The sequence below is a fragment of the Euleptes europaea genome, chromosome 3 (assembly GCF_029931775.1).
Source record: "Euleptes europaea isolate rEulEur1 chromosome 3, rEulEur1.hap1, whole genome shotgun sequence".
In the NCBI taxonomy this organism is placed as follows: domain Eukaryota; kingdom Metazoa; phylum Chordata; class Lepidosauria; order Squamata; family Sphaerodactylidae; genus Euleptes; species Euleptes europaea.
The window spans coordinates 86,480,886-86,616,404 of NC_079314.1; the positions used below are offsets into that span (position 1 = coordinate 86,480,886).

Consider the following 135,519-nt stretch of genomic DNA (forward strand, 5'->3'; position numbering starts at 1 on the left):
TCAGCATCAGCAGCACTCATATCTGATCTTCATGTAGAGGAAAATATGGAGTGCTGAAGAAAGATACGCTTGCTGTGTTGACTGCAGTTTTTGTGTTCACCAAGTTGATAGAGATATGTCTTCTTCAGCTTGGGAGCCAGGAAGTCCATATTCTTCAATGAGTAGGTTTACCAGCTGCCTGCTAATGGTGGGCAAACTCCTGGTAATTCTTTCCAATGCTCGCTGATGCTCATCTGATTGGTGGCTGGCAAAACGGGGGAAAATCTTTGTCACTGTGTGATGACAACACTTCTGGCACAACCCAGAAATGCTGGCATCGCACCAGGGCGATGCTCTAGTACTCACCCAGAAACTCTATGGAAACCATAATGTTTTGGGACCAGTGCTAGACCGTTGCTCAGGGCGGCGGCGGTGCTTCTGGATTGTGCCAGAAGTGATGTCCTTGCTCGACAAAGATCACCATCCACCCACAGTAAGTACCTCCCCCTCCCCGTGAGTGATAATGGGGAGAAATGGAAAGACAGATAATTATTATGGGAGAAGGGGGATAGCGTGGCTGACGTTTGTCATTCTGCGTTCAAATGGAATGGGGGAGAGGTAGGGCTGCCAACCTTCAGGTAGTAGCTGGAGATCTCCTGCTGTTACAACTGATCTCCAGCTGATAGAGATCAGTTCACCTGGAGAAAATGGCCGTTCTGGCAATTGGACTCTGTGGCATTGAAGTCCCTCCCCTCCCCAAACCCCACTCTCCTCAGGCTCTGCCCCAAAAATCTCCCACCAATGGTGAAGAGGGACTTAGCAACCCTAGGGAGAGGGAAGTACCCCGGCTCCATTTCTATCTGTAGAACCAGACATTGTGTGTTGTTATTGTTGTTTGTGTTATTACAGCACAAAGTCATTTGTATCACATATGCAACAGGAGTTTTGTGCTTCCCAGATGTACACACCACATCGGCTCTTTTTGTTTGCAACCACAGCACACGAAGAAAAACAGCTGTTACTTCCCCCACTAGGGCTCCCAACCTCCAGGTGGGGCCTGGAGTTCTCCCAGAATTACAAGGGTAGGGTTGCCAGCTCCGGGTTGGGAAATACCTGGAGGTTTTTGGGGCGGAGCCTGAGGAGGGCAGGGCTTGGGGAGGGGAGGGACTTCAATGCCATAGAGTCCAATTGCCAAAGCAGCCATTTTCTCCAAGTGAACTGATCTTTATTGGCTGGAGCGCAGTTGTAATAGCGGGCGATCTCCAGCCACCACCTGGAGGATGGCAACCCTATACAAGGGCGTTCCAAACTACATACCTGACTTGCCTTACTAGCACATCTTACCTCCGTCTCTGTAGTTCCACCCCTGAATTTCATGCAGAAACTCCTTCTGACAGATGCTGGTGGGTAGAAGATGGAAAAAGAGAAGTGGAAGAGCACATCTGATAGGCAGTAGCACAGCTTTCATCTTAAGGCTGCAAGAAAGAATAATAAAACACATCCTTTTGATTTCCCATGCTTTCAGGCCTAATTGGAATATACAGAAAAAAACATGGTGTAGCCTTGCGAGCACTTAACAGCACTTCATGCAGCAGATGAGGGCTGCATGTTTGAATACAGCCCTATAAGTAAAAATTCCTATCCGTAGAACCCAACATTGTGTGTTGTTAACATTGTTTGTATTACTACAAAGTTGGAAACCAAACAGAACTCAGAAGCTGTGATGCATCTGCACCCTCATTCTACCTAAGGGTTAACTTGCGTATTAGAAGGATCAGTTAGGCTGAGCAGGTGTGCCTGGCTTGGGAATCATAGGTCCTTATCTCTCCCAAGGTCAGGCAGTGGAACCTTTGTTGAAAAGCAGGCCCAGCTGTGGTAAAAGGGGGGGGGAGGAATAGGTACCAGTGTTTTCTGGAAGATTCCTAAGGGGGAAGGATCTCATTGGTTGAAGTGTATCATCCGATGCTGTAGGCCAAACCCTATAATTGGGTATAGGGTCTCAAGGTGGGCTCCGTTTCTCCTGCTCACCATTTGCCTAGCTGCTTGGTGCAAATAATTGGTGTTTAAACTGATATGCTGTGTTGTGCCACAATTTGGATTACATTTAGGATTGCCAGGTGCCCGCTGGTGGCAGTAGGGTCTCCAGCTGATAGAGATCAGATCACCTGGAGAAAAATGGCCGCTTTGGCAATTGGACTCTATGACATTGAAGTCCCTCCCCTCCCCAAACCCCGCCCTCCTCAGGCTCCACCCCCAAAATCTCCCACCGGTTGCGAAGAGGGACCTGGCAACCCTAGGTGGCGGGCAAACCCCCGGACCTTTTACCCCTCTGCCCGCCGACCACCTGAGGGTCGGTGGGCAAACATGCATGCGCACATGCATACCGCGTGCAGCACTTCTGGTTTCGAACAGGAAGTTCCGTCTCGCGAGGGGTCTTATACCTCTTAGTTTGAGTGGTAAAGAGCCGCTTTACCACTCAAACTAAGAGGTAAAGGCCTCTTGTGAGGAGGCACGCTTTCCGAAAACAGCCTCCTGCCGGAGGAGAAGCGAGACCTGGCAACCCTAATTACACTATTATCAGAATTCACACAGAAAATCTATCACTTACACTCAGGTATTCTAAGAGTTATATAGTGTGATATATTTGTTATATATTTTTTATTTTGCTGTTGGACTTAATAGTGGAATACTGGAATTTTAATTTAATTTCATAATCATAATAAACCTTTAATGGCATATAGTTTTAATTTACGACTTACCCATGACACGGGTTCATTGACATTTGTCAGACATGAGGTGGAGTGAAATTCCCCTTAGGGGACTACTCAGGAGTAAATGTCACAGAATCTTGTCACTGCCACCTTAAAGATGCACAGCTATCTCCTGCCCTGAGGGACATCCTGTATGAAGGCAAAGGGTGTTCCTTTGAACACTGTCAGAAGTTAAAAGGTGGGTGTAGAAGGATTTAAGACTATCCCTTATTTTGAAATGAAAGTCTAGTGGCAGCAATTCTAACATTCCTAGCAATGGCAGTGAAAGGTTTTGTATAAAAATGTCTCAGGCAATGCCTGTAGCAATTTTTCTTTTATACCTGTAAATATTTTCTCATGCTACTATTTTGGTAGCTTTTGTGAAAATAACTGTTATGTAAATATCCCTTTGTCAAGTCTCTCTAGAGCTTGTCCCAAACCTTTAATGATTATCCCTATGCTGTCCTGCAGGATTTCTATGAATGAAGACATTCTTCCTGGATAAGCTTGCAGAACGAATATATTTTTGCAATCATTCTATAAAATGCATTTTAATTGTGTTTAAACCATATCTCCATCTGCACCTGCTTATCTTATTTCTGGAGGATGATTTGGGGGTAAACAAGGAAAGACAACACAATTTCTAAACTCACAAGGGTCAGTTTACTGAGAAACACAGTTATTACACCTGCTTCAAGATGCATGGGCCTGGACTTGCTAAAATAGACTTGGGATGGACTTGGACACGTGTTTCTTGTTTTACAAGCTGTAGTATCATTGATCATTCCTTATTATCAGAGTACCTGATTTGAATGTGTTCCAAAGGTCCTCCTTTACTGCAATGAGACAGAAAAACACAGTAACAGCTGTGTGATAGGAGCTTTTGGAGGCTTGGGTTGAAATATGGTTGGCTTTGCTTAAAGCATCATTACAATAGAATAGAGGAAGTCCAATAGAGTAAAATAACTCTTGGTTGTTGTTGTCTGACAGGTATAGGGTAAGCCAGTGTTCTCTGGGAAGATTGGAAAGGTGCCCATTGACTACAGAGTCTGCAGGTCTTTGGATCAGTTCTTCTTTGGGAAACTAGAGGTTTATCGTACCAACAATTTACAGCATATTATCATCGTGCTTGGTGTGTGTGTTTTGTGCTTGGTGTGTGTGCTTGGTGTGTGTGCTTGGTGTGTGTGTATTCTTCATTTCCGATCGCACCGCGCCTGTTAAGACTGCTCCCAAGACGGTTTATCGTCATATCGCAAGGAGGAGCGTGGGGGAGCACTGCGTCATGTCTACGTCGCTGATGCTTCCCCGCCTCCCCTCTCCTTTTTTTCCCCACTCATGCGCAATATCATTGATCCGAAGGAGCGCTGTATGCCATTAAGAATTGCCTTGTTTTGCACGGCAGGGAAATTTCAAAAGCGGACAACACTGTCAAGCATGTTTTGCGATGCTTCACAATAGCAAAAAACCTGCTGGTTTGTGTGCATCATACAACATTTCATTGTTAATTGCTAAGTCTGGAAAAGCATATAGAATTGGCGAAGAACTCATTCTACCAGCAGCTAGTGAATTTCTGAGAACGGTTTTGCATAAGTCACCACATGATATAATTAAGACGATTTCTCTCAGCAACAATTCAGTGCAAAGATGCATAGATGAAAAGGCTGAAAATGTGGAAGATACATTGTTCAGCATACCAAGAACAACAGAATTTGCATTACTGCTGGAAAAGTCAGGCAATGAATCTTTGTTTCTCGCTTATGTGCACTTTATAAAAGATGAAAGTTTGGCTCAAGACTTATTTGCTAGGCAACTAAGAACAGATACTAAAGGCGAGTATTTCAATATTTTGTGTTGTTTAGTTCTTCAAAGATAAGGAAATTCCACTTTCTAACATACTTGCTTGTGCAACCATTGGAGCACCATTAATGACTGGTCGCTACTGTGGGTGTGTTGATTACTTGAAAAAAGCAGGGCCAAATTTCTTTACCATTCGTTGTGTCATTCTTCGCCAACATCTGGTGGCAAAACCCCCCGTGATTGCCTGCACATCTCATTGCACACTGTCATTCCTGCAGTGAATAAAATTAAAGCCCATGCTCTCAGTGATCAACTATTACATGAGTTCTGTGTGGAGAATAATGAAGATTTTGAACGTTTGATGCTTCATCCTGAAGTTCGTTGGCTATCAAAAGGCAACTGTGTGAGATGCTTTTACAACCTTTTTGTTCCGCACACATATGGTTTTACTCTAGCACTTCAAATGAAGTACAGAAGAAATTCCCATGGAGATGTTCCTTAGGTTCAGATGAAGTGTTGAAGATAATGTACTTTTATATTCTGCATTTGCCTAATGCAGAAGAAGGGTATCAATCATGTTATTACACAATATAAAAAACTCAGTTTCCTGTCCAAAAGAATCACAATGCATATTAGTCACAAGAGGGCAAAGCAGGAGGAGTAACAGTTTAAAAAGTAACACGAGAATACCTTAATTTGCAAATACACATACACACAAGAACCTTTTCTTTGTGACTGTGGCGTCTTTTATATTTAGCTGAGAAAAAAAGAAGGAGAGAAAAGACCATCATGGTATAGTAGTTAAAATGATAGGGCCAAACTTAGGGTTGCCACCTGTGGGTTGGGAAATACCTGGAGATTTTGGGGGCGGAGTCTGAGGAGGGCAGTTTGGAGAGGGGAGGGACTTCAGTGCCCTAGAGTCCAATTGCCATTTTTTTCAGGTGAACTGATCTCTATCGGCTGAAGAGCACTTTTATAGTCTGACGAGCACTTGTAATTCCAAGAGAACTCCAGGCTCCACCTGGAAGTTGGCAACCATACTAGTTACTTTTCTCTCAGCCTAAGCTGCCTCATAGGGTTGTTGTGAGGATAAAGTAATGAAAGAACCATGTATGGTGCCCTGAAATCCTTGAAAGAATAGTAGGATAAAAATTTAATAAATACAATTTTGATCACTGTGAAGTTGCAAAATGTCAATCTTCTTCAAATATCTCAGTAGTAATTATATCCTCATGGACTTCCACTATAATTCTTTTTAATAAAGAATATTGTTACATCTCTTCCTTTAGAATTAATTTGGGATTGAAAATATCTGACTAACCATTCCCAATAGAGAAGGACTAATGTCCTTCAAAATGCTGAAACTGCAGCACAAAATTCAGACCTCAAATACACTTGAAAGAATGGTGCAAGCTTCGCTGCTTTCCAAGTTCTATGAGGCTGGGGGACTTTTATCTTTCTTCATTTATTATGTAAAAGCTGCAGTAAATTATCACACATCTGGAAATGAAGATCTAACCTTCTGATCACAAGCTCTATAGAACATCAACCGGAAAATATAATCTAGAAAATTCAAACACAGAACACAGATGCTCCTTTACTGCCCCAGCCCTCTCTCTCTCTCTCTCTCTCTCTCACACACACACACACACACACACACACAGGCACACTTTCCCTGTCATATTTTGAATCCCTTTTTATTTAGATAGGCAACTTTTAAAATCTGTTTTAGCAGTAGCGTTGTTTATAAGAAGGTTGCCAACCTCCAGGTAGTTAGAACAACACAAGGCAGCATGAAGGCTCATTACTAAACAAAAATATATCTACAAGCACAAAACAGCATATAAACAATACATGTGACAGTGGAGTATAGGTGAGAGGACAAACATACAGAATTCCATCTGACCATATATATACACGTGCAATGAAATGTCAAAGAAACAGCGTAAAAACACTAAGACTCCTTATGCAGTTCACAACAGATAAGGAACATTTACATTTTATTGTTATGGCCATTGGCCAGCACAACAGATAAGGTAGGCGTGTCAACCGTAGTATAATGGGTCGGAATTTAATGGGACATGGACGTGAATTCTAGATAATTCCAGCTTTTCGGTATACTTCATCAGCTATCCATTATCATCCTGATATCATCCGACTAGGAGAAGCATGACTGAACCCACAGAGGTCTGTTCTTAAGAGTCTACCATCCATTGCCTTTTTGGAGAATTGATTTGCAGTAAATATCTACAACAGATACCTGATGAAGTATATGGAAACCCTGAAATTATCTAGAATTCGCGTCCACACTCCATTGGATTCTGCCCCATTATACTATGGTTGACACGCCTACCTTATCTGTTGTGAACTGCATAAGGATTCTTAGACTTTTTATGCTGTTTCTTGGACATTTCGATGCACATGTATATATATGGTCAGATGGAATTCCGTATGTTTGTCCTCTCACCTATACTCCACTGTCACATGTATTGTTTATATGCTGTTTTGTGCTTGTAAATATATTTTTGTTTAGTATTGAGCCTTCGTGCTGCCTTGTATTGTTCTAGCTTTGCTGTTGCAGCATAAGTTGTTATAGATTGTGACCTCCAGGTAGTAGCTGGAGACCTCCTGCTATTGCAACTGATCTCCAGCCAATAGAGATCAGTTCACCTGGAGAAAATGGCCACTTTAGCAATTGGACTCTATGGCATTGAAGTCCCGTCCCGTCCCTCCCCTCCCCAAACCCACCCTCCTCAGGCTCCACCCCAAAAATCTCTAACCAGTGGCAAAGAGGGACCTGTCAACCCTAGTTTATAACAAGCTAGTAATTTTATGTGCCTGTGGCTCATGAAGGTGGATATAGAGGTTGTAATCCTAACAGGTTTGGATCTTCCCTCTCCCCCTGCAACTGTCATGCTCCCTGACTCCAATCTTGTCCCAGGAATCATGGACCCTTGGGGATAGCATAGGGGGTTAAGGGAGAAAGTCTGCAGTGGAAGGGTAAATAGGCAAAAAAATTCCCTTGCTTCCACGGGCAAAAGTGCCTTCTGTCTGCAGAAAATATAGTTAGGACCCAAGCCAGAGGGACTATGCTTTGCTTTTGCTTAGAGATCAGAAGGTGACAGAAGGCGGCCATTTCTTTTGTCCCATGGTTGTCTTTGATTAGACAAAATGGCTATTTCTGGGCAAAGATGCTGCCAGAATGAGTGGAGCATTAACTCGATGAAGGAAAATGTTTATGAAGTAACGAAAAGACGAGCAAGACTGAAAAATGTACACTGTGAATGAGAGGATTACCATTATAGTACTCAATTTTCTTTTTCAACTAACCCAGATGAGTCTAAACAGTAGTTTGCTGTCAGTTATGGGATGGATGGAAGCTGGATCCATACATAATAGAGGTACTGTGGTTAGGCACTTTAGAAGAGTAGTAGTACTAGTAGCATCTTTTCTTGGAACGGGTTGATCTTGCCACAGTTATGCATGGTTTGATAATGCCCAGGACTACAATCCCATATGTTGGGATGCCTATGAAAATTCTTTGGAACCTTTGGTCCATTCTATTAACTGAGATCTGTCATAAGCGTATTTTACCCATGCTTTAGAGACCTTCACTGGCTTCCAGGTTTTTTTTAATCTTACTGGTTTGGGCCTGTAAAGTCATAAATGGTCTAGAGCTAAACTATCTGAAGGGCCACCTTCTTCCAATTCGCTGAAATCATTGTCAAAGGCCCTTTTCCATATGCCTCTCATTAGAGGTCAGATATGTGAGCACCAAGGTAGGTTCTTTTTTGTGGTGGTGCCTGATTATGGAAATCCATGCTGCAGTGAAAGCTGACTGGATGATCTTGAGCCAGCCATAAACTGACACTCTCACCTAATTCATAGGGTTCTTGGGAAGATAAAATGGGAAAGAGAGAATCCTGTATGCTGCCCTGAGCACATTCGAGCGTGATAAAAATGTGTTAGACAGTTAACTTCATCTCTAGGTATATTTGCCAAGTGCCTTCTTTGCTATTTTTTTAGGCGCCAGGTAATATATATTTTGTTTGATCAAATTTTTCATGGACACAAGGGATGCTCTGCTTTAAGTGACTTTGAATTCCTTTATAACTATTTTTGCCCAGCCATTTGGTACTGGGCATGCATCACTTTATTGATTGCTTTCTCATTGAAATTAATTGTTTTAATTGTTTTTCTATGCTGCCAATTTCTTGTTTTGGCTTGTTTACTTTATTGTTGTTTTTATCATTCCATAAGTCTCCTTTAAAAACCCGTGTTTATGGGTAGACATTTTAAAATAAACATTATATTTATTTATATTTACATAAACTATATATTTAACTGGTATAGAATCCTGGACCACTAATCAGTTTGAAACTCATTGGCAATTCAAGCATTTTCATGGAAGCCACTGGATCCAGTTGGCTCAACAAAGGTTGACTGCACAAGAAAGTCTATGTGAGATCATATCCTTTGGGGAAACGTATAGAGCCAAATCTTGCTGGGAAGAGTCTTTGCTGTGGTTTGGATCAGGCCCTGCATTGGCTTTTTGAAAACACTGCCACTGTGCTAATGCACACTCAACAATAAGAATTCATCATTTTCTGGCATATGACACAGAGCAAAATGTCTACCCAAGCTCTGCAGAAGTGAAATTGGGCTACAACTGTGCACCATACATGTGTCAATGGAAAATCTGTTTAAATACAAATATGCCTCAGTCTTAGAGAAAGAGGCGGGGGGAGAGGGTGAAGGTCTGCAAGACAATAGCAGGACTGAGTACTGAATCTTCTCTCTTGCTACAGCGGTGGTGGATAGTGCCTATGACCAATGGTGGTGGATAGAGCCTATGACCAATGGTGGTGGATAGTGCCTATGACCAATGTGCTTTTCAGTTATTCTCAGTCTTGAATGGTCTTTGTAGTTATGACAATTAGCCATTATTTTATTAAATGGATAGCCAAACAACATGTTGGCAGGTAATCAATACTGAGAGCTGAAAAGCCCATCCATTTCAAAATCAACGCTATGTGTTTTCATTTGCTCTTTGGACCCTCTGGATCACCAGGCTGTCTCTGTGAATTGGCCAGTTTTCCTGGCTCCATCCCTGGTACGTTCTGCATGGCCTACCAAGTTCCCATATAGTTCCACCTACCTTCAATATTCTGCCAGCCTCCACTCAGAAGGAGTCACACATAAACTTCTCACTCTTCCTGTCCCAGTTCCAGGACCTACCCAGGGAGTCCATATTGTTCAGATTAAAATGTTTATTTATAGGACCAGAAACTAGTTTACTAGTATAAATTAATTAGTATATAGGCTAGCATGGTCCAGACTGCTATGGTTGAGAAGTTAGGAAATGAAATAAGTTAGATGTTGTTAGTAGTATATGCAGAGTTGACAACTGACCTGTTTTCACTGGCATGACTAGTTTTCTACCTTCTGGTTAGTTGCCAGATGAGGATTTCCCCCCATACAATGGAAGAAATAGGAGAGAGGCTAGTTTTGAATTGTTTGGTGCTTTTTAAGGTAAACAAAATTGCAGGGGTGCACCTTCAAGAACACTGCAGGCTTGCAGTAATTTTTTGAAAATTTAAGTCCATTATTTTTATGCCTCAAAAGCAGTTTTTTAAAATATTGCTTTTTCTTCCACTTCTGTTTCGCCTCTAATGTTTCCTCAGTTAGAGAGAGGGTGACAGGGTTGCCTGGTCTCCCCTGGCCACCAATGGAAGATTGTGGGGGTAGGGTGGCCAGGTGCAGATTGGGTAACTGGAGATTTGGGGATGTAGCCTGGGGAGGACAGGGACCTCAGTGGGGTACACTGCCATTGAGTCCACCCTATAAGGCATCCATTTTTCTCCAGGACAAGTGATCTGGAGAAGAAGAGTTGGTTTTTATATGCCGACTTTCTCTACCTTTTAAGGAGAATTAAACCGGTTTACAATCTCCTTCCCTTCCTCTCCCCACAACAGACACCTTGTGAGGTAGGTGAGGCTGAACCACTAATTCAGTTCAGAGAGAACTGTGACTAGTCCAAGGTCACCCAGCTGGCTTCACGTGTAGGAGTAGGGAAACCAACCCCGTTCACCAGATTAGAGTCCACCACTTGTGGAGGAATGGGGAATCAAACCCAGTTCTCCAGATTAGAGTCCACTGCTCCTAACCACTACACCATGCTGGAGATGAGCTGTAATTCCAGGGGCTGGCATCCCTAGGGTGGTACCACAGATTAACTAATGTTTTCTTTTGGTTCTGTCCTTTGATTCCTCAGATCCATCCCTTGACACATGGGCACCATTCCTTGACCCCATCACATGTCCATGGGTGCTGTGGGCTCTGGGCCAGGTTCTACCCCTGGGGCCTTCCCCTGGCCAGATATCTCACTTCCAAGAGGTTGCAACCCTAGATATATGACAGTGAACGTTTGGATGAAGTTTTTGAAAGCCAGGAGATGAGTATGAGCAGCAATAAAGAGTGCAAGATGGTGACCATGTCCCTAGAGCCAAGAGTGAAGTTAAAGAAATTACAGGAGAGCTGACAGAATGGAAGACTGGAATGCCTAGTATGGAGAAATACTATTATTCAGCTAAGCTTATTTGGATTGGAGAATGGACAAAATATCAAGAGGCTAGACCATTGTTTGCAGTGGAGGAAGATTTTATTGCTGCACCTTTGTACACCTGGAATTCGGCAAAAGAAATCAGAGAGAAAGAGAAAACCATATAATGGAGACAAAAAGATCATTGATGCTGGTGAAAATATGGCTTAAAGTTTATATTAAAATAGCCCCCCAACAATCTCTCTTTTATCCTTAGTAATAAGGGATAGGGAAACCAGAGTAAATCAGCTAACAAACCAAAATAAGGTTATGGGAAATGTTGGCTTGGCTAGATATAAGGATTTGATCAGAGGTAGTGCAGTTGTTCCCTATAAAATGGTAAAGTTGGCAAAGCAGGAATAAAATGACTTTTAAGTTATTTACAAGTTAAGAGCTGTCTATCTGCTTATTTAAGGACATGATACCCAAGAGAGATTAGAGAAGTTGATAAATTAGTAGTATTAACTGTGTCAGGATGTCTTTTAAAAATGTATTCTCTGCAGATAAAGATAGAAAGGAATAGGCCTAAAGGTAATGGACAGAAGCCTTGGATTTAATCTAGGACCAAATGTGTAGCAGTACGTATGTAGGAACGGATCTTTGTTTTCGGTAAACTTGCAAACAAGAGAGAATTGCTTTAAGATGTTACATCAGTGGTATTTATCCCCATGGAGACTGTCAAATATTTATCACAGTTTATCTGGGAACTGCTGGTATTGCCTTTGTGAAAAAGCTAACGTTTTTCATATGTTCTAGACATGTGAAAAGAAGAAGAGTTGGTTTTTATATGTCAACTTTCTCTCCCATTTAAGGAAGAATCAAACCGGCTTACAATCACCTTCCCTTCCACTTCCCACAACAGACACCCTGTGAAGTAGGTGGGGCTGAGAGAGCTCTAAGAGTGTTATGACTAGCCCAAGGTCACCTAGCTGGCTTCATGTGTTAGGAGTGGGGAAACAAACCCAGTTCACCAGATTAGTGTCTACCACTCATGTGGAAGAGTGAGGAATCAAACCCGGTTATCCAGATTAGAGTCCACCGCTCTTAACCACTACCCCACGCTGGCCCACCTATATTAGATAATAGTGAGTCAAAGTATTGCAGAAGTTTTAAAAATAATTCTACCTTTTAAGGCTGAGGTGTTCTTGTTAAATTATGTAGCATTGGTATGAAATGTATATCAGGAAGAGGTGGTAAACCTATATGGAGTATGAATGGTTTTGGAAATCCTGGTACACTCCAGGGAAAGATGATTTGCTAACCAAAGTATGGGGGATAATTGGAATGGTTAGGCTCACTGCAGAAGTCTTGAGATAATGAACTGGAGACATGCTGGCACCTTGTGTTGCAATATATTGAGTGTGGACTGATGGCTAATAATAGGATGTTGGATTGCATATAGTTGTTAAAGCATATATATGTGTTTGTAATTTGTATTTGTAATTTACCCTCCGCAGTTGTTTAATAAAAAAGTTTTTAAAAATAAAGAATGCCATGCCCTTGAGGGAAAGTTCTACTGACTATAGGAGAGGTCTTCACTTTCAGAAGCTATTCTAAAGACTGAAGTTATGTGGGAAATGAGAGGCATTACCTAATAGACACTTATCCTGAATATCCCCTCCCAATCAGCAAAGTTAGACATGGGTAGTCCCTAACCCCTCCTCCCATTTCGGTAAGTAGGCAGTGAATGTGGGCTTGCTAGAAAAAAATGAGGGGAGGTTGTAGTTATCAATATTTTGCCAGTCTCCTGTGCTCCCTTCCTGGTTAACGCACACCGCTCTATTTTCCCCTGTGATAAAACAGCAACAAGACTATACCTTCCAGCATGTGCTTTCACGCTCTCAAATCTCAAGGATTCTAGCCACCGCAGCAAAATAATGTGCCAAAATGTCTGTTTCCAGCCTCACATTTCCCTCCAATTCAACCCTTCCTGTTTGTTTCAACATTGCTAAATTTACAATATACGTTTCATTCATATACATGACAGATAAGCAGAGGCACAGCCAGAGTAATCTTATACACATCTGTCCATAATCCTGCATGCAAAGGAAAAGTATTCTCCCCCTCCCCTGGTTTCAGTACTGGACAAAACATTTATATTTTCTTAGAACAGCTGCACATTTTCAGGCCATTAAGTTCCACTGCCAAATTTGGACTTCATTTCCGAGAGGTCACCACCTTCTTCAGCCTACGGACGTGCTGTATTTAGTACAATAATGTGAGGAAGTCAGTTCTGGGCTGTTAATTGTTGATATTGTTATGTTTATTGAGAACAACATTGGATTCTACAATTGTGTTGCTAAGGAGGAACATGTTTAATCAGCCGTTTACTTGCGTTGAGTCCCTTGAATAAAATGGGAGTTACTTCTGAGGAGGCCTGCCTAGGATTTCTGTCTTAAACATTTATCTGATACCAGCTTGATGGTAAAAACCAAAGCAGATTGTTCAAGGTGATGTCTCTAAATTGGCTGACTGGCCAACACAGTGGCAAATGAAGTTTCATGTAGGTAAGTGCAAAGTGATGCAGGTTGGGCCAAAAATTCCTCACTTGAAATATATACTCACTGATAGACTCTGAACTGGCAGTGAACGAGAAGGGAAGAGAGTAGTGGATAGCTAACAGAAAATGTTGACTCGGTGTGCAGCAGCAATGAAAAAGGCAAACTCCATGCTGCGGTTATTAGGAAAGGGATGGAAAATATAACAACCAATACATGAAAGAGGTTTATAAAATTATGTACTGGGTGACGAAAGTGGCAGGGGGAACATTTTCTCTCTCTCCTATAGTACTAGAACCTGGGGGCACCTGATGCAATTGATGGGTAATAGATTCAGAATGGACAAAAAGGAAATGCTTCTCCACTCAACAAGGAATTGAACAGTGGAATTCACCAGTGGAGGTAGTGATGGCCACTAGCAAGCAAGGTTTTAAAAGGGAATTAGAGAGACCCGTGGACGACAGGACCATCAATGGCCACTAAGTGTGGTGACTAAAAGGAACCTCTAGATTTGGAGACAGCGAGCATCTCACTTTCAGTGCTAGGAGGCAACATCAGGGAAAAGCCTTGGCCTCTATGTCCTTCTGGGGCTACTGGTCCGCTGTTGTGTCAAATCAGCTGTTGGACTAGATGGATCACTGGTCTGATCCAGAAGGGTACTATTTATGTTCTAATTTCCATGTTTTATTTGAATACAATCTAAACAGTCCGTGAAAGGTTTTCCATTAATTTTAAAAGGGCTGGAATTAAGGACTTAGTGACGAAAATTTCAGTGACTACAAGGAGTATTCTGCTTTACTATTTTTATGCCTTCTGCACTTCTTAAATCTTGGTGCAAAAGTGTATTAATGCTTCCATCCAGATTTAATTGCACATCAAGGAACTGATCCTTCAGCTTCCACTGGAGAATCCTTCTTCCCCTCAGTCTTGTTGTCTATTAGATCTACAAATACCTCACAGGAATATGGTACTTTGGTTTAAACTATTTTCATCTTGATCATAAATATGTACTGTGCAGATCTTGGGTAATGTTCTTCCAACATTGGTATAACATTTTGCCTTGCATTGTGCTGCTATAACAGTCAGTATGCAGAATCCTAACAATGTACATGCTGATGCAGCAATCCTTAGGATCAGGCTATGTATAGTTTATATAATTAATAGGCCATGAAGGAGTTACAAGCAAGCATTATATGCAAATTTCAGCTGAAGAGTGAGGGGAGAGAATGCCTCCTAGCCAAGCAATAATGCTTTGTGTTCAGACATCAGCATTGCCTAAATGCATTAGGATTAATTAATGCATCAGAATTAGCTTAATCAATAGACATATACAGCATTTGAAAAATAAAATCAAGTGCATATGCGTTTTGCTAGGGAAATTGTAGTTTTTGGTTTTAACGAGGACCACAAAGCCAGAGACAACTCTTTATACCTTTTGACCTTTAAAGCTTTTGCCCAGTTTTTCCTTAATATGATCAAAATCAGTACCTCATGTGTGTGTGTCTTTCTCTGCTTACATAGCATTTCATAGAGTTAGTTTACTTTCAGTAATCAAGTGATACAAATGAGGCTCCTTCCTGCAATGTTGGTTTCCCTTAATTAGAACTTTTAAAACATTTGGCAATGGGTTGTGTTGTGTAAACACAAGGATGGAGAGTTCTGGCAAAACAGAAGGTGCAGATAGATTTGTCTGTTGGTAGACTGATGTGTAACTGAACCCATATACAAAAACTAGATCCCCACTTATGGCGAGATAGGATAAATAAAGGAGTTGCTTTTGGGAGAACATATTATGGCCTTAGTCCTGGGGATATGCCTTAACAGATGCATAGCAAGCTCAGAACACAGGTAGTCTCTTTCTTTCAAGTACAGAAAATGCATACAGAAATTGTCGCAGAAAACTTTCCTTCCTTCCTTCCTTCCTTCCTTCCTTCCTTCCTTCCTTCCTTTCCTTTCTCTCTCTCTCTCTTTCTTTCTTTCTTTAAAAACCTCTTCCTGCAGTATCAACCTTTCCCACTTACCACATTAATGAAAAAACCTACATAACATTCATGTTCAAAAGCTTGAGCTATTTCCAATAGCCTGTTCATCACATATTCTCCACCAGCCCTTTAAGATAATTTGATTGTCATGTATTCATCTTATAAGGAAAGCACAAATGATTCTCTGCTGAAGCAGACATGAAACTGAATGAAAACATTACCTGGACTTCGCAGGGTGGTCCTCCTGAGATGAGGCTTCCAGTCTCTGTTGCCTTTCCTCCTCTCTCACTGGCATCCCCTTGAACCTCTGCTTGTAATGAGTGACGTGTCCCTCTTCTTCTCCCCATTCCACATGTTTCCCCAGCCCTTCTTTGGAGCCTCTTCCAGCTGCTCCTTTCCCACCCTCCCTTTCCACCCATTCAAGCTGAACATCTCCCCAACACATGGAAGCCGTATGGAAGTGCTAACATCCGTCCTTGGTACTAGAGTGAGTGCCTTTTCATAGCTGATGCTCCAGTTCAGCAGCACCTTCTGAGTCACAGCTCCCTGCTTCCCTGAGGTATCACCACAGTTCTTTGGCAGCCAGCATCATTAGATAACCCTTCTCTTGGTTTCTGTGCTTTCTATGTTGTTTCCTTTGTGGATGACAGATCTCCAGCCTGCTGGCCATGAATTTGTTCCCCAAGTTGGGTCCGCTGATTGCCAATTAATTCTCAGTTGATTACTTCATCCATGATATATTATGCCAGAACTATTTCGGTCGAGATAAACAAGGAGAATGAACTCTTTTTTTTGGCCATACATTCCTCTACTCCCTAGTCCCTGACCTGCCATAGTAAACACAGACCTACGCTATGGTTGTGTAAGAGACTTCAACAGAAGCATGAGGTGTTACAATAAGCCATGTTAATGACTGAGTTAGTGGTGATCTTGTTCGGGATGAAAAAATGAGCCGGCACATCCACCATGTGCATTTCAGCAAATGATGCAAGGCTGAGGGTTTTTTTTTTGGGGGGGGGGGACTTTTGAGGGCAATTGAAGTAGCAGGGTTGCCAGCTGTGGTTTGGGAAATCCCTGGAGATTTGATGGCAGTGCCAGGGAAGGACAGAGTTTTAGGAGAGGAGAGAGCTCTGTGGGGATGTAATGTGATAGTGTCAACTCTCCAAAGTTGCCATTTCTCCCAGGTCAACTGATCTCTCTAGTCTGGAGATCCCTTGTGATCCTGAGAGAACTTTAGGCCTTAATTAGAGGGTGATAACCCTAGTAATGAGGCTGGCTTTATTTCGTGTTTCTCCGGATGGTCTGGTGTTTTGGAATGCCATTCTAAGCAGAGTTACACCCTCCTAAGTCCATGGATCTAAACTCTGTTTAGGACTGCACTGTTAATGTATTTTATTGTTTTATGCTGAATTTCTTAAATCCCTGTTAGTTGCTTCCTCATGAGCTGCTTTGAGCCCTCCCAAAAAAGAAGAAATGTAGGTCAGAAGTATTTTAAATAAATTAACCAAAATGTACACTTGTAAGTACAACCTCCAGGTTTATAAACATATCATGAACATGCCCGTGCATGATGGATGGCATGGCTTATTACTACCAGTAGTTTAGTTATAGTAAAGTAACTTCCTGTCAAATACCCCTGCGGGGTGAGGACAATTGGCTACAATGCTGTTAGTGTTCATTTGTATTTGGGAGTTGTTATGTTAATAGTTTGTTGATTTTTATTGTATAGGGTTTTTTTTAAAAAAATGTTGTAAGATACTGTATGTACTTGTAGGGCATAGTTGGTGGGATATAAATATTAGCAATCACAGTTGGTCGCCATTTTAGCTCTCTCTATAAATGCAAAGTTTGCAGTGTTCTTCAATGCAGATTACGCAGATGAACTGTACCCTATCTGGGCTCCTTCCCTTGTGCAGACTTGCCTTCTATCATGCCCCTCTTGTTACAAAAATAGGCATTTTGCAAGTATACAATTCTGTTTTGATGTCTTACCTAAATTACTGGATGCATTGAAATGTCTGCATTCAGTCAATCTGAGTTTAATCTCACAGAAGTTACTTGCATTTCACTGGACAGTAAACTTATTTTCTCAAGTGAAAGATGACAATTTAGGAACATCCATGATTAAATTTAAAAATAATCATTCAAAGCAAGTGGTAGATGTGATGTATTATTGTATAGACCTAGGAGCAGAAGGACTATTAAAAGGAGCAGAGCGCCAGTCACTTTATTGGAGTTACGGTTATTTATGCCAGATGGGGCTATGGTCCATCATTTGTCAGTCTGCAGATTCTTCTGGGTAAAAACATGTCTCTGTAAATGTCAGTTATTCTTAGCAACATTCAGATGAAGCGTCATGGGCCTAAGGAATACGGGCAGAGCACTCCTAACAGGGGTGTGTGAATTGGCTTAGGATGCGCCATGACCACAGCGCAGGTGTTAGGGCCACTTGTGCCAGCTAAACTGGCACTAACGCTGGTGTGGGGCCACTTATGCTGGTTTTGGGGAGCAGCATGGCAGCATGAACCACAGGTGCCGGCACAAGTGCTCACGCCGGTGTCAAAGGGGGCATTCCCAGGGGCAGAGCTGGCTTTAGTCAGACCCTAAAGCCCTTTCGGCCTGGGAACACCTCCTTCAGCCAGCGAGTTATGCCTGCAAAAAGGCAGCTGTAGCCCTGTGAAACCCTATGGAGGGGTTTCATGAGGTTTTGTTAAAATTACCTTTTTGCCTTCGTTTTTCGGGCTGGGAAGCCGCTCAGGAGGCAGTGTGGCAGCGCTGTCCCTGGATGCTTCTTAACCCCCTCCCTTTAGGATTACACAGTTAATCTCCTACAAGAGGGAGTGCCCAGGTAGGAATAAGCACACAGTTACTGATAATGGTGGCTGGATCTTCACAGCTAAAGAACACCACTAGGACACACCCTTCCAATCAAAGTGCTTTCTAAGGATGTCGACATACCAGGAGAGGCCAAAGTTCCCATACCAAAGAGCAGACTATAGCTGTCTTCTTTATAAGGTTTAGCACCTCAGGGTGACTGCATACACTGCACAGCTACAAACAAACCCATGTTTCCCACAGCTGATGTATGATGAGCATGAGAGCTGGGTTTCAAGTATCTTTTTGTCATGTTCACATCCTTTTTTCCCCCACCTAAAGAGAGTGCCTAAAATGTACTGTGCGGTGGTGTCCAGTTACTAGAGATGCTGCAGATTCCATGGCAAACACAACTTGTTAGTCAAACTTACGTTGTTCAACAGCTACAATAACCTGTCAATCAAACATCCCATCTGTTCACTCATTTTTTGACCACCTGAAATGGCTATCAAAGAGCTTTGCAGTTGTGCAATAGCTGAGGAGTTTTATGTTCTTGCCTTGTGGGGGCTCTTGCAGCTGCACATTAGGTGAGATGAATTCTATCCAGGCTCATGGGTGGCCAGAGAAGGTCATTCAATGATATGTATGTATGGGTGTGTAGGGGGGGGGGTGAAATACTCCACACAAGGCTGTGCCCAAATGCACATTTGTGAAATAACTATGAGAGAACACTGTCTTAAATGACACCAAATGGGAAGTTTTTTTTAATTTAAAAACCGGATTATTTATAATTGCTGTATGACTGTATGTTTATGTGTACACTTGATTGTTGAGCAGCATACCGTGACAACAGTTCTGTAAAGAAAGTAGAACTGCCATTGGGCTCTGGGAGAATGGACATGTGCTGATTGCTCTGCTTAAATACTTGATAAATACCACAAAAACAACTGGCTCAAATTGTGTTTTCTACTAATCTGGAGAGCCTGTGTCTTGTCAGGATTAAATTCCAGCTTGTTCACATTTATCCAGCCCATGACTAACTCCAAGCACCAGTTCAGAACCCCCTCCTCGGAATTAGGTGGGAAAGAAAGGTAGAGCTGGGTATCGTCCACATATTGGTGACACTGCAGCCCAAAAATTTTGATGACCTCTCCCAGGGGCTTCATATACTGTAGATATTAAATAGCATGGGGAACACTGCAAACCCCACAGGTCAATGGCCATGGGGCAGAGCAGGAATCCTCCAGCAACACCTTTTAAGACTGACCCCCCCCCAACTTGGACTCAGGCAACCGTAACAATGTGCCTCTCAGGATCACATTCCCCCTGTATAGTTCTTGGTAGAGGTTACCAACCAAGGCAAACAGAGCAGTCTCCGTTCCAAATCCGGGCCTGAAGCCAGATTGAAATGGGTCCAGAAAAATCAGCTTTTTCCAAGAGCCCCTGGAGCTGAGAAGCAACCACCTGCTCTAGCACCTATCCTTGAACAGCCTCCTCTTCCTATCTGATAGCTATCTAATGTGGCAATTTGTAACTATCTCACTGCTGCCTCCTTTTTTATATGAGATGATCCCTCTCTCCCAGTGTGGGGCTGCTAGAGGGGAAAAGACAGAGAGGCAAGTCCTTTCTTTGCATTGCCTGCCTGCTAGCCACACTTGAAATCTTTGCTTTAGCTTTGTTGTCATAGTATTGAACTTGCACGGCACAGCATTATTTTAGAGTGGCTTAACACACTAACCTGAGGATGTGTTGTGGTTGTTGATAGAATAGTGTGGTGGAATTCACCACAGCATAATCAGATAGTTTAGCAGAATAGACTATAATATAGTGCAAAATGGTGTGGGCTAGCATAACGGCATAGGATCCAAATGATATAAAACCACTGTTATTAAGAAGTACTCCTCCTGTCCCAGATATGTTAGCAATTTAGGATTTCCAAAAACAAATACCAGAATAAAAGCAAGCATAAATTATTTTAAAGTAAACCCAAACAACAATCTGGATCAAATGGATTTCTCACAGCTGCTTTCATTTCTAAAAGGTCAAACAGGGTGCAATTTCTTGATCATCGTTCAATGGAAAGAAGAAACACATTCCTGGAAACATCTAAACTCATGAAAACAGGATGAACGTTGTTGATGAAGCAGCAGAGATGAAAACTCTGGTCTTCCTGATCAGTAATTTGCTTGCTTTTAGACTCACTTAAGTGGTGCGTTCATGGGTACCGGAAAGTGTGAACACATCAGCCAAGAAACATCAGCTCAAAGATTTCAAACACCCTCCAATAGTAGTCAGGGCTGTATTTCATTATCCCATACAGACTTTTATTTCAATGAATGAATGCGTGTACACATAAGAGAGTCCGCAATCATAACTCAATCATTTTGATGTTAGCTAATGGGTCCTGGTTCAGCACTAAAACCGCACAGCTTGCCACAAATTAAACAACCTCAGAACGAGCCCTTAGAACATCATCCCACCATCATTAACTAGCTGGCAAAAGTCCCATTGATTTCAGTGGTGCAAGGTTTTAACTCTTGTGGTGCCACTTCTACCAATTGACTAGATAGTTTTTAGAATTTAATTCATTCCCCTGCTGTTGGTCTAATGCAGACTTCTAGATGATGACATGTAGCTTTGTGTTGTTGCTAATCAAAATGGATATTATCATTTTAAAGGCAAAAGGTCCTTTCAGAACCCGTTATTGCCCTTTAAAGTGCTAACCATAGCTCAGGGATCTCAATTTTGATTAGCAAAACTAACTGGAGGAGTGGTTGCAGAGTGAAACAATTTATCCCCTTCCCTTATGGTCTTGGTCCGAATTAGGGCTGGCTACATGTGCAGTTTAGCTATTACAGTGTGATGGAGATCCATGATTTTCCTCATATCTTTTTTTAGCTTTATAGTCACCAAATTGGAGTTCTTGCAATAAGGAGAGCTTAAATTCGAAAACTCTTCAAGATTGCAGTCAAGCAGGTGTTCTGTTCATTGAAAAAGGTTGCCCTTTACAATCTCTTTGGCTTATCTTGGAGTTGAAACACACAATTGATGGGAACACGCATTAGTGATATGCACAGACATTATATTCAGATCTGTATTTGGCTTATTCTGTTCATTTGAAATTTTGTTCAGGTTCTTTAACATTGTTAACAATGTCTCCAGTTGTTATTATATACATATCATGTCTCTACTGAATTCAGTCCAGAACACATTTCTGCTTGTAGCTTCCCCTCACCTTTTTTTGGCTCCCAATAAATAGGATGAAATTCTCGGCGGGGGTGGGAGAGCCTTGGACTTTATTCTTTCCCAGCAAAGCTCCCCTCTACTGATAACATGTTAGTTCACACAAATATACTCCACCAATAAAGCCCTCCCAAGTTCCTCCTGAGTTTATTCAGTGAATAAGGGAAATGCTTGCTGTGCATAGTGGAGAAAATCGGGCCATCTTGTTTGCTATCAACATAGGCTATGTGTTCTGGTTGGACAAGGTCCTTCTCAGGCATTTATCTGCTGAGTCACTCTCTTCAAGTGCTGCCCTTCCCTCCCAGTTGTTGCCCCATGGAAATGGAAATTAAAGATAAGACAGGAAAATAGAATCCGAAGGCGGAGTTCAGCTGCTATCACATTACTACAAAACAAATTGGGTGTAGTCTACTCGGTTCTTTTAGTAAATGCAGAAGTATTTGGATTAGTTACCTTTCTGAGGTTAATGAACAGGGTGTGTTTGGATTGGATTTTGATGAACTATGTTCTAAATGCACCTCCCTGATGTGCAGTTCCATCCATGTGGTACATGCACACATATCAAAATCACAATCTGATACACAGCCACATCCGATCGACACGTGTTTCCTGAGCATGCAAAGGCAACAAGTGGATGGACCTTGCTGGATCAGGGCAGTACTAAGTTTCTGTATAAAACATTCCAGAATTTGTAGAAAGTATAAACAGTGTGCTGCTTTTTTGTGTTTATACATCATTTTTAGATTATATAGCACTAAATCTTTTGATTCTGTTATCAATGCTAGAGATAATGTAGTGGCTAGGAGGAATGTGAGTTGAAAGTCCCCAGTTAAAACGACCCTTGTCTGCCATGAACAAGTCCTACTTTCCCCTCAACTGCAGCTTACTCCCCCACCCATAGAAATAACCATGCTTGCCTACCTCACAGCATTGCTGTCAGAGTTAATATATGTGAAGTTGTTTGAAATCTGTAAGTGTTCTGCACAAATGATAAGTACTAGTTATTAAATATAAACACTATCTTTAGAGGTTGCAAACTGTCATTCAGTTACATTGTCTTCATCCATATTCTGTGTACTTCTTAAAGCCCAGGAGAACAAACAGTACAGTCCTCAGCAGATTTACATCCTTCTCAGTCCTTTGAAATCCCTTGGGTTAGGATTGCTCTCCAAGAGGGCAGCCAGGTGTTAATGATATCTTAAAAGCTATTAGTCCACCAGGGATTCTTTTATAGAACTTTAGGGCATCACAACAATTCCTTTGTAGTTTACAGCCACTAAGATGAAAATACCCCATGAACGTTCCAAACGTTTATAGCTTTCACAAGCATATTGATCCCATATATTTTTCTATTTCAGAGACAGCCAGTGTGGGGTAGTGATTAAGAGTGGCAGACTCTAATCTGGAGAACCAGGTTTGATTCCCCACTCCTCCACACACAGCCTGGTGGGTGACCTTGGGCCAGTCACAGTTCTCTCAGAACTCCTGAGTTTTGGTGTATTACTTTCCTCTACATACTTATTGGCTGGGAAGAAAATATTTGGATCCCTGTAACATCCAAATGACTATAGCCAATTTATTGTGCAATGAAACAATAATTTGGAAATATCCTTGATGTCAGACTTTCCATAGCCCTTGTCTTTCATGTTTTGTTCATCTCTTCTTTTGACAAGGGCTCAGGGGGAATATTTAGGATTTATTGTTTTTAGGGCATGATTCTTCTATTCCTGTATCAAGGAAAATTAACTATTAAATCACTAAAGACTGAAGTCACATTGGCTTTGTGTTAACAATAAACCAATCAAAACGGTCACATTTGGAATCCACATTTCATTATTACTAATAATTTTTCTAATGCGCTGAGCCTGATGCTAGGCATGTTTATACAGAAAGAAGTCCTAGAGAACCTTATTCATAGGAAATTGTATATAGGACTGCAGCCTTCGATCTTATTGAGTTTCACAACATCCCTGTGATGCAAGCCATTATGATTTTAATTTTCCAGATGGTTAAGAGAGACTGAACAAGAATCTAGCAAGAGTCCAGTAGCACCTTAAAGACTAACAAAATATTTTCTGGCAGGGTATGAGCTTTCGTATGAGGGTATGAAAGCTCATGAAAGCTCATACCCTGCCAGAAAATATTTTTGTTAGTATTTAAGGTGCTACTGGACTCTTGCTCTTTTCTACTACTGCAGACAGACTAACACGGCTACCCACTGTGAACAAGAATCTGTGAAGGCTGCTCAGTGCTCACTAAGTTCAGGAGAGACTTGAACCCATGTCTCATTACAATAGAATAGACAATCAGCTGGATTATAGCTGTTTCTTCAATCAAAAGCCACGTATGGCCTTGGTCAGAGGGTTGTCATACTGCCTATTCTCGTTTCTAGGAGAAAGCAGGCTGTGCTCTGCAGCCTGTACCAGGACATAGCTACAACCAAGTCTGTGTTTGGCTGCAAATCAACACTGCACCTAATGTTGAGGAATTAATGTACACTTTGGGGATGAATACCATAAAGTAGAGGTGAGCTGCTGTTCACCAGGGACAACTATAGAAGGCAGGAATAGCAGCAGAAGTCACACAAAAACTTGTGGAGCAGGGGTGAAACAACTCTGTGCACATGAAAACAGTACGTGTGCATGAGTGTGCGTCCCACATCCCCACCATCCCAGTTTGGTGAAAGAGGCAGGTGCAGATGCTCTTCAAGACCTTCTCTGCACCCATTTCTGCTGGCTTCTTGCCTGGCGCCACCCTTGCCTGGTGTTGCCCACTCCAGCTTGGGAAATTCCTGAAGGTGTGAGAGCAATGCCTTGAGGGCAGTTTGGAGAGGAAACTCAGTGGGAATGTGCTGCCCGAGAGTCCATCCTCCAACACTGCCAATTCTGGGCGGGGGAGGGGGTGATCTCTGTATTCCAGAGATTAGTTATAATAAGGGTTTGTATAGTTTCTCTGTTGCTAGTGTGGCTGCTGATACAGCACAGTAGTTACGTGGCTTCTGCATGGCAATTTTGCCTGCCCCATATAGTGCCAGTATTCATATTTAAGGTTTGCAGCAATTTCCACCAATTCCCACTCAGGACTTGGAAGAGCCCACCCCTCCAGGTGCCAGCACAACCCCCCCCATTCCATATTGTTAGATTGATGTACAATTATAACAAGTGTCAGAGGTTCTAGGAATTCTCATTTGTTTTTAAAAGTAAGTCTCTAGCTCTTCCCATTATGGAGATTCAAGATGAAAGCTATATCTCCACAATGTAAGGGGCCTTAGACCTAGTGCCTTTTTGATGAAAGCTGGGAAATCACAGAAACGTTTATCAAGGGAAATGGCTGCCATATGGGCAGGAAATCCAAACTTTCCCACCAACACTATCACCATCTTTCCCCAAACAAAGCAGTTTGGAGAAAAATTGTAGAAAAACTGGGGAGAAACCAAGGAGGTTGATGAATATGCCACAATGCAATGGGGAAGCAGGGGGAACGACGACAACAACAAAACAGTTTATCAACAGCATTGAGCTTAGGGCAGATAAATTGAGATAATCCACGTGGAAGTTTCATTAGTTTCATTCTGTTTATTCCAGCTGGTCCTCCTAGGGAAACAGATCTCTTCGAAAGGAATATTCCCACTTGCAGTTTTTCAAAACGGAATTAGGTTTCAACATACATATGGAGAGAGAGCGAGAGAGCGTCTGCGTCCGGAGAGAGGGAGTGAATTAGGTGTTTGTTTGAAATAGCCAATCAACTTGTACCATAAGCCATTCAAGACGCTGCTTCGGCCTCCTGTGAAGCACCCGTTTGCCCTGGATCCCTTGCAAGACTGCGCAGGGCACTAGAACGCAGGGGGGGGGGCATTCTGGTCCGTAGCTTTTGGACCATGCTTTGCAGCCTCTTGCGAGAACAAAAAATATATTGGGGTAACTGCTTATAACACTACAAAGGTATGCCATATATATATATATATATATATGGCATACCTTTGTGTGTATGTATGTATGTGTGTGTATATCTATCTATACACATATACATATCTATATATATATCTATATCTATATCTATATATATATATACACACACACACATACACATATATATGTATGTATATATGTATATATACACATACACACAAAGGTATGCCATATATATGTGTGTGTGTGTATGTATATGTATGTATATGTATGTGTGTGTGTATATGTGTGTGTGTATGTATATATATATGTGTATATACACACACACATATACATACATATATACACACACACACACATATATTAAAAAAAAAACCCACCGCTGCCTCTAGTGTGAGCTCAGCGATCTCCCTCTGGCCCCGGCTCCTGTAGCGCGATCCTTCCCCCTGCGCAAGGTGCGCCAGACGAGGGCTATAAGCCAGGAGCGCTCTGCAGAACTACGTTACCCAGGAAGCTACAGAGCAGAGCGCATGCGCACCGTTAATCTCCAGCATGGCTACGGTGCTGTCACGGGCGCTGAAGCTGCCAGGTAGGGGTCTCGGTTCGCAGAGCGCCGAACGCGGGGGCAAAGCGTGCCCGGGGGGGGGGGAGCGGGGAGCGGTCGGCGGCAATCCAGAGTGCGCGAGGAGCTAGAGCGTTGTAGCTCCGCGCCTTCGGATGGGGAGCGCATCCGGGTCCCAGCCCGGGAGCAAAGCAAGAGGCACCCCCCTCCCCACCCCCATCGCCTTCCCTCGCCTCCAGGCCCCAGCAGGTGCCCCTCATCTCTGACCATGCAGAGAGGGTTGGTCGTTGGACCTCTCGGGGAGGGGAGGGGAGGGGGGGCGGCGGCGGCTGTGTTTTGGGAGTCGTCCCTTGTGAGGCGAGTAGGGAAGATGGGATGTTGCCATGGCGATATTTTATGTAGAGGCTGCAGTTGGGAAAGAAGAGGGGGATGCTAACCTGGATGGAGGGGAAAGAGGAGTTATTGGTCTCCGTGGAAATGATGGAGGGGAGGAAGAGTGAGACTGCAGGGCAAATGGTTATTCCCCAAGAGGGAATATGAGAAAAGGAGTTACTGAAGAGGAAAGTGGGGTATTGGGACTGTGTTTCTCAGCACTCCCCACTGAGACAACCTTGGTTCAAAATCTCATCCTCCTAAAACGTTGCAAACATGGGCGTTTCACATTGGAAGAAGAGAATTGACCTGGTCAGCTGAGAACGTGGGGTGAAAGAAACAGCACTCCAAAAACCCATGCTGGTGACTGAGCTGGGTCACCCGGATTTTAAGTTTCCTCAACCTTTCCGTAATTGTTGCTAGCTTTCCCGGTAATTAAAGGACTGGTTTTGTGTCAAACAGCCTGTCATGTTGTGTGGAAAGGTGAAGGAAGAATTCAGACTGCTCCAGTCACACCACCTAACCTGTTCATCATACCTCACATTTTAATTGTTGCTTAAAAATAAGTGTTGCAATCTTGCTTTCAACTCCGCAGACTATTTTAAATTGACCATATTGTGAGTTTGTGTTTTCTTTTCAAGTAAATGCAGACTCAATGATTCTCATTGTGTTTCAGAAACATGACATAGTCATCTGAACCATACAATCATAATTGGTTTTCATTAAAAATACAGGTACATATTTATATGGATCAATAAAGAAATCCTTCCTGGCTTATATATTTTTTTCCAGGTGCCGCTCTTTTTACAGGCATGCGGTTCATACTAGATCAGTCTTTCCAAACAGAAGTAATGCTAATGCTATGGTTTTCATTAAAAATGTAAAATTTACAGGTACATGTTTATATAGATCAATAAGGAAATCTTCCCTGGCTTATATATATTTTTCCAGGTGCCGCTCTTTTTACAGGCATGCGGTTCATACTAGATCAGTCTTTCCAAACAGAAGTAATGCTATGTAAAAAGGAGAAAACAAATGTGTGTTATTATATGCCCACTTGCAGATCAAATGATGATTTCTGAAGAAGCCAGTATTTGAAAGATGTAGGCGCAGCAAACTGAACAGATCGTCCTTTTGTTGCAACTAGATTTGGGGTATTACTGGGCTAGAAAAGTCCAAGATTATAGGGTTTGGTACTAGACATTTGATAATGAGTACCTACAAATTTGGTGGTTTTTTTCATCCCTAAGCAGGTTTTAACCTTGGTGATGGTTAAGTGATAAAACCAGTTCTTTGGTCCTGATACTCATTTGTAAGCTGAAGGAAGTTGAATCAGAAGGAAAGACAGAACATGTGACAACATTAAGCCAGTTGGGGAGAGAACCATCGCTGTTGTACTGGTAAAGGTCAACTAGCTTTTCCCCTCAGGTTTGTCCTGGCAGGGTTCTTCAAAATACCTGGCAAAACAAGATCCTAAGAGAAAGGAGATGTGGCATTCTTCCATTGGCTTCATGTGCTATCATACCACCTACAAGGCCTCACTGTAACTACTTAAGTCATCCACCGCCCTTGCAAATTAGTAAAGCGATTATGTGCTTTTTAAATTTCGTTCAAAGAACAGCGTGTTCTCAGTCATATCCCACAGAGGCTTTTCCTAGCTGTTACTTTTCTTCTAAGAGGTTAGCTGCATAATCTACAATGTGTGCTGCAAATGAATTTTCCCCCATTTGTGTAGAAATATATCTAGCCGAGAAATATATCTAGCCAGTGTAGCAGTAATTAAAGTCTTGGGCTGGAGACACCTGGGTTCACATAGCCTCTTGGTTCAGTCATTCTTTTGACTCATGTGGTTGTTTTGAGGGGGGAAATGGGACCCCCCCCAACCATGGCTGCCACCCTGAGCTCATTGGAGCTTTAAAAAGGTATAATTTGAAAACATTAAAAAATGTCATAGGCAGCAAGTGGGGGTTATGTCTCTTGTTATTAGTGAATTCAAGGGCAGTAACTAAAATGACTAAACAGGCTATCTACTTTGGTCACATTATGAGAAGACAAGAGTCACTGGAAAATACAATAATGCTAGGAGACGTGGAAGGCCTTGGAAGAATGCCCAGAAACTTCCAACTAGTTTAAAACATATCAGCTGGGATTCTAACCTGGGCCTGAAGAAAGGAACATAAACAATAAGAGATATACCAGTTTTGCAGGTGAGACTTCAAAATACTGAAGTTCTGTAGTTATTAACCAAAATTTGAGGTCAGCAGGAGTTGCCTTGGCCTGCTTCCACATGGATCAGTGCTCTGTCCACCCAAAGCCCACAATATTTAAAAAAAAGATTTTAAATGATGTGTGCAATAGTCCACCTTCTGAGTTTCACGCTTCTTCATAACACATCTTCCCAAACGTGTTTTGGTATGATCTTTCTGAGAAGATTGTACTCAAAGGGGGTATGGTCACAGTGTGGACAGGAAGGTGTGACTTTCTGACCTTCCTGCCCACATCCAGTGCCATTTTCTCTCCATCTCCCCCCTCCTTGGCCATTGAAAGGCTTTTTGCCTTTAAAAAATTAGGAGTAGGTAATCTGTAACATACCTATTAGTGGGGTTTTTTTTAAAGCCCACCAAAAGCACTGTGATAGTGGTGGTAGGGAAATGACTGTGATGGGCAGTGTTCTATGTCAACCCCTCAATGGCTGGCTAGCAGAGGGTAGTGAACAACAGGTGTGTTGGCAAGTGGTTAATAAAAATATTAAGATATGAATGAAGATATTAAGAAGGCTGGATAACTTGCTGAAATTATTGGCTGAAATTACTATGGACAACAGCCCGGGTTTTTAGAGGATTTTTTTTTCTTTGACTCACACAGACCCCTTATTTCAATAACACAATGATGAATATATTGTCTGTTTTGTAGAAGGGTTAAACTGCTTATTTTGTGGTTTTCACAGTTGAACTCAGTTGCAGTTTTCTTAAGACGCACTGAAGTTCACAAGTTACAGTGAGCACACACACAATCTGTGTACATTGATTACTCTTGGTATGCGCATTGAGTAATTCTCATGTTACATTCAAAGCATGTACAACTGAATGTGTGATAGAAGATCCACATTTATCCAGGTGCTGGTCCACAGTTTCGATTGCAAAGTAAACGTGCATTAGCTCATGCTTACAAACATGTATGCATGAACGTGCAGGCTGTATGTGTGGTCACTGTAACATGTGAAAAGGTAAAGGTCCCCTGTGCAAGTACCGGGTCATTCCTGACCCATGGGGTGATGTCACATCCCGACGTTTTCTAGGCAGACTTTGTTTACGGGGTGGTTTGCCAGTGCCTTCCCCAGTCATCTTCCCTTTACCCCCAGCAAGCTGGGTACTCATTTCACCGACCTCGGAAGGATGGAAGGCCAAGTCAACCTTGAGCCGGCTACCTGAAACCGACCTCCGTCGGGATCGAACTCAGGTCATGAGCAGAACTTTTTGACTGCAGTACTGCAGCTTAACACTCTGCGCCACGGGGCTCCCGTAACATGGGAACAGGGCTAATAATGCTGCACCCACACCTGGGTTTACAGAACTGGCAGGCTGTTTCTGCTAGTGAGAAAGAAGGAGTGATTTTATCTGGGAAAGGCTCACTAAACACTGGGATCTCTAATCTTTTCACTACTGCCTTCACCATGCTGACAGAGATACTGGAAGTGCGGACTTTGTCAGCTTAGTCCCTACACTTCCCCTGGCCGGTTGACCCTTGACTCTGACAAACTACAGATTGCCAGACAAACTCCATTCCAAGTAGATTTTCCTTAGACCTGTTTTGTGTCATCCTGTTTATTCAGTTTTAAAACAGCCACCGATTCAAAATGAGCCAAAAAAAGGTTTCTCACTTGTGCTGAATGAGATGCAAAATAACATCAGCTGTCTCCTGTCTCCTCAGTGTCACATTTAAATCTTGCCTAAGTGTAATCATGTGGAAGGAATGTATTATGGGTAGGGATGAACCATTTTAGGGATTTTCTCCTAGAACTGATCTTTTACAAAGAAGTTTGATCTACTTTTGAATAGCTCACTAAATAATACAAATTATTATCATATTATTGGTTGCCTTGGTAGTGAGTCAGACAGTGGCTCTGGATTGCTGGTTTGACTCTGGATTGCTGGTTTGATCTTTAGAGTGCGTCATAATTCCTAGAACCACTGAAATTTACATATCACTGTATTGGCACTTGTGGTCTGCTGCCAGAGGAGCTAGCAGAGACTTTCACATAATGAAAGAGCTAGTGCAGCTGTTAGAATAGGAATTGTATCCTCTTTTGGTTAAAGTGGAAATAAGGGAAGATAAGAGTTGAATCAGCTGTAGGAAAATTTAAAAAAATGTATGAAGCTGATCCTGCCTTCTAAAGATTTTGTATGAACTTTGGTGGCTATGTGGAAATGTCGGGATGCGACGTCACCCCATGGGTCAGGAATAGCCCGGTGCTTGCACAGGGGACCTTTACCTTTACCTTTTACAGTGCAAAGATTGCAATATGTATAAATGTAGGCCTTCCCAGTACCAATTATCTCTTGTTTTGGTGATATACTGGTATTTCAATGCAGTTGACTTAACTGTCAACCATCTGATGGTGACCTGTAGCCTTCCAATCACTCCTTAATAGTCCTCCAAAATAGAATTGCATCCTTTGTTCACATGCAATGTAGTCACTCTGGAACAAAGGCAGAATCTATACATGATGTACATCCTGTCCAACTATTGAATATTTTTACATGAGATGATAAACTTAAGGTTTTAAAAAAATTAAATTGAGAGACTGAGTTTTTGAATTACTAGGATGTCATTAATTAAAAGGACTTTTAAAAAAAATCATACTATCTTCATATTCTCTTCAAACGTTACACATAAGTTGATGGTATTTACTATTCTTGGGAGTAGCATGGCAACTTCAGAGTCACTTGATATAGTGTCCAAATGAGAAGAACCCCTGTTCAAGTAACTGAACATAAAACGAAGGTGATAAGAGATTATCATGGATAATAGATCTAACTGAGAAGTAGGATATGGTGAGGTAGTTAAATACATTGAAAGTAACAACATATTTATTTGTGATTGTGCTCTCAAAACAGGTAAGGGTTGGGCTTGTAATTGAACAGAAAAATGGACAAGAGGAGAGGACATCACTATGCTTGAACTTATGGCAAAGTAGCTGTGTAGGACTCTTTCTCATTACAGGTCCTGAAGGCATTAGAGGGAATTAGGTAAATCCTGTCATCATTTTCCTTGGAGAAATGAACTGTTGAACTCTGCCTGTCCCTCTTCTTGCATTGAATCCTTGGAAATGTAGAGGGGCCTTGCCTTCTGTCTTTATCCCATGTCCATCATGTGAGGATTCGCCTCCCCTGAGAAATCAGTTTCTTTATATAAGGAACATTTTTAGGGGTCCTGAACCATCTGACGATCCTATAATCCCCTCCCCATTAGCTATGACTGATTGTGTCTTTCCATCTTTCTTTCCAGGCAAAAAGAGCCCAGATCTTGGGGAGTATGACCCCCTCACTCAGGCTGATAGTGATGAGAGTGAAGATGACCTGGTGATTAACTTGCAGAAGAATGGTGGAATAAAAAATGGGAACAGTTCCCTGGGGGAGGTGCAGGATGTGGACTCTGACATTGAAGTTGGGATGACAAAGCAGCACCTGTCCAAGGGTGCAGCAGAGGAGTATCCGAGCAATGCCATTGGTAGTCTGGAGCAGAAGACAGCCGGCTCCTTGATGCCATTCTTTCGCACAGCGATCTTTTTGCTCACTGTTGTGGTCTCCATGATCCTTGTGCTGGTGTGTGCTTTCCTTATTCCTTGTCCTCCTAGAGATCTTCACGTTCATAATACCTGGATTCGCAGCTTGGGCCAGGAGGCAGGTAAGAAACCACCCTAAGGGTAGTATGTGCTCTAAGTCATAGAGTTCCTAATGGGAACGTTTTTGTGTGACTGGGTGGTGAATAAAAAACCTAGCTAATTGTTGCCCTCCATCCATGTTGAGGGTGCTCAGGCCTGTCAGTTGTAATGCCACCTGAGAAGCTACATAGATACAAGAAGACTTTAGTTGGATTATATCAGCTTTTCCTGATGCATGAAAGAGAATATCAAAAACTCTATGCAGGGGAATGTAGGACCCATGTGAACCAAAAAGGCATGAGGAGAATCAGGCAAGATTGCCCCTCCTCCCTCTTACACCAGCAGAAAAACTGGTGGACCCAATTCTTATTGGTTGGAATAAGTAAGTGAAGTGGATTTTCCTCCTTTTCACCAATATAATCTGCAATGATTTCTGCCCCCAGGCCATAAGGAAGAGTTTCCTTATCCTTGCTTGCTCTGCCTCCTTGTTCCCTCTCTTAGTCCTTTAAGCATTTAGCCCCTCCCCAGTCTTAATTGTAAAATATAATTTAAGATGATTTTGTTTTTACAATATTAAATGCACCTGTTTCAAAGTTATTTCACATCTTCACATTAGTTGATGTAATACACATCCTGATACACTGGATATCATATACAAAGTGTGAGCCGAAAACCATGTTATAGGACACATGGACTAACTATATTTTGCATAAAGCCACACAGAATAAAAGGCTTATTTTTTAATCTTGAACAATGTTTATGTATATGTCAGGATGTGTATTGTGAAATTGTGTATGTATGACCACTGAGGAAGGCCTCTAAAAGGCCGAAACACATCTGGTCAGATTTTGGTCATTATATGTATTAGCATCAACTGTGTTTGTGTTTGTAATATTTGTAAACATTTATTCTTTGTGCATTTTAGGCGCTGTGTTTTTAATTACAATTATGCACACTGTACAATAAAGCTATATTTATTTATTGTTGCATTAGATACTGTTTAGCTCAACCTCTTTGGTCTCCCCTCACTTTTAGGTTAAGTTTCTCCCCCCCCCCTTTTTTCTGTAGTTGTTTTACAGTTTACCAAAAGCAATCTGAAGCCAAATACCAGTTCTACTTTATTAAGATATTCACTGAACCAAATTTATAAGTCAAATGATATAAGCATCTGTACTCTAGTCCAAGATTCTTTATGCACAATGTTCATAATCTGGATTTTAAATATTTATTTATTTATTATTTTATTTCATTTATACTCCACCTTTCTCCCCAATGGGGACCCAAAGCAGCTTACATTGTTCTCCTCCATTTTATCATGACAACAACCCTGTGAGGTAGGTTAGGCAGAGATAATGTGACTGGCCAAGATCACCCAGCTGACTTCCATGGTAGAGTGGGGATCTGAACCTGAGTTTCTCAGATTGTAGTCTGACACTAACTGCTATACCACACTGGCTCTCCATGATGCGAATGTATATAAATATCATATATTGAGTTTGTGTCAACATTTTGAATAAAATGGAGTGTACCTGTCTAGAGAGTAAAAACAAGGAGCAAGTATAGTGTTAAACACTATAATTGCAAATTAATGTGTTTAATGGTTAACAACATGTAAATGTGCTCTTCAGTGTGGTTGAATTGCAAATGGAAATGTTGGTTAAACTTGATGATTTGAATATAAGCTTTTTTATTTGGTCAGTTAAATAGCTGAATAGGCAAACGCAGAAACACCCATTTTTTATTCAGTTGTGATTTATATTCTTCTATATGATCTTCTTTGATTACTCCATTGATTTTACACTTTCCTGTATGTTCTCATGACTACCACTTAATCTATCTGCCATCTGGAAATGATAAGGCTGTTGCTCTATCAGTAGTTTACTACTTAACAGCCGCTTTGAAGATACGCCGAAAGCTATAATCAATTATGCCTAAATGCTCATTTGCATTCAGACGCTCTTTTTGCACTGGAACTGGAAATAGCTGAATTATTTATTTCTTACTTACTTTCACTATGAGAAATCTTGTGTCGTAACAGGGAGAAGGTGGCCTGCTGTGTTTTTGTAACCAAAACCAGCAAGCTCCATTTAATCTTGTGTGATGAAGAAGTCCTCCCATTCCCTGACAAGAGAAGAAGGGTAGGAAGCCACTAATTCTGTCCAGAGGGCCACTGAAGTGGTGGCCATCCAGGAAGAGCCTATAACAGCCGCTGGTGGCCTTCGTTGGAAAAACATGCTGCTGGCATCACCTGCGAGGGTAATGATAGAAGGGCATCAACCCTCCAACGAAGATTGATGAGGGGCCAAACCTTTTGATTCCTGCCAGACTTTTCTCTGGTAGTAAGATAAAAAGCCTGAGAAGACAAAATAAGAAGTTTACAGGCCCAGAGGGCAGTTAAAGAACTCTGATGTTTGGGGGATTTAGAGGTCATTTTCAAATACATATTAAGCTGCAATTAAATCTGACAGAAAAGATCTAAGACTAAAGGGGGTCTGAAAAAGCAATTTATAGATATATAGTGTCTGTAACTTTTAGTGACTGTCTTTAAAAGGGAAAAGTTCAGTGCTCCTTTAGATTGTATCTGCATTTTCTTGTTGCCTTTAAAAAGGAAATGAATAGTATTTGCTGAAATTACCGTATGTTTGTGACTACCTCTTACTACCTTTAAATGGGAAAGATGGGATGCTCACTGAGATTGTGTTTGTAACTGTTTGTGGTTACTTCTTTTAAAAGAGAAATGTGTAACACTCGATAGGATTGGGTCTGTGACTGTCAGCCTCAAAAGGGAAAGCATTTGTTTAGAATGTTTGCAGTTGTCAGCTGTCATCTTAGAAAGAAAAAGTGTAATGCACTTTGAAATTGTGTTTGTGGTTAGTAGTTGAGGTTTTAGAAGGAAAGTGGAAGATTCATTGAGAATGTATGGTAGGATACATAAAAGGAAGAGGATATACATTATTAGCAATTGCCTAAAAAAGGTGATTTGGGTAAAAGAATACATTGTTATGAAACTTAAAAGAGATAACTGGCCAACTGTATTTATTAAATTCTGATAGATCAAAGGAAAAATATGACATTTGCTGATATAATTTAAAACCAAGAGGCATATTTGAAAGTATACAAAAAATCTCCTTTGTAGACTATTTCTAGTGCAATCCTATGCATAGTACTCTATTGATTTTGTTGGACATTGACTAGAATAATTTAGCTTTGGATTGCACTGTTGGAGAACCATTTATTAATTACTTGGCATTGCAAAAGGACTGGGAAGCTGCATAGGATAAACATGACAGTGGGGGAAAAAACCTCAAGAAAACCAAGATGTACTACTGTATAGTTCATAAATTAGAAAACAAAGGAGTCTGTTTTAAGGCTCAATTTCAGTGGTGGAAAAGTTTATATTAGAGGGACAAGAAATCCTGATTTTGGCCAGTGTTCATCCTCTGATACCACTGAAGAGAAAATATCTTAAATTTTTCATAAATAGTCTATGACACGTGAATATTAGATATGCGGGAAATTCCATTTTAATGTAAAACCTTAATAGAAACCAGGCACGTGAAACTGTATTGCTTCAGAAAACATATATAAAGATGGATGATGAGAGTATTTAAAGACCTAAATCTGGTAGACATTAATGCAGCATGAGCAGAAGGGAAGAACTGTGAAGCAGCAGTTTTTATTAAAGAAAGACTAGAGTTTGATTGCTCAGATTACTGAGCGGATCTTAAAGGAAAGTACATTCTAATTAAAAGAACATGATTCAGTCCAGAAATATCCATGTTTATGCTCTGAACCAAATTCAAAAGGGATTATTTATTATGTTAAATCAATAGGCAAGTTTTTGAAAGGTGAAGTTCCAGTTGAAGTTGATTTTTAATTGTCCCCAAAGCAGACAAACATCTAACCCTGATGTGTACAATGTATCACTCTGGGGTAGTTACTTCACTCCCCCTATGCCAACACCCATAGATAGTTGCCTCGCTCCCTCTCATCCAGCTGTACCCCAGCTCTCAGGAGGCCACCTTTTTGAGGTCTCACTCAGGCATGTGCAGCCCATTTGCATGCGTCTCTGCCATAACCACACCCCTCCGCTCCACCCCTTGGCTGAGAGGCTATCCTAGCAGCCCTGGAGGTACCCTCCCCCCAGGCTAGCCATCCCCAGCCTAGGATCCCAGTGTGTGGCCAGACCTTTGCTATTGAGATTCTCTTCTTTTTTTCCCTGTCGTCTGCTAGGGTTGCCAACCTCCAGGTACTAACTGGAGCTCTCCTGCTATTACAACTGATCTTCAGCCGATAGAGATCAGTTCACCTGGAGAAAATGGCCACTTTGGCAATTGGATTCTATGGCATTGAAGTCCCTCCCCTCCCCAAACCCTGCTCTCCTCAGGCTCCACCCCAAAAATCTCCCACCGGTGGCAAAGAGAGACCTGGCAACCCTATCCTCTGCTGATCTGGACCAGCACTATGAGGGGCTCCAGCTGCTCCTGCTCTCTGGTCTCCTGGGGTTTCTGGCCAGGTTGTGAGCTTGTCCTTCCATGTTTCCTGGGAGAATTCACTTGAACTTGAATCAGAATAGAAGTGCAGCTGAATGAGCATAGTCATGGAAAGTAGTGAAACCACAGCTGCTTCCACAAAGTGTTTATAATGTCTGTACTGCTCGGTCATTCCGGTCCTACTTTGGATGGGTGGGATGCAACTATTGAAGAACAATTCCTTGGCTTACTCCCAGGAAAATGGTCATAGTATCGCACTGTCAAAAAAGTAACTTGTTTTGCTTTGTTTTGCAGGTGGGGTGCTTTTTCAGCCGGAACTTTTTGACGTAAATGGTGATGGTCTGCCTGACATTCTGCTCTCCTTCACAGCTTTGAAAAATGCCAGTGTGTTGGGTAAGTAAAGACTCACCTTGTAGAATCATCAGTTGCTTTGGGGAGGCATTACATTCTTTGGCTAATAAAAGTGGAGGTGGGGGGAGAACCACAATGGCAAATCACCTCTGAATGTTTCTTGCCTCGAAAACCCTACAGTGTTTCCATAAGACAGCTGTGACTCGATGGCAAAATAAATAAATAAAAAAAAATTACACGGTCATGCTACATTGTTCCCTTCATTCTCAGCCTCTGTTTAGTCTGGGATGAATATTTAACTGTTTGAGAGATTACTGGACATGATTTGCAGTTTTTGAACGGATGCTTCTTCCTGAAGGACACTTATTTTTGAAAAATTAAAATAAAATCAGTACATACTTGGTTCCTATTTATAGCACACATCCGCATGTGCACGAGCCAAACACCATTCATGCTACAGGCATACCTTGTTTTTTTTAAAGCAAATTATTCTGCATTGTATTTGGCAAATATCCCAGATAATGCATGCATAGTCTGTGCAATAGTTTTGGTGATTGTGCCAGTGTTACTGGTACTTTGTCAGAGAAGACTGTAACATTGTGTTTCTGTCATATTCTGTTGTTTTACTCAGATACTTATTGTGAGAAAAATACTCATACTCACATATTCCTATAGTCGTTTTTGTTTTAAGGCTTATTCTGTTCACCACACAACCATAATGCTTATGGTGTTGAACACTGTGCATCACTTCGGCCCTCAATCTCCCCACCATCTAGGCTTTGTTTGAATAGGATTCTGCTGTCTCATCATTTAACCTGCATTTTCAAATCTCTCCAGTCCTGTGTGCCTGTCTGAATTCAGTGTTAGACAGTATAGCTGCAGGTCTCTCGTGCATTCCACCTCACGGTGGAGAAGGCACGCCAAGGGGGTTGGTAGGGGAGAGAGAACAGCAACAGTGAATAGTGGCAAGCCCAGTGCTATCGCTGCAGGCAACAACCCCCTGACCACGCTTATGCAGTGAGGACAGAGGTGGGCTGGCCATTTAACTTGCAGGGAAATTTCCCAGAGGGCTGCTGGTGGCCAGAGGGAAGCAGAGTAAGCCCCAGCAACTCCTCACCAGCCTCAGGGTCTGCTCGGCTCAGATGTCCTCATCAGCAATGGCAGTTGATATCAGCTGTACAATTTCTTTTCCCCTGCGCTGCTTCCAGTTTGGGGGATGTCGCAGCGAGGGAGCGAATGCATAGTGTGCCCCCCCCCTTGAGTTGAGTGGTGCTCGTGGCTCTGCAGGGGCCACTTAGCTCTGGGGCTGTTTTCACTTCCCAGTATGCTCCTGAGTGAGAATGCAGACGAGGCAACCGTTTTCATGCAGACTGTAGAGCACAGACACAACTGCACAACAGGGAAAGAATACTTTGGGAATACTTCGGGCACACAGAGAGAATCTGTAAAATAACACCACGTCCAGTGTCAAAGAACTGAAGCTTGCGCCTTTCTTACATAATTGTCACAGTGAAACTGAACAACCAGGTTCAAATTGTGGTGGTGGAAAGTGCCGTCAAGTTGCCGCCAACCTATAGAAACCCTGTAGGGGTTTTCAAGGCAAGATGCCTGCATCTGTGTTAATGACCCTGGACTTTCCTGGTGGTCTTTCAGCCAAATACTAAGCAGGGCTGACCCTGCTTAGCTTCCGGGATCTGACTAGATCAGGCTAGCCTGGGCCATCCTTGTCAGGGTGTTTAAACTGTAGACATCAGCTATTAGGAAATGCAGTCTCGGGGGGGGGGGGGGAAACAGGGATGTCTGCAAGGCGAACCATGTGCAAAGGAAGGCAACTGTGATATGATTGCCTTTAGAAGATTATGTCTTTAGAAGACTATGTACCTTGTTAAATAGCCCCCAATCTCTGTCAGAGAGTTAAGCTCTGTTTTATTTATGTGATTACTCAATGTAATAAATATTTAAACATTCATAAGCTGTACTCCTCATCTAAGGGAAATTCAAGTAAGAAGCAGGAGAGAGAGCCGGAACAAATCTCATTTCTGTTGATGTGGGAAAGAGCTCTTCAGCATGGCCTGTTCCCTTGGGCCTTGGCTAGCAGCCTGAGGATGAATAAGCTTGTTTTCTTAATTACTCTGTAATTGACACAGGAGTTTCCAGCTGTCAAGAAAACGTAACTAAAGCCTTGCAATGGGATTGCAAGCTGAAAAAATTTGAAACAGCTCAGTGTTATCACACATGTACATACCTGAGCCGTTCCTGTGTGGCTGCCCTCTGCTTTAGTTAAGGGGCAACCAGCAGGCTGATCAATACTACAGCAGGCATCTTTGAAGATCTAGTAGCCTTGAAGACTGCAGCCAAGCTGAACAGCAGGTTCCCTTCACATCACAAAAGCATGTGGCCGCTTCTTTTATGTTTCCTCAGGTGTCTCCAAACCATGGGTAACTTTGATGGCCCTTTCTGGTTTGAATGGCAGCACCCTGTGGTCCACTCATGTTCCAGAGGATGTTCGGAGTGTGCAGTGTAAGGGCCTGACCCTTGGGTCCTTGGCGGAGCCTGTCTGCCTCATTACTGGAGTCTCTAAATTCCTCAGCCTTCTGCGTGGCTCTTCAGGTAGGTCCAAGTGCAGACTGATGATAAGCTTGGAAATAAATTGGTCAACGGAGGTAGCAGAGACACAATACTTGGTTGAAATAGTTAGCTAGTTCTTCAGTGATTTAAAATTTGTTTAGTTATGACAGAAAAAACAATCTATATAGCCATGATTAAGTACATAGGTCAATAGTTTTAAATGTTGTATTTATTTTAATGTGCCTCGTGGTATTTTAGTACTTTGCTGAGATTTTAAATGGTATTTTAGCTTTTTGGTTTTTATTGCTATTGAATTCTTTTTATACTGTTTATTAAATATATCATCTTGTGATTTTAAACTGCTTCAAGAACCTGTGTTGGCTGAGAAGCCTGAAATGTGACTTTTAAAAAGTAAACAAAGAAATGATAATAGCATGCTACTTTAGAATTTAGTCCAAGTTTCAGATCCTAAATTATAAAAGTATATTATCTGATCGGTTCTTGTCGGTTATCCGAGCTGTGTGACCGTGGTCTTGGTATTTTCTTTCCTGACGTTTCGCCAGCAGCTGAGATAAACTATTATCTGAGTTTCCCAGCACCTCCATTCCAAAAAATAAAGAGCTTGCAGTAGGAGGGTCACACTCTCATTGACTGAAACTCAAAGTCTTATCTTGGCATTCTCTTCTCCCATAACCTAAATTGGAATGCCCATCAAAAAGCAGTGTCCAACAAAATTAAACCTGGGGCTAGAGCTATTGTCAATTTTTTCATACTAAAGGCGGCAAATATATTCCAGGGGCTATTCAGGTTTGCAGCTTAAAAATTATTCCAATTATTCTTTTTGGCGTTGCCATTTGGATAACTGGTGTCAATTAATCTATAGATCGTCCATTGCTCCAGTTTTGACGAAAACGCTTAAATGCCCCTTGATGCATTGCTGGCATTACCCTTCGCTCCAAGTTTGGCCAAATGTCACTCGAAGCTAGGGCATGGTTGGCCGCCTTTAAGCTACAACTTAAGCTGTGCTTTAGCACTGAGGGGCTTCTAGCTTCTTTGAAGCATGACTCTTTTAAATCCTTATGGCAAAAAATCCTAGATGAGAAATCATCATTGTTGGGCTTCTTGCTGGATATGATATTAGATCTTGGGAAAACTGAAGCTTTCGCCAAAATTAAAAAGTGCATTAAAGAGCTCAGTTATAACAGCACTACTTTCCGTGCTCGCTGCGTTTGTTCATCTCAGTTTTTCGGAATACCACCACCACGCGGTTTGCCCACTTATATTTATTATTTGACAATCCCTCGTCTTTCTAGAGCCTTCTGTTTAGCTAGACTGAATGCTAACCCCTCTATGGTTATGCAAGGCAGAATTTTGAACATGCCATACCCAGAAAGGACCTGTCCTTGCTCTTCTGGCTCTGTTGATTCATTAGCTCATGCCCATTTGGAATGCCACTTTTATGAGGAACTTAGATCACGTTATATCTCTCACCTTTTAATATATAAATCTAATGCCTCTGTGTCTGACATAATGCCTTTTTTCTTAAGTGACAGAGATCCCAAGGCTACATTGTCAGTGGTAAGATTTATTTCAGTCCTTATATCACTCAAACATTAGATTTAAAATTACGCTGCTCAAAATCAATGGATCAAGGAGCTTCTAAGGGATAAAGGAAAGGAAACTCAAAGTCTAGACTCGACCTTCTTGGTGGTGACACCTCACTTGAGGAAAAAGCTCCCTGGTAGTTTGCCTGGTGCCAACAATTAGGAGTTTCAGGCATTGGGTGAAGCCATTTGGTGAATAGAATGGTTCAGTGGGAGAGTTGGTTTATAAACTGTTTTTATTTGTATTACCCTGTTGCTGAGTTGATTCAGGGCTTAATATTCTGCTTTACTACTGATATATCTCTGTGTTTATTAGTTTTATTTCTTCTGCTCTGCTTCTACTGTTGCCGTTTTTGCCATTCTACATTTGCCATTTTTGTTTTATTGGTGCTTTATAGGGTTTTATGATAATTTGTAACTATGTTATAAACTGCCTCAAGAGCCTTGTGCTATGAAGCAGCTTAAATGTATTTTAAATAAATAAGCGCCCCATGACATAGAGTGGTAAGCTGTAGTACCGCAGTCAAAGCTCTGCTCATGACCTGAATTCAATCCCGACAGAAGTTGGTTTCAGGTAGCTGGCTCAAGGTTTACTCAGCCTTCCATCCTTCCAATGCCAGTAAAATGAGTACCCAGCTTGTTGGGGGTAAAGTGTAGATGATTGGGGAAGGCAATGGCAAATCACCCTGTAAACATAGTCTGCCTAGTAAAACGTCCTGATGTGACATCACCCCATGGGTCAGTACTGACCCAGTGATTGTGCAGGGGACTACCTTTACCTTTTTAATAAATAAATACATAAATATGTAGATGGTCTCTCTGGGAAACTCGTATCAATGAAATGCTCACCATTGTGGTGTGGTTTCTCCTTCCACTCCAGACTGGTGTGTCCTTCCTTGCTTGGAGTGTGAGAATCTTGGCTAGTCTTATCTGAGAGGTGTTGTCTTCACTTCAAGGCTACCTGTTGCCTTCTAACTTCCAAGGATTATTTCATATATTACTTTTAAAGAAATGGACATTTGCCGCAACACATGAAAAGGTTCCTCAACTTCCCTATGAGCTGTGGTTTCAAAACCGGGCTGTCATGTAGTGGTGTAAAAAGTCAAAGTGTTTTGCAAATGGAGAATTAAAGGATGGAAAAAGTGTATATCCTTAAGACCAGGAAAAGATGCAAAATAGCATGGGAACTCATAGTACTGAGACTGCCTTGTCAGGTTTTTTAAGTAGTAATTTCTATCTCCTGCATACCAGCCAATGAGTCTGATATGTCATTTTTTCCCCTTCCAGCTTGCTGGCCTGCTCAGTTGGTAGTGCTGCTGTCTCCTCTTTTTCCCTTCTCCAGCTGGGAAACAAACCTACTGCAGCTAGCTACCTGAGCTGGGAGGAAGTTATACAGTTTTCCTTTCAGCTACCAGGTGTCGGGCGCTTTGTATACCAACCACATATGAAGGAAGTGGCAATAGCAGGCACATGAATGTGGGGGAGAGGCATGAGGGATAGATCCAGGTTTGAGTCACTGGTGTGGTAGAGGTAGACAAGAGAGCTGAAAGCTCATTCCCAGTGCTTTGTTATGTCTCTTTTCAGCCTAAGTCTGTTAAGTTGAGGTTCTCAACATTCAGTGACTTTGTTTTTGCACTTTATTTCTTTATAAGGATCTCAACTCTCCAGTACGCTCTTTTTAATTCCGCCTTCTTCTTCTAACCTTGAAGTCGTTGTGTGTCATCCTGTAGGGGAACCAATTTGGACACTCAACCGATCCCACCTGCCCAGTGAAACATTGGCTGCTCCAGCTGTCACTGTACCAGATGTGGATGGAGATAGGATCAGTGATTTAGTGATCTTGGCACTTGGAAAAGCAAAGGTATGATACGTATGGCTGGTGGTAATGTAGAGAACCTGATCAGAGTTAAGTAGCATGGGTAGATGGCAAATAGTCTTCCACGCAAGTGCTTTCCATGCCAAGTATGAGCAACAATTGTTTCTCTAAATTTGGAAAGCTTAGATAAAGAAATGTATGTTTAACAATGGACAAACTATTATAATTGTCCAGTTGATTTTCTTCTATTTCCTGAAGTATGACATTCCCCTAATTTTGTGTTTAACTGTTGCAAAGCCTACACCAATCATGCTTGATCCATGGCTCACAGAGAACCACATGTGTAATTACCATTAACCAAAAGGGCCACATGACTACTATGTGCCTTTTGTGCCACCCCACCAAATGCACAGGAGCCCCGTGGCGCAGAGTGGTAAAGCTGCAGTACTGCAGTCGAAGCTCTTCTCACGACCTGAGTTCGATTCCAATGGAAGTTGGTTTCAGGTAGCTGGCTCAAGGTTGACTCAGCCTTCCATCCTTCCGAGGTCGGTCAAATGAGTACCCAGCTTGCTGGGGGTAAAGGGAAGATGACTGGGGAAGGCACTGGCAAACCACCCCGTAAACAAAGTCTGCCTAGAAAACATCAGGATGTGACATCACCCCATGGGTCAGGAATGACCTGGTGCTTGCACAGGGGACCTTTACCTTTACTTTTTACCAAATGCACACATACAATAATACGTTACAGTACTACTAAATATATAACTATAACCATTTTTGTACCAGAATACCCTCCAGCATGTAGGATTGCCTCATTGTTGAACCTGTATGTCCTTGACGTCCCTTGGTGCCTTCTCTCTCTCTCCCTGACGTTAGGCTCACAGTTCAGGCTACAGCAAGGCTTCCTGCTACAGAAGCCTGCTCTGAGCCAGCCAGGAGAATTGAGAAACCTCACTTTGCAAAAGGCCTGTGTGCCCTTTACTTTCCTCTCTGCCTTCCTGCTGTCTCCTCCATTAGATCAGGTGAGAGAGTGAGATTACCCAGGTGCCCAGAGGAGGGCAAGCTGGCCATGCAGAAAGGGGGGGGGAGGTAAAACCACCCCTGCTCTGCTGTTGGCCTGCTTGCACTTTTTACTGGATGGTGCTGGTTTTACTCTCCTCTATGGCAAGATTGTTCTCCTCCAGGCAGCTGCCTGGGTGTTTGGATTAGAGTTCAGAGGTAACCACCTGCCGACAATAATCCCCACCACAGAATGGCCTTGCCCACTTTCCTGAACAATGGGGCGCGTGCCACATTGGGCAACAGTGCTCAGAAGGGCCAAGGTGGCACGTCAAAGAGCAACTGAGTGAGTATTGCTGTTCTAGATGTTATTTGCGATGAGTACTGTGTGATCCATTAGCTGGAGGTTTGAACAAAAATGTAGAATGCTGGGCCACTTGGCTTTGTGGGTAGGGAGTGGTTTCTTATTTCATTGTGGGATAAAGAGGCTTTTATGGGTGCAAATCCATGCCCACAGTTCCATGTACCTTTCCTCTCCTTTGTAGACAGACCTGTATTTCCTCCTAGTATCTGGTAAAACTGGCATCCCTGTGGGAGGATCTGTGAAGTACAGTATCAGTGGAAATGGAAAACTGATCGGGCCGCAGGTTCACATCACCGGCCATGGAGCAATCTACATCTTGTTTGGCTTTGGTAAGATTCCCTCTCATTTCTAGTTGCTCTTATTTCTAAGCCATGTTGAAATTAGAAAAAGTGTGAGCTTAACCCAGGATCCAGTAGTATAAAATACATAAATTAAAAACAGATCTCAAGTCCATTGATCCAGTGTCCCTTCCCACAGGGTATCTTGTTGGGGATTGTGCCAGACATGAAGTGAATGTGGGATGTGTCACTAGTTAAGTGGTTTGTCTGAAAAAGGGGGAAGGGACAGAGATATGCGGAGGCAAAGAGTATAAAATGAGAAGGCAAAAGGGTGCTGCAGCCTATAATGAGGTGGTGGACATTCTGACTTAGAAGTTCAGGACTCAAGGCTTAAATCGATGCAGGTGGCCTTCCAGTTATCACAGTGTCAGGGAGGGTCAGTTGGCAAAGGCTGTAAAATTCCAGCAGCTGGATCTTGGAACTAACTCATTCCTGCAGCCCCTCTGGAATTTAAAGATTTAAAACCCTCTGGCATCCATTTAGAATCCAAGCATAAAGCTTGCATGGAAGAAAACTACCACATTTGCTACACTACTTGTCTCAGGGCCTTCCAGTACAACCTCTTGTTTGTGCAATGCATCTACATTTTCTTTGTACCAGGGAAAATGTGATCCCCACAACAGTTGCACATTCTTTTCTATTGTACTGAATATGGTTGCAGGAGGTTATTAGTATCTCCTTTATTTATGATGCAATTAGAGATAAATAACATGTCTCATGCATGCACCCCTTCACAGAATTTTGAGAAACTTGTTTATTTTATCTTCTTTTATTTGTTATTTTTTAAGGCTATGAACTCCTTAGATGTATAAACCCAGCACATTAATACTTATGTAACGATATTCTTTCCTTTTTTCAAAGTGTGTCTCCTTGATGGGAATGCACATTAGGTAGGGTTATTTTTTTACATGGAAAAATTAGCAAAACAGCCATCCCTGTACAACAAAGTATATCTCACCACTCAAACTCTGGATAAGATATCACACCATTGTTTTGGGAACGGACGCGCAAGAGTATTCTGCAAAGGGTGGGATGTGGTTGGATTTTGCTTTGACTTATTGTGCAGCAAGGCCAGTTATTGTGTCGCACCAGTTCTTTTTTGAGGAGTCTTGAAGACCAAATGTAAGGGGCTGTTTGGCCAACAAGACAACCAAATTCTTTCAAAAGGTACCTGCAGAATTATTGTAAATCTAAAATATGGTTGGGGCACATTTTAACTGATTAGTTAGAAAGGCAGTTATAGAAGCACAGTAGCTAGGATTTCCCTGCTGCAACCCTGGCACTTTCACCATATCAAGGCCCCTTCCTACCTTTTGCTCCTCCCTTTGGTCTAGGTAATGTACAAGCAGTTGCCCTGCGTGATATCTTTGCTCAAGCCAGAAACCATGATGGCTTCCCACCCATGCTGCAGCAGGAAGACCCAGAGTGGGAGAAGCTCAGATCCTTCAATTTGTCAGAGCTCATTGGCATTTACAGGTGGGACTTTGTCTTCTCTCCAATGTGAAGTATGTTGATTTACTGACTTTTGGCACTTTGGGCAATTGTAAAGCCGGTTGGCTATTCTACCATACATCTCTCAGGAGTAGTAGAAAAGAGCAAGAGTCCAGTAGCACCTTAAAGACTATCAAAAATATTTTCTGGCAGGGTATGAGCTTTCGTGAGCCACAGCTCACTTCTTCAGATACAGCTAGAATGTGAATCCATCTGTCTTTAAGTAGAGGAGAGTGAATTCAGACAAGCATTAGTATGTAAATGTTAACAGTATGTAAATGTGAATAGCAGGCGTGATGGGATTAGGTGTGGTATGCAGAAGAGTCTGTGATGTCCAGGGGAGAGATGGGTGTAGAGAAATCAGCATTGGTAATGAGCCATGAATGCAAGGTCTTTATTCAGCCCAGGTAAATGCATTGTCTTTAGTTTGAATATCAACTGTAATTCAGCAGTTTCTCTTTCCAATCTCCCTTTGAAATTCCTTTGTAAGAGAACTGCTACTCTTAAATCTGCAACAGAATGTCCTGGAAGGTTGAAATGTTCTCCCACTGGTTTTTTAATATTGTGGTTTCTGATGTCAGACTTATGTCCATTTAATCTTTGTCTAAGAGACTGACCTGTTTGTCAATGTAGATTGTGGAAGGGCATTCAGCTATATCTGAAGAAGTGAGCTGTGGCTCACCAAAGCTCATACCCTGCCAGAAAATATTTTTGTTAGTCTTTAAGGTGTTACTGGACTCTTGCTCTTTTCTACTACTGCAGACAGACTAACATGGCTACCCACTGTGAATTATCTCTCAGGAGTGTTCTGTATATGTAATTCTGTGCCTCAAGATACAGGAGGACTATTTCTTAAGCAATAACTGTAGACTATAAAATTGTAAGCGAAGGATACATGCAGAAATATTCAGAACGTTTAACAGAAGTAAGAAATTATAATAGGGAATATAATAATACAAATAGAACCAACTGAAATGTAACAGGATAGACAGGTTTTCTGAGGAAGTCCCGAACAGAATTCAAAGATTAATTACTCCTGGGGAAGGCTGTACAAAATGCCACTGACAAATGTTGCAAGAGTATTTGGGTTCACAACGGTTTTGCCGGGGGAGGAACAAAGACGCTTGCCCTGAATCTTGCTTTAGCCAAAATCGTGATGGCCTCTCCGCTCATGGAGGGGAATAAGCAAAGATCCCTGAGTGTGGCTGTTCCTTATATTCTCTGTCTGAGTCTGACATGAATCTTGTTTGAGACCTAGGCCATACAACAGGAGTCTCCCCATGGTGCTTGCCAACACCTTTCCTGGTGCCCACCAAGTGTTCTTAAAAAAGGGGGGGCATGTGGGCCTCTTGCCCAGCAGAGCTTTTTATTGGCCATGGCAGATTTAATTGGCTGTATAAATTAAAATAATATTGCTTCAGTTATAGCTGTTTTTTCTCTCACACACTATTCTTTTCCAGTGTATTTATTTAACCCTCTTCTCCCCTGCACTTGAACTTCCTATGTGTGGTTGGCCCCACCTCCTACAGCAGCCATTTTGTGGTTGCGCCCACCACCCTGTGTCAGAATTCCAAAGGTGTCCTCAGGCTCAAAAAGGCTGGGGAACCCTCTGCCATACAGTATAACACAAGAGCATACTTGGGGAATTCAATGGAAGGTACTGTTTAGCACTTGTTCTATGTGGCTTCACATAGCTGAAGACCTGCTGTATTGATGAGCCCTTGAATGCAATAATTTGTGCACAGTCACCTCAATGTATGTTCTGCATCCCCCAGGGAAGGTGTTGAGTTTCTGCAGACAGTAAAGTCTCCAGATGGCAACTGCAGTGATCTTCTTATCACTACTGAACATGGTCTGACCTTGCTGCGGGGACAGGACTTGAAGCCTTGTTGGGCTCTGGAGCAGCAGGACATTGACAGGTGACTTTTCTTTCTTCCTCTTTTTTGTGCTAAGCTGACCTGCATCTCCTTCCTCTCTACACTTAGCAATCCTCACATACTTCAAAAGGAAGATTAATCAAGGACATCTTCTTTGTCCATTCAGACATGTCAATAAACCACAGATTGCAAACTACAGTTTAATTAAATAATGGCCTGTTTGACATCTGAATGCAGGCTGCCCATCACACCGTGGTTTGTTTCTGGGTATTAAACACGAGTTTTAAATCACAGTTTGTACCTGACTTCTAAACTGCAATTAGTGCTAACTATGGATTACTGCTTTGTGGTCTTTGTGCATCACACTGATGAGCTTTGAACATGTGCAGAGGCTTCTAGAGCTAGAATTTAGCCCCTAAAACCTCTCCTCAGAAGTGCAGCTCTTGAACTGTTTGAACTGTGGACATGTCACATCTTTGCAGCTCAGTTCCTCTTAATCTGCCACAGCAGCAACAGTGATTTAGAACTTTTCTGAGCTGTTTTTCTCTTCAGAGACTTGGTTCTTCATTTTTCTTTTGGTAAAAAAGGTTTATTATGGATAATGTATAGTTCATAGTTAGAATAGTTATTAATTATTTACCTGTAGATAGTTGTGAGCCTCACCTTCAGACACTTCTTTGGAAATGGGCCCTTTCTACTTTTTCAGGTATGGCTGAGGCTGCAGCTCCAGCTAAAGAAATCGCTTCCTCTTGCCTCTTCACAACCTTACTCAGCAATCTTAGTCTTGAAAAAAGAAGAAATGGGGAAAGAGTGAACCCCACAAACAGAAGTAAAAGCAGCAGCACAGTCAGCACCAACAACAATTATGGAGATCCAGCCCACTGCCATCTTGGAGCCACTGCCTCTTTTGAAGACTTTGTATCTAGATCTTGCCACCACACAGGACTTCCCTCTCCGAGTGACAGTTGGAGGACTTGTCAGAATCTCCAGTATGAGTCCCTAGACCAAGCGCTTCACACTCTCCAGCTCACCATTGGGATGTTCAGTACCTGTATGAATCGTCCAGACAGATCTCATCCTCTATACGGAACCTCTATGGAATCAGCGAGGCTGGCTTCTTGGTACTAAATGTTCCTTGTTACTGTATGAGGAAAATGGTAAATCTGTCCACTGATACCAATAAATGACCTGCAAGATAATGTCTTTGTATCATAAATATAAAGAACGCCCTAGCTCATTTCAGCAATTTCCCCTGTGATACCCTTGTCAATACTGTGAGGGTGAATGGACTCCCTACATTAGAGAACAGCATTCATCCATGGACATCTACAAGACCACCTAAGATGATCACTGGGACTAACTGGGGTCTCCATGTACAACATACAAAGACCCAGCTGGAATTCAACAAATGGTTGGACCCTTAGTGCCCACAAAGCATATGCCTTACTTGGTACTGATCCAGGTATTGTGGGCTTCCATGCCAACATCAGTACCAATGTGAACTCATAGAATCATAGAGTTGAAAGGGACCACCAGGGTCATCTAGTCCAACTCCCTGCACGATGCAGGAAATTAACAACTACCTCCTCCCCCCACCACATCCCCAGTGACCCCGACCCTCCCCCCGCCATGCAGGATTCCACAATCAAAGCACTCCTTACAGATGGCCATCTAGCCTCTGCTTAAAGACCTCCAAAGACGGGGACTCCACCACCCTCTGAGGCAGCACATTCCACCGTTGAACAGCCCTCACCATCAGAAAGTTCTTCCTAATGTTTAGGTGGAATCGCTTTTCTATTAGTTTAAATCCATTATTCCGTGTCCTAGTCTCTGGAGCAACAGAGAACAAGCTAGTTCCCTCATCAACATGACATCCCTTTAAATATTTAAACATGGCTATCATGTCTCCCCTCAACCTTCTCTTCTCCAAACTAAACAAGCCCAACTCCCTAAGTCTCTCCTCATAGGGCATGGATTCCAGACCTTTGACCATTCTGGTCGCCCTCCTCTGGACACGCTCCAACTTGTCAACATCCTTCTTAAATTGTGGAGTCCAAAACTGGACACAGTATTCCAAGTGAGGTCTGGCTCTGCCTAAAGTCATTCCCAAGTCTTTGACACCGATTGCTACCTTTCTAGGTTGTCAGAGGATTGACCAACTTCTGGTGAGGCTGTGTCACTGCCCCTTTCTTAATGTCCATCAAGCCACCTACTTTGTCTACTTCTCATGCTTCTTCTGAACCTCTATGACAGCCCATTCAGCTACCTTCAGAACACTTCACTCCAGCTTGTCTCCTACCACATCTTCTAATTCTTCTCATGAGGTTGATTCATCTGCCCCTGCATCTGAACTGGAAAAGGCCTCAGGTTCATCACCCTCTGATTTTGTCTCTGAGTACCAATCTGTGTCTTGGACAGACAATATACACATGTACTCAGAACAAGTGGTCAGGATGGCTCCATCTTTGGGGATCTAAGTATCCTGACAACCTCCTCAATCTGATTCTTTCTTTGGTCCAGGGCAGATGCTGCCATTGTACAAGCAGTCCTGCAATCCCTCTTCAATTGACCCATCAGTATTCACCTCCAGGTAGGTGTGCCTGCTCATCTGTACCCATCAGTGTGATGCACAGAGTCTATAAAGAAGTAAAAATAGGTTGCTTTCTTGTAACTGTTATTCTTTGAGTGGCCATCTGTAAATTCACACAACCTACCCACCTTCCCCACAGCAAGGGCCTTTAACTTGCGGTGTACGTTTTTGGAAGGAACTGGGTGGAAATGGAATGACCATCGGAGCTGGCACAGTTCAAAGCTGCCCTTCTGTAAGGAGATTTTCATGCCAGAAGCCTAGCTCTAGGAGTTACTGAATTGTTGGCTCTGCTGTGGTGTAAAGGCTGTCAGTATGAATACACAGATGATCAATCAAAGAACAACATTTATAGATAAGCAACCAGTTTTTCTTGTTAGATCCAGATTCAGAAAGACTAGTGTTTAGTAACAGTGGCCTTCTTAGCCTCCCGACTACAGAATCAGTTGTACAAAGCAGCACAAAACTTTCGGATTCTGCTTGGAGGTGTGAAAGGAGGCAAGCTGCAGATTAACTGGGCTTTACAAACAAGTTGTGGTCTGTTATGTATGTCTTGTAAAATAGTAGAGCCACATATAGGTCTGTATGAGAAGAGCATGCAGAATAATGGTCTTGATAACTGTCTCACAACTGTGAAGCACCCTTCCCCTGAACATTTGTATAAGTCCACACCAGAGCATCTTGGAACAAAGTTAAGCTTTTTAAAATCTGGGCAAGCATCTGATAGTTGGGGTTATCATTTTATATTTGCATTGCAGTTTATTTTAAACTTGCTCTCTGTGCTCAAAAGATGTAAAATTAATAAATATGTAGGGATTTAGACTATTACAAACATTGTGGAGACAGTAAACACATCTTGGACCTTCAGCTCACATTGGTCCTCCATGCACTTCTCATTTATGACCAATCTATTATGTGCTGTCCAGTGTGCGCAGCGGAACACATAACATTGGCAGCACATAAAGAGGTTTCTGTTTTATGCTCCACACAGTACAGACACAAGCAAAACATTGCTAGTACCCAGTTTATCACTTCATCACTTGCAGCTGTTCATCCTGTGTTTTCTTACAGCTGTGAAACAGTCACTTTAAACACCATACTTTTCAGTAGAGGTGATTCACACATTCATGAGGTGTCCGATATCAGCAGAATCCACCTAACTAGTGGATTCACTGGTGCATGTTTAAAGGTGTGGAGAATGTTAGGATGACTGTAAATAAGACATCTACCTATTCAGTGCATTTTTATTCTGCCCAGCAAAGAATTTTCCCTCATTATGTATAGCTGGTTTTTGGAGTATTACACTCTATTTTCTTTCTTCTTCCTCTGATGCATGAACAAGTGGTCCTTGACCTTGCCTGTAGTTGATGAATGAGCAGCCTGATTTGTTTTGGAAGAGCGTGGATTTAGTTCCAGGAAAAAGGAAGGGTACTTTGTTCCTTTCGGATAACTGTCCTATCTCTCCTTGGTTCTGACTGTTGCTTTCTGAATGTTTGCAGCCAGCCTTCCCCTGGCTACTTCAATGATGATTTAACCCTGGACTTCATGCTTCAGGCACAAAGTGGAAACAGCTTAATGAAAAAGGTTAGTTTACAAATTTTGTTTGCACATTATGTGTCACCTATTGGTTACTATATCGGAAAGTAACAGCTGTATCTGCAGTAGTTGTAAGCATAAGCAATCGACTAAGAGATGTTATGCACATTACACAGAGGGCTCAATGCATTTTCTGGAATGCTCCATTTTGTGGAAAAAGCTCCCTGTATTTAATAAATCGGCACATCAGAGAGAGACAGATTGGTTCAGTGGAACCGTTTATCGGCTAGTTTACTACCTGAATAAAGGCATTTGGATTTCTGCCATCTTATTCTGTGTAATGCATTGAATGACTCTTAAGCGTGAAGAAGAACATACCAAGCTGATGCTCCTGGGAAGATTACAAACAAGGGAAGAATGGGATATCTATTCCCTCTTATATGGCCCCAACATTTACTAATCAGAGGCCACTGTATACGGAGGGTTTATTTTTAACCCTTCTCTGCCCACTGTCTTTTCCTGTGCTTACTAGTATGCTTACTCTAGGTTCTCTGCTTTCAGGTACTGGTAGTGGATGGTAAATCAGGCCTTCCAGTCTGGAACTATGAACTGCCTTGTCACATGAAAAAATCAGATGTGCTGTCAGTGATGACTCTAGATAGAAAATCCGTCTTTCTCTTCTGGGCTAACGAGAAGCAGCCTCTCTTAAAGAGCCTGGTACGTAAGAGTCCAGTTCCTATGTAAGAAGGAGGCTTTGTTCGATGTCTACATAACAAAGGAGCCGTGGCTCAGGCTTGCCTGAGTTCTGCACTGTTGGCCTTGGAAACTGGAAAGTGAGAGGCTGTGAAAGTCATTTATCATGTGCTCAAATACACTTTTTTTCTTCACTTCACATATTTCCAGGACCCATACCTGATGTGGAAAACAGATTTCTGGCATGAATCAAGCCCTGGCATTGTCTGTCTATTTTCGCCTGTGTCTTATGAAGTTTTTACAGTCTGCTTGTTCCACTGATCCTTATTGGAAGTTTCTACATGATAGTTGTCTGGGTTTTATTTATATTCTGCTTGATTCATTATGTATGTAAATACTCTTTAAAATAATAATAATAACCAAGCCTACTAGCTGACTGGAATCATTTCAAAGCATTCTAGAAGAAGAGGCAACTCTTGTCTGTTTTCTTGCAAGCACTCTGCACTTTGATACTATGTAAAAGCTACATTTAAAATAATGATGACATCAAGAGTTTTTTTAAATAGTTTTTTGCTGTGCCATGGGACACAAGTGGGGAGAATCGGTTACGATCCCTTCTTTTATCTCCTCAATGTTTCTTAACACTGTCAGAGTGTTTACCTAATGGTAATACATTATTGTGTCTATGCTTTTAATGAGACTGAAAGAGAACTGAGAAAGCTCTCCAAGGTAAAGCAGAATTTCCCCCAACTCTGTTTTTTATTTCATTTCCATATTAAAAATTCAGTGCATGATGAAAATGAATAAAATGATAATTTGTTTCAGGTCAAATTTAGGAAATTCTCCATAGGGTGAGATGCGTTTTGTATCAAATCCCAGGAACTGTGTAGCAAATGGATAATTATGGCTTTTTAAAAAAATAGGAACCCAGCCCAAGAGTTCACCATCTTTATCTCCTTCATCCTGCTTTCCCTACCGTCCTCTTGGACCTTAGCAATACAACAGGCACAGTGACTGTTTCATCTAGTGAGTATATATGTGTGCGCGCGTGTCTGTGAAAATAAAACCAAGGCACCTAAATGCTCAAACTCTTCCCAGTTTGTGCTGTGCAATCAATGATTCTGTTCACTTGCTTTCTGTTTTTTTCCCCAGCTTGTTGTGAGGGTTTAAGCTTTTTGGTTAAAACAATAATTGCTTGGGGCAGCAAAAAAACCCTCTTTGAACCAACCCTAAATGCATGTGACCTTGCCTGTGAAATAAGGAGATGGGACTGAAGAAACGGAGCCTTGTTGCTACTGGAGCCTCAGTCTTGGAGCTCAGTTCCCACAACTGGCTTGCCTAGTGCTGAGCTTATCAATCTTTAGTGTGGCAAGCAAAGACTTTCACATCACCCAGATGTTTAGCTGAGGCTCCTCCCCCTCATTTTATATGCTGGATAGACGGCTTTAGATTCCTTAGCTTAATTATTGGTGGGTTTTTAATAATATTTCTAGGCTGCTGCCGCTGTTTTTAATATGTAAGTTTTATTTTGCTGTTAATACTGTTTTAACAACATTAGTGGTTATTAGGCTGCTGCCTCTGTCTTTCAATTGCATTGCTGTTATTGTTGTATTCTTTTATGTTATAAACTGCCTGGGTAGCAGTATGTTGCAGCTCACAAGTCTTTTAAATGAGTTGATCAGTCAGTAACGGGCATAGGAGTAAGACAGGCCACTGATGAATCTGGGGTTCTAAGGATCATGCTAGACATGATGGTGGCAGATTAGATTTCCCTTTAAAAAAATGAATAGCAAGCTAGTACCTCTGTGTTTTCCTTCTAGGGCAAACAGCAGCTCTGGTAATGGCCCTTTAAACAAGGAATTGGCAGGGAAGAAAGGGTTATATCCCCCTTTCCCAGTGAAGGGGAGGGGCTGTGACTCAGTGGTAGAGCATCTGCTTGGTATGCTGAAGGTCCCAGGTTCAATACCCGGTACCTCCAGTTAAAGGGACTAGGCAAGTAGGTGATGTGAAAGACCTCTACCTGAGACCCTGGAGAGTCACTGCTGGTCTGAGTAGACAATACTGACTTCGATGGATCAAGGGTCTGATTCAGTATAAGGCTGCTTCATTTGTTCATGTGGCTCTCTCTCTATATATATATATACAGAGAGAGAGAGAGAGAGAGATCTGAATAGTGACTCTCTACCTGACCCATAGTCTCCTAGTTTAAGACCTGAAATACCTGACACAAAAACCTTTTTGGATCCCTAGGACCCCCAGGATCTCCTGGAACCCATTTGCAGCAACAAGTGCTGGCAGGAATGAGATGAAATCCACACAAAAAAGAACAGTATCTGTGTAACACCTTTCATTGGACCAACCAACTTAGCACAAAATTCTGTGTGAGCTTTCAAGCTCACTAGAGATTTTCGTCAGGCATGGTTACAAAATTTAAGAAGACAGAAGGGTAGAAGGCAGACTTTTCAGGCCATGATCTTAAGGTCTGCTCTTACCGACATCCTTTGTGAGATGTCAGTAGGTAATGAGCTTCTTCACATTGTTGCTGAGGTGTAGAGTTTGCAGCATTTTCTCTGGGAGTCTGCATTCACCTGCAGAAAGAAGAAACAACCAGCTCAGTTTGCCTGGCATGGGATGCTGCTTTAATTGCAGTGGTTCATCTCACTGTTTTCAGGTTTCCAGTAAAGCAGCTGCATAAGTTGGGTTCTCTAGATTTTGGGATTCTGTAGCTGTGTCTTTCTAAGTAGCTTATGCAATTATAAGAACATATATTGCCTATGTATGTGTCATTATTTCTTACAACACTGCCAGAATTATTATTATTAAGGTTAAGGTTTCAGAATCATAAGCTTTAAATCTTTAGATTTTATAATTGTCTGTTCTCTGCTTGTTTGTTACAGCAGTCACTAGAGTCAGAAATGCCAGTGGTGATTGCAACTTTCACATCAGTTCTGCAGAGACATTTGTATTCATTGCAGAGTTTCAGACTGACTGAACACCAAGTAGATTTTATCTGTCACTAAATACTGAGTTCCTATACATTGAAAGACAGCCAATAGAAGTTAACCTGATTGTCAGATTTTATTGGGATGTGATCAATCACTGAGCCTTCACTAGTGTCTTCTTTTCCCTCGGCATCTGTCAGTTGGAATCAATGATCTTCAAAAAGATGCATTTTATGTTACTGTGACAACAAGCCCCACCTCTGAACACCAGCCGGGGTTCCTGTCAGTCAGCAAACTCCGTCTGAAGTGGGCCCTGATGACTCAAAGCCGAGTGGTGCCCCTGCAGGAAGTAGAGCTCAGAGTCAGCCATGGGGAACTAAGGCGCTTGCTTTCCAGGATCAAATTTACTGATTTTACTCACAAGGTAAGATCCTTTAAAGAGCTCTAGTAAAGATATGCAGACCAAGAGGAGAACTGGCATCCACCCTTTTGGAGAGAAAGCAGAGGAATTTCTGAGCTTTAAGATCTGGTACATTACAGGACCCAAGTGCTGAGAGAAGATTCAGAAGCATGGAGGAGTGGTAGAAAGATGGGTCCTCTGCTTTGACCATGGAAAGGTGGCGGTGCAGGTTTTCTGTAGCTATTTTGTAGTTCCTTTGTACTCCATAGATGCTTCTTAGGCAAGGAGGGGCTGTGGCTCAGTGGTAGAGCATCTGCTTGGCATGCAGAAGGTCCCAGGTTCAATCTCCGGCATCTCCAGTTAAAGCAACTAGGCAAGTAGGTGATGTGAAAGACCTCTACCTGAGACCCTGAAGAGCCGCTGCCGGTCTGAGTAGACAATGCTGACTTTGATGGACTGAGGGTCGGATTCAGTACAAGGCAGCTTCATGTGTTCATGTGTGTTCAAGGGTTTGTACAAGACACTGTAGCTTAGAGCTCTTTGGTGTGCTTCTTTTTGTTTTTTTGTTTTTTAAATATGAGTCTCAGTGGATTTGGACAAGTGGGTAGTCTATGAGCTGCAGATCAGATTGCAGAGTGACGCTGTTCACAAAGTAATAAAAAAAAATCTTGGGTTTTGGCCATTCACCACAGATTATATCTATGTGTAGTAAAGCTACTGGAATGAGTCACTGGAGGTACCTTGGTTCTGAAAAGGGGATAACGTACAAATAAGCTCTACCAAATGGCTTCTATAACTTCATGTAAATTGCAGATAGATTCAAGTTTTCAGACATAGCCAGTGCTAGCAATCAGCGAAGCCAGGCACATGCTGAAGCCCAGACTGGGTTTTTCCCCCACTGGTTGTAGCCCCATACTGCTTCTGTTTATCCCCTGATTTCCACACTGATTTTTGTGCCTTTACTTTTCATTTCCCCCCGCTTCTTTTGAGATCACTTTTACCCCAATGTTTTTCTGGAAGCTGTTTTTGTGTCGCCTTTTTCTTCATGCATAATGTTTCAATCCCTCCCACCTCAGTATACTTTTTGATGATTGGACTGTCATGTCCCTCTCCCCCCACCCCAGCCTGAAGGCAAGTGGTTTCATTTTCTTTTTAAAATGGCATTACAATATCAATATACTGCTAGAACGTTATAACAATATGCTTAGCAGCTGTTTCCTTATATGCCTTTTTCTTTATATCTCCATGAGGGAAGGGGCTAGAGATGACATTAAAAAAAAAAAAAGCTAGGAATTCAGAGAATCTGCTAAGCCTTTCATTTAAAAAAGTACTTCTCTAGCCTCTTCCCTCGTGGAGTATAAGGAAAAAGCTGCTAAGCCTATTGTTACAAGGCTCTAGCCATATAGTGATATTTTAATGCTGTTTTTTTTAAAGAGGGGTGTTATGATACCACTGATAACACCACAATGGTGACAGCACCCTCCTTGAAAATCCTCATTATTGGATGCACGTGCGGAAGAAAATAAACTGATTCCACATTTGTGAAAACATAGGAGGGCAGATGTGTGGAAAAACTGCACCCAAACCAATTCCGATGCTTGTGTCAGGAGTAAGATGAGTGTGTGGGAAAGCCCTTGGTTTAGGGGCATCCTGCGTGTCCCACAATCGTTGTGGTTCCAGGGTACTCTGGGCATTGGTCAGTTTGCATGAGGGCCAGCCGCTACTTCTGACCAGCCCAACATTGTACTTTTTCATTTATATCCCACTCTTCTTCCCAATGGGTACCCAAAGCAGCTTAAAACATAGTTCACCCTTCTCCATTTTCTCACAGCAACAATCCTGTGAGGTGGGTTAAGCAAGGGATTGTGATGTACCCAAGTTCTCCCAGTGAATTTCCATGGTAGAGTGGGGATTCGAATCCAAGTTTTCCAGGATGCTAGTTCAACACCCTTTCCGCTGTACCATGCCAGCTCTTTAACCGTGTGTAATGTAAGAGTGTCTCCAGAGTCCCCTGCAATGGCACACTGCATGCAGTGTCCAATCTGAGTGGACCTGATACAAACAGGGCCGTAACTGTGGGGGGGGGGAAGGAGGGCAGCTGCCGCCCCGTGGCATGCAGAGTAGGCAGCTGAACTGCCTCTCCTTCAGGAGGAGCGGACCAGGTAGGAGAGGCAGTTCTGCTGCCCACTCTGCATGCCACAGGGGCGGTGGCTGCCTGCCTCGCCCCTTCCCCTAGTTATGGCCCTGGGTACAAAGTACCTGGTTGTACCTCACAGGAAATAAGATAATCTGCCCTTCTTGCCTGAAGACTTGCAAATGCCTGCAGCCAGCCCTGGTGTGCCTGACTGAATCTCTCTCTCCTCTCCCCTCCCCCATCCAGTTCTAGGCCTTTGACCCTTCGGGTTTTCTGTGCAATGGGATCAAAATGTGGTCCTCCGTATCGGCAGGCTAAGTTGATCAGCCAGACTCCGCAATACATCCTGTAAGTGAAGAAAGGGGACTGAAAAAATCCGGCTGCTAATTGCCCTTCTGGAGTGCTGGAGAGGCTGCATTGGTGATCCCCAGGCATTCATATTTGAGGGAACAGTTCCGGACGCCTTCATTGCTACGCCCTGCCTGCATGGTTCCTACCAGGTAGATTGGATATGTAAATTTATGCAGAGGCACAAGTGTGTATATTATATACAGATATATATATATATATTTATGAGGTGTTTCAAGAAGCTCCTATTTGTATCTGAGATGCATTATGATGTCGTCTGCTTTTTGGCCCACACACGCTTATTTTCACTCAGTGGGTTCCTTCAGCTTTTCTACCTCCTTTGTATTAGGATCACCAATGAACCCCATTTGGTTCTTCCTCCCTTCTGTCCCTTCATGTATTCTGGCCTCTTGACCAAAGTTGCATTCCATTATGCTGAACAACTGTATATTCTCCTACATTCATCTGGTGACCAGCTACCTTTGGTGCTGCCTCCCATTCAAATCAGCCTTTCTTTTAATCATGCCAGTGTTTACTGCAGTTTTCTATAACCACATTATAACAAAATTGTCAGTGCAATGTCTGATGGCCTTTGGAGTAGCAGCTGCAGGGAGAGGGGGTTTAAGGCTGGGCCAGTAGTGCAATTTTCCTGGTGTACCCAGTTACAATATTGATCTTTAGAAGCAAAGGTTGGCTAGATGATATAGAGCATCCAGAGGGGTGTTACCTACACAACCTGCTTCCAACTTGAGGAAGGGGTTAGGGTCCCCAGTCTTATTGAGTCGGTGGGACTTTGGGGACTTTTGGAATTTTGAGAAGTGGGAACCACCACAAAATGGCCATGATGGAGACCAGGACCAATTACAAAATGGCTGCTATGAGGAACTGGGACCAATCACAAAATCTTGGGAGGTTGCAAGCCAAGCATCCTTTTACAGTAAAGGCAGCTGTTTCCAAATGAGTGCTCCTTGCAGACACAAAATTAATTCCTCCTGGGTTGTTTTGAAACCCCTCCTGCTTCAGTGAGGTAGAGGAAAGCCAGGACCGGCCCACAGCTAGGCACTGTGTAGCTCAGGTGTGCCATGTTGGGGATTGCTGTTTTAGGGTGTCAGGTCTCATCCATACAAACATTTTTTACAAAAGTCATAGCCTTCATGTTGGCTTCTGTCATCAGCATGAACCTGGCCAAGCCCCACAATAATTATTAGTAGTTATTAGAAGATACAAGTGGGGACTCACAAGAAACTTGTGGAGAGGGTGCATGCCTTCCCCTACTTTGCTTTGGTCCCTTTCCCCCACCATTGGCATTTCACTCACCCCCACCCTCGCACTCCCTTCACCCAACACCCTCACGAGGTGTAGTGGTTAAGAGCGGTGGTTTGGAGCGATGGACTCTGATCTGGAGAACCGGGTTTGATTCCCCACTCCTACACATGCAGCCTGCTGGGTGATCTTGGGCTAGTCACAGCGCTCTCAGCCCCACTTGCTCACAGGGTGTCTGTAGCGGGGAGGGGAAAGGAAGGTGATTGTAAGCCGGTTTGAGTCTTGCTTAAGTGGAAGAGAAAGTCAGCATATAAAAAACCAACTCTTCTTCTTGCACTCCACTCACCCCCCACCCTCGCTGATCTCCTCACCTACCCACCTACGACTGCTGGCATCCTCCTCTGGCATGGCCAGGCTTAGAGTGACTGCCTCTGTCCCTTGCCGGTGCAGCCAGGCTCAAAGCAGCTGCCTCCATCCCTAGCTGGCACAGCGGCTGCGCACCCCGGGCCTGCATGCGCATAGAACGCTTTTTTATTTTGGAGGGAATTTAATCCTCCAATTTTTTTTTAAATTTTTTATGTCAGATTTTTCTGCAAACCTAGGGTGTCCCCCAAGTTTGCAGAAACATCTGTTTATGGGTAAGTGTGGCCATGATCTGCGGATTTAGGTACTTGCAGATGGGGGCACACTTGGGAATGAGATATATAGGTAATTGTTGTGATCTGGGTGAGAGTGGAATAATGGCCAAAGGTCCTCAAGGGAATGGCACAATATAGCCTCTTCCCATCATTACCATGTGATATCATCCTCTTGTATTGACTATATATGACTAACAGTGTAATCCTAACCAGCATTACACCCTTCTAAGCCCATTGAATCCAATGGATTTAGAAGGGGGTAACTCTGTTTAGGATTGTATTACCATTCCGTCTAAAGTAAACCCATTAGTGCTGTTTCCTTCTCAGTAGTGGTATTTGAGCCATGTCTGGGTCCAAAGGCTGTGTATAGGATTGTTTTGAAGAGAGCCGCTTTCTGTGTTCAGCCTAATAAAGGATCTGTGCATTTTCATGCAGTAACATGTTTGTATCTCCTCTGTGGGATTTTTGTAAAAACCTGTGGTTGAGCCATAGATCTCTGCCTCTCTTTTAGGGTAACCTCTCCTCTTTCAACAGAGACGGATTGTTCAGAGCTGTTTTTCCCCCCTTTCCAGTTTCTATTAGGAGTGGAATTGACTAGATCAAATGGGATCTGCAATCTGTTCTAGTAAATGTCATCCCTCCATGGGAGTAAAAAAAGCTCCTGCAATCGGAAAAATAAAATGAACGAATTCTCCCGCTTCCCACCGCTGTGGCAATGCTTTCCTGTCTTCCATTGTTCTCTTACAAGCTAATAACCATGGTAACAGTAAAAGGAACAGTCATTCCTGTTGCTCCACAGAAATAATCATCTGTACACAGCCATTCTCTTGTAAATGTCTCTCCATCACTATCTTTATCATTAATCCTGCAGGAGTGGTCTCGGCCCTTCCCTGTTAATTCCTGAGCCTTTGAAGAGTGTGTATATGTAGGATGTGAGTTTATGTAAATAGGTTTATTAATACGAGCACAGCCCATTGCAAGATCACTGGGGCCATTTCCTAGACCCGTGTTTGTAAATATGGGCAAAAGCTGAAGACAGGAGAACTGGTTCTAAAATTTCCTTCTTCTTTATGATGCAGCCCTAGATGGTAAAATGGGTAACCTTCTGAGGCAGTGTGTACTCTGCCTTCTACTCCTAGACTTGATTTGTGTTGTTTGGTGATGCTGGGCCCTCCATAATGTGAATTCCTTATCTACATCCTGTCTGCACTTTAAATAAAGATCTTGTCTGTATATTGTTTGCACTGTAAGCTATAATGGAACAAATAAATATAATGTACAGCATCTCTAAAGTGTGTGGCTTGTTTGTCCCAGATTCTCTGAGCAAAGCAAAGGGGAACCTGTAGAGTTGCCAGCCTCCAGATGACAAAGTTTAGCTCCCCTGGGGAAAATGGCTGCTTTGGAGGATGGACTCTATAGTATTATACCCTACTGAGCTCTATTCCCTCTCGTCTCCCCTAGCTGTACTCTCTTGTAAGATGGGAGGCCACAGCTAATGCATCCTCTTTCCCCAAGCCTTTTAATGGCTCATTCTGGGCCTTGGGCATGCCAAGTAGCCTCCCTCTACCCAGAAGCCCTAAGCGGTAATGGCTAAGCCTTTGAGGGACCAGTAGTGCCCCTTGGTCCAGTGTCTGTCCCCCACCACCGAGCTACTAGACTGTTGGTTGTCACTGGTTAGCTGTCTGGCATGTGGATCTTTACAGGGTGTGTCCATGGCACTACTGGGCTTGGTGGATGCCATCCCCTGACTCAGTATCTCTCTGAATTTCCAGCTTTCATTTTAAAAGGTTTGTTGCAGAGGTATACCTTTCCCCTTATATTTCTGTAACAAAAACGGCCAGAAACAGACCTTTTTAAAATAAAAGCTGGGAATTCAGACAAACTCGTACATTGTAGCAATAGGTCATTATAATGCTATAGCAATTATGCATTTTTAAGCCTGAAAAACCCTCTTGTGATGCACTGGAGAGTAGGGGTGGCAGCCATAAAGGTTGAGGCAAGGAGAGCGCAGGGGAAAGTGCCATGCATTTGCAGTAGCAACAAGAACTACCTGGATAATTATCTCTTTGTGGAAGCAGCAACTTTTTGATTAAGGAGGCTTAAGAGAGTGTCTGGTGTGTTCAGAGTTCAAGAGAAGTAAGAGAGATGTAAAGGTTTCTTTAATACCCCCTCACAGCTTGATCTAGATAACATAAAATTATGAAACAGCAAAATAAGTCACTAATCATTTGCTACACTGTGCACACGCATACACATTCAGAAGACTCAGGATTTATTATTATTTTTAATACCACCATTCCTCCAAAGAGATGCAGATGGTGTACATGGTTTCCCCTCCTTCCCTCACAACAACTCTATGAGGTAGGTTAGGCAGAGAAAGAGAGTGACTGGCCCAGGGTCACCCAAGGAACTGATCCCTGCCCAAACAGTTATTAAACAAGAAATAGGTTTATTATGATCCAAATATTGGCCAACGTTGTACCCCTCATACAGATGAAACCAATCAGAGCATACCATTCTGAATCTAAGGCAGTAGTGCCTACTTGAACACCTTTTTCACATAGCATTGTTTGCTATCTATATTTAACCCCCCACCCCCCATATTCCTCTGAAGAACAGCTGTACAGCCCCAAACAGGTTAGAGTACTCTGATGGATTAATGCATTTTTCTGTGCCCAGCATAGTCCCCATTGCCTCGGTTTGGCCGGATAGACCTATTTTGTGGTTAATTGCTTCAAGTAACAGTTTCTAGAGTACTGCCCAGATAACAGAGACTACAGGCTATCCTCCCCCCACCCCCAAATGCCCCCAGTAGAATCAGTGGATGAAAGAAGCCAGAATCCCAGAGGAAGCAAATGTCCTGGTCAAGAGTACTCTTGCGCTTCCACTGAACTTTCCAGTCTAACAGGGATCTTCTCTCACTGACTTCCCCATAACCATATTCAGCTCTACGTCAGGCTCCCTCTGTAGCACCTTCTGCTGCAGTTCTGAGTAGAAGTCAACCCCTTCGGAGACTGAGAGTAGAGATTTTTCCTGGAGCTGTTCTCTGTGGTGGAACTGTGGTTGCATTAAGCATTGGTGGTGCTGAGACTCATCTGCAGTGAAGCTCCCATCGCAGCATTTCTGATGGTTGCGTTTGAACTCCAGCACTGTCTTGGTGTATGTATTGAGAGTTGTAACTGCAGAAGCCATGCAGCAAGTGAAGGAGGCCCAGGCCATGCTAAAGGTGGAGAAGAATAAAAATTGGTTTTTATACCCTGTTTTTCTCTACCTTAATATGTCTCCAAGGTATTTACAATCACAACAGACACCTTGTGAGGTAGTTGGGGCTGAGAGAGTTCTGAGAGAACTGTAACTAGCCCAAGGTCACCCAGCAGGCTTTGTGTGGAGGAGTGGGGAATTGAACCAGATTAGAGTCCGCCACTCTTAACCACTACACCATGCTGGGTTTATTTCCAGTTAAGCAGAATGGGGAGCAAGATACAAGACTTGTGCATACAAACGGAAGACACAATCTCATGCCATGGAAATGGGTTCTGCTCCTTCTGATCCCTGTGAGTTAGGTGGGGCTGAGAGAGCTCTAAGAGCTGTGACTAGCCCAAGGTCACCCAGCTGGCTTCATGCAGAGGAGTGAGGAAACAAATCCAGTTCACCAGATTAGCCTCCACCGCTCATGTGGAGGAGTGGGGAATCAAACCCAGTTCTCCAGATCAGACTCCACTGCTCCAAACCACCACTCTTAACCACTACACCACGCAGGTGTTCCCTGGCATAATTCCCTTCCCTTATAATTGTTTACATAAATTATGGAGGCAAGCACAGAAAGGAATTTATATAAAATAAATACTTCTCTGTACATTTGTTGACTTTCCTTCCAGAAGATTCAATGTAAATGGAAAATTTGATGGCTTCACTATTGGCTACTTCCAATTCAGATTGAGGACATCAACCAGGAGCCACACAGGAAGTGGAGGCGAGGGGGAGTTTGGGGGAAGGGAACAGCTTTTTTTCAAACCTTTATGCAATTTGGGGCATTAAGGGTCACTATCAACATTCTAAAAAATGAAAATGCTGTTTTCCAAATTGATCTGCTAAATATGTTAAAACATACATTTTTTAAAAAGTGGCTGGAAACGGGAATATGATGTAGGGAGAAACAATCAAGGGTGGGTATTTCTTCCCAGGGGAAAATGTTGTGGACTCACTGTTTATATTTGCTAATCCTGCTAAGGACCAGACTGCATTAATGTTACATATTAGATTGTATTCACCTCCTTCCCAGGACTTTCACAGAGACATGCTTTACATGTTCTGTGCGCTTAACTCAATTTCCAGGTGTGCCTGATTTGGATTGGAAGCATAACATGTGGGGAGAGGATGCTTAAGCCCCCCACCCCACCCTTGACACAAATGAATTGGAGAGGTCAATTACAGAGGGGTAGCCATGTTAATCTGTTGTGGAAAAACCAAGAAGATACTTTATGCCACCATTAAAGGTTAGGAGTTTTTATTGTAGCACTCACGGCTAAAGCCTATTTCATCAGATGCATTAAGAGACTCTGAGGTCAGCAGATGTAACTGCACAAATGGATATAGAAGGAGGAAAAACTGTGAACAGTGGTGTTAAAGGGCCATGGAACACTAGAGGTGCATTTTGTGGCATTTCTATATATAACTCAAAAGTACAAGCTAACTGCAGTGGGCATTAACAACAGCCATAATGGTGTCTGTTTAAACCCTGGTTAATACAATCACATATACTGTAAAATTCTAATTCAGCAATTATTCATGCCACAATAAATCTGCTAGTCTTTGAGGTGCCACAAAACTCCTTTTGGTTGAGAAGGAAGGAGAGCAATTACCTGTTACAATGTATTCTGTCATGGATTTAAGATCCCTTGCTATGAATTAAAGTATAAAATTTTACAGGTATTAAAAGTAAAAGCAAATTATATCCCAGGAAACTCTATCTTATTACTCAGGTTATTTTCATGTTGTGCTGTTTAGGAAGCAATGGTGGAGGGGCAGGCAGCAAAACTGTGTGCTGCTTGGGGTGACCAAAACCCTGGAGCCAGCCCTCCCCAGCAGGGATTTTAAGGGTACTTCAACAACAAATATTGGGAAGAAGTACCAGCCAGAACAAGGACTTGCCACTATATAAAAACTTGACACACACTGTCATCCTAAGCAGAGTTACAACTTCCTAAACCCATTGACTTCAATGGACTTAGAAGGCTGTAACTCTCCTTAGGATTGCACTGGTACTATTTCAGATTGTATCACCTAAAGCCGTGTTGGCGAACCTATGGCACGGGTGCCACTTCCGGCACGCGTAGCCCTTTCTGCCGGCACGCACGGTTCCTCCAAGCCGCTGGCCTTTCCGGCTCTGCCCCACCCCGGATGGGGGAGGCTGTAGCCCAGGGGTGGGGAACCTCCGACATCATTGGCAGTGGCCCCCGGACTCTCCCACAGAAGCTGCCGCCATTGCCGCCGCTGGAGCGTGCGCGGCCAGCCAGGCGGGTGGGAGAGCGGGGAACAGAAGCCGAGCGCTCACACTCGGCATGGCCGGCGGCTTCTCCGGCGCCCTCTGGGCCTGTGCGGGCGGAGGGGCATGGCTGGTCGGTGGGTGCGAAGGAGGCGCCCTCTGCCCCACCCTGCTCGCCTCTCACAAGCCTGCCGCCGCGCCCCACCGAGTGGCAAATCCAAGGCAAAACCTCCCATGTATAAATGGCCTCTTTCTTTTTCTGTCTCCCTCTGTCCTTTTCTTTCTCTCCCTTGCTCCATTTCTTTCTCCCTTTCTCTCTCTTTTTCTTTCTTTCTCTCCCTCCCTTCCTTCCCTTTCCCCCTCCCTTCCCTTCTTTCCTTCCTTCCTTCCTTCTTTCCTTCCAGCGGCTTCTCCGGCACCCTCTGGGTCTGTGCGGGCGGAGGGGCGTGCAGTCCTATTCCACCTTTGAAGTGCCCACAAGCTATCCTCCAAACACCTTTCCATTTGTCTTGATATGTAGAGAGAAAACACTAAGGAACTAGTTGCCAATCTCCAGGTACTAGCTGGAGATCTGCTATTACAGGTGATCTCCAACCAATAGAGATCAATTCCCCTGGAAAAAATTGCCACTTTGGCAATTGGACTCTATGGCACTGAAGTCCTTCCCCAAACCCCGCCCTCCTCAGGCGCCACCCCAAAAACCTCCCACTAATGGCGAAGAGGAACTTGGCAACCCTAGCCTCTCCCTCTGGGCCCCCTCTGGGGGTGGTATTCAGGTTACATTGCCGCATTGGCACTCGGCGATAAATAAGTGGGGTTTTGGTTGCAGTTTGGGCACTCGGTCTCTAAAAGGTTCGCCATCACTGACCTAGAGCAGCATTTCCTATCCTGTGGGTCCTGACCCTAAAAAGTGGGTTACATAGCCTGTCGAAATGGGTCCCAGGCTTTTGTAGTTTTACTGATTTGTCCATGCTGTTTTTTTTTTTAAGTAGGTCACCGTACCAAGTAAACTTGGAGTTGTGGGTCACTGTACCAAAAATGTTGCAAACTACATGTGCAGGAGTATTGTTTTCGATAGCAGCAAGCCAAATGTCCCTGGAAGCTCCCCAGCAGGGCATGAAGAGGATCGTGGTGCCTCCTTGTTTGTCCCCAGCACAGAGGTTCCATTTAGCACAGAGGTTCCATTTAGCAATCACGGCTAATAGCTATTGTGAGTGTATTTGTCTCATCCTTGTTAAAGCACCTAAACTAATGCCCTTCATCTCATATTATTAAGTACACATTGTGTACAGAAGTCTGTCCTTTTGTCATTCCTATTTATTTTATTAAATTTATATCCTGATATAACCTTGCCCATCAGCTTTGTTGGCTGATTATAAATTATAGTATGCTAGCATTATGAAAGGAAGGAATGTTCTCTCTCTCTCTCTCTCTCTCAGTTATTTTATAAGCCCGTATCACCACCACCGGCCCCAGTAGATACCATTTGGGGAGACATAATTTTTTTTTGCTAAGGTGGAACTGTACTTCAAAATGAGAGTGGGACTGACTGCCAACTGCACCACTTAAGGGGATTCTCCAGCAGTTCCCTTTTGTACCATTGTATCCCCTGTATTTCTTGTGCACAAAAATGACAGTAAGAGAGAATAAGTACAGCCAGAGCAAAGCCCATGCTGGGATTGCAAATGTGAAAAAAGAGTGCTGTAAACAAAGACATCTACAGCTTGAATAATGTCACAAGCATAAACTGCAGTGGCAAAAAAGGGGACTTGCAACATTGGAGATGGACCCAGTTGGAAGCCAAAGAACTGGGCGGCTGTTCATGGAAATATGTAGCTATGACCAAGGTGTTTTCCACATGGGGACAGGCTTGTGTAGTTTTCCTGTTGCTGCTACAGCTTCAGATACAGTGCAGTGGCAACAGAGCTTCCGCATGGCAGGTTTCCCAGTAGTTTCCCTGTCCCCTGCCCCCAGTCCCCGCTATTAGGGCTTTTTCTTTTTCTTTTCAAATTGGCAACTGAATATTGTAACTCTCTCTGTATCGGGTTGTCTGATTCCTAACTTTCATTTAAAAAAAAAGTTTATAGCCCCTTTCTGAGATATGTTTTTCCCTTTACATCTCAACAGTGAAAGGGGTTAGTCTTACTTTTCTTTCCCTGCCCCCACTTTTTAAAGAAAATGTGAAAGCTGATACACAGTCTGTTGTAACAGTCTGCTATTCAATTTCTGATTAAGGTAGGAAATCACTGCCACAAGGACAGGCAAGAACATGGCTGCCATATGGGCAGGACTCAGAAAACCCACCGTTTCCCACCCCACTGGAAGCTATCCAGGCTTTGCTGCAGTCTGAGAAACCATGGGGAGGTCTAGGAATGCACCACAATGCTGTGGGGGAAGCAGGAAAACCATTTCCCAACAGCATCAAATCTGAAGCAAATAAGCCTCGTGGAAACTGCCCAAGATAACAATTCCATTATAAAATTTATCTGGTTTTGCACACCTCTTATTTTCCCCAAATCCTTACCATCTTCAAGGTCTGAGGGACATTTTACAAATTATACAACTGAATCCCCAAATGAGCAGTGACCCTGAGTGCTAAGCAAGATGTCTATTGCAGCTATTGAACCAAAAGTCCCCAGCAGTGGAATAATGTGAAAGGCTTTTAAGTCTTTCAAGTCTTTGTCATTATTAACAAGACAAGAGATGAGTCATCAGTACAATGGCAGTAAACAGAGAAGCATCACAGGGACGGGCATTCTGCAGCTGGGTCCTGGAAGCAAGAGATGATTCTCCAGAGTGGATTTAACAGTAGTTGATATTACACGTTTATGTTGTAAACCACTGGATTGATGTCTTGAACTTTGCTGATGCATACTAATGAAAATTGGCCCTGGCTTTTTAGATGAGTTCACAATCAATTTATCTGTACATTATATGTACTGCCAGGATGAGGAGTGGTTCTCTAATTTTTCTATTACAGGGCCACATAGGGTTGCCAGATCTGAGTTAGGAAATTCCTGGAGATTTGGCGGTTGAGCCTGGGGAGGGCAGGGTTTGGGGAGAGGAAGGGCCTCAGCAGGGTATAATGCCACAGAGTCCATCCTCCAAAGCAGCCATTTTCTCCCGGGGAACTGGTCTCTGCAGTCTGGAGATCAGCTATAATTCCTGGAGATCTCCAGCCCCCCATTGGAGGTTGGTTACCCTATTTAGGGAGGAGCCACAGCTTAGGGTCAGAACACATCTACAGTGTCCCAGGTTCAATCTCCAGTGAAATGAACTTGGTGAGAGGGCTGGGAAAGATTTCTGCCCAAGAACACTGCAGAGCCATCAGGAGAGATAAGGAACTAGATGGACTAATGGGAATGACTTGACATAAGGCAGCACCATATGTTCAATGAGTTAAGAAACGTGGTAGAACATATTTCAGTAAGTAAAAAGGGCACATACTAGAAGGCCCAACCATAGTCCCATGAATGTGGTCTCCAGTCTTCTGGCCCCAGGTTAACAGTTGCCTGGAAAACTTGAGTGTACATCATGTGTGCCACCATCCCAAGCAGGCCTAAGTGGAAGCAAAGAAAAGAAGGTTATCCAACCTGGGCCACAATGAAATATCAGAACTACCATTCATAAACATTGATTCTCTCACACACTAAGGAGCTATTAGAATCGTACACTATTAGAATCCGAAGTTTTAGGAAACACTTCTGTAATTCATGTGATCATCTGCTAATATTTGCTCTCGTTGGGTCCTAGTCCTCTTCTTGGCATCCTTTCTATTTCCTCTCTTATTCTGATTTACTGTGGGTATTTCTTTATTCTCCAAATCACAGTTGTATTATTCCCTTTGCTTTTAAATTCCCAGCTGCTCAGGTGTACATGATCATTCTGTGTCTGGTAATCATTATAGACCCCCTTGGTTTCCATCATGGAGTACCTTCCTTCTCTATCAATGTAACAAGGATTTAAGTTTCCTCAGATGAGGCTATGTTGAGGATCAATAGATATATAATTCTCAATGTGGCCCCATCTGAGGATACTTAAATCCAGAGATTGGGGCCACAGACAGACAGGGCAGATGTTTCTACAAACCTGAGAAAAGCCTCAGGTTTACAGCAACATCTGAATTCTAACAGAAATACATTGGGGCATTCCCCAATGATGGAAAGAGTGCCTGTAGCTTTAAGAAATGAATGTCCTCAGTGGCTTTTGTTTGGCAACCACCATAGTACAGCCATTAATAGCCTTGGTTTCTGTAATTAAAAGGCAGGGAGGAGGGCCCCTTTCAGGGCTGTTTGGGTTTTTGAGGGAGGACTCATGGTTCCAGGCCTGGCAGCAACCACCAGGTGACTTGATACCATATGACTTTCATGACTCATAGAATCATAGAGTTGGAAGGGACCACCAGGGTCATCTAGTCCAACCCCCTGCACAATGCAGGAAATTAACAACTACCTCCTCCCACATCCCCAGTGACCCCAACCCTCCCCCGCCATGCAGGATCCCACAATCAAAGCACTCCCGACAGATGGCCATCCAGCCTCTGCTTAAAGACCTCCAAAGACTCACCCAAGCCTGGCTGCTTGCTACTGTTGAACAGCAGCCACCTTGTGAAAGCCAGTGTGGTGTAATGGTTAGAGTTTAAGACTAGGACCAGGGAGACCCAAGTTCAAATCCCCACTGCCACAGAAGCTCACTGGGTGACTTTGGGCCAGTAACATACTCTCAGTCTACCTCACAGGGTTGTTGTGAGGATAAAATGGAGGAGAGCCAAATGATATAAGCTCCCCTTTGTGGAGAAAGGCAGGGTATGCATGAAGTAAATAAATAATTAATATATCTGAGGATAGAGGGCAAATAAAAGGTAGGTTAGTTGGTGGATTGGAAGGTGAAAAGGAAGCAGGGAAGGTTAAGGATATGGGGACTGCCTGGAGGAAATAGTGTGGGAAGGGGATACAGGGGAAAATGAGGTGCCCTCTGCAAGCCCTTGCAGATTCCCCTCCATGCAACTGGGGCTAGTCTGGCCTGGAGACTGGCTCTGCACAACTCAGCCCGAATTTTCCTTGGGAAGGTATGCCAGGGGGAGAGAAGAAGGGAAAGCTGCAGGCAAGGGAGTACGTTGGCTGGAGAAAAGGAAGTAGGGAAAGGGTGGGAAGGAGAAAAGGAAGTAGGGAAAGGGGGTTTCAGCAAAGGGAAAGAAGAAATAGTGGGGAATGGAAAATGAGATACCCCTTGCAAGTCCTGCAGGCCCCCACTAGTACTATACATTTTAAAGCAGACAGGTACGTACCTGACAATACTGAGGAGACAGCAGCAAAGGCATTCAGCTTGAGCCCACAAACTGGGTTTCCTGTGTATATCATCTCCACCAAGAGGAGGATGAAACTAATGAACAGCAAGCTTATATAAACCATCTCTGATCCAAGTGACAGCCATAGGATTCCTATTATGGACACAGTCAGGTGAAAGAAATAATTCAGCTTAACAGTGTGGCAGAGCGGGTTCTCATCTTCCTGTCCTCTTTAAACTAGTGAAGGGAAGGAAGATTTTGGAACAGGCCTGCACAACTTGTAAAACCCCCAGGATTAATGCAGCCCACCAGCCATGTATGGTAGTCTGCCAAGTGTTTGATACAACATCCTATATGTACTTCAGAGCAGGCCGTAAAACTGGGTGGTTTAGCAAAACCATGATGGAAAACTATATGTGGCTGGTGGGTAGGGTTGTCAACCTCCAGGTTCTAGCTGGAGATCTCCTGCTATTACAACTGATCTCCAGCTGATAGAGATCAGTTCACCTGGAGAAAATGGCCACTTTGGCAATTGGACTCTATGGCATTGAAGTCCCGCCCCTCCCCAAACCCCGCCCCCTCAGGCTCTGCCCCAAAAACCTCCAGGAATTTTCTAACCTGGAGCTGGCAACCCTACTGGTGGGCTGTGTTTGTCTTAGTGTATTACATGATAAGCAGTCCTGTTCAGCTAAGATTCCAACACATCTCTGTGGGTAGGTGGATGAATGAAGAAAAGCATTTGACCATTTAAGGATCTCTGGGCATTTGGAAACCTCTAATAATGGGCTGGTGGGCTCTAGGTAAGCATCCAGGGGAAATACTCTGCACATCATGTAGGGTTACCATAGGGATGCCAGGTCCCTCTTCGCTACTGGTAGGAGGTTTTTGGGGCAGAGCCTGAGGAGAGCGGAGTTTGGGGAGGGGAGGGGCTCCAATGCCATAGCGTCCAATTGCCAAAGTGGCCATTTTCTCCAGGGGAGCTGATCTCTATCGGCTGGAGATCAGTTGTAATAGCAGGAGAACTCCAGCTAGTACCTGGAGGTTGGCAACCCTAGGTTACCAGCTCTTAGTTAGGAAATACCTGGAGATTTGGGGGTGGAGCCTGGGGAGGGGAAGGACCTCAGCAGGATATAATACCATAGAATTCATCCTCCAAAGCAGCCATTTTCTCCAGAGGAACTGACCTTGGTCACCTGGAGATCAATTGTAATAGCAGGAAATATCCAGGTGCCACCTGGAGGTTGGCAACTCTACTGCACATGCCATTACCAGACACCCATGCCTGCAATGCAAGCAACTGGAAAGAGAAGAAATTGGGAGGCATAACAAGGAGGACTGAAAATTGGCTAGTAAGCAAAAGCTAGGAGAACAGAAACTGGAAGAGAAAGAGGAGGTGCAAGCCCAGCCAAGCTTAACCTTGACCAAACCAGAGGTGCGGAGGGAGAATACTTGGGGAGGTTTTTTTTGCAGGTTTCCACTTGCGGTTAATAATTTAATCCCTTTTCTGGACCTCTGGATCTTTTCTTCAAAGTCTACATATGCTTTCTCTGAAGTTCAAAAAAGATTGGTCAGCCATATTTTCATTGCTATTTTATGCACCAAAACTAGGTCATTTTTTTTTACAGGCAACTCTGATGAAGCTGAAAACAGGAGAAGCCAAGAGTCTTTATATCAAAAATCACAAGACGGACATATTACAATATTGCTGCAGACTTCAAAGCACTGGCCGAAGATGAAAAACAGCCTGTGCCCAACGCACCCTTCGTATTTGGTTACAAGACTGGGCCTGTTCCAATCTATGGGCCAAAGCAGCCCAACAAAAACCTTTTGTTCTTACCTCTCTCAGCTGGCGGTGAAAGTTCAATGAAGCTGCGACATTTCTCATCTATAATAATAATAATAACAACACAACAACAATAGCAACAGCAATAATATTAATTTCTGCTAGGCAATGCAAGAAGGAAATGTCAGTTCACTTAAATTACTTCCACAATTTAAACTATATTCATACAAGGTATTTCAAGATTATATTCTTCTAGATTCTAAGAAGAAGGGGGTGTGACCCACAATGTGGGTAGGGCCAATATCTGTCTGTATTGCAGACTGTATTTCTCCCAGGAAATGGCCAGCTCCATTTTAAGAAACAAATCAATTGTGTGGCTTTCAGGAAGGCAAAGGGTGTTTCCACATGGGAACAGGCTTGTGTGGTTTCCCTGCTGCCATTGTGGGTGCTGCTGATACAGTGCAGTGGCAATGGGGCCTCCACATGGGCACGCCTCCCTGCAGTTTCTCTGCCAGCAACAATCCTCTCTCCTCTGAGTCACTGGGGCTTTACAATTTTTTTAAACCAACAATTTCACATTGTTATATCGATATACTATTATAATAAGTATAACAGGTTCTGTGAATTTTCTTAAAGTCTCTAGCCCCTTCCATCTACAATGGAAAGGGCAAGAGAGAACCTGTCACAGAACTTGTTATAATGGTATGTCAATACATCAATAGGGAACTGCTAGTTTAAAAACAAAACAGTCCATAGTGGTGGAGGAATGAAATGGATGCCACCAGGACAGAGTCAAGTAGGGTTGCCAATTGAGGTTGGGAAAATCCTGGATATTTGGGGACGGAGCCTGGGGAAGGAATGGTTTGAGGAGGGGAAGGGTTGCAGTGAGACATAATGCCATAGAGTCCACTCTAAAACACATTTTCTCCACAGGAATTGATGTCTGTCATCTGGAGAGCAGCTGGAATTCTGAAAGATCTCCAGGGTCTACCTGGAGGTTGACAATCCTAGGATCAAGTTAATGGCTGCCATGCGGCCAGGAACATCTGAACTTTCTCACCAACATGGTGATTGTCCTGGCTTCACTATGATCAACACCAAAATTTTGCAGTGTAAAGCAGGTTTAAGAAAGATGGGAGAAAAGCTGTAGTACCCCTAGGAGGCACACGAACGCACCATGTTAGGGCTGCCAGGCCTCCCACTATAGTAGGAGACCTCCTGTGTTTTGAACTGCCAGCGCCTGAGGCACTGGTGGGAGGAAATGTGAGGGGGGTGGGGGTGGAAAGGTCTCCACTTACCTTGGGTAGGAGCTTCTTATGGGCTGGTGGAGGGATTGGAGCACGCTCCCAATGCCACTTCCAGTTTCCTAGCCTTTCTGTGTGCATGCTCTGTGGATTCAGAGTGTGTGCACAGCAGGGCTAGGAGGAGGGCTCTTCCCTCCGTCTCCAAGCTGCAAGCCTGATCAGGACCAATCTGACTTGCAGCTTGGAAAGGGAGGCAGGAGCCTTCAAAGCCCCACTGTGTGCACACTCTGTGGATTCAGAGCACGCTCACAGCAGGGCTAGGAGGAAGGCTCTTCCCTCCATCTCCAAGCCAGATCGGGACCGATCGGTGGGGATCATTCTCCCCTTTCTGCTTCCGCCCACTGACCATCAGCTGGTCAGCGGGAAACCCAGTTGATTGGTGGGCAATTGCCCGCCACACCTGGGCAATTGGGAACCCTAGGGATGGAGGATGTGTTCCCAACAGCATTCTTCCCTGAAATGCTAATCTGTTAAGTTTCCACATCCCAAATCCTGTATGTAGGGTTACTCATGAAATTTTCCTGCCATTAGATTTTGCCAACAAATCTGACCTGACCTGTCCACTGATCAGAATATTGAAGAACTGCACAGATGGGCCGCACCAGAAAAGGTGAAGAAAACATGTTCATCAGGGATCATCAAATGCTGTTTACATATTTGAAGATTCTCTGTGCACCATTTGTTTCGCCATGTATCAAAACAGATCTGAATGCTCCCCTCATTGTTTACACCTACAAAATCATTGCATACTTATGCATTTAGTCACATAATGGGCTTTGACTCTCTCAATGCAATGCCAGAATGCACAGAAGCCTGTAGGTTGTGCAGACTGGGGAGCAGCTCAGGATCGCAAAGGCCAGCATTTCATGCCTTCCATCACCTCCAGTCTGATGTTCTTTCTCTCTCATGGTGCCAACCTCCAGGTGGAGCCTGGAGTCCTCCCGGAATTAAAACTGATCTCCAGACAACAGAGATCAGTTTCCCTAGAGAAAATGGCTGCTTTGGAGGGTGGACTCGATGACAATATACCTTGCTGAGGCCCCTCAACAAACCCCACCCTCCCCAGGCTCCTCCAAACCTCCAGGAATTTCCTATCCTGGAGTTGGCAATCCCCCTCTCTCACACACATCTGGGGGAACAGTGCATGACTGTTCAATGTTAATTCGGTCAAACACATCTGAAATGTGGGATTTGTTAGGGGTTTTATCTTAACAGCGTTTTAATGGTCTGCTTCTGTTTTTTATGCAGCATCTGCCCAACGGCTTGTGTTTTAATACTGTGGTTTTTAAATATAGGCCACTTTGAGCAGGACTCTGAAGAGGCTGCATAGAAATATTCTAAAGTAAATAGATAAATAAATTTATCCTGAATACCAAATAAGTATTCATATAGGTATTTATGAGAAAAACTCACAAAACAGAAGAAAAATTCTAAAGAAAAATGTGTAAGAGAAAAGGAACAGAATCTCTTCATGCAAGTAGAGAAACCATTGCAAAACAGAGCCCAAGAATGTATTCATCCCTATCTGCATGGACTAGCATTGAATCATGGGAGCCCCCTGCTGTTTGAACAGCCTAGATGCACTTTAAGACTCTACCACCTCAGAGATTTTTCTCCAGAGTCCAAAAAAGAGGAGCCCTGCACAGGGGGAGCAAGTGATAAAAATGCCCTCAAGTATCTCCTTGAGAACATCTGGTTTACTGAAATCTCCTGCTCTACAGAAATACTTGGGTTACACATCACATGGTACCGAGATGGATGCCTGAGATACTTCGTACTTCCTGGCCTCAATCCAATTTATGTCTACACAGGAGTAAGTCCCACTGAATTCAACAGGACTTACTCCAAAATCTAAGTATGCCTAGAATTACATGCTGACAGTGCAATCCTAAACAGATTCACACCCTTCTAAATCCATTAACTTCATTGGGCTTGAAAGGGAGCAACTCTGCTTAGGGAGGCATTATTAATTTCTTAAAATATGGCCCAACGGTCATCTGCTGCCCAGTACATTGGGAAGTACACAGAGAGAAGGGCAGGGAACAATGGATGTTAGTTCATTTAAATGTTTGATGATTGATAATTTCCCATTCTCTTGTTTTGAAACTGAGTTAAAACAAAGTTCAAAGGGCTTAAAAAAAAAGATCAAGAGAGTTCAAAACTGGCCAGATGGCAATCCTAGCCTGCACAGTTTAGCAGATTGCCAAGTCTTTCTTTGATTTCATATTGGATTATAAGCAAGTGTTCAGACTGTACCTATATGCCTTTCCAGTTTCTGGCTCTGTTCATTACACACACACACACACACACACCTGTGCCTATTTCTCCTCATCATGTTCCAATGTGGCTAGCTATATCTACTGAATCAGCCTTACTTATCCTTTTCTAAGCCACTCTGTCAGACCAGTCTAGGGTGGTTTGCACAGGCAACCTTCAGTTCTAACACCCCATCCTTTGGGGAAGGGGCTGTGGCTCAGTGGTAAAGCATCTGCTTGGCATGCAGAAGGTCCCAGGTTCAATCCTTGGCATCTCCAGTTAAAGGACTAGGCAGGTAGGTGATGTGAAAGACCCCTGCCTGAGACCCTGGAGAGCTGCTGCCAGTCTGAGTAGACAATACTGACCTTGATGGACCGAGGGTCTGATTCAGTACAAGGCAGCTTCATGTGTTCACCCTCTATGTCCCAAAGAAGAAGTCCACATTCCCAGCTTTCCCACACACTGACACTAAACCCCTCGATAATTTCCTTTCTGGAGTCATTACCTGTATGTTGCTTTTATCGACCTTCAAAGAGCGTTTGACACAGTCGATAGACAGATTTTATGGGAGAAACTATGCCATATGGGCCTTGACCAACGCCTTTTGTCTTTATTACGTAACCTCCATACATCCAATACCTGTCAAGTTAGATTTGATGAGGGGAGCCTCCTAACCCAAAAAATCCAGGTGACAAAGGGCGTAAAGCAAGGCTGTGTACTGGCACCATACTTATTTAAATTATTTATTTCAGATCTCCCTGCTTTTTTGGCTAATACTGATGGCCTTGCACCTAAGCGAAGCTCTGAGAAAGTCCCTATTCTGTTATATGCGGATGACGCAGCAGTCCTATCCCTTTCAAAGATGGGTCTTAAACGTTTGTTAGCTTCTTTTATCCTATTCTGTAAACGGAATTCCCTATCTATTAATTCCGATAAGACCAAGATTCTGATCTTTTCTAAGACTTGGAAGCAATCAGTTTGAAAAATTGAGGGAAGAGAAATCGAACATGTGAAAACGTTTAAATATTTGGGGGTCTCTTTTCATTATAATTTAAAATGGATTGCACACCGTAATCAGTCCCTTACCTTGGCAAAAAATAAGATGGCTGCAATAACTAGTTTTTACTATAAGAAGGGTAACCATTTTGTTCCGGCCGCCTTACAGATTTTCCAAGCCACTGTGATCCCGCAACTTTTGTATGGAATCCCAGTTTGGATCCAGGGTTTTAATAAAGAAGTGGAGTGTCTCAGGGCAGTTTTTTTTAAACGCATCCTTGGCGTCTCAAACTCTGTTTGCTATTTTTCTCTGTGCACTGAGCTGGGACTGCACACAATAGTAGTGATCCAAGCACCAGATTCTATCAAATACTGGTTACGCTCTCATTTTCGATCCCCCCACCCCAAGTAGTTTATTGGCAGCTTTACATACTGACTCAATTGTTTCCTATCTTAAATAGGATCAGATCACTCGGGATTGATCTTGATTCCTTGTCCAATTCCAGTGAATTATATATATTTTAGGACAATCCAAAAAAGGATATGGGACAGTGATTCCCAAATAATAAAAGCCGGTGCTGAAGGTATCTGCTCCCCTCGTTTTTTAGGCCTTTCTTATCAAATAAACTCTATGGCCCAGTATTTTTCTAACTTAACTATACCCTCTCACCGTAGAGAATTTTTGTTAGCTAGATTTATTATATTTCCTTCAGCTGTTGTTAGTGGTAGATACAAGGGAATACCACGTGAAGCAAGATGTTGTAGGTGTCAATGCAAAGAACCTGACACAATACAACATATTCTCTTGTACTGTCCACTTTTCACACAGCTTCGATGCAGCTTAATTAGCTCTCTTCCTCAATTTACTACTGCAAAGACTACTGGAAACATAGGCCATTTATTGGATGACAAAAGCTTCGAAGTTACCACTCAAGTAGCCGAGTTCCTGGCCAAGGTCCTAAAGGAGGGAGAAAGGAGGAGGGGAACCCTCATTTAATTGTTTATTATAAAATTTATTGATGAACTGTGTATTCATTCCTTTTTTAGATCCATATTTAGCTGCTTTACCTGTTTGTTTTGTTACTGTAAATGCCAATAAAGGTCCTGTATTCTTCTGAGTCATTACCTGGTCCTTCTATGTTCTCCTCACAGGAAACCCACATGCCTGTATGGAAGTAGCGGAAGGCAAAGCGATCGTCCCCAGTCTCCCAGCTGTAGTGCACCACATCCTGGGTTGGAAAGGAGGAATTACCAGTCCCTCCATCCGGAGGCATAGGGACACCAATGCACTTGGTGGTTTTGCTCTTCCCACACAAAGGCTTGGGAACTTTCTGAGTTCCAACACACCAATAGCTGCCAAGCAGGGCTGTGGTGGACAGGCTGAGGGCCAGCAGGTTCAGCACCACAGCAAGGACAGCACGACGCCAAGGCAGGGACCAAAGCTCCATCTGCAACAAACAAGCAAGCATAACAGACTCCCACATTGTCCAGGACTACTCAGGTTTTCCCGCCAAACCCAAGTTGTTACCAATAATAAGGACATAACAAAACGTTTTTGTGAGGAAGGTCTCAGAAGAGATGTAGAAGCTCTATCACTTCAGCCTTTTCAAACTGCATTCAAAAAATCTAATGGGGAGAGCACAAGAAAAAGAGTTTCCTTGAAGAAAGCATAGGTGAATGTGTAATGTTTGCAAGACCTGAATTCTCCACCCTAAGGTCCCTGAAACACAGTAAAGTGGAGGAGGAGAAGGAGGAGGAGAAGAAGAGTTTGTTTTTATATGCTGACTTTCTCAGCCACTTAAGGAAGAATCAAACCGGCTTACAAAAACCTTCCCTTCCCCTCCCCACAATTTGGTGCACAGTTCCTGGAGGTACTGCAATACCAGGTTGATGTGTGGAGTGGATGGAGCAAGCCCCTATTCCAAGTTCAAACTACAAACCTGCATCTTTAACCACAGTGTGGTGTAGTAGCTGAACTAGAACTGAGACCCAAGTTTGAACCTTTACTTAGTCATGAAAGTCATGGATGATGACAGCTTGGTTACTCTCTCTCAGCCTAACCTACCTCACAGGAGTGTAGTAATGGGAAAAGGAGAACCATGTACACTGCCCCAAGCAACTTGGAGAAAGGCAGGATAAAAATGTACTAGATACATACACAAGATCATTCTGACTGACTTGACAGAGAAGATCTACTGTTTCCTGGTCCTGTACTTACCATGACTAATAAAGATGAGAGCATTGTGAAATGCTCGGAGCAGCCAGAAACCACCCAGGCTGTGAGTATGGCAAGGTGGTTAAGCGGTGATTAATTTGTAGCAAGTGATGTTGAGCATGCAGCCCTGTTTCAGGTGCACAAGATCCCATTCATTAACTAATCAAGGAGTAACTCCCTCTCATTTCATACTCACAACTATCACAAATCTAGACTGGAATCTCCGTTCCATTAACCATGCACCGAAATTCTAGAATGAATCTTTTATTTACCCTCTTGTGATTGTGAGTTCCAAAGTATCATGGACTAACATGTTTGCATAAATAGCAAGAGTCCAGTAGCACCTTAAAGACTAGCAAAATTTCTGGCAGGGCATGAGCTTTCGTGAGTCACAGCTCACTTCTTCAGGTATCTCAAGAAGTGAGCTGTGACTCACGAAAGCTCATGCCCTGCCAGAAATTTTGCTAGTCTTTAAGGTGCTACTGGGCTCTTGCTCTTTTCTACTGCTACAGACAGATGAACATGGGTACGTGATCTATATTTGCATAAAGTGATCAGGAATATTCAGACGAGCAGGGAAGAAGAAATGTTTGCTTAGGTGAACTGCTATTTTACATATCCATAATATATTCAGCTCATTATTTTAAAAGATCTTCTCAGGTTATTTTATTTGCATTTAAAGGTAGGTAAGAAGCAACTTTGCCTTGACCTGGAGAGCCCCAGGCTAGCCTGATCTCATCAGATCTCAGAAGCTAAGCAGGGTCGACCCTGGCAAGTATTCGGATGGAAGACCTCCAAGGAATACCAGGGTTGTGACATGGAGGGAGGCAAATTCAGTATTTTTTGGATGCGGGTATATTTTGGGGATTCCTGAAAAATACCGAATCCCCATATCAGTATGGGTCTTTTTTCCCCCTGGCTTTTTTGGGGGAATCCCAAAAAATTCAGATCTCCTGTCCCAATCTTTACCAAACTTGCAGGTTCTGTTAAGGAGAACCACCAGCAGCTATGCTGAAAATTTGGTGCCTCTACCTTAAAAACAGCCCCCCTTGTAGATACTTAAGAATCTGTGCAGAGATTCCAGATAAATAACTGAACAAAAAATAAAAATGGGACAGAAAGAATGGAGGGGACGGAGATGAAGGGCCAAGACTCAATGGGAACATTTTTTCTGTGCAAAAACACCCAAGAAGGAATACACAGGGATGTCAGAATACAAAACCCACATTGGTTTTTCAGGGTAGAGGGCAGAATCTGAGCAGAATGCTATAACTCTTCCTGTTCTTGCTCATGTATTTTTCCTCTAAGAGCCATGGGATTTTGTATTCTTTCTACCCAGAGATCCAGTGTGGAATGGTGGTTAGTGTGCTGAACTAGGATCTGAACTAGGTTCAAATCCCCATGGAAGCTCACTGGGTGACCTTGGACCAGTCAAACATTCTCAGCCTAACCTACCTGACAGGGTTGTTGTGAGGATATAATAGAGAACAGGGGAAGGATGTAAGCCACTTTGGGTCACCACTGGGGAGAAAGGTGGGATGTAAATGAAGTAAATAAATAAATATTCTAAAACAAAACTTGTTGTGCATTTCTGCATAGCTATAATGCACAGAAGAAATAATGTTAATTCAGAATCAGCCCAGAAGTAACAAGAGTCAGATTTGGAAAAGATGGCTACAGAGAAAATCCCAATTCTTCCTTTCAGAAATCTCCTTTCCATTACAATGGCCTGATAACACACAATGACACAGCCACACCCTCTCCCAGTAACACCAAGAATACCATTTACCTTTCGGGAGGCTTCTCCAGTTCCTGTAGTTTAATGTGCCAGCAGCATTGACAGGGGGATTCGGAACCTGCCTTTCTTTTCCCACATCTTCCAGCTAGGAATGGATGGAAAGGAACAAACTCATCCTAGCCCCCATAAAGTTTTTTCCCCCTGTGCCTTCTCCCACCCCCAGTTCCTCTCTGAGTATTTAATGCCATCCAACCAGTCAGCAGCTGTTTTGTGGGAAATGGACGTTTTATAATCCACAATGCAATCACAGCACAGCTGTTCTGAAAGATTAGGGAGGGAACGATTGGTGTTGCAGGCTGGGATTAAGCATAAGAAGTGACCTCTGTTCACTGGGGGACAGCATTTCTGGGGGAAACATAGAGGAGGAGACTTCAGTCATTCATGTCCAGTGGTGATTGAATTGGCAACTGGTTCAGAATCAGGATGAATTGATGGGTCTCGATCCAGATGCAACCCGTCCAACGCACAAAGCCCATGATGGTCACAGCTGGTGTGAATGCCTGTCTCTATCTATAGCCTCAGCAGAGAGTCAGGGAATTCAAGGTGCCAGTAAAGTTGAACTCATTTCTCATCCTGAGAATTACCGTTTCCTTCTGCTCAAAACGGAGACTCATTTGCACACCTCTGCATGCTAATGAATGTATTCTGGGGGACGGGCCTGAACCTAAAACTTCTTGAAAGCTCTTTGTTTTCATCCAAAATAACTAATGTGAAGAGTGGGAAGAGTTTCTAAATCAGTGGCCACAGAGCACAGAATTGCACTAATTGCCAGCCTGGATTTTATTTTATGTTAGATTACACAGGATCAAAGGGTCCTTCAAGTATACATCATCCATTACATAACTGCCTACCCAGAGCTGGGAGTGTTTTTGTAATTTGATTTGCTCAGTGGAGGGTGGATTAATCTACTGTTCTCTTGGAGAATCAGAGCAGTTTATTGGTTTCCCTGAAATTCCGCCACCCCCAAATTTATTTTTTATAAAATGATTTGGGGCTCAGTCACCCTGATATGCAGTAGGGAAAAAACAGATTTGTAATAATAAATCAAGTTAAATTAAATGTCTGGTCATTAAAAAAAAATACAGAACATAATCCAGCCAAATTAAACACTGTTAGATCCCATTAATTTCAATGAGAGACATATAAGAACATTTAACTCTCTTATTAAAATCTGTGCAAGTTAACTCCAGCTGGCTCCTCAAACAGTTCTGAGCACCCTTGTTAAGGGATTAATCATAAGCATGTGCTTAAAAGCCCAGTTTCTAGAATAATTTGGTTACATAAAAGATGAACCTTTTGGGTAAAGACAACATGAACGTTGCATGCTGTTGTGCAGTTAGGGCTGCTGCTATTTGAATCAGCCCCTGTAGCTTCTGCTGCAACAGTCCACAGTTGAGAATGCTTCACTCTTTGCCAAGAAAAGCTTTACCTGCTGATTGCTGCACATCAACCCAGGAGCATGTCAGGCCAGGTTTTTTTGTGTTTTTTTGGTAGCCAGTTGGAGAAGATTCCAGGACGAATTGAACTGATTAAAAAGATCTCAGAAGCTAAGCAGGGTTGACCCTGGCTAGTATTTGGGTGTAGGACCTCCAAGGAATACCAGGGTCGTGACACGGAGGCAGGCAATGGCAGACCACCTCTGAACATCCCTTGCTTTGAAAACCCCACCAGGGGTCGCCATAAATCAGATGTGACTTGACAGCAACCCCTCCTTTTTTTGCTATCAAGTCACATGTGACTTATTCAAACAACTGGTATATTGGGTTTTTGTTGTAGTACTGATTATACCTGGTTAGTATAAGTCTCTCGTATACTGAAGCAGTATCACCAGGTTGATATCTGCACACAAAATATACGAGAGACTTATACTAACCAGGTATGTGTTTAGACATTGGCATATTTAATATATACAGCTAAGCAATTACTTTAATTTGATTAATGATGAATTGAGGGTTCCAATCCGTATTATTATGTTTTACAGTACTACAACAAAAACCCAATATACCAGTTGTTTGAATAATTGAGAATAAACTTTGTAAGTATTTCTAAAACATTTTAAACTAAACCTATATAATGGGCTTTCAAACAGATGGCAACTAACCCATTTCTGTTCTATCTTTTCAGACAACATATTCACTTACCTGGGCCATGTCCGCACTGCACGTTTGCAGCTCCGAATTCTGCGGGCTTTCCCTGCATGTTCCCACTTCAACTCACCTGAAAGATTCTGAGGACGTCTCCAGAGCGCAATTTCGCCGCGTTAAGCGCATCCGCTTATACAGCGAATTAAAAAAAGCGTCCTCCACACCCGGTGCCTTTAAGTGGGAACATGCAATGCGTGTTCCATCCACTTCCTGCTGCCAGCCAACCCTCGCATTCCCCCCGCCTCCCTTACTAACGCAGGACCAATCGCCGTCCTTGCTTGGAGCGCCGACTGGGCATGCGTGGAGAGAGTGCCGGTCTGGGCTTATCAAATGCAGCGGAGAAAGGCGGCATGGTGGGAACAGAAATTTAAACTTGTCTTGGATGCTTTTGTACTGGATGTGTGTAAATTGCGAGGTAAGTTGCTGGTGCGTTCACGGGCCAGTTTGGGTTTTAAACTGTTTGTACTTTGTATTTTGTATTTGTATTGGTTCACATCATTGTATTTCGATAGATGTGTGCAGATTTTAGAAAAGGTTTTAACTAACCACTGATGAAGGCCCTAGAGGCCGAAACGCGTTTGGGTTTGTGGTTACAGATATCAACCTTAAGTTTGGCCATTGTGCCATTTTAATGCTTTTAAAGAATTTTAAAATCTGTATAGTGCTTCTAATAAATATATTTGTAATATTTCCACATAGACTTACATAAATTTTCCTCTCACCCAACCTCGGGTACCCAGCTTTTGTTTTTAGATTGGGTTTCATTCCCCTCTTTTTTCTTCCTCTCTCATATACCTGCCAGATGATTGTCAACATTATTGACAACAGCCTTACAGCCAGCCGAGCTGGAATTTGGTGGTATTGTTTGCTCTAATTTTTCATCTTGTTTTCCTTTGGTGTGCATGAGAGGGGGTTCCCTACAGCTTAAGTGGCCTTAGGGAGCAGCAGGTACCCGTTGGACAGGGGCACTACAAATGGGCCAGTTTGGCATTCCATCTGTGACTTTCCCCCCAGTAGTAAAGTAGATGCCCCAGAGGGAGAACTCTGACATTAAGCCAGATGGCTACTACTCACACCATAACAGAAACAAATCCTTATTTGTAACATGGCTCAGGCTAGCCTGATCTCGTCAGATCTCAGAAGCTAAGCAGAGTCAGCCCTGGTTAGTATTTGGATGGGAGACCACCAAGGAAGTCCAGGGCTGATATGCAGAGGAAGGCACTGGCAAACCACCTCTATTAGTCTCTTGCCATGAAAACCCCACAAAGGGGTCGCCATGAGTCAGGTGCGACTTGACGGCACTTTACACACACACACACACACACACACACACACAAACACACACACAATAATAAAGTAGAACTGAGACAAACTTACACAGTTATTAAGAACAGTAAATGCATAGTGCTTTTTGAAGGAATCTCATGGTCTTATTACTTCAAATGGATTTACAGTGTCTTGAAACCCAGAGATGGCTCCAGCCTCCTATGGCATTCTTAATCCCAAACAGTGTATCTGCGGATAATTCACAGTGTATCTGCGAAGTACATTGGTAGCCATAATCCTGACACAACACGGTTATTTGGTTTAGTACTCCAGGAAACTCCTGGAGATTGGGGAGGAGGAGTTTGGGGAGGGCAGGGTTTGGAGAGAGGAAGGACCTCAGTGGGGTATAACGGCACAGAGTCAATTCTCCATTCATTTCATTTTCTCTGGGGGAAGTAATCACTGTTACCTGGAGATCAGTTAAAATTCCAGATTTCTAGTCCAGGGTTGCCAGGTCCCTCTTCGTCACCGGTGGGAGGTTTTTGGGGCGGGGCCTGAGGAGGGCAGGGTTTGGGGAGGGGAGGGACTTCCATGCCATAGAGTCCAATTGCCAAAGCAGCCATTTTCTCCAGGTGAACTGATCTCTTTTGGCTGGAGATCAGTTGTAATAGCAGGAGATCTCCAGCTACTACCTGGAGGTTGGCACCCTATTCCAGTCCCCAGCTGGAGGTTGGCAACCCTACTTATGGATATCCGCAGAGTAGGATCCTCAGATGCACAACACCTCTATATTTGCACATTTGATGCATACCCTGAACATAATTGCTAATGCTTCCACACCACTGACTTCAACCTACTGTATTGTTTGCCTCAGGCATGTTTACTTCACAGTAAATCCCACAGAGCTCATTGGGACTTACTCCTTAGTAACTGTGCAGTGATAATGTCCAAAGATTTGGTTGTGAATTACAAGGCGTATAAGGCTTATAGCTGGCATGAAATATGTGGGTAGGAAGCCTATGGATAGTAGCAGTTATTTATCCCAACAGTAGAGGGCAGCCTTTCTCTACAGTGCCATTGGGGAAAAATAGTCGTCCTGTAAAATAAATACATGAGTAAATAAATAAATAAATAAATCTCCCACCTCATGAAGAGAAAACATCCTCCCCCCAGTTTTAGTTCATGAGTTTGAATTCTGCGTTTGGGAAAAGGCAGCTTACAAACATTATAACTGAATACTCTATTTTTTAAAAAACAAAACTGTATCCTATAATTCTCTCTTACTTTGTGAATAAATTCTCTCTCTCTCTCCCCACCTCCAATTTATTTCCCTGGTCTCTATAGCTTATTTATCCTACTTATTTTATAAAAGAAAACCAATGGACTAGTACTTATTTGTCACATTACCTAATCCATTTTGGACAGCACAGGATTGCTCAAACCCTTTTGAACATAGTCAAACAGTGTATGTTAAGTGCTGTCAAGTCATTCTGATTCTTGGCGACCCTATGAATTAATGACCTCCAAAATGTCCTATCATTAACCACCTTGTTCATATCTTGCAAAATGAGGGCCGTGGCTTCCTTGATTGCGTCAACCAATCTCATGTTGGGTCTTCCTCTTTTCCTACTGCCTTCCACTTTCCCTAGCATTATTGCCTTTTCCAGTGACTCTTGTCTTCTCACAATGTGACCAAAGCAGAGAGTCAGCTGATATTCATCATGACACCATGGTTCTCCCATTCCATCTGAGTTCATGTGTTGCTTTATACAACCTTTGGGCTCCTTGGCCTTCCCAAAGTAATCCCTTGCCATATGAAGATGTGATTACAAATGTGAAGCTGCTTATCCCTTTTGTATAGCTAGAAACATACACAAGGGATTTTAGCTTAGTAACTCCCTTTTCATAGGGAAGAAAATGGGGTGATTGCAATACTATCCAAGCAATATCAAGTAAAGATGTTTTGACTTTTAAAGGTCATTTTTAAACTGGGTCCAACACACCCTCTGCATTATGGGTACACCACTTTATTCCTAAATTTGTTGGTCTTTGCTTCCTGCATTCAGTGTCTACAAGAGTCCACCTTTATCCACTGGAAAGAATTTGGCAAATGTCAATTGTACACAGGAAATTAACAGCAAAAATATGTTCAACACTAAACATTTGCATTACAATATCTACCTGCAACACCAGACAATTTTCATTACAGAGTTGCAACAGGTAGTGAACGCAATCCTAAGAGCATGCTTAGCCTGGTGGCAGTTTCCTGGGTTCTTTTGACCTTGTAGTTTACCACTGGGAACTGAGGCCTCTTCTCCTAGGATATGCCTGTGCTTACAGTTAGGAGCCTGCTGTGCAAACTGCAGAAGAGAATCAGCTGGTCCCATGATCATCTTGGGGAGCTTCTATAGGATGCTGAAAGGCCAGCTAGTGCACCTTGCCTGGGAGTGCTAGAGAGATCAGATGTGCAGCATCATCCATTAACCCTACGAATCAAATTGACCTGGAGTTTTGCCCTTCTAATCCCATTGGACTTCAATGGTCTTAGAAGGGTGTAATTCTGTTTAGGATTGCACTGTTAAACACTCATTTGGAAGTATAGCAAATTTCAGGTGGGGACCATAAGATGAGCAGTACTTAAACCGGTGAATCCTAATGAGATCGCAGCTGCCTGCGGATCTCAGGGGTACTTATTACAATGCTTCTTTGATGCTGATTCTTCAGTAGCCCTAAAAGGAGGAGAGCACTGGCATTTCATAAAAAGAGAAACTCACAGGCAAAGAGGCACATCAGCAGACAGATTCAAGGAACAGGCACATCCCACACCTACACCACATTCTCTCAGCTAATCAAATGGAACATTACCTTCAAACTACAGCTTCTTCTTTTGCCTATTTGGGTCAATATATTCGCTGTAGTGAATATGTCCATTTCTAATACAACTATTTTTATGGGCAAATGTTATTGGGTTTTACATGTGGGACTATTAAAATGTATTGTGGATTTCACAGGAAAAAAAACTCCACCCCAGGAAGAACAGTTTCTCTTTCTGAGCTTCGGTTAATAAAAACCTAAATCCTACACATTGAGGAGCCATTCTAACATTCAAATGATGGCCTTGCAACTTCATCATCAGCACCATGCGAAAGTGTCTGCTTGAAAGTGAAAAATGGGAACAGTCAGCCATTTCTCCCTGTTACAAAATCTGACTAGGGAAGTCTGGCCTGATGTCTCAAATTCTCCAAATGTGTCACTTCTTTCATGAGTTAATTCTTTCCAAAGTTCATTCATCCTGAATTATGTCACAGACACAGCATGATTTGCACTGTTGCAAAATGTGGTGCCTCTCAATTTAGAAGCAGTTCTAAAATGAACTCTTGCTGGGTTGGTTACACCTCTTCTGGGATATTAATGTCATTATAAACATTCAACCAAGGCACAGAGCTGTCATCTTTCTACTGATTAAAATATCAATCACTGCATCTGCATACTAAAACTTGCAAACACCCTCAAACTAAGCTTTGCTATCAGAAAAGAGTTTACATGATATTTTTTCCTAGCTAAATATGGCTAGAGGGAGCTAGATGTTTTGCTTCAACAACCTGCCCATTTTGACAAGTTTTCTCTTTTTCATTTGGGAATGAGTCAGGTTGATCCAATGTCCAAGTATACTTGACACGGTGTGCTTCCTAGGCAAAAAGTTCTGTCAGAACAGAACTCCAAGCACTATCAGGGACTTGGCCATTTTGCCTCTTGAACACATGAAGCTGCCTTATACTGAATCAGACTCTTGGTCCATCAAAGTCAATATTGTCTGCTCAGACTGGCAGCAGCTCTCCAGGGTTTCAGGCAGAGGTCTTTCACATCACCTACTTGCCTAGTCCCTTTAACTGGAGATGCCGGGGATTGAACCTGGGACCTTCTGCGTGCCAAGCAGATGCTCTGCCTCTGAACCAAGGTCCCTCTTGTTGTGATTTAAGTTCCAAAATTTTGTCTGGTGGCTAGTATTTATATTTGTGCATTTAAAGTGATACAAGGGGAAGAAATGTGTGTTAGTGCATGAGAATTTTGTTTGCCTTGCACTTCTCTTGGTTAATACCAACAAGAGATTTTAGAATGGCTGCTATGGCGGCTATCATTTTTTAAAAAAACTGATAATTAGTAAAAATATAGATGCTCTATTCAGTCATATTTCTTCTATAGAAGGTAGAGAGGCATTTTGAATAGCTATGGTACATTAATGGAACTCTCTTCCTCCAGCGGTTCATTACAGTGTTTGCCTGAGCAGGCTTTCTGTTTGGACACATTTTCTGTCTGGGATTAAGTGCAGGAGCAATAAACTGGGAAATAAACACAATAAACAAATAAACCATTCATAATAATGTCCCTCATAACTACAAGTCTTCTATATGCCCTCCTCTTGATCATTTGCCAGCATAGGTGAGAGAGAGTGTGTTGCCAACCTCCAGGTAGTAGCTGGGGATTTGCCGCTATTACAACTGATCTCCAGGCAACAGATCAGTTCACCTGGAGAAAACAGCCTCTTTGGAAGGTGGACTCTATGGTATTATACCCTCTATTGAAGTCCCTCCCCTCCCCAAACTCCACCCTCCTCAGGCTCCACCCCCAAAATCTTCAGATATTGCCCGACCTAGAGCTGGCAATGCTAGGGAGAGATGACATCTGAAATCTGGGAGGAGGAAGGGGGATAGGAAGATAACAGACTTCAAACATTGTGTCTTGGATTCCACACCATACAAAGACCCTGAAACTGGGCTTCTATTAGGGGCGGGGGCTTTTAAAAATAATTAAGATACCTAACTGAGGCTGCAGAACTAAGAACTCTTTCCTGGGATACTTCCCCCCATTGAATAAAACGAGACCTATTTCTGAGACTGGCTTAGGATTACTAACAGTGTAGACCTAATTGCACTGTAAATATGCCCTTCACCCTAAGAGCAGCTTAGTGACCCACCAATCCTTTGCAGCCACTCCTCCAACTCCTGCCCTCACCTCTGGCCTATTTGCAATTAGCACACCCGATACCAAGGAAAAGGGCAAAGGCTTCCAATGCCTAACTACCCTGAAAAATGAATGGTCAAGAATGAATGTGGGCAGAGAGGGGTGAGCAACAATCAGCATGCACTCCCTCCCTCCGCTACAGCCCAACTCATGGCCACAATTTATGAGTCACAGTCATAAACTGCAAGTCATACCAAAGCACTGTATCCATTAACACTGCAAAGGGGGGAGGACAGGAAGCCACGGATGGCTGCTGAGACCCTGGAGACCACTAGCCAACTGCGCAGCATGCAAATGAATGGCGACGTGGCTTGTTGGGTGTGCAGTCATGTCCAGTCACAAATGCCTTAACAAGTGGTATATTTTTAACAGCCAAAAATTGTATGGTATTTGAAGAATTCTGCTTTGCATTTGTATGGTAAACAAAAAGCTCTTTCTATGCATTACCTTTGTAATCCTTACAATAACTCTGTAAGATATGACTATTATCAATCTTACACTGTGAACAGGAGTGAAATGGAGAAACAGGGGCTTGCCTCAGCACCTACCCCCCTGAGGTCACGGTGGATGTCAGATCTGAACCAGTGACTTCCTAGTAGGGTTGTGCATATTGATATACCCGAACCAAAAATAAACCCGAAATTAGCTGTTTCAGTAATTTTCAGGTTTCGGGCTTACCGAATGCTAAAACCTGGGGATCTGCCCAAAGCCGAATAGGCTATTCGCCTTTGCTCAGCTGCATGGCTCTGTGCTTTCTCCTATTTTTTTTTTTTTTTTTACTGATTTTGTCCATCACCATCCAGTGGGTTAATTTGGATAAAGCATAAGGGTTGTTTAAAAGACGGAGCTCACCCAGTCCTGTCTGGAGAGATATACCCTCCAACTAAAAAAACAACTACTTCTACAGCTACTGATTAGGCTTTTGAAGAAGACTCCTCCCCTGTGCGGATGAGCAATCTCCTTCACAAGAGCTGCCTTGGTCATGACTTTGGCTGGCTCTGCTATCACCCCCCCCCCCCGCCGAAACCCTTCTCTGAAACTGAAGGTTGCCCCGAGTAGAGCCTTCCTTTCCCCGCACCGTGACCATCTCTTGAAATCAGATTTTTGATGACTACAATAAAAGACTGTTCACAGGTTGTCATTTGCCATCAAAAGAAATGTTTTCCGAGCCTTATTTTTCTAGAATTTAAGCCGTCTTCCTCAGTTTGGAAGCTAATTTGCATGAACATCATGCAATGCGCCCCAGATATGAATGGAGCACCCAGGCTTTGAGGCACCAGACTGCCAATCGGCTCTTTCCACCAGTCCTCGGCAACACTGAGCGTATGAACCTGAAAACCAATGGACAGCTCAGCTTACAAATGCCTGGAGGATGGGGTCACCCCTTTGCGGGCCATAAAATTGGACCCCCTGTCCCAATATTCATCAAACTTCAGTGTCCATCTAAGGAGCGTCCCTTGCAGCTGGGCTACAAATATGGGGACTCTATCTCCAAAAAAAATCCCCACAGGAGCTTTGAAAAAAATCCCCATAGACTATAATGGGCCCGAATGTTTCGGTAAACCCGGAAATAAAGCCGAAATACAAATTTATCAGTATGAGTATTCAGCTTATTCGAGGTTTGGTGAAAAAAAAATATGCCCAATAAACCTGAACCTGAAATTTACCAATTTTTAACAACCCTACTTCCTAGCTCACACTCTTCGTTTCCAATTGTAAGACCCTTTTTGATAGCATTTTCAGTAAATAAACTCTTTTGAGACAGCTCAATGGCTTTTATCTTTTGGGAGGCCTCAAAGAAGTCATAAAAGAAGCAGCATGCCAGAGATACTGCTTTCCCCTCATTGGTGGATGTAAGAAAAAAAGTCATTCTTTTTTTCTGTGTGTATGTATGTGTATGCGTACCTTTGTATGTGTGGTCATTCTACAACTTTTTAAGGGATTGGTGTTGACTGAGAAAACCAGAGCATACTGGTTCAACGCTGACGTTTCTTACATGGAGTCCTTGACAAGGACTCACTTTAAGCTGTTTTGAAAAATCACTAACAAGTAATCCAGGCAGACTTGGTAAAATCCCTTCATCCTCATTATTATCTTCTAAAGTACAGTGTGAACTCTTTTTGACTGATCCATGGTGTATTTATGTCACAGGAACCAAAGGGGACATTTATTCTTGCCTCACCAACATTTTGAAATTCTTTGAGAAAGTTAACAAGGCACGTACATAGTGGTGATCCAATAAACATTATATACTTGGACTTCCAAAAGGTTTATGACAAGGTAATTCACCAAAGACTCCTAAGTAAGCTTAGCAATCATAGGTTGGAAACTACACAGCCTCACTAGGCTATGCAGTCTCCACATGCATTTGTATTGCAGCATGTTTTGGACACCTGTGGATGGTTTTGGTTGGTTGTGTTTCTATATATACATACATATATACATATATATATATATACATATATATATACATATATATATATATATACATATATATATGCCAACTTTCTCTACCACTTAAGGGAGAATCAAACTGGCTTACAATCACCTGCCCTCCTCCTCCCCACAACAGACACCCTGTTAAGTAGGTGGGGTGACAGAGTATGACTAGCTCAAGGTCACACAGCTGGCTTCATGTGTACGAGGAAACAAATCCAGTTCACCAGATTAGCCTCCACCGCTCATGTGGAGGAGTGGGGAATCAAACCTGGTTCTCCCGATCAGAGTCCACCCCTCCGAACCACCGCTCTTAACCACTACACCATGCGACGGATTGTATTTTCATTACTCCCCACCCCTTCTCAAGAGACATGCACTCAGGTGAGCGATTGCCACTGTGTAGATACAGTTTGGGATCCCAATCTCGTTTCTAGATCCAGCTCTTGCTGTGTTTAAACTCCTGTGTCTATATAATAGAAGACCACATACTGAAAAGTAGAACAAGGGGGGAGTCTTATTCTTTTCCTTGTTCTTGGCAGGGAGGTAGGCAATCCTTTTAGATGCATAAACAATAGCATGCAAAGTTGGAGGCAATGGCTCGATTTACTTAGAACATCTGCAGTTCACTGACTATTGCCAGTCTGAGGCGGTGGGGCTATTTTTATTACGGCCTTTAATACCCTTCATGGCAGAGGCACCTATATTTTCAAAACTGCATCTCCATTTATCAGCCCCCATACCAGTGAGTTTCTGTAACTAGATTTCATATTCCAATAGCATGAAAAGTGAAAACAATGGTTACTAGAAGCAGGGTCTTCACAGTGCTTGCTCCAAGGCTTCAGAACAACCCTCTCCCTGATGTACAAAATAATCTGTTTCTTGGCTCTTTCTCAGAGACAGCTGGCAGGAGCAAATTTGGGACTGGGTTTTGGACTGCCTGCCTGAGAGCATATTCTGTGAGATGAGAAATGTCCAATAGCAGCCATGACATGTCCAATAGCATCCATGAAGTGGGGAGGTAATTTGGATTGGGACCATGATACTGGGAGACTAACCCTTTCCATGGCTTTTTCCCAATCAGAAACATGTTCCAGTATGCCCCACGTTGGCACATCTTGCATTTAAGTACATAATGCATGGGAGGAGGCACAGGGTATTCCAAAGAGGAGCGGTTGTAAATAGATTAAGAATGGTTAGGAGGATGGGTGTGTGTGTGTCCCCCCCAGAGCATCGATCCAAATCCAATGACAGCTTTGTAGCCTGTAGTTCTGTTGCTGGGCTGACACCAGTATCATGTAGTTCTTCTGCTGGAAACACCATCCCAGCAGCTTGGAACAGATCTTCAGTTCTCTCTCCAGTTCCAAAACAGCCATGTGAAGCGGAAGCATTTCCTGCCCTTCCATTTCCTTCTGCATCCAGTGAGACTAATGCACTGACACAATGTCCAGAATGTACATGAAGAATGAATGAGTGCCAAAAGCAAAGCCGGAGACAATTTTTTTGTTTTGCACGATGAAAAGCGTCAGGCAGGGCTGTAGAGAACCCCTACAGTCCCTCCCACTGTTAAGACTGGCTCTAGGGATGCTCCACACACAACCCTGACCCAACTGAAACATCATATGAAAAAATGAGTGGGCGAACTAGTTCTCTCAATGTATGCCATATATTTTCTTCATTTGTGTCCTGTTTATATCCCATCCTTCCTCCAAGGAGCTCTGGGCAGTGGCTTCCCCTGACCCATTTTAGCTTTATGAGGTAAGTGGCCAAGACTAAAAAATGGGCTGTAATCTCACAGAAGCCAGGAAGAAGAGGTGAAACAGACTGAGCTGGGGAAAGAGGCTATGGAAAATGAGGATTTCCTGTGCAAAATTTCCTGGCCATTTTGCACAGCTTGTTACTCAGTAATGATATATGTTTATAAATACTGAACATGAAAAATAAAAAAAAGTGGTGCACTGGTTAGAGTGTTGAACAAGGACCGAGAAGGCCCAGGGTAGGGTTGCCAACCTCCAGGTGGTGGCAGAAGATCTCCTGCTATTACAAATTATCTCCAGTTGATAGAGATCAGTTTGCCTGGAGAAAATGGCCAGTTTAGCAATAGGACTCTATGGCACTGAAAGCCCTCCCCTCTGAAACCCCACCCTCCTTAGGCCCCTCCCCAAAAATCTCCCACCGATGGCGAAGAGGGACCTGGCAACCCCAGCCCAGGGTCAAATCCCCACTTCCTGTGAAACTTACTGGGTGACCCTGGGCCAGTCATTCTTTCTCAGGCTAACCTGCCTCCCAAGGCTCTTGTAAGAATAAAATGGAGGTGATAACCATATATGCCACCCTCAGCTCCTTGGAATAAGGACAAAGATAAAATGGGAATAAATAGATTAATAGGTAGTAAATTTGTTTACTGTTTGCTGAAGTAAGATTCCTGTTGGAGGGTGGAGAAAATAGCAGGAAGTAACTTTCTAAGTTGGTTCCCCAAAATTATAGTAAGTGTAGGAGTGGGTTCCACTGCAAAATGTTTGAGGAGAACTACTGGGCTAAGGCTAGTGACTGGCTAAAGTCAAACTTCAGCTTCACATTCTCCTCAATAAGGATGATGAATTTATGGCTGTATACCGGGTTCCTAAAGTCCCTGGACTTCTGTCCTCCTAGCTCCACTGAAAGCATACGGGCCGCCTAAACTCCCGGACTGGACCTGGCCACTCGATATGCAGGCACACGACTACTGTTCCAGCCACGCGCCCGCTCCAAATGCTACTGGACGGCCGCTGCGCACTCCATTGAAACTGACACGGCCGCTCCTGCGAGCCAGCAGCTAGGAAGCAGAAGCAAGGGCAACCTCCAGTGAACCTGAGAGACTCCATGTTCCTGTGCATACCCTGTTCCAGCCGCAGCCATGTCGTGGAAAGCAGACAGTCACGTAGTCAGTGCCAACACCCCCCTTTCCCATTGCAACATCAGCAGCTTAATGGGCAATCAGCAGCGATCCTGATATCAGCGATGAGTCGTTCTTCCAGTTATGCAGCAGCGACCCCCAGACGTTTGCAGAAAACGCATCTATTGTTCCAGAACGTTAATCACTTCAGCAGAGAACTCCCGGTTCCTCCCGGGTTGCAAAAGCCATTGGAATCAGAATAGATTAACAAATTCTCACCATCCCCACCCCGGCAGGTACAGAATAATCCTTTTGTCACCTTTTGTCACCTGGGAACCTAGGAGGGGTAAACCCCCTCTCTCTGCCCCCAGAAAAACAGTATATCTGGGGTGCCCCCAACCCATTATATTACCTTAGGTCTTTCCTGGCATCTTTGCCATTAATCTGTTGGTTTGGGTTTTGCGCAGCCTGACCACGCTCCCTCCCACCTTGCTGGCCAAGTCTACGGGAACCCCTTGCCCCCGCCTTTGCTATTAATTTCTTCTGTCTTAGTCTACGTGAACTTGGACAACACCTCTTCAAGAACGGTAAATATCTCCCCACCAACGATCCCTGCCACGTTGGCATCTATGCTTGTACTACTCTCTTTGAATTTCTTAGATTTCTCTGTATGTGTGTATGCATCACTGATTTGAAAGAAAACAACATAAACTCTCTTAATTCGGAATCCTTTGCTTCTGCCTTTTTTTAAAGGTCACAGTTACCAGCTCTGGTATACAAAGGTTGCTCTCGCTATATAAATATTGTAGTTTGCCATCTTGCTTGCTAATTCCCCAAGTTAAAGAGCAATTTGGCTATCACCACAGCTTTTGCATCAGATATTAAATGTCTGGAAGCCCAGCCTTAGATGAGGCCAAGTAATTATTCGGCTGTGAGGGACAAGTACGCTGTACATGGTCAGTGGCAACCTTCGGGAGGGGGTAAACCTTGAGGAAATCCATCACAAGGAAATCGCTAAGTGAACATATTTCTCAAATAATATAGAAGAATATTAACTGAGGGACCACTATGGAGGAAAGTATTTGTTTCGGAAAAAGCCTGAGAGAACGAGTTGGGCTGGGTCTTTTAGTAAATGGGCTGGTGTTTTCATGATATGCATAGCAAACGTGAATACCCAGCCCTTAATGTATCACACTGTGCCATTGGGTGGGGTGGGGTTGCTATAGCAATTATTTGTGTTGTGTAATCCCTCCTCCTCCTCGACTTGCTGTGGGCCACTGGGAGTGTCTGCTTGTAAGATAGCTATGGGGCTGGTATTATTATCAATATTGTACTCTTCCTCTCTCTCTCTCTCTCTCTCTCTCTCTCTCTCTCTCTCTCTCTCTCTCTCTCTCTCTCTCTCTGACATACACATTTTGCCACAGCTATACGGCAAGCACCCTTTCCTAGACTTGAGCAGTTACTGCAAAATAAACACATTGCACCAACTTCGCAGAGATAATCTCGCTGTAGGAGAAAAAACTGTTAATCAGCACCCAGATATCCACATGATGGCATATGCACACGATCTTTCTTGTTCTGATTCATAAAAAATTGGCATTCACTGTCCAATGCAACCAACTCCCGGGGGTAGGAAAGCAACTGGTTACCTAACACCTTATAAAATGATTGGCCTGGCTCCCTTCCTATGAGCTGAGCCCTATTTCTGGACAGCCTGGAGTCACTGCATTTGGTTGCAACCCTTCCCTGTTCTGGGCAACCTCACTGGCTTTTCCCTCACCACACCCAGCTTTTATGATTTTTCTTGTCTGCCAGGAAGAGGGTGGCAAAGCAGCTCAGCGACAGTGCCCATGTCCTCTGACTTTGGTTTCATTAATTTCTATTTTCCCCGCATAAATATTGGCTCTGAACCAGAATAATAATCTATCACTTCCTGAATTCTTAGAACCATGATGATCCTGGAGGTCTCTTTTCATCCCCCTGATGATAGCTTTTTTTGTTAAATGTTGGAGAAGTGGATTTTTGCAAACCAAAATGAAGAAGTTGGGGATAATCTGGTAGGATTGTCAATTGACCAGGCAAAAAGGGGACTTGCTCTGCTCTTGTGCCTAAATCATTACAAATTAACATCTGCATTTTTTTGCTATCAAGTCACAGCTGACTTATGGCAATCCCATAGAGATTTCAAGGCAAGAAATGTTTGGAAGAGGTTTACCATTGCCTGCTTCCACGTCATGCCCCGGCATACCTTGGAGGTCTCCCATCCAAATACTTGCCAGGGTCGAGGCTGAGAGTGTGTGACGGGCCCAAGGTCACCCTGCAATTTTCCATGGCAGAGTGGGGATTCGAACCTGGATTTCCCAGATCCTAGTCTAACACTTTAACCACTACACTACGCTGTCTCGCAACTAATTTCTGCATTGACCTCATCCTGTTCAACTTAATTTAAGGTGACCTTTGAAAAGCTCAGCTGCTAAATGAAATATCTTCTTGGAAGAACTCGACTAGTGATAATTATATTACTAAACCCCAACTGCTAGCTGAAAGTAAGCTGAAAGTAAGCAGGATTGCTGCTGGAACTTTAATGTGCCTTTGACAGCTGCTTGGTGTACATTAGCAGCTGAAACGTCTCACTATTCCTTGGAAGGTCTGCACATCAATCTGCCTTTGTCCTAGTTGCAGTGGCTGCATGAAAAGTTGCAACGCTAGTCTTAAAGCACAACAATTATTTAGCTCAGGCGTTGATTCTTGTATTTATTCGCTACATTTATGTACTGCTTTTCTGCCACTGCATTCAAGGCATTTTGCAATTCAAAATAAGTGCCTATAATATAGAACACATGATACAAATCAGAGAAGAAAGGGAAGAGGAAAACAAGCAAACTTGTGTTCCATCTCTTAGATAGTTTAAATCTCAGTAGTGTAATTAGCAGGTGGATTGGCCACTACCGGGGGTTGGAGGGGGGTGGGAGAATGAATGGTAGTGGTTCAAGACGGGCTGCTAGAGGAGCCCTTGCTGTCTCATCTCTTTCTGGTGCTACTGATGGAACATTCTGAGAGAGGAAAAGGACAATAACATTTGGCCCATCTGATGCAGCCAGGAAGTCTGGCTACTTATGAAGGTAGGTCTGTGATGGGAGGAGTCAACAGGAAGTTGTTTCTTGGTAGGCTGAGGAAGGGTGCCCTTTTATTTCTCCCTCTAATGTCTGAGAGGGATTAATTTATTTTTATTGACTGTATTTATATTCTGCCTTTCTTGCTGAGACTCAGGAGGGATTACAGGGTATAAAATGATACAATCGGGCAGCATAAGACAACCAGTGAACAATGCTACAGGACTAGGCTTACAGAAGAGAGTAATGTGAATAGCAAACTATCTAAGGCAACGTATGTTGGAGTGAGAGCGACTCAGCATGCCTGGACATTGGGGGGGCGCTAGGTTACTCTTAAGTTTGTAGTTGCTGTTTCTTTAATGAGATGTTGCTGTTTGGCTGAACTTGGGGGCTGCACTCTAACTCCTCCTTCTCCTTTCTCAGCAGCCATTATCTCTCTCTGCTCTTTCCACATGGTCTGCAAAGGAGGCAGACGTTTCTACAGGTCTCTCCTGCATAAACCATACAATCATACTCGCACGCACATGACGCTGGATTAGCTAGCCACTTATATAGGGACATGTATTCTTTAGATGAGGCTTTCTATCTTTTATCAACTGCAACAAGAATGTTAACAAACTGAACCTGAATAAATGTAAGTTTTACTTTTCTTTTGCAATTTACTTCTTGGGAAGACTGAATTTATTGCACTCAATATCTCGCTTCCATGACTGGGCAAACTCTGCTATATTAACCAAATATAAAACCCCAACAACGTATACTATAAACAATACAGAAAGTGGATTACAAGGTATAAGACATTTCAGTAAAGGCAGGTAATACCTATAATAATCATGGCAGTGGGCTACAATCCTATTCCATTATAAAAGAACACTCTTGGGTTGTTCCATTTGACTAGAGTTGTAATTGAGCAGAGCTGCCATCTCCGCCCGCTCGCCATGCTTACCGGTGCCGTTGGACCCGAGGGCGTCGGTCACAAGCGGCGGTAGCGGCCTACAAAGGCTCGGGATGAGCTTCCCCGGCAAGGCCCCCACTTTCCTGTCGCGCCGACAAAATGGCAGCACCCACCTTCCCTCATTCCTGCGCGCAGAGCCGCACTCAAGGGCCCAAAGAGCCGCATGCGGCTCGCGAGCCGCGGTTTGCCGACCACTGAAGTAGATGATGTGAAAGACCCGTGCCTGAGACCCTGGAGAGCCGCTGCCGGTCTGAGTAGACAATACTGACTTTGATGGACCGTGGGTCTGATTCAGTGTAAGGCAGCTTCATGTGTGTTCATGTGTTCATATTGATGCCAGCCTACTCCACACCCATGACTGATTTCTCCTGAGACTGAAAAACGTGAGAGATAAGACTGTGCCCTGAGGGAATACCAGGGATATGTTGGTTCTGTCTCCTACTTTCATATTTTTTATTTTTATGCAGAATACATATTGCACATATGAAAGCCAACTCATGTTCAGATGCGTACATGTAAGCTGTGTGTACATAGACCACCTCCAATATGAACCTAGCTGTCCACTCCAGTCATCTTCAGAGGCCCTGATTCAGGTACCCCTGCCATCTGCGGCTGGATGGGTGGCAACCTGCCTTCTTGGTTGCAGTGCCAAGACTTTGGAACTCCTTCCCAGAGAGATTCATTCCATCTCCCTTTATTGTTGTCTTCCAGAAGTAGCTGAAGACTTTTCTGTTTTGTATACCCCCAATAACTGTTATTGACCTTCCTTCCTAGTTTTGGTGTTACATGTGTTCATATAATTTTATTGAATTATTTTATATATATCAACTTTATTTTAAATGTTGTGTTGACATTTGATGCCTTAGAGACCCTAGTTGGGTGGAAAGGTGGCACAGAAATGTTTTAAATAAATATAAATAAATAAATAAATAAATGTAGACTGTGAGGGTAGGACCAACAGGCATGCCCCCTGATTTCATGTATTAATTTCTACCTTAGTGAATTCCTGAATATGACTGATCTGAAACACTGAAATGTGTTATAGGCTGACTACATGTAATAATTAATTGGCTTTCTGAATTCCTCCCCAAAGTACCATGTATGACAACTGGTTCATTTCTATAAGAGAACTAAACTGGAGGAGTGGAGTTACTTGGTTGTATGATGAGGCCACTACAAGGTCAGCAAAGCTGCATTGGCCTCTTCCAACACTGGGAGGGAAGAAAAAAACATAAAACTATTTCAATGAGTCAGGGATGGGTGTTTCCTGAGTTAGTGGAGGACCAGGTCTGAGCCACAAAACCAAAACCAAAGCCCTGCCCAAGTCCAGTCATTCAATAAAAAGTTCAAGCAGTGCAGATCTGCCACCACTGTTATATGTTTGTCTTCATGTCTTTTTAAAAAGTTCTTTTAAGGAAAAAAGGAGGAAAATTAAAAATAAACAAATAAGCAGAGAGTAGGAGGGTTGTCTAAGGAGCCCCATGGCGTAGGGTGTTAAGCTGCAGTACTGCAGTCAAAAGCTCTGCTCACGACCTGAGTTCGATCCCGACGGAAGTCAGTTTCAGGTAGCCGGCTCAAGGTCGACTCAGCCTTCCATCCTTCCGAGGTCAGTAAAATGAGTACCCATGGGGGTAAAGGGAAGATAACTGGGGAAGGCACTGGCAAACCACCCCGCAAAACAAAAGTTGGCCTAGAAAACTTTGGGATGTGACGTCACCCCATCGGTCAAGAATGACCCAGTGCTTGCACAGGGGACCTTTACCTTTATTAGGAGGGTTGTCTAGGAAAAACAAGATGTGTAAATCTTTGTGTCCTCCTTCTTATTTGCTGCTGTTTCAAAAAGATAAGGCATTCATCCACCCGTTCAGTTCCAAAATGTTGTTGCTCTTTGAATAGGATTACTGCCTTTTATTTTGTAGCTGGGCTCTTGACAGTGTCCTTAAAACTAGATTAAAAGTCAACCTTCAGCAAAAGATGCTCTGCCAGTATACTGATACAGTGTTTAAGGATTCTTGAACTGCTGCCAGTTTTGCTCACTTCCTGTTTGCTGGTCATGAACTGGGAGGTGATTTTTCAATGATCAATTTGACTGTTTGTTGACCTGTTTGTGGCTGTGTGGCAGGTGGCTGCAGGGTATTCCTTCCTAAACATGCAGGACAGTGTAACTGGCTTTTTGCACATGCACATTCTCTCCCAACTTGATTGAGTACTACTCCCCCCACTCCAACTGCACAACTGCTCTGCTCAGCCGGCAATTGTTTACAGACAGTTCGATCCATCACAAATCATTAGGGTTGCCAGGTCCCCCCCTCCTGATCAGTGGGAGGTTTTAGGGGGCGGGGTGGGGCTTTGAGTGGGCTTCGAGTGTTATAGCAGCTGTGGCAATGTGGTGCTTCCTAAAGTAAAACCAGAAGTTTTGTCATTGCGTAAGCGCACCCAAGCGCGCCCACAGCTAGTGCTCCAGAGCAGCTGGCAACCCTACAAATCATATACATCAGGTACATTGGCATATGATCAATAAATGCTGTGTTTTAGTAAACACAGTCCTTAATAATGCTAATGGCTGATGATCAGTTTGAATCAGCAGCTTTTTGTGCATGTGCAGTTTTGCAAAAACTGGAAGCAAACCTGTTTGGCAGGCATTTGCAGTTGTTCAGCACTAACCAAGAAGACTGGGTAGTTGATTCATGTCCGACCAACACCTTTGAACACAATAAGTTTGAATGTCACACACATTCATGGCAAAATTTGTAGCATCCTTAACAGTATGAAGTTTGAGAGGAGACCATGTATGGCAGCTAATCACAGAAGCCTTTGCAAATATTGCCTGCCTGTTTGCAAACATCTCTCTACAATACCAGGATTAGAACTTTGCCTTTATTTGGAAGAAATTGAAACAATCAGAACTTTGAAAAGGGTATCTCTGATTTACACTCAGAGACAAATTCCACAAATGTCATGCACCTGGAATTGCAACCCTGGATGCCATCACAACAACAGAGGAAGGGGAGGCTATTGGCTAAAACACTCTCAGATTCTTCTCACATTAATGACATTACTGATTTGGGAGGACTTTAATGAAACATTTTGGAAACAACTGCTCTGTATTCATGGCTGTGTAAACAAATTCCCAGCCATCCAAGGGAAACACCTGCTCTGGCCCAGGTGTGGTTTGAAACTGTTGGTCTTGTGGGAAAAAAAAGAAACATAAGGGGGAATGCTGAGAATGAGGATGAGTTGGGAGGAGACAAAACAAGAGAAGAAAAGGGTGTGTGCTACATCCCACAAAGCAGCAAAGCTGAGATGGTGGTGAGGAATCCAGTTGTAGCTTGCAAGTTGCCAAAGTATGAGTGGACTGCAACCTTAGATGTGACAGAAAAGGAAATACCTATGTGTGCAGAAATTAAGCTAGCTAGCATACCTCTGAGGGGACTGCAGAATCTTCCTTGCCCATCACTGTTCTACAGTAAGGGTTGCAACTGTTTTTCCCCCAGCAAGGCTCCTATGCATTAAAAAAACCTATGTTAAGAGGTATAAATTCACTGGAAAAAGCCCTTTCTGTCAAGGAGATGGCAGAACTAGTGCATGTCACACCTCTCTTAGAAGCAGAGGACATACTTTGCCATTTTACATCCATGGCAGTCCAGAAGCAGAGGCAGGGTGCAAAAGGTGGAGTAAATCATGTGGTCCAATTGGGAAACCTAGTAAACGGCTTCCCTTACAGTGCTGTTAATAAATCCATCCCAGCAAGATGTCCTTTCTGGGAAGAAGAGTTAAGAGATTTCCATGCATGTTTTCCTGTTCTGTTAATGCAGCTGGTGCTTGATTTCATGAGACATGAAGGTGGTGTAAAGAAAATTGGTGGTGTTGGTGGTAGGGCTCTGAACCGACATGTAGAAATGTGAGAAGCAAGAGGGTGTGGCTGGTACAAAGAAACATCATACAGAAGTGTGATGTTGTGCAGTTAGTGTTGAAAGAAACTGGAAAGGCTGGTTGAGGTGTCACAGAAATCTACTAAAAGGATTTGTTGGCCTTTGCAAAGAGACTGCTCCTAGGGTGGTGACAGGTAAGACAAATGAGATGGCCAAAGTGTCACATTAATGTTACAGTTGGGCCAGGGAATAAAGACATTGCCAAAGCACAACATACTTTGACATGTCGAGAAGCAATATAAATATAATAACGGGGAAAGGCACATACCATACAACTGGCCTCTTTCCATGAGTTTCACAGGAGGTTTGGTTTTAGTTGAACAAATATTTGAAATATTTTTCCACCTTAATCATAGCCAAACCTGAGCTTCTAAATGTGAGATGAGACCGTAGTCAAATAAGATGTTAAGTACAAGAGTACTATCTCAACCTCATCAAAGGTTTGTACCTAGAATTGAAATTGGAAGAAAAATCAGTAGTACATTTGATCATTTAAATGTACCGTATTTTTTGATCCATAAGACACACTTTTTTCCTCCTCAAAAGTGAGGGGAAATGTCGGTGCGTCTTATGGAGCGAATGTGCGGACCCCCGCCCCTCCCGCCAGCCGGCTGGGTGCGCCGGAACGATGCGAGCCGGCGTTCCCCTCCTCGATGGCTAGCTGGGCCTTGGGACTAAACCCCGCTCCCTCCACGGTTCCCCCCCCTCCCGGGGGTTCCCGGAGAGGGAAGGGAAAACCCCCACTTACCGGGATCCCTGGAGGAGCGCAGTGGAGGAGCCAAGGCGACAGGCCTGGGCGGCAGTTGCCGCTCGCGCACCCAGCGCGGGTGGCCGGGGCTTGGCCGGGAGAGGGGAGGGCTCGGCGCGGAGGCGCCCGTCCCCAGCTTCTCCCTGGTGGCGGCGGCGTGCCGGGCGCATTCAGAGGGGGCCGGGGCTTGGCCGGGAGAGGGGAGGGCTCGACGCGGAGGCGCCCGTCCCCAGCTTCTCCCTGGTGGTGGCGGCGCGCCGGGCGCATTCAGAGGGTGGCGGGGCTTGGCCGGGAGAGGGGCAGGGACCCGCCCAACAGCTGAGCCTCGGGACAGGGAAGCGCGCGGGGGGAGGTTAAACTGCTCTGCGCTGCCTAGGCAGGTAGCGCAGAGGAGTTTAAAGACCCCCCCGCCGGGCTTCCAGGGGGTCCCTGGAAGCCGGGCGGGGGGGGGGGGGAGGTCTTGAAAGTGCTCTGCGCGGCCCCCTCCGCCTCCCAGCTGGCCGTCGGGGCGGGGTACGCCGGCTCCCGCCATCCTGACGCCAGCCGGCATTTCCTCCATAAGACAAGTTTTTAGAGGAGGAAAACAAGATTTTTTCTTGTTTTCCTCCTCTAAAAACTAGGTGCGTCTTATGGAAAGGTGCGTCCTATGGAGCGAAAAATAGGGTAATATTCGGTTTCCAGAACTTTCTTTCACTGGCCACACAAAATGAGAGATTTGTTTCACACAATGTATAAAATGTGTGTTTGTTTGTAATGTTGAACATGTACTTCGAACATGGATAAAACCGGATGGCATGCATAGTCAGGATATAGTACTGTAATTTTCAAGTTCACATATAAACCTGATCTATTTGAAGCAGCATATAAAATTAAATCTCTCTCTTACAATCATAGAGAATGGAATGTAGCCAGAATCCTGTGCTTCAAGGTCAAAAAGTGGTTTGATCATCTACCCATTTTCTTGAGGGGTATTAAGGATCTCTGAATTTGCAGGCTGAGATTGTAGGTAACAGTCATATAATAATACTGTGATGTCCTGAAATGTACACAGGCTGTTCAGGGAATGAAGCATAGAACAGTAACTTGCAGCCTCTTGTGAGGGAACTGAAAGGTAAGTTTGGTTGAGGAAAGTGACACAATTCTATGCATAGTAGGAGCTAGAGTGTTCAGACCTGAAGAAGTGTTGGAAGATATCTCAGGAAGCTGAGAGATAAGAAACCCAGAGTCATGGTGGCTGGACAACTCTTGGGGCCAAACTAGGCATTATAACAAGAGATCAGTGAATGGATTTCCTGCCATTTTAAATGTGGAAATAGCTCCTGTGAAGGGAGACAGATTGAGGTCATACAATCACTAAGAAAGTTTAATCTTCACCCCATTTTCCCAACCTCGAGTAACTCTTTGGTGCTCATATTTGCGTGTGTATAAAGTGCCATCAAGTCACAGACGACTTACGGCAACCCTGTAGGGTTTTCAAGGCAAGAGACTAACAGAGGTGGTTTGCCGTTGCCTTCCTCTTGGTGGTCTCCCATCCAATTACTAACCATCATATTTAGAAGAGTGGAAAACATACATATATAAAAATGGCTTAACCATCTCCCCCCCCATCATGGCCCCATACTGAATCCCCCTACACCTCCTATTGCCACTTAAAAAAAATCCCACAAGTGAGCCATTCATAGATCTTCCAAGATCACATCTAGTTTGGCCTTCAGAGAACAACAGCTAAAGGGGACAGAAAGCTGGGGAAAAGTAGGGCTGAGGAATCATACCTAAGAGCATTAAAAAGGATGGCTTCAGAAGGTACACATAATAGTTAATGCATGGAGGGAGAAGTGAGAGAATGCCTGTGGTGCCACTCCTGACTAGGAATTCACATTTGGAAAGTGAGCCCTCAAAACCCAAGCCAAGCACACCCTGTTTGTAAATCTCTGGAAGATAACTATCTAGCTCACACACCCCTTGATCTTCATTTTGCCAATCAACCTGGCCAATCCCATCTCTACCTGCACCAGCATCCTGGCACAGGGAAAAAATGAATCACCATACCTTCTTGTGCCACCTTAACAAGGCAGAATCTTCATAGCCTGTAAAACCCTCCCTACTTTTTGTCTTCAGAGATGCTCCCTTAAGTGAGGGTTTACCTTCCCTGAGAATGTCATCCCTAGGGTTACCAGCTCCAGAATGGGAAACACCTGGAGATTTTGGGGGTGGAGCCTGAAGAAGACAGGGTTTGGGGAGGGGACTTCAGTGCCATAGAGTCCAATTGTCAAAGCGGCCATTTTCTCCAGGTGAACTGATCTCTATTGGCTGGAGATCAGCTGCAATAGCAGATCTCCAGCTAGTACCTGGAGGTTGGCAACCCTAGTCTTCCCAGCTGGGGGATGACTACAGGTGGGGATTGGTTTCTCCTTAAAACCCATATAAACATTACTCAGATACCATCACAACACTAAGGACAGGACAGAAACATATTCAAGTACCTGAACAAAATCATTAATGAACATAATCCCAAACTTTTTTAAAAATCATTTTTTGTGCACAGCTCAACTCTTGATCTTAGTTAGTTTTCTGTGCAGAGCCTATGTGTAATACATAGGCTTGTCAGGTCCCTCTTTGCCACCAGTGGGAAGTTTTTAAGGCGGAGCCTGAGGAGGGTGGGGTTTGGGGAGGGACTTCAATGCCATAGAGTCCAATTGCCAAGGCGGCCATTTTCTCCAGGTGAACTGATCTCTATCAGCTGGAGATCAGTTGTAATAGCAGGAGATCTCCAGCTAGTACCTGGAGTTTGGCAATCCTAGCAAAACAAGCGTTGCGCACGTGGATTCTCTCAATGCGATCTGCGTCCATTTTCGCAGGATACAGAATGCTCAGTAAGCACCTACTCAAAAAGAGACCGCTTTATGCAATAGCCTCTGCACAGCTGGCCCAATGAGCCTTGAGCTGGGAAGCTGGGAGCGAGGCCAGCAAGCGTGGCTCAACTTCCCCTTTTCAAGAATTGATTATTCCCACATTTTGGATGTCTGCACAGTGCGAGCAAAAGCTGTAAATGACAAAAAGTGGGCGGGAGAAAAGAGACATGTACTGGACGGACATAAAACTGTGGTGAATGCGGCATTTGATCAGATTCAGCTATCTTTCCCCCCCCCCCTTAAATGAGGCCTTTTTAAACCGTGAGATTTACTAGTGTCCGTTTGTTAAAGCAAACACAAGAAAGCCACGTTTCTTTTCAGCCGTCGCCCACTCAGACGTGGGAACTCTGGTAAAGAAAGTCAAAAACACATCAGCCCTTTGAAGGTTCTGTAAAAATGAGGGAGAACCTCAGCTTCAGCTCGAGAGGCCTGCGTGCAGTGGGGCTCCTCTGCCATGTCAAGGCTCGAAGCAGCTTCGGCCATTACAGGCCAGTCACACCAGAGAACTCAAAAGTGGTGCCTATTTTTTCTATGGAAGGGGCTTGCACGGTTCCTCAAACAGGAGAGCCACATGCACCTGTAACTCATACACCGCAGCACCACAGAGACCCTGCGCCTCTGCCGCCATTTCTGAGTGACTTTTGAAGGTAGTCTTCGGTCCTTCAACTTGTAAATTGGGGACACCAACAGCCCCCATCCTCATATGGCGCTTGTGAGGGAAACCATGATAAAGGTGGGGAAGCACCATGCAGACTTTTCACGAAAATGCTTAGCAACAGTAGCAGGATTGGTGCCTTCTTTATGGGATCAGACTCTGGCTTCATACAGTTTATGGTACCCATGGGGGAAATTGTAACACGCTATTTCCTTTCAGGAAGTGGCTCAAATTCATTGTTGCTGGGGAATGACTTCAATTTGTATCTAGAGAAAATGATTTCATTCCTGTCCCGATTCTAGCCAGCTATTTGGTCAGCATTTGGAAACTAAACCTTGAGCTTTACTGCAGGAAATCTTTTTTGTCTCTTTCTTAACGGATTCCCAAGCCTCTTTAAAAGGGTGTGGGTTGTCAAACTTCTGTGAGGAAGAGGGATCTCTTGGAGCTTATATCTGAAAGGACAGGGCTGGGTTGGAAGGTCTCCTGAGAGTGCTTCTTTAAAAATTAGTTTGGGGCACTCAAGGGTAAATCAGTCATCTTCAAGGATTCCTGATAATTTGCTTCAGTGGTGATAACTGTAAGTCAGTGTCCCAAAGAATGCCTTTTTGTTCCTAAAGCAGTTTTTAAAAATCTACTGTATGAGCTCAGAAACTGAGGTTCAAATTATACTTTTAGAAATGGGGCAATTAAATTCAAATGGCTTTGTAGATGTGTGATATGATCAGCTGCTGATTATATTTATGTCAGGAAGAGATATACCCAGACTGTCCTTTCTGGGACCACAGACTCTTCGGTTTTGTTGTGCCTGTGAAAAAGCAGAAACATGGCGGCAATTTCTGAGGGCTCCCTAGGGCCCAGACCCCCCCTTTTCTTACCAAACCATGCTGTAATGTTACAGCATAACTCATCAAAGAAAGAAAAAAGACTTTTAAAAGGCTAAGGGGGAGGGATGATGCACACACCATTTTGAAAGTCGAGCTTAGTTCTGCTCCCCTTTTTCATAGAGGCTACTGGCGGAGTGTCCACATGCAGGTTGGTGCCAACCTGAAGTTTCCCATTTAGCCTGAGGAAAATGAAGGTGTTTTTTTTTTTTTAATGAAGTTATTATTTTTCCCAGGGCAAATGGGAAAAAAGGCATCCAGATAAGTCATGCCAGGATTGGGACAAAGGATGAAATAGAAGTATGGAATTAAAATCCTGCCCTGTGAATTTTAGCTCTAAATTTGAGGTAGGTCAAGTTATAAAATTATAATGTGAAGTTACAGAATTTGTTGCCTTTACCACCTGCATATAAGGTAAAAGAAGGACCTTCGTACAATCTGCAGCTGTCTTCCATCTAGCTGCCATAAAGAGAGTCTCTTTTCATTCTTCTCCAAAACTTTATTCTTCCTCGCCTTTTACTCATAATCAAATCCTTCCTCTCTACGTGTTGGAATTTTCCATAATTCTAGTAGTTTGGGCGACTATAGATAAAAGTAAAGGTAGTTGCCTGTGTGAGCACCAGGTCATTACTGACCCAAGCGGTGACGTTACATCACAATATTTACTAAGCAGACTGTGTTTATGGGGTGGTTTGCCTTCCCCGGTCATCTACAATTCACCCCCAGCAAGCTGGGTACTAATTTTACCAACCTTGGAAGGTTGGAAGGCTGAGTCAACCTTGATCCGGCTACCTGAATCCAACTTCCTTTTGGTATCCAACTCAGGTCATGAGCAGAGCGTTGACTGCAGTACTGCAGCTTACCACTCTGTGCCATGAGACTCCTGTTAGGCTACTGTAAGCTTCTGGAATAATTCAGCTAATATTCTGAAAGGCTCATTTGTCTTACCCAGGCCAGCAATCTACACATCAGTACATTTTTTTGTGCTGGAAAAACTGGTTTCACAACATCTGGTTTTACAAGGAGAAGTAGTCTGAAGTTAACCTCTGAGCACAAAGAGAGTTAAAGTGCAAATTTTGTCCCCAAACCGGTGAATTTTTATGAAGAGTCTATTTGTGGGTTGCCCCATTTACTACCTAGACATCTTTGTGCTTTTCTTGTAGGGTTGCCAGGTTGCTTGCCCACCAATCCATTGGCTGGCTTGGAGCGGGGAGCTAACATTTTGGGGGTTTGAGTAGTGAAGTGTCCCATAATGATATGGTGCTTCCAGGGGTAAACCCAAAAGCGACGTAATCGTGTTGTGCACAGTCACGCGCACAGGACCATTGCCCCAACCGTGCCCCTAAAACCTCCCGCTGGAGGAGAGGGGGGACCTGGCAACCCTATTCTCTTGTGACTGCCTTACATTTCCCCAGGCCTGAAGGCATGATTTATTTTACTTTATTTACCTTATTTATATCCCGCTTTCTCACTGAGACTCAAGGCAGATAATAGAGTAACAAAAGAGAAACAAGTGTAATCATACAGTAGAGGACATCCAATGAACAATGCAATAGAGTTAGGAATATAAAATTGAATTGCAATGCGAGCAGCAATGAGAACAGTAAACTGCTTCAAGAAAGGTATCATGTGAGCAATGCAGAATGTGATCTTACAAGGTATAAGACAATGCAGTGAAAGCCAGATGATAATTACAATAACAGATAATCCCCCAAAAATCATTCCAGTAAACTACAGACCTTTTCCCATATGAAGGTGTCCTTCTGGACTAGGGTTGCCAGGTCCCTTTTTGCCATCAGCGGGAGGTTTTTGGGGCAGAGCCTGAGGTGGGTGGGGTTTGGCAATCCAATTGCCAAAGCAGCCATTTTCTCCAGGTGAACTGATCTCTATTGGTTGGAGATCAGTTGTAAGATCAGGAGATCTCCAGCTAGTACCTGGAGGTTGGCAACCCTATTCTGGACTATTCCATTTTTTTTTGTACCTGGCAAAATAAATGCTGCAGTGCCTGTAAATGTCACCACTGTGTGACAATTGCTGCTGGCAGAGCCATATTGAGGCCATCGTAACAATGCATCAGGAGGCTAAAAGCACCACGCTGGCAGAGTTTGAATAAAACAGGAATGAATCTGGCAGAATGTTGCTAGAACCGCTGGGTAGCTGGATTGCTTTGGGATACCGTTTGCACTTTTTTCTGTGTTGTATTATCATCAATTTATTGAGATCTCTGTTTGCATTTCCTTCCCAAGCTTCAACAGTGAACATAACCGTGTTGTCAAAAAGGATTTGAGTTATGTGCACAAGGCACAAACTGGTATCTTTCAGGCTCTCCCCTGAGAGGTAGAATCCCAGCAGCAGAAGCAGCCTTTTGAAGTATATTTACATGAGTATGAGTAACTACTGCTGTCCATTGCTTTTATTATTTGGAATACCCTTTTATTAACCCTGTGCTGTTCGGTCATCAGGAATTCATCTATAGATAAAGAAAAAGGGGGGGAAGTAGTTGCCTTACAATTGCCTAGTCCTCTTGCCCTGTTGCCTTGGGATGTTGATCGGAGCTTGAGATATGACTAATTGACCTGAGCTAGGATTTGGTTTAATCTTTTGATTGTAGTTACTTCTTATCTGGACAGCATCTCTGTATGAGGAATCCTTATGAAATTCTCTTTGGGCTTCCAAATTACCTGGTCTCGCTTGCTGAGTGGCACCAATGTTTTTCTGATTTGATGTCCAGACTTTATAGAGGCCATTGCACATACACAGCTTGCCGAGGCTTTGATTCCTTTCCATTCCTTTCCAGTTCCTTATTCCCCTCTGTCTTACCAATGTGTGCAAATGTTTGTGAGCACTGTGAAACACAGCACATGGTGATATCTCCTGGCCCTTCCCTGAGCAATGAAGGGCCCATGTACTAGTCACTATCCCTCACCACTGAGTGGTGATCAATTAGGCAGGCCCAGTCTTTGATACAATACAGGCATGAGCCATGTTCCATCTGTACAATGGGCTGTAGTTATACATGTGCCCTCCCCTCTGCCTTATCAGTAGAGGAACAATTTAATAACTGCTATTAACTGGGTTAAAAACCAGTCTTGCATGCAAGACCTTTTGTTCGCTGTAGCAGTCTCCAAGAGAGCTATAATGAATGTCTGTGACTAATGTTGTGTTCCTCAGATTTCATGGATTCATTTGTCAAAATTAAACAAGTACAGTACTTAGATCTGATTTGCAAAAAGCTGCTTGCTTCCACCATAATCCTCAGCAGTTCTGTGTCTCTTCTGCACGCCATGTGAAGTGAGCAATTATTTCAAGGGCTTCCTACTCCCTGACCTTGAACCAACCTATTCATCTGAAGAGATCCCATGCTCCCACATGTCTCTCCCCACACACTAATAATTTGTTGTTTTTTCTTGTGTTCTGTTCAAATTCAGGTCTTGCCACATAACACAGCATTACTTACGCAATAATTATGCCACAAGTAAGGTCTAAAACGCATGATCAATTAGCCCAGTTACAGCCCCTTTCCAGCCCCGTTCCCTCCCAGTTTCACCCAGGATCAAATCTTCGCAAACGGACGGTACCTTATTTACTCTTCTTTCAGCCCTGTATCGAAGCGAAATGAACCCGCCTTTTCCCATTCCTCTACTGGGAGAAACAGAAACAGAAATAGGGGGAACACAGATGATTGGCATCACTCACAGCCCTTCGCACACACACCCTAGGCTCCTGGTGATTGGTCCTTTCGAATTGACCAGGAGCCTAGGGTGTGTGTGCGAAGGGCTTACTCAGCAGGAACCCGCATTTTCTGTTTACATGGATCCATTTGCACATAGTTTAGTCCCTGCTCATTCCAGGTAATGTGGGTTCATTTGATCCTGGGTGGAACGGGGATGGAACTGGGCTGGAACTGTGCTAAGTGACGATGCGTTTTAGACCAAAGTTTCCAGAAGGGAAATTCCTTCCTCCTTTCTGTTCCAGGCACATGTCTTTTCCGATTCCATAGTACAGGAGGCCACAAAAAAGGGAGGGGGGTCGGGGACTTCTGGGAATTTTTGTTTCTAATTCTTACCCCACTACTGTTTTCCACTGTATTCAGCATCAATTTAAATGGACACCAATGCAGAGGTCTCCAATGTGGCAGAAATTCTGACAGCAGGAAAAAACTGTTTGCTACGCCAACTCCCATGAAGCTTCCAGACGTTCCTTCATGATACTGCATTTTAATGAAGGCTTGTCCTTAAAATCCAGTAACGAACAACACTAATAGGAGAACCTGTATGGAACCACAACTGGAAATTATTATTTTTGGTTTTTCTGTAAAGGTAGATGGTAATGATTGTTCCCCCTGAAACTTGCTACTTCTGGGTCAGGAAGCTACAAGAACTTGAGTAGTTTCTGTGTTTAAATCCTTTCTTTGTGTACATAGTACACACAGGCAGCATGCAAGCTTCCTGAAAACACGGTGCAATTACAGGAGAGGGGGAAGAGGGAGGGCAATGAGAAGCTACATTATTAAAACCAAGTTCAGACAAGTCGTCTGCACGAGATAAGATTTTGCAGCAACTCCAGCTTGCTGTGTGCTTCAACCAGGCAGTTAATGTGTGTTAGAGGCACTCCCTGCTTCCCTCACCACTGAGAGGTCCCAGGGTCAGCATAGCAGGACTGCATTTCCTTTTAGATGTGACAGCGCTGGAGATTGATGGTGTTCTTGTGCTATTGGGTTATTTACAAGCACACATGTTGTGCATGGAAGAGCAAGGAAGCATTCAGAGAGAGAGGGAGAGGGAGGGTAGAGGAGAAGAAGAGTTGGTTGTTATATCCTGACTTTCTCTACCACTTAAGGAAGAATCAAACTGGCTTACAATCACCTTCCCGTCCCCACAACACACACCCTGTGAGGTAGGGTGACTAGCCCAAGGTCACCCAGCTGGCTTCATGCATAGGAGTGCGGAAACCAACCCGGTTCACCAGATTAACGTCCGCTGCTCATGTGGAGGAGTGGGGAATCAAACCCAGTTCTCCAGATTAGAGTCCACCGCTCCAAACCACCGCTCTTAACTACTTCACCACTCTGGCTCCTTGTACCTCAAGAGAGAACTAGTCTGTCAGTGGCAGAATTTGTTGCTTTCTTGCCAGCTACTTTGCCCATCTCCAAACCCTCTTCCCTCTGCCGGATATGCAGCCTGCCAAAAGCTGGACTCAACCACACACCCCCCAGCACCACCACCACCAGGACTGCTGAGTGGGTCCTCGCTGACAGCAGCCACCAGCCTTGGTGAGGTAGTGAAGAAACCCCTCTGGCCATTAGTAGCCATTGCAGAAACATCAGCTGACCATTACTAGAGATGAAGAGTTGGTAGCTGCCCTACTCTGAGACCTCAATTGGCACTAGGGCACAGGCAGCATAGACAGGAGTGCCAGAGGTGATGCTGGGCCGCTGACTATGCAGAGACAACCCAGCACCACAATCCCCAGGGATAAAACTGGCTGGGGAGAGTACAGCCTACTGCTTGTCGTTGTTGCCCTTGTCCACTTGGAACTGCCTATGGATGGGCTCCAGGACTACTGACAGCCCTGAAGTGTGGCCCATCAAACACCTTGCCTTCAGACACCCTGGTCTAGGTCTCTGGTGCTTCCTGAACTTATATGGCTTCCAATAGACTTAGTTACAATGAGATATCTGATGATGATGAAGTGAGTTCTAATCCTTGTACCTCAAGGTACTAAATCCTCTGCATTTGACATATGTGTCCAGGACTCCACCTGCTGAGGCGTCTAACAAACACACTCATCATCAGTGTTGTAGTGCTGTATCTCTGCTCCAGGAACATGAAGGGGCATGATGTTGCTCTGGAATAAAAGAAAGAACAGAGTAGGGTGGGGTAGAAATTATGACAGCTCTGTATAAAGCAGGTGGCTTTGTTCAAGATGCCAATGGCACAGTGTTATGAATCAGTTCCCTGAGACAATAGCCCTCTGTGTTTGATACTCTGGGGATAATCAGTGCCAGAAGGTGGAATTTGAATTGGGCCTGCTGGCCCCACCTCCGTGAGCAGGCCTGCCGAGAGCCACCATGTGCCCCCAGACAAAGATTCCACCTGCCCCCCCCCATATGACCCTGATCCAAACCAAATATCTTAACAAAGCAAATCACTTTGCTTGCTGTTACCATGAATCTACAGTAATAAAATAATCAGCCTGTCTGTCCATCTGTCCACTTATGGGAGACAAAACTCATCAGAAAATAATGCTACATGTCTGAAAACTGGCCACCAACCCCAGAATGATGGTGGAAGATTCAGTGCCAAAAATGAAGGGAATTAGAACACCCTGAACCAAGTTATCTTCACAATAGTGACATGTAATAAGAGAGCTTTTAAGCAACCTGTCATGTGTCTCTAATACTCACACCCCAGTCTGCCATAGAAGGGTGCTGGGTGACACATGCTTAGCCGTACCTACCTCACAGGGTTGTTGTGAGGATAAAATAGAGAACAGGAGAATAATTCAGCTTCGGGTCTCCATGGGGGAAAAGGTTGGGTATGACATTTGTTATAAATCTAATTTTTAATGAAATTAAAAAGACTGTGTCATTTGTCATAAAGTAGCCTTTACAAAGGGCACTAAAACAGATTAATGTTCCTTTTTTTTTTAGCCATCAAGTCACAGCTGACTTATGGCAACCCCATAGGGTTTTCAAGGCAAGAGACAAGGTGGTTTGCCATTGCCTGCCTCCACACCACACCCCTGGTATTCCTCGTGGGTCTCCCATCCAAATACTTGCCAGGGTTGAGGCTGGGAGTATATGACTGGCCCAAGGTCCTCCAGCAAGTTTCCATGGCAGAGTGGGGATTTGAACTTGGATTTCTCAGATCCTAGTCTGACACTTTAACCACTACACCACACTGGCTCTCATTGTTACTATGTATATAAAGGGTGGTGGAGGAGGGAAGCATCCTTTTTCTACTTTAGTAGAAAAGGGCAAGAGTCCAGTAGCACCTTAAAGACTAACAAAAATATTTTCTGGTAGGGTATGAGCTTTCGTGAGCCACAGCTCACTTCTTCAGATACAGCTAGAATGTGAATCCATCTGTCTTTAAGTAGAGGAGAGTGAATTCAGACAAGCATTAGTATATAAATGTTAACAGTATGTAAATGTGAATAGCAGGCGTGATGGAATTAGGTGTGGTATGCAGAAGAGTCTGTGATGTCCAGGGGAGAGATGGGTGTGGAGAAATCAGCATTGGTAATGAGCCATGAATGCAAGGTCTTTATTCAGCCCAGGTAAATGCATTGACTTTAGTTTGAATATCAACTGTAATTCAGCAGTTTCTCTTTCCAATCTCCCTTTGAAATTCCTTTGTAAGAGAACTGCTACTCTTAAATCTGCAACAGAATGTCCTGGAAGGTTGAAATGTTCTCCCACTGGTTTTTGAATATTGTGGTTTCTGATGTCAGACTTATGTCCATTTAATCTTTGTCTAAGAGACTGACCTGTTTGTCTAATGTAGATTGTGGAAGGGCATTGCTGGCATGTGATGGCATAAATCACATTAGAAGATGAGCAGGAGTATGAACCTGAGATAGTATGGCTGACATTGGTGGGTCCACAGATGATGCTCCTAGAATCTATATGAGGGCAAAGTTGGCACCTTGATTTGTTGCAGGCCTTGGTGCCAGAGTCCATGTTCCTGTTAAGTAGTTTATCATCATGGGTTTTAGGTTAGCCGGCTGTCTGTAAGCAAGAAAGACTTGAGAAAATAAATGGGTGGGCATGGAAAACTTAGGTAGAGGGACAGTGGGAAAATTAGGTGGAAGGAGAGGGAAATGAATGAAAAAAGAGTGGAAAAAGAGGAGCAAAATTAATGCAAATAGAGGGAACGGTTGTTTTATCTTTCTGCTGCCCACTAACTACCACTTTCCTTCAGTCTTGCAGAAAGGGGAGTCTCACCCTTTTACTGTGCTCAGACTTCCCTGCACCCCTAGTGGCTGCAGCCATAACTGCATCAAAAGGAAAATCATTGGAACAGAATTTGGCTGGATGCAGCATGAGATCAGCTTCAGGGGCCCTCCGGCTGACCTCCCCCCCCAATTTTGACCCTCCACCCCCCATTCTTGGGGGCCCTGACTGTGAGACATTCATCAGGTCTTCTGCACAGAGCCTATGTGAATACTGGCTGTCAAATGCAAAAACGCAAGGTGCAGAACCTTGCTTTTGTTATGACCTAATCGACATGTGGCAGTCTGGGGAGAGGCAAAGTTCTTGTATGGGTTTCAAGCCTCCTAGTAGGGCCTGGAATTCTTCCAGAATCACAACTGATCTACCACAATACAGAGATCAATTTCCCTGGAGAAAACAGCAGCGTGGGTAGACTACATGGCATCCCATCTCTGCTGATCTCCCTCCATTTCCCAAACTCCCCAATCCTCCGGCACCATCCACAAATCTCCAGGAATTCCCTAACCCAGAGTCGCCAACCCTATGCATTGATCATTTCTGGACCCAGAACTGTCTTTTGTACAAGACTTATGGTTGCTAGGTCCCACCTGGCCGCTGGCACGGGATGGGGTGGTACGGTTGCCAGATCCCGGTTGGGATACTCCTGGAGTTTGGGGATGGAGCCCAGAGAGGACCTCAGTGGGGTACAATGCCATAGAGTCTACCCTCCAAAGCATCCATTTTCTCCAGGGGAACTGATCCCTGTAGTCTGGAGATGAGCTGTGATTCCGGGGATCCCCAGGTCCCACCTGGAGGCTGGCATCCCTAACAGAACAAGTGGTTCATATGTTCAAGAGTTAGGGTTCCAGCCTTTTATGCTGAATGCCTTTTTCTTTTTCTGTAGACCTGTCAATCACCCATTTGGTTTGGCATCAACTTGACAGTTTCATTGCCCTATACTTTGGGTGGCTTTAGGCAAGGAACTCTAGAAGCCTCAGCCTCCTTTTCTGAAATACTGGCTGTTTTGCAGGGTTGCTGTGTTGTAGAGATTACTGAGATAATGCTTGTTATATGCTCTGAGTGATTCATGAGAAAAGGATAGAGATGTTTAAGGATGGTTCCTACCATTAAAAGCAAGTCCTGACAGGCAAGTAGGGTTGCCAAGTCTGGATTGGAAAATTCCTGGAGATTTAGGGGTGGGGAGGGAGCTCAGAAGGGATATGATGCCATAAAGTCCACCATTTCTTCCATGGGGAAGCAATATCTGTACTCCAGAAATAATTTGTAATTCTGGGAGAACTCCAGGTCACATACAAATGTGGCCCTGTAAGACGCACAAACCAAAAAACCCACACAAGAGTTGCCACCAGATTGTTTCTAACACTTCAAGATGTGGTCTTTTAGTGCTAATCTCTACGGAATGAACATGCACCAGTTAGAATACACTGGCACATGCAAATAAGAAATAGCCTCCCCTAACTCCACTTTAGAATCCTGAAGGACTAGATCAGAAATCCATCAGTCCGTCTGCCCAGTTCCCACAATATCTGGTGATGTACTTCTGGGAAATCCACAGGCAAGGTGTGGAGGCAACAGCCCTTCTCTGTTCCCTACCCCCATAACTGAAATTCAATTGTATACTATCTCTGATCATGGAAGTTTTGTTTAGCCATCATGGCAAATAGTCTTTGGCTGCATCCACACATTGTGGAACTATAACAATTGATTTGCAAGTGGATTGGATTGGCCAAACAGATTATTGCTGTTAAGCACAACGATATTGAATGTGCCCCATAACTCATCAGGGGCGCATGTTGCGGCCAGCTGGGGAGGCTCTGTAGGAAACGGGAGCTCTGCAGGGGCGAGCATTTCCTCCTCCCCCTTCGCATGGCCGGGCGTTCCTTGCCCGCCCCTTCCAGCTTCACAGCCTATCTCTGCGTTCGGGGCAGGTGAAATAACGTGATGGGGTCAAGGGCTGATGACACAGGCACCCCTCTGCCCCAGTTGCCCATTTAAAGCTGGTGCACCCGGCCAGCTGGCCTGTTTGGTGCCTGGCAACGGTGAATCCCACCCACCCTTCCTCTTTTCATGATTTGTTCTTGCTTTTCTTTTGTCACCGCTTATGCGATTTTTGGCATTGGGACGGATCCAACTGGGGGAAGATGTGCCTGTGTACCTGCCTTCCCCTGTTTGGGGACCCCTTTAAGGGGTCTTGGGATGGAGTACATCATTGATGCCCAGCTCGGGGGCTGTTCATTGCTCCACTCCCAGGTGGCATAGATTTCACCCAGAGATTTATGTCCTGTGGAGCCACTTATACGCCACTTAGGTTACTACCCCAACAGGTGTGTTGGGGTCGGTTTATCAATCTGTCGATCTATCGAATGACAGGGTGGTCAGCCGATGCGTAGATCCACTCCCTATGCCTCGCCAATGCTCCATCTGTTCTAATCAATAAAGCTGTGTCCTTTGTTAACCCAATAAAGCACTGTCTGTGTATTTATTGTCCTCCTTTCTGATGGGGCCTCTTTACCCAATGCATTTTGCAAATATGAATAGACATAGCCATTGATAGACCAGGACAGACAGAATTGTTCTAGACCCCTTTTCAAGCCATCTAAGCACATGGCAGTGAGTTCCATAAAGCAATTCTGCTTTGTGTGAGGAAGTACTTCTTTCTGTCCTGAATCTATAGTCTGTCAGCTTCACTGGGTGATCTGAAGCTCTAGAGGGAGAAAAAGTTATCTCTATCTGCTTTTGTCCCCACATGCATGATTTGATCTGCCTCTGTCATTTCCATTTAGTTGTCAAGCCTAAGCACAGGTGTGCCAGACTGAAAAGCCCTTTCAGTGGCTTTTCCTGGCCTGTTGTGTCTATAAGCCCAATGGGAACACGTAACACAGCCAGGACTGTGGCAGTAAGGTGGCCGGCTCTAAGTTGGGAATACCTGGAGATTTTGGGGGGTTGAGCCAGAGGAGATGGGGTTTGGGGAGAAGAGGCACTTCAGTTGGGTATAATGCCATTGAGTCCACCTTCCAAAGCAGCCATTTTCTCCAGGGAAACTGATCTCTGTTGCTTGGAGATCCCAGCTGTAATCCCAGGAGCTTTCCATCCACCACCTGGAGGTTGGCAACCCTATGTGGCAGTGACTGTTGCCTTGTTTTCCTGCAATATTGGCAGAGTAGAGCCTTACGCCGGTTGATGTAAAGCAGAGGTGGTTCTGCTGGTCGCTGGTGGCTTGAAAGACTATGCCCTGTAGGGTTGCCAACTCTGGGTTGTGAAATTCCAGGAGATTTGTGGGTAGAGCCTGGGGATGGTGAAGTTTGAGGAGGGGTGGGAGCTCAACAAGGATGTGATGCCATAAAGATGACCTTCTGAAGCTGCTATTATCTCTAGGGGAAATGACCTCTGTAGTCTGCAGATCTGTTGTATTTCTGGGAGAACTCCTGGGGCCTGCTGGAGGATGGCAGCCCTCGTCCCCTGTGAACAAACCACGTTACACCACAAATATTGTGCCTAGAACAGAGCACCAGACCAGTGAAAAGAGAAATTCTGCCTGTATGCATACCCTTGTCTTTTTCCTTCTTTGGCCTCGATGTCACAGAAGCCTGTTTTGAGTAGTACTTGTCAATTTGCCAAAAATAATCTGTAATTTACACAAGGCTTTTAGAGAAGTGGCTTGGGCAAACTGGCCAGGGACATTCGAAACCTGTATTTTAAGTGCTAATTAATAACAGTGACAACCATCACTCTACACAATAGTAGCATTGTACTTGAGGCTAATGGCCAAGTTTTGGTTGATAAATACTTAGGCAAACAACATTCGCAAACATAACTCCACAATTAACAGACTAGCAGCCTGTTGGTGGCTGGAGATCTCCTGCAATTACAACGGATCTCCAGGTGACAGAGATCAGTTCCCCTGGAGAAAATGGATGCTTTGGCAGTTGGACTCTATGGCATTGAAGTCCCTCCCCTCTCCAAACTTAAGCTCCACCCCAAAAATCTCCAGGTATTTCCCAACCAAGAGCTGGCAACCCGGTCCATCTTAGAAGACGCATTCCCACTTAGCTTTCACATGCAAGGGGACGCTTCTTTTGAGATGTTTGCCACCTGCAATTTTAAAAGAAATTGATTAAAATTAATCTGCTGAATGAATACTTGGAAGCATTTTTTTCAGTCAGGGCAGAGCAAATCCTCCAGTTGAAAGAAGTCAAAGTCTAATGCAGCCACTTTTTGGGGGGAGGGAGGCATTGACTGTAAGTCTATATTTGCAACCATAAGGTATAGAAACGTAACCTTTTTTGCCACTGTGCTTATTTTGCTAGGTAACAATTCCCATACTTGCCCTGCATGGTCAGGAATGCCTCAGCAAGGGGATCATACCTATAGGGAAGCACACCTAGTCACAGCATGCTAGAGAATCATGTGCATAAACAAAGGCCAAACACTTTGCTTCCCTGTTCAGCAGCAGCCAGACAACAATAGATAGCACCTATTAGCTGTTAAGGAGCGGGAGTGATGGGAGTAGACTGAGTCCTTCTCTTCTTTTTTGCAAGTTTGCTGCTTCCCTATTGGAACAGGAAGTGAGCCTTGAGGATTCAAAAGGCTGAAGGGAAGATATTCTTGTGGGGGAGGAGCATCTATTTTTCCAAAAACAAGATTCTCAGAAATGTGTTGAAACTGAGCATCAAGAAGAGAGGCTTTTTGCCCTTTCATGGTGCAGGTTCACATGTACTTTCCAAGCCCCCAGCTGGAGTTCTTCTCATGCAGTTGAAATCACTGGGAAAGTAGGCCCCCTCCTCCACTTGGCGTCTCTGGCACTGAAAGCCCAGCATGTTCATTGGGCAGCCCAAGACAGAACTGTGTGGATCGATATGGGCTAATGCAGCCTTTGGTATTGCTGGGATCCAGGATGCTGAGGTTGTAATCTCAAGAGGTCATCCACGCTGGGGTGAATGTGCACCCAAACCAAAGAAATCTGCATAAATTCAAGACAATGCTTAAGACATCACAGAGCACCTAAGGACATTGCACCAGTTTTGGTTTTAAATATTTTTGCATTCCTGGACTGAAAAGGCAAAATGACACCTTCCCGTTCAATCTAGAACTATTTTTTTTTAAAGACCCTTGGATATAAACATAAGAGACAGAAACCGACACACAGACCCTAGAATCTGCTGCCCAAAGTGACTGCTTCCCATTACTTCATGGTAAGGGCGGCCCAGATTTGTACCCTGATATTCCATGGGCATTTCTTCATTAGTTTCACTTTTCCTTGAAAACCACTATCAAACTGTACCCATGAGCCAAATCATCCCATCTGGTTTGTAAGCATAGAACTGTGAATCTGGGCCATGTGAATGGCATGTGAATCTGGGCCAATAAACATTAGCACTGAGAGTTCTGATTAAGCAGAGAGCGCCTTGGATTTGATGATCTTGCTCTTATCAGAAGAAGTGTCCTTGACTGTTTGTTCAGTGTGATTACCTATGCAGGGAGATCCAAAGAGGTTATGGTTGCTGAAACAGGTCCTTCTATTGTGAAAGCACAGGTATTTGCCTGGGCCCCACCCTGGCTTCCCTCTACACACCCTGGTGACCCCAGAGCCCTGAGGAATGCCAGAGCAGATTAACAGCTGCAGGGGCAATGATGCGTGTAAACCACAGCGGAGCAAACAGGCTTCTCTTTCTCCTGTGTGAGCAAAAAGGCTACAGGGAAATGAATTGTTGACACTGTAGTGGCCTGCTCTGCTTCAACTGGACTTTATGGAGCTATAAAGGGGAAGGCATGTAATAAGAAAAGTGAAGGCAGGGCATCTTTTATTGTGAGGGATAGCAGGACTCTTGTATGGGGGGCAGGGATAAACTGTGCCAGGTCTGGCAAACTATCTGAGGTGCTCCAAATATGGTGTATCGAGTAGGGTTGCCAACTGCCAGGTAGTAGCTGGAGATCTCCTGCTAATTCAACTGATCTCCAGCCGATAGAGATCAGATCCCCTGGAGAAAAATGGCCGCTTTGGCAATTGAACTCTATGGCACTGAAGCCCCTCCCCTCCAAAACCCCCACCCTCCTCAGGCTCCACCCCAAAAATCTCCCGCTGGTGGCGAAGAGGGACCTGGCAACCCTAGTATCGAGGGTTGCCAGGTTCTCCCTGGCCACTGGTGGGGGATGGGGGTAGGGTTGCCAGATCCAGATTGGGCAGCTCTTGGAGATTCAAGGATGGAGCCTTGGGAGGACAGGGATCTCATTTTCTCCAGGGGAACTGATCTCTGTAGTCTAGATATGAGCTGTAATATCAGGGGATCCCCAGGTCCCACCTGGAGGCTGGCATCCCTATGTATGGGAGTGGAAGAGGGAGAAGGGTGAGAAGGAGAAGGATAATTCCAGCTAGTCCCTATACAGCTCTGCCATTCACTATCTTGCATTTGTTGAGAATCTGAGAACTCATCTCATTTATGAATGGCTACCAGACTGCTGTCCCAACTGCTAACAGTTGTTCCATGCACACATCATATATGCTCACAAAAGGCAAAACATGTGACCTCTCCAGACATCAAAAGATGTATTCAGCCAGTGGAATGGTGCTCCAAAGAGCATCACAGTGCAGATGATGGTTTTCTCCTTTACATCATCATAATGGCTAGGTAGGATATGGTTGTATGTATGTATGTATATTTTTACCCTGTCCTTTTCCGACCTAAGCCGGTCTCAGGGCAGCTGACAACAAGAATAAATACGATTTAAAACATAAATAACCATGTAAAAGTCAATTAAAATACGATCACAAAGATTAAAACAAACGGTTGCTCCCTTCCAGGACATCTTTGCTTTCAAGGGTCTTAAGACTGTTTTAAGGGTTTAAGACTGTCGCCTGTTCCAAAATATAACTGTTGCAGAGACATAATGAATATCTTTAGTCTGAAATAGCCAATGATCAAAGCATGCTGCAGAAAAGACACGTGTGATCCTAAGCATTCTTTATTAGTTTAATTATGACACACTGTAGGACAGAGAAAGATTTTGCTTCATTGAGGTTACAGAACAGCACTGGCCATGATTCAAGATAAAGGGATTGTCATACGAAAAGGTTTGAAGAATAGGATTTTTACCATCTGGAAAATGTATATTAATGATAGCAAACATTAAAGGCAGAGACAATCCTAGGAAACAAGCAAAACCCAAAACATTTTTTAAAGTTTCCAACTCGGAAGGAAAGGACACAACTGGCCCAACATGCCAATAATGGAAGGGTTCGCCTTCAGTTTGTAAAAAAAATGGTTTGTCAAGTTTTTATTTATTTTTCGAGGATAAGGCATACACTTTGGAAAAATTCACTGCAAATTGCCAATTTTTCCTTAGGAAAAGTTGATTAAAGTCACCATTCCTAATAAGAGTCTCGCAGTCTTGAGTGCAGCTCCTTTTAGGGAAGGCAGTGCTAACTCTAGAGCTGGGAAATGAGCAAGGCACGAGAACCAACAATTACCCCATATCATAGCTGTTGGTTTTGTTTCCTGTTGCATCTTGTTTAGCAACACTTTCATATATCCCCACTGCAGACAATATGAAAGAGCCACTCCTGCTCTTTCAAGCTGCTTGCTGTTCTAGTGATTTCAGGGCTTATGTTTCATGTTCAGTTACAGCCTGTGGCTAGTATGGAAGTCAAAGGGAAGTGAAAAACATCACGTTACCCTGCTCGCTCGCCTTCTTGAAAAGTGCAGAGGAAGCAGCCAGACATTAGAGGCACGTGTTTCCAATGGGCAGTGATCAGGTTCAAGCCTGAAACATGTGAATTGTGGCCAAGATTTCAGGAACTTTGTCCGACGCACATCTTAGAGATCTCACCACATAGGCATTACCAAGTCTTGCAATTTTGTGCTGCTTGGCTGTGCATTTAAAAAAAATGGTAAGAAAATGTAACGCAAGCAGTGCCCTTTGGAATACGTGTTTTGTGCTAAAAGGAGGTGGGGGGGAATGTAAGCAAGCTAATCTCTTGCCTTACATTGCCAAGCCTCAGACATTTTTATTATACTTTGCTTACCTATTTGGAGACAGGCACAAGGGTATGAGGCAAGCACATATGTATACAACCTGCCAGAGGAGGAAAATCCTGCTTCCCTGGCCCCACCTCCTATCCTCAGCCACCAACCATCATGCCGCCACCGAGAACTTTTCCCTCCTTCATTCTCTTATTATAAGTTGGCCTTCAATCACTGCTTTTACGGTACCCATTTGACTGATGCACAGTGCAATCCTAAGAACACTTCCCTGGGAGTAAGCCTTCGCTGGGGAGAATGGAGTAGGATTCTAAGTAGATCCTAGGGTTGCCAGCCCTTGCTAGCACTCTGATGGGAGGAGAATTTGGGAGTGGGGTCAAGGTATTTGGCACCACACCAACACATGATGTCACTTCTTGTACAAAACTGGAAGTGCCCTAGGATTTGTACACAACTCTGTGGTTTTTTGGGTGAATCCTAGCAGGTACACCCATTGTGAGGATGTCCCTTCCAGTTCCAGTTTGTGTGGAAGTGATGTCATATGTTGGTGTAATGTAGGGTTGCCAACTGCCAGGTAATAGTGTTGAATTCTTGACCTTCCACTTATGGAAGGAGTCTTTAATCAGAGGTTTAGGATCGTTTGATTATGGCTTAGCAAAAGTCAATTAATTCACACGCACACAAGAATAGACAAATCCTTTTGTCGTAGTAAAAACAATCTTTACTTGCTAAAATTAGGGAAAAGGTTCACGGGAGGTTAAATCAACAAATTCTCTCTACATAGCTATAATGCTGCTTTCTGTTGGGGTTATAGCATTTATAAGCAGGCACATCGCTTGGGCATCAGCCTTCTCAAAGCTTTTAAAATTCTCACTGTCAGCATTGGCTGGTGAGTCCTCAGTGAGAACGTGCCTGATCCCAATTGCAGTAAATGCAAATTCAACAGTCTTTTTCCATACGGGAAACGGGGTTTGATTGAGACATGGAATAGCTACTGTCTGGCCCCCTTTAACATTAGAACTCACTGTTCCCGAGTTTGGAGCTGTTGTGCTCGATGCGGCCGCGGAGGTTGAGCCTTCCTCGTTCCCTTGTTCGTCATCTTTGCAGCTCACGGCTCCTCGCCTTCGGTTTGCAAGCGTGGGGTTGAATTTCTCTGCCGTCCTTCGCAGACAGGCTGCTGGCTCCTTCACAGAGAGATTTCCTTCGTTTGTAACCCAGTGTAATCCGTTTGTAACCCAGCGAAAAATCCCTATTCAAAATCTGTGCGTTTAGTCGTCACTTCTAGCCAATAATCAGAACCGTCGGAGGCTACCACTTGTTGAATTCTTGACCTTCCACTTATGGAAGGAGTCTTTAATCAGAGGTTTAGGATCGTTTGATTATGGCTTAGCAAAAGTCAATTAATTCACACGCACACAAGAATAGACAAAATCCTTTTGTCTTAGTAAAAACAATGTTTACTTGCTTAAATTAGGGAAAAGGTTCACGGGAGGTTAAAACAACAAATTCTCTCTACATAGCTAAGTTCCTTAAACATGCCAAAAAGGTTCTGGCAGTTACTAAGCTTAAACACATGGCATTTCAGAAAGACAGAAAAATCCCATCTTCTCTGGATGAGATTCAAAAGGTAACTGGGTACTGCTTTCTCTTCTACGCAAAGGAAATAGGAAAGCAGTAAAATGCAGATTACTTGTGTACGTGACAACAAGCATGTATTCCATGAAGCTCTCATTGACCAATAGCTAATTAACACATTGGAGATTACATCACCTTATAGAACAGGTCAGCATTCTATACAATCAATATTAACCCATGTCTGTCTGACATGTAACGAAGATCGCTACCTAAGCCTCAACAAGTAGCAAGAGATCTGCTAATTCAACTGATATCCAGCCGATAGAGATCAGATCACCTGGAGAAAAATGGCCGCTTTGGCAATTGAACTCTATGTCATTTAAGTCCCTCCCCTCCCCAAACCCCACCCTCCTCAGGCTCCCCCCAAAAAACCTCCTCCTGGTGGCGAAGGGGGACCTGGCAACCCTAGTGTGATGCCAAATCTCTCCCATTTCCCCCTATTGAGTGGTGGCAGGGCTCAGGGGCCCAGGGCAAGAAATCTCATGCTCTAGTAGGAGATCTGCCCCCTGCCCCCCGTAGAGGTTTGGGCATGGCAATATATTTCACAGAATAAGGTCCACCACTGTAAAATATTTGCATTTGGGTATTCACAATTTCTATAGCTAGATGATCAATTTTTATCAGGAAATCTAAGCATGAGGTAAAAAAAAAATCCCTCAATTTTTTGTGGCTACTTTTTAAATTATTGTTACTGATGTACTTCAAGCAGTGAAAAAAGATACAACCCCATTAAAAAACAGGGGCCTTTCCCATGGCTGTGTTGCACAATAGAAGGGTGATTTTGTAAGAACGAGTAAGCACAGAGTAATTACACACTATGGACTGACAATCTTTGTGATGACATTTCTCTGGCAAAACTAATCACATGTAAAGTACTCCTAAGAAACTGTCTCAGGTCATAATCCCATTAAAGGAATTCTAATAAAGGGCAAAAACACTGATCGCTAAATTTCATGGACATTTCTGCAGAAGTTTCTCTGGTTCATATAATGCTTCGATCGATTTTTGTTTAATAGTACAGAGGCAGGCAGTTCTTACTGGGACCCCCTTCACAAAACTCTTCTAATGATACACAGAGTTCAAAAACCTCATGTATACAGCCATTCTATGGATTGGATTTCAAAGGGAGGAATTTCAAAAAGAGATTCTTCACAATGTAAATGTCCTCCAGATGTGGACGTTTCTTGTCCTAATCCAGTCATGGGGGTGGGGAGCTGGGAAGTCTCGCGTGCGTCTCAGTAGCAAAATGGAAAAACTGTCTTCACTACAATGGCAAGAAAGAAGATCCAAGGCCATAAAACATGCAGCAAGGGAAAAACCTGAAGCACTCTTGAAACATTCGAGGGCGTACATTGTGTTTAATATAATATTCCCCCTGTGAACGTGGTAGTAATTTAACTTACACGTCAGCTATCAGAAATTCAACCTCAAGCAATTTAGCGTGGGTTGGGCCCTGTCAGGCAGGGGATAAAGAGGAAGGGATTTATGCCTCAGGAAGTTCAACACTCCCCCCATCCTCTCCCAAGTCAGGGCTTCTGATTCCATGGTACAGTCTGAAATTCCTCCTGAGACGACACCCAACAGAAGAGAGACACAATGGCAACAGTCGTCAACAAATGCATATGAAATTGAGCTTGGCATCCGTTTACAGTGACCTCTTTTGAAAACCGGCTCTTTTGAAAACATGTTCCAAGCAGAATCCTTGCAGCGTTCTCTTCCTTTCCTGATTCTGGACTTTTTCCTTTAATTTTTTTTAACAGTGCATCCAGAGTAGAAGACTGAGAGTTCCTTTGAGCGTATTAAGCCTGCCTGCAGTCCTAGCACTCTTCCACTGAAAACAATGAGACATACTTCTAAGTATATATACCCTAAGAGCAGGCTGTATTAGGTTGCCAGGTCCCTCTTCGCAACCGGTGGGAGATTTTGGGGGCAGAGCCTGAAGAGGGCGGGGTTTGGGGAGGGGAGGGACTTCAATGCCATAGAGTCCAATTGCCAAAGCCAAATTTTTCTCCAGATGATCTGATCTCTATTGGCTGGATATCAGTTGAATTAGCAGGAGATCTCCTGCTACTACCTGGCAGTTGGCAACCCTAGGCCGTATGTCCATTATGATCCCTATCTTATTAATTATTAGAATAAACTTCTATATTATTTCCATGTTTGCTGAGGCTGGGTGACAAACTACACATTGTGTAGGAGGCAGTCTGACTTTTTAACATTAAAAAGTAGTTATGTGGCACTTGAGGGGGAGGGGCTAATCCACAATGTTTTCCTAGTAGAAATCCTCTTCCTCATCCCTGCAAACCTGCTGTTGGTCCCAGCAGCAGAAACAAACAGATACCCATAGGAATTGTGCCCTTTCCCCTTCTATTGCTAATGTCAAGTCTAGGAGGAAATTAGCTGAAAGCTTAATGGTTGAGTCTGGATTTGAATTTATAAGCATCTATATAACCCCCAAAGCTATGCAGATTGGCATAATTAATTAACATTATAATATAGATGCACAATTTTAATTTAAACAGCAGGATAGTATGAGTTTAAAGTTTATTTGACCCTGTCTAAAATACTTACACAGCAGCTCACATGGGGAAATATTGCAAACGGGTTGTTTCTGTGATTTTTTTTTTATTTTTAAGAGCTATTATCATTGGAAGGGGAAGCTCTTCCTTCTGAGCCCAGAGGCTGTCATGCCTCAGAAAACATGTCAAGTATGCAGCTATCTTAGGTGTTCTTGATCTTCAAATCTCTCCCACACCCACCCCTTCTTAGCTCACTCCTTCTGCCACTATGTGCACAAGACTCCTATCAACACAAATGTTAGTCATCTGACAGAGTACCTGTTGTATTGACAAGTGGAAACCACAATGCGAATACAAGGAGCTGGCTGGTGAGTTGAAGCAGTATGTGAAATTCAATTCTCTCTGGCCTGCAGGAGGAGGTAGACTGGTGGACCACTGTGACCATTTTGCGCAACACTTTGCAGACAAAATCTCTTATCCATGCTAACATGGATTCCACATTAGCAGTGACAGGGTCAGATGGTGTCAGGATGCTGACTTGTCCAGTTGTTTGGGGCACTTTTCAGTTTATTCAGTCTGAGGATGTGGACAAGATCCTATGAAGTTTCAGGCCTACCACCTGTTTGTATGCCCCTTGATCTTCCTGGTTACTTAACTCTCCCAGGGTGTGTGTGTGTGGAGGGGGTGCTGGCTAACTAGGTCATTGGACCGGGGGGGGGGGGGACTGGACAACTTCAAGCTTTTCTGGATGAGGCAAATTGTTTAGAGCCTTTCCAAACTGGTTTTAGGCCTGGTTATTGGACTGACAGCCTTGGTTGCCCTCATGGGCAACTTGCGCCAGAAGATGGACAGAGGGAGTGTGACTCTGTTGATTCTCTTGGACCTCTCAGCAGCTTTCAGGAGAGGGCCTTCTTGGTCATGGCACCAGAACTTTGGAGCGCTCTCCCTAGGGAGATTTGTCTTTGCATGTCTATTGCCATCTTTTGTCAGTGGGTGAAGACCTTTGGCATTCCCTCAGTGATCCCTCATTCTTAGAGTTGCCATCCTCCAGGTACTAGCTGGAGATCTGCTATTACAACTGATCTCCAGCCAATAGAGATCGGTTCACCTGGAGTAAATGGCCGCTTTGGCTATTGGACTCTATGGCATTGAAATCCCTCCTCTCCTCAAACCCTGCCCTCCTCAGGCTCCACCCCAAAAACCTCCCACCTGAGGGACCTGGCAACCCTACTCATTCCTGACCAATGTTTTTATTGTTGTTTTTATGTCTTTGTAAGTATTTTAGCGCCTTTTAAAATTGTTTTAATGATGTGTGTTGGGGGGTTGGTTTTAATAGTGTTAAGATGTAATTTTATTATGTGCTTTAATTCGTTAGCCACCTTGGTGGCCATTGTGAGGGCAGAAAGGCAGGATAAAAGTTTTGTAAAATAAATACAAAATAATCCTACACAAACACACACACACACACACACACACCATCCTCCTTTTTGTCCCTTGTTGCCCCATTGGGATTATCTGGTCAGAATTCTGCAGTAGAAGCCGTAACAGACAAAAATACATCCCCCCCCCCAACTCTGTTCCCTTTGATGCATTGCTTAATAGAAGAGTAGCTTGGACATGGTTGAAACAGCCATCCTTGGATCACTGACCACAGTCTTTAGCCTGCCAATTATTTTACCTCTCTAGCTCCCTCCTCCCAGTAATGTACAATTTCTCCTACTTCTAGCCATATGTGAGATTTGGCCTCATTCCTACTTTCTCCTTGGCTCATCTTTTAATCATTCCTTTTAGACACCACCCATGATTTCCTCCAGTCCCTGTTTTTCAGGCCACTGGCTTCTTTCTCCTCTTGTGTCTTGGCCTGCTTCTTTACCTACAGATCATGCCCCCACCTGACCTTGTGTTAGGACAGAGATGCTAGCCTCTGGGTGGGATCTGGGGATCCCCTGAAATTACAGCTCACCTCTAGACTACAGAGATCAGTTCCCCTGGAGAAGATGAACGCACTGGAGGGTGGACTCTATGGCATTGTACCGCAGTGAGGTCCCTGTCCTCCCTAGGCTCCATCTCCAAATCTCCAGGAGTTTCCCAACCTGTATCTGGCAACCCTACCTCCCCCATCCCCTGCTGGTGGCCAGGGGGCTGGGGACACACATCTGGCAACCCTATTATGGATTTCTCCAGAGTCCCTTCTGGCCTTGGTACCCTATCTCCACTGTGGCCTTTCAGTTTCTGCCTACAATTGTGTCCTCCTGGGCAGTTTGGAAAATTCATGAGTATGAACTTGTCACACCTGCTTAGCCAATCAGTGTCAGCGTTTGCTGAAACAAACAGAATACAAAATAAGATTTTTATTTTTATTTGTTGCCATGGATGGGAGTTATTTTTTCTGGATCTCATGTTCCTCCTTGCTCTGTTTGCTCATCCCATTTGATGAGATTCTGGCTACACAGCCAGTTAGTCAAGCTTAGCTAGTCACTCTCATATTAGTGGGCGGGTGTGCTTTCTTTCTCTTCGTGGTGGGACTGGTAAAATAATTCCAGGGGTTCTACCACCATGTCACCTCTCTTTTAACAGTGGTTCTTAATAGCTGCAAATCAGTAGGTTGCATGAACAGACACTGGGTTTGAAACATGACTGTGTGCTTTGCAGTGTGCTGCAGTGGCAAGAAATTGGCAAGAGATTGGCAACCCTATCCCTGAGGCAAGAGACTGGCAACCCTATCTATATGGCAGTCTGATATTATCTTGCACGAGAGGTTAATGCTGTATTAGGGTGTGCCACAACTTTCCTGGTTGAGAGGCACAATATAGCTTCTGAACCTTCTTCCTTTGAGCTAGACTGAGGCTCTGTTACCATGTCAGTTAGCATGGCAAACAAACTAGCTACCTAGGGTTGCCAACCTCCAGATACTAGCTGGAGATCTTCTGCTATTACAAGTGATTTCCAGCCAATAGAGATCAGTTCACCTGGAGAAAATGGCTGCTTTGGCAATTGGACTCTATGGCATTGAAGTCCCTCCCCTTCCCAAACCCTGCCCTCCTCAGGGTCTGCCCCCAAAACCTCCTGCTGGTGGCAAAGATGGACCTGGCAACCCTATAGCTATCCCTACTGTCGAGTTTGACTGCTTTTTCTCAGTTTCTCTACACCTTTTATGACAAAATCTATTTTGAGTTAAATTCCCTACCCTTGGGAAAGCTACTTACCTGCTCTTATCTTCAGATAATATCAAATGTAAGTCAGGGCCCGGGGTCCACATGTGTTTTTTCAGTCAGAAGTCTTTTTTTTAATTCATGGGTCTATTTAATTCAAGCTGCCTCTAACTGTTTGGATAAATCTAACTGCTCTGTCCCTGTTCAGTTTGGCATCGCTCTCAAAATTCTGTGGGGCTGTACAGACGGTTTCCAATCCCAGGACAGCTGCGCACATTGTTGAATTCATTCTTTCTGTGTTAAATTTGGATCAACCATGCTGCAGTTAGCTCCTTTGCTAAAACATATTTTGTGTTCTCTTGTAAGAGCCCCTGAAATATTGATGAGAAAAGAAAAAGTAAAGTGAAGGGAGACCCAGAGAAGCAAAGAGAGAGATGACAAGATCCCGGATGGTGACGCAAACAAATGTTATAATCTTCCAGACGTGATCAGTTGCAAGCAAAAGCTAATGAAAAAGGGGGAAATGAACCACATGTCTTCACTGTATCACTGGATGTGGAAACAAATGCTACAGAACGATTAGAATCAAAACTGGATCAGACATACAGTCTTAAAGAAGAGAGAACCCACTTGCTTCGGATGACAGCTCGGAGCCAGGTAGTCACGAACCAAAAAGCCCACTGTGGATTTCACTCAAACCGAATGTTCTAGATTCCTTTCAGTCCCAGATGACCTGGAAACAAAGATCTCATCAAACAGACAAATCCCAATGGCCACACACAGCTACAGTCGGTAGTGAAAACTGCATTGTGGCTCAGAAACAGCAACAAAAAAGGTGACATATAGTCCCTTTCGAGGAGGTGACGCTGGTGTCCATGCCTTCTGATTTGGCTATCGCCAATGGGAGACGGCTTTCAGGTTCAGGGCAGGGTTTGGGTACAGAGTGTGGGAACACAGAAATACCAGAGTAACACATGCCTCTTGGTTTCTCGTTTGTCTTAGGAAGCCAATTGATCCATGATCTGCCTGCTGGGTGGGGCCAGCCTGCTTTCAGCAGCAAAGAAAAAGGTGGCACGATATGGAGGGTGGATATAGCTATGATTGATGATGCCCACTGTAAACTTGGCAAGGTAAGGACACTGCCTGCCATGCATTATTGATGTTACGCCTACGCAGATGGGGATGGTATCACAACACTGCCTGGTCTCTACAAATACACCTATCTTCTGCCTCGGCTGGAGAGCCCAACAAATAAATGGGTGTGGACGATTTTAACTTGTGAATAAAGCTTTAATGGCTTATTCACCCATCCACAGACTACAGCTTGCAGCCATAGCAAGAACCCTATGTTGAGATCTACCCTTGCCTGCAATTAACAGGTAAAAAGAGCTTTGTGACTTTGTAAGGCTGCGAATTTCTAATGTGCAGAAGTTCAGAGAAGTCAAAAACTTGAAAGAGGGATTAGAAACCAAAGTATCCAAATACAAACTATTTGTATGAAGCCTACCACGGGCAACTTCGTAATACACAGGATCTGGGCAGGTGACCTAATCCATGTGTAATGGATGGGAACAGGTCCAGTGGTCACAATTCTTTGCCCTTGCAAACAGACTGTTCCGTATGCAGGACTATTTCCCCCTGACCCCCTCCCCAGCTCCCACCACCTTCCTCTGACTGCAAAAAATTCATAATTCTGCAGCGTCCCGGCTTCAAATTCTGCAGTACATATAAACCAAGGAAAGGAAGCTGATGCAAATGTGCAGAGTTTGTTCTGCTCAAAGAATGTGGGTGGGGACGAGAGTAAGCATGGCGCTTTTACTGCAAGCACGCCAGCGCAACAATCACACTCCTGCCCCTGATTCAGGCAACATCTGCTTTAACAATAGATGTCTCCTTTTTAAGTTTTCAAAATCTCCCTCCCACTGAAATGTCTGTTTCACATTATTTTCCCCAAGATAAACGGCTTGCATATTTCTGTGCTGAATCTCACACTATTATTTCCTGTCCATATGGTGTCTCCAAAACCAGAGCATCATAAACGGAGTGACAATACAGAGCAACAACCCGGTGCTTAAAGACGTGAATTGGGCACGAGATAAAGAGAGAGGAAGATTTGAGCCTTAATCCTAAATACATTGGCCCTGCCTGATTCCTGGGTGCAAAGGCTCAATACCATACATGCTTTCAAACTTGTAAAAGACCAGAGAGAGAGACAGAGAGAGAGGGAGACGTGACACATATGTTCCCTGGCAGCAGATCCAAGCGTAGGACTACAGACAGGCCCAGGTAACCTTCCTACAGCTCCTCTCCCTTCACTAAAAGCCTCCCCCGTTGGGAACTGCACCTCCCATCTGCACAGATTAGAATGAATATATATGTGATTCCAATGCTAATGATGGGGAGGGGTAGTGTACTATAATGGTTAAGAGTACGGTACTTGATCACCCGCCAATTCAATTCTTAGTCTGTTCACCAGCTGTGATCAATATGGCCAAACGTTCAACAAACTGTTAGATGGGAGTCTTAATAGTTTTGTGAAAAGAAGAAAAAACTTGTATATGGAAATATCAATGTCAATTCCCCCAAAAACTGAAATTATATTAAATCCTGGAATATTTAATCAAATTATAAATATTAAAAATGCATAACATCCATCAACTTTGGTTACATATAATAGTACATTCCCCTAGAGGTAAAATTAAACTTATACACATAGGGATGTCACAGTATACATGTACATTATTAAGTAGTAATAATTATTAATGTTATTAATTTATATTATCAATAACTGTACCTGGTCATAGGAAAGATGCTTGTAAGTGTGGGACATCCCCCTGTGTAATTTTACCAAAAGGTTTTTGGGGAAAAGGGAACTACTTGGGAACGCTTGTCTTAGCTCTGGGGTCCAAGATTTAGATCCTATGAAAATTACTGTTTAAGGAAGGACTTATGTGCCAGCAAAGCATGACTTACATTCTCCATCCTGCTGCAATTCAAAATACCCCTCAGGCAGCGCAATCCTAAGGGGGTTAGTTGCGGCGGACCCAGGGATGGCGCAGTTGCGCGGCCTCCTTAGCAGCTTGCTGGCCCGGTGCAGCAGGCGGAAAATGTGATTTCTCCCAAACACCACGAAACTGCTCTCTGCAGTTTCACGGGGCTGCGCCACCAGTTTGTGCTGGCTAAAGGGGGCATTCCCGGGCAAAAGGGCTCAGGGAGATGACTACCCCCTACATGCAGGAACAACCCCTTTGGCATTGGCACAAGCCCTTGCACCAGTGAAATGCTGCCGTGGTGGCTGGTGCCCATGCATGGTGCTGGCGTTAGTGGCTATTTAGCAGGTGCAAGTGGGACTAAAGCTGGTGCAGGGGTCACACTGACTCCTAGG

The 135,519-nt window shown here is 43.7% G+C and overlaps 2 protein-coding genes and 1 long non-coding RNA gene across 3 annotated transcripts in view; 1 reads left to right on the forward strand and 2 right to left on the reverse strand.

The window, feature by feature from the left end:
- The window catches only part of LOC130475678 (uncharacterized), a 9,514-nt gene extending 8,072 nt beyond the window's left edge, over positions 1-1,442 (reverse strand). The window contains exon 1 of the long non-coding RNA XR_008933246.1: positions 1,324-1,442. This is a non-coding gene — a long non-coding RNA (uncharacterized LOC130475678). The remainder of the gene's footprint in view (positions 1-1,323) is intronic.
- A 24,650-nt stretch (positions 1,443-26,092) lies between these two features.
- On the forward strand, positions 26,093-58,919 carry FAM234B (family with sequence similarity 234 member B). The gene is made up of 13 exons (XM_056846843.1): positions 26,093-26,161; positions 32,015-32,413; positions 37,178-37,276; positions 39,656-39,844; positions 43,137-43,267; positions 44,767-44,914; positions 46,258-46,399; positions 48,190-48,333; positions 52,378-52,462; positions 52,976-53,131; positions 54,031-54,133; positions 56,250-56,473; positions 58,830-58,919. Exons 1-13 carry the CDS (start codon positions 26,125-26,127, stop codon positions 58,833-58,835), a joined length of 1,863 nt encoding a protein of 620 aa, XP_056702821.1. The 5' UTR covers positions 26,093-26,124; the 3' UTR covers positions 58,836-58,919.
- A 4,814-nt stretch (positions 58,920-63,733) lies between these two features.
- GSG1 (germ cell associated 1) lies at positions 63,734-79,394 on the reverse strand. The gene is made up of 5 exons (XM_056846902.1): positions 79,070-79,394; positions 73,442-73,489; positions 71,605-71,757; positions 69,765-69,876; positions 63,734-64,052 (listed from the first exon to the last, which is right to left on the reverse strand). The coding sequence occupies exons 1-5, from the start codon at positions 79,389-79,391 to the stop codon at positions 63,734-63,736; spliced, it is 954 nt and encodes a 317-aa protein (XP_056702880.1). The 5' UTR covers positions 79,392-79,394.
- Positions 79,395-135,519: the final 56,125 nt, after the last annotated feature.

Excerpts from the sequence above, each read along its gene's own strand:
- FAM234B (XM_056846843.1), top strand. The coding sequence starts at position 26,125 with ATGGCTACGGTGCTGTCACGGGCGCTGAAGCTGCCAG. Across the intron at positions 26,162-32,014 it reads ACGGGCGCTGAAGCTGCCAG|GCAAAAAGAGCCCAGATCTT; the intron begins GTAGGGGTCTCG and ends CTTTCTTTCCAG. Across the intron at positions 46,400-48,189 it reads GAGCTCATTGGCATTTACAG|GGAAGGTGTTGAGTTTCTGC; the intron begins GTGGGACTTTGT and ends TGCATCCCCCAG.
- GSG1 (XM_056846902.1), bottom strand. The coding sequence starts at position 79,391 with ATGGAGCTTTGGTCCCTGCCTTGGCGTCGTGCTGTCCTTGCTGTGGTG. Across the intron at positions 73,490-79,069 it reads GGAGAACATAGAAGGACCAG|ATGAGAAATGTCGCAGCTTC; the intron begins GTAATGACTCAG and ends TTATTATTATAG. Across the intron at positions 71,758-73,441 it reads TTCACCGCCAGCTGAGAGAG|GAATCCTATGGCTGTCACTT; the intron begins GTAAGAACAAAA and ends TGTCCATAATAG.